This window comes from Saimiri boliviensis, chromosome 2, assembly GCF_048565385.1.
Source record: "Saimiri boliviensis isolate mSaiBol1 chromosome 2, mSaiBol1.pri, whole genome shotgun sequence".
NCBI lineage: Eukaryota > Metazoa > Chordata > Mammalia > Primates > Cebidae > Saimiri > Saimiri boliviensis.
In genome coordinates, this window is record NC_133450.1 from 156,827,612 (window position 1) to 156,971,790 (window position 144,179).

The window sequence follows — 144,179 nt, forward strand, 5'->3', positions numbered from 1 at the left end:
ATCAGCAGGCCTCTGTACTCTGCACTCTCTTGTCCCAGGAAAAATCAGCAGCATCTTTGAGAAGTTTCAGAAGTGCTACTCAGGCATCGAATACATTAAGGGGTTAGGCAAGATCATGCTGAACTAAAAGGCAACAGAGACTAGAGTTCAGAGTTGACATTGAACTATGGGTAGCCCAAACCCAGGAAAGGACAGGCGAACTCCCTAAGATGGGGAAAAAGGGAGGCGTGGGTTCTGCAAGGAAGTGGCAGAGAGCTATTCGGCATTCTAAGGCAGACTTGGGGATGTGCAGGGCTGCTCCTGGGATACTGCATTCCAAGTCTTCACTTCTCTTCCAAGCCCATCACACTGATGGGTGTTTCTGTGGCCTGAAGTCAAGGGCACCACAGTGTATGTAGCGCAAACATGTTGCAATTTTTTTACCCATCCTATTCTTGGCTCAGAGTGTAGCAGGCCACCTGCTCAAGACGCAGTCAAATAGCTACTGCAGCAAGGTTACCCTCCATGCAGGTATCCCTGGAGGTCACCTCACTCTTCGGCACAGGGGGGTTGGCAGCTTCTAAGGGTGCAGCTGCCTTGCCAGACATTTTAGGTGCTAGGATGAAGTCACCTGAATTCAGTGCCTTCTGCTTCTGTTTGCCCTCAATCCAGCTTCCAAATTTTGAACTCTTTCTACTCACTCGTTGGTGACTTAAGGCCAATCATTCGGGTAAAAATTTGCCTAGGGCTTGTCTTCTGTTAAATGGAAATAATTTCTCTTTATAGGATTTTTGTGTCTCATGAATAATAGAAACTCTGCAAATGAGTATGGAAATTAGGTGCAAAACAAATGGCAGCAGTAATAATGACAGAACTAGTAGTACTAGCAGTAACAGTAATACTATCAAGACAACAGATACGGTCACCAGAGGCTGGCCCAGCTTTCACCAGTCCCAAAGGTTGGCAGCGAAAATAGGAGAAAACACATTGGCCCAGCTGTCCTGAAAACATAGTTCTGCTCACAGCTTGGCTACAGACTGCCCTGGTAACACTGGTTAACCCCTCAAGCCTCTGCCTTTGTTTCTGTATATGTCAAGTTGGGATGGCCCCTTCCACTTTAGAAAAAAAAGTTGCAGCTGGAAGAGATCCTGGTGGGCAGGGAGAGATCCCCCAACTTCAGTGGACCTCAACCCCAGCCAGCGTTCAGGCTCTTACACCTTTGCAAGAAGGAATTCAAGGATGAGTTAGAAAATTGTGAAAGCACAGAAATTTATTGAAAAGGAAAAAGTACATGCTCAAAAAGGAGAATGTGGATGTACTTAAGAAAAGGTAGTGTGGGCATACCCAAGAGTCACGCATGAGGGGGTTTGGGGCTGCTACCTTTATGGGTTTCTTTTCTTTCTTTCTTTTTTTTTTTAACATGGGGTTTCACCATGATGGCCAGGCTGGTCTTGAACTCCTGACCTCAGGTGATCCACCCACCTCAGCCTTCCAAAGTGCTAGGATTACAGGCGTGAGCTACCGCACCCAGCCTATGGGTTTCTTTAACCAAGGGGTGGAACATTCATGAAAGTTCCTGGGAAAAGGTGGACATGTCCCAGAACAGCAGTGTTATCCATTTTTACACCAAAAACTTTCATGGCACTGGTGGATTTAGTGTTTTCATGTGCATATGATGAGGTCCTGGGAGAATCCCAGGTAGAATTCAGTGCCATGTTGGGTCCAGTTGGTCTTAGCCAGCTTGCTCCACATGCTGGTTTTTCAAGGTCTTTGTCCCTGGCTTCTGTAGCTATTTCAAGTTTCCTTTTGCTAGTCATGTGAAACTGCTGCCTGGAATTTTCTATTCTACTGCAACTATACTATATTATTTCTGTCTCAAAGTGCCCTGTGAGAACATCTGGTCCAACTCTCTCTCCTCTGCACCCCACTTTATAGAGGGAAATAACTGAGACCAAGAAGGTATAGTGGCCCACCTGATTAGTGCAATGAACACTGTTTCCAAAACCATAAACGCTTCATTTATTTTTGTTTTGTTTTGTTTACTGACATGGGTTGGAAAGATTGTGCGGGAGGGGCAGAAAAAAATCTGTAAATGTGACATTCTTTTTCCTTGAAAGTTTTTTGATATATTGGGAAAACAAGTTAAATTCATGCCAGAAAAAAAAGTTTTTAAAAATGAGATAATATATAGGAATTTCTCTGAAAAATGTAAAAATATATAGACAAATTATGGTAATGTAGAGGCCAACAGAAAACTTTCCCTTTGTTCTCGGAAGGTTCACTGAAAAATAAACTGACAAAAGGCAGATTAATAGGAGAAACGGCACACAAATTTATTAACATGCATGGGTGAGAACCAGAGAGTGATTGCCCCCACACCCCAGTACAGTACAGAATCTTACACACCATCTTGGGATTACGGAAACAATGGGAGCTCAGAGTATAGTTAAAAACAGATGATGGTGGTATATTAGATTATGATGGCAAGACAGGTTGTGGGAGGGAGAGAGGAGGAGACCTGGCTAGCAAAAGCGGTCTCGTTATACAGATGAAACCTCACATTTAGCAGCCTACTGGGAGAATAGATGGTAAATGTTTCTTTCAGATCTTTAAAGGTGTCAGACTCTCTGTTACTCTTTTCCAAATAAGGACAAGATAAAGCTTCAGGGAAAGCCTGGCTGCCGCAATACAGATTCTCTACAGATGCAAATCTCCCCATCATAAGACAGCTTTGATGGGTCACCTCTGTTTACAGGCTCTCTGAACTGCCATCTCAAAATACATCAAAGAAGTATATTTTGGGGTGAAATATTTTGGTCTCCTTCAGTAGCCAGCCTGCAAGATGACCCCTCGTGACTCTACCCTTCGGTATTCACCCCCTTGTGTAGGCTCCTCCCACATTGTACCAGGGCCAGTCTCTGTGACCAATAAAAGATGGAAGAAGTGATGATCAGTCACATTTGAGATGAGATAATAAGATTGTAGCTTCTTCTGTCTTGGGCTGTCTCTCAGATTGCTTGCTCTAGGATGAAGCCAGCCACCATGCTGTGAGGACTTTGAGGAAGCCTATGGAGAGACCCATGTGACAGGGTATGCAGTCAATAGCCTGTAAGGAGCTGAGTCCTACTAACTACCCCATGGAAGCAGATCCTCCAGCCTGGGGTGACCACAAGCCTGGCTGACAGCTTGATGGCAACTATAGGAGATATCCTAAGCCAGAATCACTCAGGTAAATCTTTTCTGGATGCCTGCCCCATAGAAACTATAAGGTAATACATGTGCATTGTTATCAGCTGCTAAGTTTGGGGATTGTTATGGAGCAATAAATGACATAGATCATCATCATTCTTGTCTGGTAGAGGACCCTTGGATCCCCTCTTGCTCCCACCCAGGCCCCGGCCACGTGGAAAATACCTAACCTCACCACGTGGATATCCTTTGTCTCACACTGCCCAGCGTCCTAGCCCCAAGCACAAACGACCCTGGGTGACTTAGCAACTTTCTGCCCAGCAACCGATCAGACCAATCACCGACCACCTCATCAGCCCTTCGCTGACTTCCCGCCTGATGGTCAAACTGACCAATCACCCTCTGTCACATCAGCTCCTTCACTTCCCGGTTCCCCCACCTCTATAAAAATCACAGAACAAAGAAAACCGGCGCGAGACTGCTGACCCTCCCCTGCTGTACGGGTCCAGTCAGTCCGCCCAGGGATTTTCCAATAAAGCCTGAACATCCTGTCCATTCGGCTCTGTCTGGCTCAATTGGCTTAATTCCTGGGGCCTCAGCAAACAAGTGGTCCAGGCAGGCCGGACAATTCTTTATAGAGCACCTACTGTGTGCTGAGCCGTGCTTCTCAAAGCATAGGTAACAAAGACTTCAGCAAAAACTCTGGCTAGGGATGATGACTGCATTGAGCTGCACTTCCCTTGGCTTTGTCTCTTGGGAGCCAGTGGGTGGTACACACTAAACACTCAACTCTGTCAAAATAAAACCATGGTTTCTTTCCAAAAGCAAGATCACAAGGTTTGTGTGTGCCTGCATGAAGAGTAAGAGAGAGAGACTCATTTATATTAATTTCAGCATGGAGTGGGAATCCAAGACATGGCTCCCTGCCACATGGGCCTCAGAAGGAGGCAGGTTTAAAAGATCCCCAAAAGTAGGTGAGAATGAAACACCTCCTCTGGAAAAGGGCCTTTAGCCGCTCCCGTGGAGAACCTGGCTGCGTCTGTGAACCTACCAGGCAGTACCTACACATCATGTGTAGTGTGGCATCAAGCAAGTCACTTGTTCATCCACAAAATAGAAATAAAATCAGTTCTAGTCTCTCAAAAGTATGTAGCAAAGGTCAGATGAAAAAATGCTTCACACATTATAAAACTGTGCAAATGTTGATGATGACCATGAAAATAAAGTGAGATCTTGTATATTAAGTTCCTAGAACAGGGTCTGGCTGGCCGTACAAGGTTAACAGATGGTGGGGTGCATTGCTGTTGATAGACTCACCTCTGGCAATGTGAGAGAGAAGCAAGTAAAGTGGTGGCGGCAGAGATTTTCTCATCTCTGGACTGTGCCCAGATGCCACTTCCTTCCCAGGACGCCTCATCAATGTGCTGAAGACCACCCCGCCTCCGCTCCTTACTCCTGCACGCCCACCCTCAGTTAAAGCCCTCTGCAGCTCTCCTGAGTATAAGCAGGACTTGGATCACAAGGCAGGGGGTAAAAGGGCAACAGATCCAGGAGGATTTGACAGTTTTCTTTCTCTAGGATCTGAGGAGGCTGAGAAAGCCTAAAGGCATACGATGGAGTGATAAGAGATGGGAAGACTGACTCCGCAGGAAGAGAAACACAAAGGCCCTTTTTATCGCTCTGCTTAGGGCTTGGGTACTGAGCTCAGTCTCCAGCTCTGGGATTCATGGGGAAAGGCAATACACACCTCCAAACAAGTGCATTTCTCTTGCCTTTAAGGTAAGAATTGAAGTATATGATTTGTGACGAATCGAAATGTGTCCCTACCCCTGAAGATGTTGAACTTCTTACCCTCAGGGTCTGTAAATGTGCCCTTGTTTGGAAAGAGGGTTTTGGTGGGTGATTAAGTTACAAAGAGGTCATTAGGGTGGGGCCTAATCCCATATGACTCTGTCCGTATCAAATGGGAAATTTGGATGCACAGACAGGCACACAGGGAGAATGCCATGTCAATATGGCAGCAGAGATCAAGGTGATGCCTATGTGATGATTGCCTGCAAACCCCCAGGAGCTAGTGGGGAGGCCTGGAACACATCCTTCCTTCACCTTCAGAATGAACCAGTCCTGTTAACACAGTGATCTTGGACTCCCAAACTCCAGAACTGGGAGAGAAATTTTTGTTTAAGTCATCCAGTTTGTGCTACTTTGTTACAGTGGCCCTAGCAAAGGAATACAAGGTCACTGGATGTCAGCACAAAACTACAGGGTCAGTCAGAAATACTACAGAACTCTGCGTTGCCACTTACTAGCAGCATGACTTTGGGCCACGAGCTTGCCTTAATAGGCCTTGAGTATTGTTATCTGTCAAAAGGGAAATTCTTATAGAACTTATGGATAGTTGTTGAAAATCAAAGTAACCAATGCAAAGCTTCCCATTACAATGCCTGGCTCCTAGTACCCACTCAACAATGGCAGTGGGGTTATCATTAGCAGAGATAACATCTGAACTCAAATTCCTTTATCCACTAAACCAGATGCCCTCAGCCCCCAGACCATGGACCAGTACTGGGCTACATAGCAGGAGGTGAGCAGATGAGCGGAGCTTCATCTGTGTTTACAGCAGCTCCCCATCACTCACATTACTGCCTGAGCTCCTCCTCCTGTTAGAGCAGCAGTGGCATTAGGTTCTCATAGGAGCATGAACCATGTTTTGAACTGCACACGTGAGGGATCTAGGTTGCATTCTCCTTATGAGAATCTAATGCCTGATGATCTGTCACTGTCTCCCATCATCTCCAGATGAACCATCTAGTTGCAGGAAAGCAAGCTCTGGGCTCCCACTGATTCTACATTATGGTGACTTGTATAATTGTTTCATTATATTTTACAATGTAATAATAATAGAAAAAGATGAGTTCATGTCCTTTGCAGAGACATGAATAGAGCTGAAAACCATCATTCTCAGCAAACTGACACCAGAACAGAAAACCAAACACTGCATGTTCTCACTCATTTGTGGGTACTGAACGATGAGAATACATGGACACAGGGAGGGGACCATCACACACCATGGCCTGTCAGGGGCTGGGGAGCTAGGGGAGGGATAGCAGGGGGTGAGGGGATAGAGGAGGGTTAGCATTAGGAGAAATACCTAATGTAGATCATGGGGTGATGGATGCAGCAAACCACCATGGCACATATATACCTCTGTAACAAACCTGCACATCATGCACGTGTACCTCAGAACTTAAAGTATAATCATAAAGAAAATTTTTTTGAAAGAAAAAAGAAATAAAGTGCACAATAAATGTAATGTGCTTGAATTATCCTGGAAATCCCCCACTAACCCCTGGTTTATGGAAATATTGTCTTCCATGAAACTGGTCTCTGGTGCCAAAAAGTTGAGGAGCATGGTCTAAACCACTCCACCCCTCACAGGGAAACAAAAGGACCAGCTTCCTTCCAGTCTGTGAGGATCCCAAATGCTGTGAAGGAAAAGCCTTTAGACTTGCATTAGACTTCCATTGCTTCATAAAAAAATGCCACAAACTTAGTAGCTTAAAACACCACCCATTTATTATCTCACAGTTCTGTAGCTCAGAAGCCCAGTGGGGCTTAGCAGGATTCTCTGCTTAGAGTCTCACAGACTGGGCTTTTACCTTGCGGTTCTGTGTGCAACTGCTTCCTAGTTCCTTCAAGTTGTTGGCCAAAGTCAGCTCTTTGGCCAAATTCAGTTCTTTGCAGAGGTAGGACTAAGGTTATCGTCATTGCTGGCTGTGGGCCAGGGATCACTCAGCTCCTCAATGCCACTCTCAGATCATTCCACATGGCTCCCTCCATATCTGCAACAGAGGACGGCTATCCCATCAAATCTCCCTCACACTTAGAGTCTTTCTGACTTCTGTCACTAGCTGAAGAAAACTCTCTGCTCCCTTAATGGGTTAATGGGATTAGATTAAGTCTACCTTCTCTGTGCCAAGTATTAAAGAAAAAATTATTCATAATACTTGTTAAAGACAGTAAGAAAGACTGTTCAAGAAGGGACTATGACTATTGAGACTAGCATATAGATTACTGCAATGGAGTTTTGCAGTAGGGAAGAGGGACTTTGCTCAACTCCAAATATAACAAGGAAAAGTGGGAATTTATAGCAAGAAGCAGTGGATGGAAAATTACTAAGAGGTAACATTAGCAGTATGGGGGATAATGGCTGAACTGACCTAACAGGATTCTTGCTGAAAGCAGGCCAGGGTAAATAGACATCATCTAGGGGATGGTGGGGGATAAGGAATTTGATCAGATGTGGAGAGTGGGGTATTGTAGATAAACTAACTTAGCAGGATTCTTGCTAAAATTGGGCTCTTTAAGGATATGTCCAGGGATGGGAGCTAATGTGGCTCAGAAGAACCTGACTGGAGTTGGTCAAGAAGAGAAACTTTGACACATGTAACATAACAATCTCAGAAGCAGCACCAGAGGGTGAAGGTCATGGGGCTATCTTAAAATTCTGCCTACCGCACTGGATTCCTAGTTCTCCTATTAAGGAGATAGGTAACTTTAGACAAGATGCTTCCCTTTTCTAGACTACAAATTCTCTTTAATATTCTGTAACTCTTTCCATGATTTTCTTAACTATCATAGGATTTGTGTCCTGCTTGAGGGTTAAACAAAGAAGTTTAAACGAAATAGTTTGTCTCAAAGAAGCTTTGCAATCCAAATGCAACGTTGTTAGGCTTCAGTGCAAGTTTGATTATGTGGGAGCTTTAAAAAACACTCACGGGTGAGCTGAGAATACAAGTTAGTAGACATATTTCTACAGCAGCCAAAATACTATGTTATAGACATATAGTTCTGTGGGCTATGCCTGTCTGGCTCCAGACCTAGGCTATGTCTTCAAGAGAAACGAACAGAATGCATCTTTTTTTTCTAAGTATTTCCATGGATGAATACATCTGTATGTTTGTGTGTAACTGTGTTGGGGTGGGGACAGGTAGTGTGAAAGTTGATCACACAGTTGGGCGAGGTGGCTTACGCCTGTAATCCTAGCACTTTGGGAGGCCGAGGTGGGTAGATCACCTGAGGTCAGGAGTTTAAGACCAGCCTGGCCATCATGGTGAAACCCCATCTTTAAAAAAAGAAAGAAAGAAAGAAAGAAAGTTGATCATACGAATTGAGTCATTCTTTACAGGCCCAACTAAAACACAGTTAAGAATATAGGGGGAGAAGCACTCAGGACATGCAACATTGCTTCAAAAATCTAATTCTCTGCAAGCCTAGCTGCTGAAACTGCCCACTGTAACCCGAAATCCATTTTATCTAATAGTTGCTCAAACAACCTGTTGCAATTCTAAGATTAATTTTAACCACCACCATCACTCACCAACAAAAACTTCCAAGCTCCCCATTATCTTACTAGTGCCAATCAACTTTCTCAAAGAGTGATACATAATATTTCTCTGTTTTATAAAACCCTCAGCCTTCTTTGTTCTTCAGGCATATCAAAGACCACCCAGTCTATAGGTATGCCCTGAATTGCAAGTCTTTCTTCCCAAATAAAATGTTAAGTTTAGAGATGCATCTCTACATTTTTATTTTGATGTTGATGATAGATATATAAATAGATCAAATTTAAATTTCTCTCCTTTGATAATAGTAGGAAAGTACACAGTTGATGATTATATTCTCTGCCAAGGTCTTAGTGTACAGAGTTTATCCAGGAAAATTTTAAGTCTGTATAATTGAAATATATAGTACCGGAAAGAAACATGAAAAGTTTTGTAATGGGCAAAAAGATTATTGGGTATCCTTTCAATAGAATGCTTTTCAATAGTGATATGGTTTGGCTCTGTCCCCATACAAATCTCACCTTGAACTGTAATTCCCACGACTCCCATGTGTCATGGGAGGAATGCGGTGGGAGGTGACTAAATTACGAGGGTGGGTCTTTCCTGTGCTGTTCTCATAATAGTGAATGAGTCTCACGAGATCTGATAGTTTTAAAAACAAGAGTTTCCCTGCACAAGCTCTTCTATCTGCCTTCATGTGAAATGTGCCTTTCCCCTTCCACCATTAATATGAAGCATCCCTAGCCATGTAGAACTTTAAGTCCATTAAAGACTTTTGTAAATTGCCCAGTCTCTGAGATGTCTTTATCAGTAGTATGGAAATGAACTAATACAAATAGAATGCTAAGTGTTTAGAGAAAACTTGCAGTTATTTGATTCTAAAGAGGTCTGCAGATTTCATTGTCTCTCACAATTCTACAGGGCTGTAGGAATAGAAGCTAACTTCTAGAGGTCTAATAGGATATAAATAATTTTTGTTAATAGAAATGCAAAATTTTGTTGATAAAGATACAATAGATTATTTATGACCCTATAGATATTGACTAGTTTTTGAGTCAATAATAATTTAATAAAAATTTGGCAAATTTTTATATTTCTGTTACAAAATGTTTCTATGAAGAAGAAAAAAAGATCGCCTTCTTTTTCTTTGAAGGGCAAAGTTTTTTAGTTATTTATCTTCCTTCAAAGAAAGAGAAGGGTTCTGAGAGATGTAGAACTGGATAAACAAGGGAGTCAGAGTCACTGAGGAAGGGTGGAGGTGAGTCTAATTAGAATAAGTGTGAGTAGGGTGGTCCTTAGAATTCTAAGTAGCTTTTTGCAGAACACAGGGCTCAGATAAAGTTCAACACTGTCAATATCATATAGCAGAATGAAGCAATAAGGGGAACATCCATCTTTTGTTTTAAAATTCCAGTAAGTCTAGAATGAATAAAGCATTATTCATCACGATAGAAACTAATCATCATAGGGGAGAAGTTCTTCTTTGACAGATGGTAAAGATCCAAAAATATCTATACCAGGATATTAAAATTATTGAGTCATGAATCAACATTTCTTTATAAATTTGGAAGTCCTTTGATATAAAATGCACCCAAAGTATTAACTGGGTAGTTAATACTTTTATGTTACATGACACATCTGTAGCAAAAGAAAAATACTTGTAATTTTTCAGTTTTGAATTTATTGAAATTTAATATTCTTAGGAAGTTCTTAGATTCTTTGGGCAATGGTTTCCTTAACTCAAGGTATGTTACTTTTTCCAAAATACTGTTTTCAGTCTTCTCATATTTTTTCTTTTTTTTTTTTCTTTTTTTTTTTTTTTTTTTTTGAGATGAAGTTTCGCTCTTGTTGCCCAGGCTGTAGCACAAGGCTGAAATCTCGGCTCATTGCAACCTCCACCTCCTGGGTTCAAGCAATTCTCCGTCTCAGCCTCCTGAGTAGCTGAGATTACAGGCACCTGCCACCACGCCTGGCTAATTTTTATATATTTAGTAGAGACGGGGGTTTCACCGTGTTGACCGGGCTGGTCTTGAACTCCTGACCTCAGGTTATCCATCCGTCTCAGCATCCCCAAGTGCTGGGATTACAGGCATGAGCACTGTGCTTGCCATTTTCTCATATTTTCTAACAAAGTTTCTATATTAAATAAAATGTTAACATCTCTCCTCAAAAAATACTTGCATATACATGTGTGTATGCAAGAAAGAATTCTAACAAAATTTTGAAAAAAAATTCAAACAAAATTACCAGCTCAAATTATTTTAAGAAACTTTTTACACAGCAAATATCTTTTCATTTTGTTCATTTGTAAAATCATAATGTAGTTTTATTTAAAACAAAAACTGTTCCAGTTGTAGTACTAGTTTCTGTATCTCTGCTTAATTTTGTAACAATAGTATACCTTTATTTTACACTTAAAAATTTGTCCACATCTAATTGTTTAATCTTAAAACTAGTCAAATTATATCATAATTAAAATACTATACATATCAAGTTAATTACTGATATGGTTTGGCTCTGTGTCCCCACCTAAATCTCATCTTGAAGTATAATCCCCATGTGTCAGAGGAGGGGCCTGATGGGAGGTGACTGAATCATGGGGATCAACTTTCCCCTTGCTGTTCTTATGATAGTGAGTTCTCAAAAGATGTGATTGTTTAAAACTGTGTGGCACTACCCCCTTTGCACTCTCTGTCTCTCCTGCTGCCACGTAAGACATGCCTTTCTTTCCCTTCACCTTCCACCATGATTGTAAGTTTCTTGAGGACTCCCCAGCCATACAGAACTGTGGGTCAATTAAACCTCTTTTCTTTATAAATGACCCAGTCTTAGGTAGTTCTTTATAGCAGTGTGAAAACGGACTAATACAGTTGCCAATCACAATTTACATAGGTATCACTATAACTCATGCTGTTGGTACTAAATGTTGACAAAAACGTTACAATACTACATTCAGTACATAAAAAAAAAATGAGTTGAACTAAAGCAATCCATTGACGCTGACTAGATAAGCAAAGTGTCCAGGTATAACTCCAGAAAAACAGGCGGGGTACAGTGGCTCATGCCTATAATCCCAGCTCTTTGGGAGGCTGAGATGGGAGGATCATTTGAGCCTAGGATTTCAAGACCAAATTCCTGGATAACTAGTGAGACTGCTCATCTCTATTTAACAAAATAAAATAAACAAAACAAAACAAAATAAAAATAATATCAAAAAAACAAGAGCACCCACCCCACGTACTATAATGCAATAATAATACATTAAATGATGTAACTATTAAGGTGAAAATTACTCATATTAAAACCATATATTTGTGTCCAGTGGGAAAATACTTAACACTGCTTTGGTCTTAAATTTTAAATTAATTAAAATTAAATAAAATTCAAAAAACAGCCTCTTGGTCAGCCTTACCATATTTCAAGTGCTCAAAAGCCATGTATGAAATAGTGCAGTTTAGAAAGGGAAAGAAAGAGGTTTGGGGAGCTTCTGGGAGGTGTGGGAATTTGGGAAGATAGAGCAATCATAGAATGGAATTTTAAAGCTTTGTTATTCTACCTTTGCTATCACCGCAAAAAAATCTACAATCTATGTCTTAGCAGAACTGAACAAAATTGAGACCCAGCAATTCATACAAAGAAACAAGAAAACCAACAGTTCTTTCTTTGCACATTTAAAGAAGATTGATAAGCTACTGGCCAGCTTAACAAAGAAGAAAAGAAAGAAGATACAAATAAGCACAATCAGAAATGACAACGGTGACATTGTAATGATTCCACAGAAATACAAAAGATTGTCAGAGAATATTATGCACACCTGTATGCACACAAACTAGAAAATCTAGAGGAAATAAATTCGTGAAACACATTCTCTCCTAAGATTAAATCAGGAAGAAAGTGAAACACTGAACAGACCAATATTGAGCAATATTGAGTTCCAAAATCAAATCAGTAATAAAAATCCCTACCACCACCACCAACAGTAAAATTCCCTGGACCAGATGAATTCACAGACAAATTCTACTAGACATACAAAAAAGGGCTAGTATTAGTTCTGCTAAAACCATTTCAAAAAATTGAGGAGGAGGGATTCTTCCCTAACTCAGTCTACAAGGCTACCATAGCATTAACCTGGTATCGAACCCTAGCAAAGACACAACAACACAAAGAAACTGCAGGCCAATATCTATAATGAACATGAACGTAAAAATCCTCAAAAAAATACTAGCAACCCGAATTGGACAGCACATGAAGAAGTTAATTCACTGTGATTAAATAGGCTTCATTCCTACCATGCGAGTTTGGTTCAACATACACAAATCAATAAATGGGATTCGTCTCTTAAAAAAATAAACAAATAAGCAAATAAATAAGATTCTTTTCTCAATGTTAGTAAATCTAGTTTATTCCTCCCTTCCTTGTTATCCTAAAAGTGGCCCCTGAGCTCACAGAAGGTTTATATCATGTCATGACATCATAGGAGACCAGAACGTATCATCCCAAATATGCCTCCTTGGCATGCATAAGGATGATTTGGAGCTAATTATTTTGAGAAACGGCAACACAGGCGAAGCTCTGGAAAGACCAAAACCTTGCCTTTTGTAGGAAAATTTACCTTCATAAAAGGAATATCCATGTGTCACACTGTCTGCCTCTTTGTACCAAGAAGAGAGGATGACTAAGTCTCAAGAGCCTTTCTTAATGGAAAAGATACTGACTTAAAGCTGCGTAACAGAACTTACTCTCATTTATCATATGGTTCTGGTCACATTCCATAACTTGCATCCCCTACGTCCGTCTTTCTTCGATTTAGCTGAAGATAGTATTTAAGTTTGAATTCTAAGCCACCTCTTTGGGTTACTCCCTGAATTTCTCCCAGGCGTATACGAGATACACGTTAACAAACTTTTTTTTTTGTTTTTCTCTTGCTAATATATCCTTTGTTATGGTGGCCCCTCAGCTGAGAACTTAAAAAGGAAAGAGGGAAAAGAAAATAAAAATATTTTACCCCCAAACATATTTCTTTGACATATTTTGAGACATATTTCTTTGACATATTTTGAGATGGCACTTGTCACAGGGACAGCAGACAGAAAAAAACTGTCTTTGGTGGAGGAGGTATGCATGTACAGAATCTCAATAAACGCAGCCAGGCTTCCCTCGCCCAGCTCTAGGAGGGATTAACTGGGAGTCTGACACCTCAGACGACCTGAAGGGGATGTTTTACCTTCTATTCTCTCTGACGGCTGCTACCTGTGAGGTTTCATGTAGAACAAGACCACTTTGGTTAGCCAAGCCTCCCTTTTCTCCCTCTCCTAACCTGACTTAGCATCAGAACTTAATTCACCACAATAACTTGTTTTTTGGACATGTTTTGAACCTCCATCCTTCCTGTAGCCTCAAGATGGTACATAAATTTCTGTACCTCACTTGGGGGTTAGGTCTCCATTCCAAAGCCTCCACTGTATACACATTGTATCAATTTGTATGTCTTTTCTCCCGTTTATCAATCTGCCTCACTGAGTGATTTTCAGCAAAACTTCACAGGCCCCTTACAAGAGAAAATTAAGTCTTCCTCCCCTAGAACATGATGGGGTAGGGGGCAGGATGGGTATCTGGCCCATGGTTGTTTCTCTGCTAGCATCCTTGCTGAAGTAACTCATCTCATCTGTGTCCCTTATCTCTTTGCCTCTTATCTCATAACCTAAGAAATTCACTACTCAGGTGCTCCTGTCCTTGAAATCCTGTCTCTGGCTGATGTAGGCTGCTCTGTGTCTTCTTCATGCTGATCACAAAGCCTCTTGGGCAGTCCACATTCATTTTGGCTACCATCTCATGCTTCTGTGGCATTTCCAGAGACTGAACTTGGGAACTCAGACCCCTTTTGTTTAAACATACCATTTTCTTCATTCTGCCTTGATCAGCACCCCCATACCTGGGGTTCCTCTAAGACATAGGCAGTCTCTCTTAAATATATACCAGAAACAGAGACACAACTGTTTTCTGTCCTCAGAGCTCATCAGTGACCTGAGGCATTGTGTTCCTTTTGTAATCACCAGACAGGTTCTTCCTGCCCACCACACAGACAAAACCAATTCACTGAGACAGTGGTATTGCAGTAGAGTTTAATTAATGCAAAGCTGGCTAGTAGAACACGGAGTTATCACTCAACTGAGTCTCCCCAAAGGCTCAGAGGTTAGAGTTTTTCCAAGAATAAGGTGGTGGGCAGGAGGCTAGAAAATGGGTGCTGCCGCTGAGCATGGTGGCTCAAGCCTGTAATCCCAGTACTTTGGGAGGCTGAGGTGGGTGGATCACAAGGTCAAGAGATCAAGACCATCCTGGTCAACATGGTGAAACCCCGTCTCTACTAAAAATACAAAACATTAGCCGGGCATGGTGGCACATGCCTGTAATCCCAGCTACTCAGGAGGCTGAGGCAGGAGAATTGCCTGAACCCAGGAGGTGGAGGTTGCAGTGAGCCAAGATCGCGCCATTGCACTCCAGCCTGGGTAACAAGAGCAAAACTCCGCCTCAAAAAAAAAAAAAAAAAAAAAAAACAAACAAAAAAAAGAAAATGAGTGCTGCCGTTTTGCTGGGGATGAAATCATAGGTGTGTGAAAAACAGTCCTCATGCGCTGAGTCTGCCTCTGGGTTGGGTGGGTGTCGGTGGGGGCACAGGACTGGATGAATCAAGCCATGGGTCTGGGTGGGATCAGTCAGTTGTCAGAATGTGAAAGTCCAAAAAACATCTCAAAAGACCAATCCTAAGTTCTACAATAGTGATGTTATCTATAGGAGCAATTAGGAAAGTCACAAATCTTGTGACCTCTGGCTACATGACTTCTGAGTCATAAGGAATTATAGGAACTATGCTTATATTTTAGCAGAATTCGGGCCCCTTCCTTAATCCTAATCTGGTGGCCTTTTCGTAGTTTTCCATCCCTGAACAGGGAGGGAGTTAGTTTTAGGGAGGGACTATTATCATCCTTGCTTTTAAGTTAAACTATAACTTTCTCCTATGGCTAGCTTGGCCTATGCCCAGGAATGAGCAAAGACAGCCAGCCTGTGAGGCTACAAGCAAGATGGAGTCAGCCATGCTGGATTTCTCTCACTGTCGTAATCCTTGCAAAGGCAGTTTCCCTTTCAACCCAGTCAGACAAAAAGACTATTGATCTCCTTCTCAAAAACCTACAGCAGTTACTCACCCTCACTCTTCACCTCTCAAAACATCCTGCACCATCACAGATGAGAAAGAGTTTCTATTGCAGAAGAAAAAAATAATAACCCTATCGACCTAAAACGAAAAGACTATGGTACAAAATCCAATTTAAAGAGTTGACTTGAGCAAAGTTAGGACAGTTGCCCAGAAGACTCCGATCCGAGTAATCTTGGCTATGAACTCCCTTTGATCTGTGTGACAAGCAGGTTTTCAAAGGCAAAAAAAAAAAAAAAAAAAAAAAAAAAAAAAAAAAATGGCAAGAGGGATAAGATACAAAGTTGTTTACAGAAATAACATCAATTAGTGATTAGCTATACACTGTTATGCTAAAAGGTGTATGTGTTGGTGTGAGGTAGGGCATTATTAAGTTAATTTATAGCTACTCCTGGCAACAGCAAGCAGTTTTAAGAGATGAATACATAGCCTAAAGGGAGAAGCAGAATGACTGCTATCTCATTGTGATGTCTCTCTGGACTTTCATTCCTCTGATAAAAGTTCTTTTCTTTTCTCACTCCCATAGGTTCTTAGTTAAAACATAGCCATCTTTAAAAAGATACATTAACGGGCCTTGGTGGCTCAGGCCTGTAATCCCAGCACTTTGGGAGGCCGAGGCGGGTGGATCACGAGGTCGAGAGAACGAGACCATCCTGGTCAACATGGTGAAACCCCGTCTCTACTAAAAATACAAAACATTAGCTGGGCATGGTGGTGTGTGCCTGTAGTCCCAGCTACTCAGGAGGCTGAGGCAGGAGAATTGCCTGAATCCAGGAGGCAGAGGTTGCGGTGAGCCAAGATCGCACCATTGCACTCCAGCCTGGGTAACAAGAGCGAAATTCCGTCTCCAAAAAAAAAAAAAAAAAAAAAGATACATTAACAAGAGAACAACAAACAGAAGTTTATTAAAAGTAAATTTTTAAAGAAATGAAAAGACAAAAAAAAAAAAAAAGACTTTGTCTTTACTAATGATGCTACCTTCTCCAGCGCTTGTAAGGTTTCAAGGCTGAGCTATATCATTGTGACACCCTAATCCTGCTTCATCTCCAAAAAACTGGATACCTGTAGTCAGAAGCTCCCCTCTTGACCAGACCAGTGGAAACAGGGGATATCCAAGATGGTAGTTCATTTGACCTCTGAAGAGCCTCTAACTTCATCATAACCTAATTACCATAAAACTGGCACATCTACTGGCAGCCATAACAGGAAATACCTTACCATAAAAGAAAAAAAAAAAAAGAGCAGCGTTCGGATTCCAGGAAATCGCTGCCAGTTTCCAGAAGAGACATGAATACTCCTCTCTTTCCTTTTCATGTCTAGACCTTACATTAAAGAAACACTATATTTTAACCCCGTCACCACTGTCTAGTTGAGAAATTGGTTTCAGAGCCACACTCCTTCTTTTCCAATTCCTTGGCCACTAAATAAATGCTTGCCCTAGCTGCGCATGGTAGCTCATGCCCATAATCTCAGCACATTGGGAAGCCAAGGTGGAAGGATTGCTTGAGCCCAGGAATTCGAGACCAGCTTGGGCAACATAGTGAGACTCCCGTCTCTAAAAAAAAATTGAAAAATTTGGTCAGGCGTGGTGGCATACACCTGTGGTTCCAGCTACTGAGGAGGCTGAGGTGAGATGACCCCTTGAGCCCAGGAGTTCAAGGCTGTGGTCAGCCATAATTGTGCCACTACATTCCAACCTGGGCAACAGATCAAGACCCTGTTGATACAGGACTGAAAAAGAAGTTATTTAGGCAGTTAGTAAGAGTAAGGGAGTCCTCAGTAAGCCTTTCCTTTTAACAAAAGGCGCCCCCAAAATAATTTCTTTTCTGACAAAGAGCAGCCTGTAAATTAGGTTGGAGACAGAGATCAGCAAGCTGGAAGCTTGCATGGGTGAATGCTGGCAGCTGTGCCAATAGGAAAAGGCTAGGGGGCCAGACACGTTCAACATGGCAGCTCCATCCTCCTTTTTCTTTGCCAACTACACGTATGGTAAGTGAATCAACAACATGGTACCGGCCAGGTAGAGAACCCATCTGTACAATAAAACATTAAGGTGGGGTGTCCAGCTTTTTCCTGCACTATGTAAATGGCACACCTGATCCGACCAATCTTTTGGGCTCTATGTAAATCAGACACTGCCTTTTCAAGCTTGTCTATAAAACTTGCCATGCATTTCACCACAGAACCAGAAGACCCAATGGGGAGCCCCTCTCTCTCTGCAGGAGAGAGCTTTTCTTTTTCTTTTGCCTATTAAATATCTGGTCTTAAACTCACTCCTTGTGTGTCCAGGTCCTTGATTTCCTTGGTGTGAGGCAGTAAGCCTCCGGTATGACCCCAGACGAATCATACCGCTTCGCTGTCTCAGAAAAACAACCAAACAAAACCCAAGCTTGCCCTGCTCCACACTCACTTTCGTCTTTGTGTATTGGTTCTGCAACAACAAACAAGAAAGAATCTCAGCTTTTCAGGCTAGAGTTTATCAGTGACAGTGACAACTTGGGGGGAGGGTAAATAAATGGCAGATAAATGCTAGTTATTGTTAAATTAAATGTAACCAAAAGTTTCCTCCTTATATATTTAAAGTTCTGACTAAAGGATTCTCTGTTCATAGTAAATTGACACCTAACTGGCTGTATACTCAGAGAGTAGCCTACTCCTCTGCCAGTCACCGAGTTTTGGCCAGTCAAAGGCGGCCGACTGTTCAAACCATGTTCCAATGAGGCAAACTCCAAGCTATAACCAATCCAGCTGGTTCTGTATCTCACTTCCTTTTTCTGGTCATAAATCTACCGCATTGCTGCACTGGAGTCCTCTGGGCCTGCTCTGGCTCAGGAGGCTGCCTGATTCATGAATGGTTCTTTGCTGAATTAAACTCTGTTAAATTTAACCTGTCCAAGGTTTTTCTTTTTACATTAGAAAAGCTTGTTAATTTCAATTCCTCTGGTGCTATCTCCAGGCCTATAGGGGTCCAAATCTGTTTTCAATGGTTAATAAAGGTTAGAGAGGTGGTAGAGAGGTGGGCAGGATAACTTTTGTCTTTGTAAATTGTGGACACCAAGGCCCTTGGCCCCCTAAAGATTTGCTGAAAAATCAACTTGCAAAAGGCAGATTAATAGGAGAAAAAGCACACAAATTTATTTAATGTGTTATAGACAGGGGCCTTCAGAATGAAGACCCAGCTTCCCTATGGAGTGCAGAAGCTTATTTACCGTTGAGGTTAGAGAAAGAATATGGGCTAAGAGCATGGCCAAAACCAGGTTTTAGTGGCAAAACAGGTTATTGAAGGGAGAAATGAAGAGACTTGGCTAGAAGGGGTGGCCTTGTCTAGAGGAAACCTCATAGGCAGCAGCTCTCAGGGAGAATAGATGGGGTGTGTGTGTGTGTGTGTGTGTGCGTGCGTGTGTGTGTGTGTGTGTGTGTTTTCCAGACCTTTAAAGGTGTCTGACTCTGTTAATCTTTCTAAATCCAGACAAGGGAAAGCTGCGTTAATGACGGTCCCTCCAGACGTAAATTTGCAGGGATACTTTTGTTTGCTGGTCCTCTGACAGCCATCTCAAAATAGGTCAAAGAAATATATTTAAGAGTGAAATATTTTTATTTCCTTCAAAATCTAAGTTCTGCTTTTAGGCAAATAGAAGCAGGGCTGAGAGCTTTCTTGCATCTACTTCTTAACTGTCTTCAGCTCAACAATTCTTCCTATGTTGGAGAGGCATATGCTGGCCTCCCACATTATCATCCTCTATATGGCAGAAAACCTAGTCCTAATCACCTGTTTCTCTATTGGGCACAAGCTATTTTCTGGATCCTCTAGACCTGGCTTTAACCACCCCACCTTCATTTTTATGAAGAAAAGTAGAGAGAAAATAAAAAGGCTAATAACATGGAAATCTGCATACCCTCCACCTAGATTCACCACCTGTCAAAATTTTATATTTTACATTAGCATTCTCTCCTTCACTCTGCACACACACAAATGCTTTCTCCCTCTCTCTTTAAAAACTGGGAAGTTTTAGTGTAATCACTCAACATCAGCCGGGCATGGTGGCTCAAGCCTGTAATCCCAGCACTTTGGGAGGCCGAGGTGGGCGGATCACGAGGTCAAGAGATCAAGACCATCCTGGTCAACTTGGTGAAACCCGGTCTCTACTAAAAAATAAAAAAAATTAGCTGGGCATGGTGGCGTGTGCCTGTAATCCCAGCTACTCAGGAGGCTGAGGCAGGAGAATTGCCTGAACCCAGGAGGCGGAGGTTGCGGTGAGCTGAGATCGCGCCACTGCACTCCAGCCTGGGTAACAAGAGCGAAACTCCGTCTCAAAAAAAAAAAAAAAAAAAATCACTCAACATTTTCACCATGCCCACTACATAGACAACCAATTCACTGAGATTGCAGCACTGCAGTAAGAGTTTAATTGACACAAGGCTAACCATGTGGGAGATGGAGTAATTACTCAAATCGGTCTCCCCAGAGGTTTCGAGATTAGGGCTTTCCAAGGATAGTTTGGTGGCCAGGGGTCTAGGGAATGGGAAATGTTGATTGGTTGGGGGTGAAGTCACAGGGGTCTGGAAAACAGTTCCCATGCTTTCAGTCCACCTGTGGGAGCCACAGGACTGGTTGAGTCATGAATCGAGGGTTTGTGTGGTGTCAGAAATGCAAAAGTCTGAAAAACATCTCAAAAAGCAAATCTTAGGTTTTACAATAGTGATGTTATCTACTGGAATCATTGGGGAAGTTGCAAATCTTGCGACCTACGGAACTCTAGCTGGTAATCATTTAACTACACCTGCATCTCAGCAGAATTCAGCATAATCACAATCTCGTGAACTTAGTTTTATAGAGGTGGTTTAGTTGGGAGGAGGGCTATTATCATCTTTGTTTTAAGGTTAAACTATAAACTAAATTATTCCCAAAGCTAGTTTGGACAATGCCCAGGAATGACCAAGGACAGCGTGGAGGTTAGAAACAAGATGGAGTAAACCATGTCAGATTTCTCTTACTGTCACAGTTTTGCAAAGGCATTATCACTTCTGGCACACAAATCTGCAAATGAAGGGAGTTGGGCTGACTACTGCATCTCTAAGGATCCTGGGATTCAAAATTACATGTGAATGGGTGCTTTCTGTTTATATGCCCTTTTTGTTCCTAAAAATTATTAATGGCGTTGCAAACTCATGTCTCACCATACATTCCCGGGAAAATCAGCCAAATCCAGAGTAAATGTGCATGGTCCTTGCCAGTTGAAAAAGGATTAAAAAGACAGAAAACAGCTGGCACAGGCCCTTGAAATACTTTTGCTCAAGTCTATTAAACAAGGCACAAGTAACACTTGCGGTTGGGATAATCCAATAATTTTTTTTGTGAACACTATAACTAAAGATAGATATGAGCAGAGGCTTCATCAAGAAAGGAGGGCAAGGCTGGGCATGCTGGCTCATGCCTGTAATTCTAGCACTTTGGGAGGCTGAGATGGGCAGATCACCTGAGGTCAGGAGTTTGAGACCAGCCTAACCAACATGGTAAAACCCCATCTCTATTAAAAATACAAAAATTAAATTAGCCAGGCATGGTTGCAGGTGCCTGTAATCACAGCTACTCTGAAGGCTGAGGGAGGTGAATCACTTGAACCCAGGAGGCGGAGGTTGCAGTGGGCTTATATCACACCATTGCACTCCAGCCTGAGCGACAGAGTGAGACTCCATCTCAAAAAAAAAAAAAAGAAAGAAAGAAAGAAAGAAAGGAGGGTAATGCACTCATGTTCTCAGATCATTTTATTACAGCATTCTTATTACCAGCATGCCAGTGACTCAGAGTCGTACTCTCTCTGCTCTACAGAAAAGGAAGCTGTCCTTGCAGTGGGTGACAGCTGTTGAGAACTACTGACTTCTCTCCTGCTTGAGAGAAATGCAGCACAGGAAACAGCAAGAATAATTCTGATCAGTGGTTGTCGGGCAGTTTTGTAACTGACAAAGTATTTTCTCTTGGAGAGTTTGGTTCACCTAAGATCACGGAAACAGGAAGTGACAAACTCCACAGCAGCCACAGACAAGGAGCAATGAACAGGGCCTGAGCTGATGGCCACAACAGCAAGGCTTGGCTCGGTATACCAACATAGGTATATCATAAAAGGAAATTAAAATATTTTACCCTGGGCCGGGCATGGTGGCTCACACCTGTAATCCCAGCACTTTGGGAGGCCAAGGTGGGCCGATCACATGAGGTCAGGAGTTTGAGACAAGCCTTGCCAAGGTGGTGAACCCTGTCTCTACCAAAAATACAAAATTTAGCTGGGTGTGATGGCGCATGCCTGTAATCCCAGCTACTCGGGAGGCTGAGGCACGAGAATCCCTTGAACCTGGGAGGCGGAAGTTGCCATGAGCCGAGATTGCGCTACTACACTCCAGCCTGGAAGACACGGCATGCCTCTGTCTCATAAAAATAATAATAAGCCAGAGCAATCAGGCAAGAAAAAGAAATAAAGGGTATCCAAATTGGAAAGGAGGAAATAAAATTGTCTCTATTTGCAGATGACATGATTGTATATCTGGAAGACCCCATCATCTCAGCCCAAAATCTCCTGAAACTGATAAACAACTTCAGCAAAGTCTCAGGATACAAAATCAACATGCAAAAATCACAAGCATTCCTATACACCAGTAATAGACTTCAAGAGAGCCAAATCAAGAACGAACTGCCATTCACAATTGCTACAAAGAGAATAAAGTACCTAGGAATACAACTAACAAGGAACGTAAAGGACCTCTTCAAGGAGAACTACAAGCCATTGCTCAACGAAATAAGAGAGGATACAAACAGATGGAGAAACATTCCATGTTCATGGTTAGGAAGAATCAACATCGTGAAAATGGCCATACTGCCCAAAGTAATTTACAGATTCAATGCTATTCCCATCAAGCTACCAATGACCTTCTTCACAGAACTGGAAAAAAACACCTTAAACTTCATATGGAACCAAAAGAGAGCCCGCATAGCCAAGTCAATTCTAAGCAAAAAGAACAAAGCGGAAGGCATCACACTACCGGACTTCAAACTATACTACAAGGCTACAGTAATCAAAACAGCATGATACTGGTACCAAAACAGAGATATAGACCAATGGAACAGAACAGAGGCCTCAGAGGAAATACAACATACCCACAACCATCTGATCTTCAACAAACCTGACAAAAACAAGCAATGGGGAAAGGACTCCCTGTTTAATAAATGGTGTTGGGAAAACTGGCTAGCCATGTGCAGAAAGCAGAAACAGGACCCCTTCCTGACACCTTACACCAAAATTAACTCCAGATGGATTAAAGACTTAAACATCAGACCTAATACCATAAAAACCTTAGAAGAAAATCTAGGCAAAACCATTCAGGACATAGGTGTAGGCAAGGACTTCATGACCAAAATGCCAAAGCAATGGCAACAAAAGCCAAAATAGACAAATGGGACCTAATCAAACTCCACAGCTTCTGCACGGCAAAAGAAACAGTCAGTAGAGTGAATCGGCAACCAACAGAATGGGAAAAAATTTTTGCAGTCTACCCATCTGACAAGGGGCTGATATCCAGAATTTACAAAGAACTAAAGCAGATCTACAAGAAAAAAACAAACAAGCCCATTCAAAAATGGGCGAAGGATATGAACAGATACTTTACAAAAGAAGACATACAGGAGGCCAACAAACAAATGAAAAAATGCTCATCATCACTGGTCATTAGAGAAATGCAAATCAAAACCACATTGAGATACCATCTCACACCAGTTAGAATGGCGATCATTAAAAAATCGGGAAACAACAGATGCTGGAGAGGATGTGGAGAAATAGGAACACTTTTACACTGTTGGTGGGAATGTAAATTAATTCAACCATTGTGGAAGACAGTGTGGCGATTCCTCAAGGACCTAAAAATAGAAATCCCATTTGACCCAGCAATCCCATTACTGGGTATATATCCAAAGGATTATAAATCATTCTACTACAAGGACACGTGCACACAAATGTTCATTGCAGCACTGTTTACAATAGCAAAGACCTAGAACCAACCCAAATGCCCAACGATGATAGACTGGATAGGGAAAATGTGGTACATATACACCATGGAATATTATGCAGCCATCAAAAACGATGAGTTCACGTCCTTTATAGGGACATGGATGAACCTGGAAACCATCATTCTCAGCAAACCGACACAAGAACAGAAAATCAAACACCGTATATTCTCGCTCATAGGCGGGTGTTGAGCAATGAGAACACATGGACACAGGGAGTGGAGCACTACACACTGGGGTCCGTTGGGGGGAAATGGGGGAGGGGCGGGGGGGGTGGGGAGGTGGGAAGAGATAGCATGGGGAGAAATGACAGATACAGGTGAGGGGACGGAAGGCAGCAAAGCACACTGCCATGTGTGTACCTATGCAACAATCTTGCATGTTCATCACATGTACCCCAAAACCTAAAATGCAAAAAAAAAAAAAATAATAATAATAATAATAAAATATTTTATCCCAAAATATATTTCTGTGATATATTTTAAAACGGCTATCATTTGAACTATCACTTCTGACAGAAGTGGCCTTGCAAAGCTGTCTTAAGTGGCAAAAATTTGCATCTGTAGAGAACCTTCCTTAATGTATCCATGCCCCTCTCCCCTTTATGTTACCTCCCCTCCCACTCCATATACCATCTATTTTCTTTGGGGAAGGCTTCATCTGTATAACAAGGCCGTGTACAAAAGGAAGAAACTTGGGTAGCCAAGTTTCTTCCTTTCTGTCTCTCTTAACATGTCTTGCCACTAAACGTGATTGGCCTATTTCTGGCCATGCTCTGAGTCTGCATTCTTTATTGTGGCCTCAGGATGGCATATACATTTCTGTAACTCATTGAAAAGCTGGGTTTAATTTTGAAGGCTCCTATGTATACACACGTACTACTCCATTCTTGCATTGCTATAAATACCTGAGACACCGTAATTTATAAAGAAAAAGGGTTTAATTGGCTCATGGTTGTGCAGACTGTACAGGAAGTAGGATGTTAGTATCTGCTTAACGTCTGCTCAGGAAACTTACAGTCACAGTGGAAGGCAAAGGGAGGAGCAGACACTTCACATGACCAGAGCAGGAGCAAGGAAGCAAGCGGGGAGGCACCACACGGTTTTAAACAATCAGATCTCACGAGAACACACTCACGATTGTGAGGACAGTACCGAGAGGGATGGTGCTGAACCATTCATGAGAAAACTGCCCCCATGACCCAAGCACTTCCCACCAGGCCTCCAACACTGGGGATTACATTTCAATATAAGATTTCAGTAAGGACACGCATCCAAACTATATCAACATGTTAAATAAATTAGTATACCTTTTCTCCTATTAATCAATCCACTTTATGTCAGTAATTTTCAGCCAGCCTTTGAAGGGCCAAGAGCCTATGGTCCTCACAAAACCACTACAGTACATAGAGGCACTATACACCAGGAATTATAAATTTACACGTGTTTTCCTACATTATTGCACTGAATTGTTTAAGTTCCTATTACTAGGAACAAAGTATCTCACCTAATAAAATATTGAAAAAAGCCTATTCCCTTGCACTACTTTACACACACACACACACACACACACACACACAGAGTCTGGCTGGGCACTGTGGCTCAGGCCTGTAATCCCAGCACTTTACTGTAATCCCAGTAATACCAAGGCAGGTGTATCACTTAAGGTCAGGAGTTTGAGACCAGCCTGGTGAACACAATGGAACCCTGTCTACACTAAAAATACAAAAATGATCCAGGTGTGGTGGCGCATGCCTGTAATCCCAGCTACTTGGGAGGCTGAGGCATGAAAATTGCTTGAACCTGAGAGGTAGAGGTTGCAGTGAGCCAAGATCATACTACTGCACTCTAGCTTGGGCAACAAAGTAAGACTCTGCCTCAAAAAGAAAAAACAAAAGAACAACAACAACAAAAAATGACAGTTTTACTGGACAAATGGAATTTATGTTCTTTATCATATTATGTATTGGAGAATCTCCATACAGTATGAACCCTCTTAGGTGGATAAGCAGGGCAAGAATTATTATCTCATTTTTGTAATGAAAAAACATGACTCAGAAAAAAATAAAAAGAATTTAACTTGTGTTCTTTGCATTACACTCCAGCTATATCTCTATACATGTTGCTAGTATTAGGGAAGTTTAACCTCAAAAAGTTTCCCAGAGTTAGGTAAAATGGTCATAAATTTGATGTGGAAAAGTAATTGCTTCAGTATACTCAAGGAAAATCATTAGGAAAAATAAAATCAAGTGGAAAAGATGCGGCTCTGAAATCAAATTAAAAGTACTTGTATGATAATAAATAAACATACTAGTGGAAATGAACAGATCATCTAGGAATAGATCCCAGCTTAGGAGAGAATTAATACATGATAAAATTAATAGTTCGGTTTAATGGGGAGAAATCATGGATTTTTAAATAACTAGTACATGCACAACTATTTATATGGAAGAAAAGAAAATTAAACTCTCTAATGTATACCTTCATACACACACTAACATCCAGTTTTCGACGATTAAATACCTCAAAATAAATACTTGGTGACTAAATAAATTAATGACAAATTGAAACAAAAACTCACACAAAAAAATTAAGATGACTACATGTATAACATAGAGATAGGAAAGGCTTTCCCAACCAAAATTTAAATCTTACAACTCTAAGAGGAAAGATGAGCTTTTTATAATACAAGATAATGTATCACAAACAAATGATTTATTGAGAAAAATATATTTGTAATGCTTGTCAGGTAAAAGGTAAGTATCTCAAATAAACAAAAAAAATCCTACACTTTGGTGAGAAAAAGACAACCCAGGAGAAAAATAGAAAAATAATATAAATAAACAATTCACAGATAAACACCTCCAAATTGCCAAGAAAACATGAGATAATGCTCAAAGTCAAGGACACATAATACAAGAGATCCTTTTACATCTATCAGACTGAAAAAAATTGAAGAGAGCTACAATATTCATTGCTGGCTGGGATGTGGGAGAAAAGGGCACTCTCTCACACTGATGATTTTCTTTAAAATGAATATATTATTACTATTTTTTATTAGGCAGAGTCTCATTCTGCCACTCGGGGTGTAGTACAGTAGCACATTCTCAGATATCCACAACCTCCACCTTCCAGGCTCAATCAATCCTCCCCCTTCAGCCTCTTGAGTAGCTGGGACTACAGGCGTGTACCACCATACCCAGTTAATTTTTGTATTTTTTTGTAGAGACCGAGTCTCCCTATGTTGTCCAGAATGGTCTCGAACTTCTGGGGTTAAACGATCTACTTGACTCAGCCTCCCAGAATGCTGGGATTACAGGAGTGAGCCACTGCACTCGGCCATGACTTGTTGAAAAACATTTGGAAAGCAATCTTGGAACTCCCACTAAAATTTAAATATACATGTCCTTTGACTCAACAGTTTTACTCTTGGGATTCTATCCCATAAAAATAAAATCACTAGTGTGATGGAACATATAAAAATGTTAACTGCAGCATTCATTTATTCACATTTTATTCAACAGCTATTTTATGCCTGACATTCTTTCAGGAGCTAGAGAACAAGAAGAAGGCAGATTCTTGCTGGGTAAATCTTGTTGGGAGAGATAGACATAAATAATTGTAATGAGTAAATAAACACACCCTAGCATATTAGAAGCAGATAAGGGGAATCAGAGGGCTGAGATGGTGGGGCATGGGTGTGAGTTGCAATTTCAAATAGGTAGGTGTCTTACTCAGCTGGGGCTGCTGTAACAAATTACCATAGACCAGATGACTCAGACAACCAATGTTTATGTCTCAGAGTTCTGTATGCTGGGAAGTCCAAGGTCAAGGGGCCAGCTGATCCAGCTCCTGGGAAGAAGGCCCCTTCCTGGTTTGCAGAAGGCTGCAGTAGTATATACTAACATGGTAGATAGAAGAAGCAAGCTCTCTCCAATCTCTTCTTAGAATGATACTAATCCCATCATGAGGGCTTCCTCTCATGACCTAATTACTTTCCAGAGGTCCCACCTCCAAATACCATTACTTTGAGAATTAGGGTTTCAACATGTGAATTTGGGGGAGATACAAACATTCAATTTATAGCAGGAGGCCTCACTAAGAAGGGAGTTGAGCCGATGCTTGAAGGAGGCAAGGTATATCTGGGCAAAGAGCCTTTCAGGCAGAGATACCACCAGTGCAAGACACCAAGGCAAGAGCCTGCCCGGCATGTTCAAGGAACATGAACAAGACTGGTATAGTGTGGATGCAGCAGGGTGAATGAGAGGGAGAGCAGAACAGTATCAGGGAGAAATGGGTTGCAGGGAGGATAGGCAGGGAAGGTATGTTACATGTAGGGCCTGGGAGGCCACGGTAAAGACTTTGGCTTTTATTTGGGAGTAAAACAGGGAGTCACTGCAGGGTTTTGAGCAGAAGAGTAACATGATCTGATTTACGTTTAAAAGATTATTCTGAATAAACTGTTATTTAGAGAAGAGAGAAAGAGGAGAGAAATAAGATGTATGCCCACCAACAGGAAAATGGCTGAGTTATATCAGTTGGCTAAGAAAGATTTTAGAGAGGGATTATTTAATGAAAAAGGCAAAATAGGGGGAAGCATAGTAAAATCATTTTGGTAAAATAACCACAAAAGAGAGGAATATGGGAAAGGAGGAAAGCAAGCGAACAGAAAGACTATATTTTTAAAAAATGCAAACATGACATAATCATATAAATCTTTAAGTCAAATTATATATGTGTGTATGTCTTTATGCGTGTGCCCTTACACAGCCTCTGGGGAGTGGACTCCCAAATCACCTGTAACCACCCAATGGGTTCTTCTTGCTTGCTGTCCAGATAGAGCCAATTTATCAAGACAGGGGAATTGCAGTAGATGAAGAGTTTAATACACACAGTGTCAGCTAAATGGAAGACTGGTGATTTGTTATCACTTGAATCAGCCTCCCCTTAAATTTGGAGGCTAGAGTTTTGTAATTTTCTTTTTGCTTTTTGACATAGGGTCTCACTCTGACACCCAAGCTGGAGCACAGTGATGCAATCATGGCTGACTGCAGCCTCAAACTTCTAGGCCCAAGTGATCCTCCTGCCTCACCTTCCTAGTAGATGGGACCACAGGCATGTGCAAGCATGCTCAGCCAATTTTTAATATTTTTGTAGAGATTGGGGCCTCTAAGTTTTGCCCAGGCTGGTCTTCAACTCTTAAGGAATCCTCCCACCTTGGCCTCCCAAAATGCTGGGATTACAGGTGTGAACCACCATACTTAGTGAGCAGCTAGAATTTTTTAAAAGATAGTTTTGTGGGCAGGGGGCTAGGGAAGGGATGGTGCTGATTGGTTGGGAATCATATCATCGGGTTGTGAAAAATGGTCCTCCTGTGCTTAGTCCACTTCTGGGTGGGGCCCACAGGACCTTTGCATCATGAGTCTTGGGTCTGGGTGGAGCCATCTGATCATCAGAAATGCAAAAGCCTGAAAAGGCAGCTCAAAAGGTTAATCTTCACTTCTATAATAATGATGTTATTTATAGGAGTGATTGGGGAAATTACAAATAATTGTGATCTCCAGAATAATGACTGATAATCATTTAACTACGCCTACATCTTAGCAGAATTCAGGCCCCTGTTATCCTCCCAACCTGGTGGCTTTGCATTCATTTAACAAAAGACATCTAGTTATGGATGTTAAAGGGCTATTACCATTTAAACTATAAATTAAATTTCTCCCAATGTTAGCTTGGCCCATGCCCAGGAATGACTAAGGGCAGTTTGGAAGTTAAGGCAAACGAAAGTTGGATAGGTCATATCTCTTTCACTGTCGTAATTTTCTTACTGTGATAATTTTTGCAAAGGTGGTTTCACTTTTAAATTACAGGAGAAACTAGGAAGTAGTGAATAAGGTCTGATCATGTTAGCAAATTTATGGTCAATGAGTTCAGAGACACTGAAGTGCCCTTTGGTGCAGGATGGAGGGAAGGTGAAATACACACACACATACCCTATACATTTTGGATAATCATTTGTCTTAATATTATTCACATAATGATATTAACATTTTATCAATGACATTATTATAATTATTATTATTATTTTATTTTTTTTGAGACAGAGTCTCCCTCTGCCACCCAGGCTGGAGTGCAGTGGCACCATCTTAGCTCACTGCAACCTCTGCTTCTGGGGGTTCAAGTGACTCTCATTCTTCAGGGTCCTGAGTAGCCGAATTTTGTATTTTTAGAGAAGACAGAGTTTCACCATGTTGCGCAGGCTCTGCTCAAACTCCTGGCCTCAAGTGATCTGCCTGCCTTGGCCTCCCAAAGTGCTGGGATTACAGACCTAGCCTAATCAATGACTTTTTAAATTATTCTGTTTTAACTTGAAAATCTCCTGTAAAACCGTATTTCTGACAGTCTACTTCCAACTGGGGAGAAATTATGGCATAGGCCAGGCCCAAATCTGGCACCTCTCCCTTATTTGAGGCTTTATGAGTAACCAGTGGATTCTAAACAAACCTTCTAGACAAGCCCTTGATAAGAGTAGCAATTCAGTTTATCAGCTCTAAATTACCAACATGAAAACAAGCCAATATTTTTAACTCTCCACCTCCTCCTTCTTATCTCCTTCAGGGACAAAAATGGAGAGAAAGGTTTGTTTAAAGTGATAGCAAGGCAGTTAATTGCAGTGCTTATCAGCCAGCATTGTTTCATTTAGGCTTAAGAAGAAAATCTCACTAGTCTTAAAAGTTCTTTTGCTGTGTTTAGCTGAGTACCTTTAAGAGTAGAGATGTCAACAAAACATCAAATGAAGATTAATGAGTTCAGTAAATTGATTAGTCTTCTTTCTCCTTCCATTCTGATGTTGAATCCATTTATCTTGCTCATTTTCACATTCCACATTTCACAAGTGAATGTGAAATTGGTGACGTTACCGACAGTACCTCAACTGTTTGTAATCACTAGTGCACACTTTCATGTATATCACCTAATTTCACTGTGAACATAACTCTGAGACACAGGCAGAGAAGGCATTATTATTTCTATTTATTAAAAGAGAAAAGCAGAGCCCACAGGGTTAAAGTGTCTTGTTAACTAGGTCAGAGTTAGCAAGTAGCCAAGGTGAGACTAAAATGGAAGAATAATGAGATACCCTTACAATGAGATAGCCATTATGTCATACTGCTACCTGGTTTGCCAACTCAGGGATGTAGTTATATCTTATTTTCTTAGCTTTCCCCCAGGGACAGCTAAAATAAGGAGGATTTTGGAAGTGAAGAGGCAGCTACATTGATAATATCCAAGAACAGGATTTTGACTTGCAGGGCTGTGGCATCCTAGGCCGGGGATATGGATACAACAAACGGGACCAAGAAGAATGTCTTTGCCTACTCATGAGTTATGACCTGAGAAAGAGTTCCTTATACTGAAACATCAAAGCAAGAAAAAAGGATGACTAGAGAAAATGACAATAGTTCCCACTAGGTATTCATTAAGAATGGATTCAATCGTTTAGCACTTATGATCTCAGAAGTCTATATAATCTGCACAAAGAGTAGGAATGACCATACTAAACATGAAATTTTCATCCAAGTAGGGAACTACAGTCTCACAGGTATCAAGGAGATGTGGTGAGTTGAGGCTCTCCCCTAACATGACCAAAATAAAAGTTGAATCATACAAGGGAAGTATTTAATAGAAGGGAAAAGGGATTCATATAGAATGTTAAGAGGGTGTGAACCCTTTAGCTAGAAATCCATAGTTGAAACAGACTCACAAGAAAGAATATTTGGGTGAAGCAAAAAGAGAGAGAAACAGGAATTCTACTTGTGGGGGTATGCTTTTATAAAAAAGGCTAACAGCAAACATTATGAAGAGAGGTACAAATCTCAAGATTAAACAACAGAACAGAAAAGAGCCCTTCTTTCTTTAAATAAACAGACTTCCAGACCTAAAAGAAATTGTAGATCTGTTGGAGAAAAAACAGATGTTAGCAAAATTATGTAAAATAGAAAAAGTAGACAAAATTCCAACTTTTTTTTTTTTTTTGTCCCATGGCATATATGCAAAATAATCTGTGAAAGAGAAGACTGGACATGAGCCATGTTAAAGTTTCCAGGGAGGGGTGCAAGACACATTCCAGTAACAACAAACCATTGGTCAGCATCGGGTATTTAGCAGATGGTTTTCCATTTAGAATGGAAAGCAGTCATCTTCAGAAGTCACCATGGGGTCCTAAGTGCAAGCATGACAAAGTAACCTAATTTCTCCCGACATGGTGGCAGGGTTGACAGAAGAGAGGGACGCAGCTAACTTGCATTAGCAACATTTCTGACATTCTCTCATGATATTGGACAAAGCACACACATGGGCTGATACTAGGATAAAGAGTTAAATTAGTAGATTTTTGAAATTGCCCAAAGAATATTGATGGATGCATCCATGTCAGTTTGACAACAAAGGAGACTTAAATTGCTGCTATTGGCCTTCGTTCTGGGCACAGTCTTGATTAAATATTTTTTTTTAAACTTGAGCAAAAATACAGACAATGGTGTGCTGCAGCTGGCTTGTGAGAGCTGACTGCCACATTTTCCAAAAATTTGCCAGTAGGTCAACATCATGTCATTAGTTAGTAATTGGTCGTGGTTGGAACATTTAGACTATAAGAAATTAGCCTGCACAGTAAAACAGGGCCTTTTCTTTTCTCTACCAGTAAGAGCTTATTGTTAAATATTTCCTATCACACCACTGCACAGAAAACAGGTAAGTTAGGACTGTTTTCACTAAAGCTAAAATTGGTTTAAACAAAAAACAAGTCAAAAAAAGCTCCAGCAATTTGTTTCAAGTAACATGTTAAAGATATACTTTTTGAAGGCCACGGTTTGAATATACCCCTAGAACAAACATTCATAGCCACGTAAGTGACAATTCAAAGTGTCCTGATTTTCCTGAAATGCTAGTTCTAACCATAAACAAAATTCAAGCTTGGTGAGGTCATTATAATTTGATAATTCCTATGCAATCAGCTAAAATAAATAAGAGTATACAGAATTGCTGCCCTAAAAAGAGTTTCAAGTAGCCAGTCATAATAGGAAATAATGTACTTCCTTATTCATATCTTACTTATTTATTTATTTTAGTTGAAGTCTCACTGTTTCACCCAGGCTTGAATATAGTAGCATGATCTTGGCTCACTGCAGTCTCTGCCTCTCAGGTTCAAGTGATTCTCCTGCTTCAACCTCATGGGTAGCTGGAATTACAGGCACCCCCCCACCTCTGCCCCACTGCAACACCCAGCTAATTTTTATATTTCTAGTAGAGACGAGGTTTTGTCATGGTGGCCAGCCTGGTTTCAAACTCTTGGCCGCAAGTGATCTGCCCACCTTGGCCTCCCAAAGTGCTAGGATTACAGGCATGATCCATCATGCCTAGCCTCATTCATGTTTTATAAGCTGTGTTGTAACTGCTGTGAGCTGAAGTTCTTATCACTTCTAGGTTTAAGTCTACCAGATCATACCCTGTACTTTCTGTTATTGAATGACAATAAACTTAAAAAATTTCCTAACTTGATCCAGTTCTATTTTTTATAGTTTTGGGGTCAGAAGTAGGATCCAAAGAATTCCACACCCCTCCTTCAAAGCCAGTGAGTAACTAGATAGTACTACCTACAGAGCCCACTGTACCCACTACTTTCTTGCTGACTGTGGAGTTCTAGGATAAGTCCCTCTCATGAGCTCTCTGTTTGGCATACATAAAGAGGATATTCTGTTGTTTTTCTCTGACCTCGAGTAAGTCACCTTTTCCATTTGACAAGGAAGGAGGGGTTAATGGTTCCCTAGGTTCCAAAAAAATATGTCCTTTGGCTAGACTGCCCATAGCTTACCTGAAATCCTAGGGAAACTGAAGGGAAGGACAGAATAGGTTCTTCCAAGTCCAAAATATCTGGAAATCAGTTTTTTATCTGGAACTGTGGCTGTTCACATGTTTAAAGACTATGGACTGGGCCGGGCGCGGTGACTCAAGCCTGTAATCCCAGCATTTTGGGAGGCCGAGGCGGGTGGATCACGAGGTCAAGAGATCGAGACCATCTTGGTCAACATGGTGAAACCCCGTCTCTACTAAAAATACAAAAAAAAATTAGCTGGGCATGGTGGCGCGTGCCTGTAACCCCAGCTACTCAGGAGGCTGAGGCAGGAGAATTGCCTGAACCCAAGAGGCGGAGGTTGCGGTGAGCCGAGATCGCACCATTGCACTCCAGCCTGGGTAACAAGAGCGAAACTCTGCCTCAAAAAATTAAAAAAAAATTAAAAAATAAAAATAAATAAATAAATTAAAAAAAAATAAAAGACTATGGACTGAAATCTCAGATAATTTGGATTGCAGTGGTCACTTTAAGGAACCTTTAACCTAGGTAAAATTAGTTCATCTTTGAGGTGCCTTGGGGGAAAAAGGATATAAAACTTCTCGAACATGATAGAATGCATTGTTTGATCAGTATGCAGAGGCTTCTAAAAGACAGAATGATTCTAAAATAACTTCTCTTCAAAAAAAAAAAAAAACTTTATGGTATGCTAATAAGGAATTAAAGGCTAAATATTTCTCATGACTATAGATGTGAAAATTCTCGACAAAATACTAGCAAACAAAATCTAGCAGTGAATCAAAAAGCTAATCCACCATGATCCAGTATGCTTTATTCCTGGATAAATAGGTTGCTACAGTATATGCAAGTCAAATAAATATAATTCACCACATGAACAGAACTAAAAACAAAAACCACATGATCATCTCAATAGATGGAGAAAAGGCTTTTGATGAAATTCAACATCCCTTCATGATAAAAACCCTCAACATACTAGGTGTCAAAGGAACATACCTAAAAAAATAAAGCCATATGACAATCCGACAACCAAGATCATACTGATCTGGAAGCATTTCCCTTTAGAGCCAGAACAAGACAAGGATGCCCATTCTTACCATTCCTATTCAACATAGTCCTAAAAGTCCTAGCTAGAGTAATCAGTCAACAGAATTAATTAAAAGGCATCCAAACAGGAAGAGACAAAGTCAAATTATCTCCCTTTGCACATGATATGATTCTATACCTAGAAAAGCCCATAGTCTCTGCCCAAATGCTCTAGATCTGATAACTTCAGCAAAGTTTCAAGATACAAAATGAATGTACAAAAATCAGTAGCATTTCTGTAAACTAATATTGTCCAAGCTGAGAGCCAAATCAAGAATACAATCCCATTCACAACAACCATAAAAAGAATAAAATACCTAGGAATACAGCTAACCAAGGAAATGAAAGTTCTCTACAACAAGAATTACAAAATACTGCTGAAAGAAACCAGAGATGACACTCACAAACGGAAAAACATTCCACCCTCATGAACTGGAAGGATCAATATTGTTAAAACGACCATACTACCTGAAGCAATTTACAGATTCAAAGCTATTCCTATCAAATTATCAATGACATTTACCAAAGAATTAGAAAAAATTATTCTAAAATTCATATTGATTCAAAAATGAGGTAGAAAAGTCATAGCAATCATAAGCAAGAAGACAAAGGCAGAGGCATCATATTACCTGACTTCAAACTATGCTGCAAGGCTACGGTAATCAAAACAGCATTTTACTGGCACAAAAACAGATACATAGACCAATAGAACAGAATGGAGAACCCAGAAATAAAGCCACACACCAACAACCATCTGATTTTTGATAAAGTTGACAATAGCAAGCAATGTGAAAAGGCTCCCTATTCAATAAATGGTGCTGGGATAACTGACTAGCCATATGCAGAAGATTGAAAATGAACCCTTCCTTTTACCATATTCAAAAATCAACTCAAGATGGATCAAAGACTTAAATATAAAACCTGAAGATGGCTGACTAGAAACAGCTGTGGTCGGAGGCTCCCACCGAGAAGAAAAAGAATGGTGAGTGAATCTTGCATCAGCAACAAACGTATCCAGGTTCTCTCACTGGGACTTACTAGGCAATTGGCACGACCCACAGAGAGTGAGGAAAAGCAGGATGGTACAACAGCCCAACCAGAAGCCACACAGGCAAGAGGAGCTCCCACCCCTAGCCAAGGGAAGTGATGAGTAATTATGCTACCCTGCCCAGGAAACCATGCTTTTTCCATGGATCTGCACAACCTGGGGATCAGAAAATCACCCTTATGAGCCACATTACTAAGGCCTTGGGTCCATACACAGAGCTGTGCAGATTCTCTATGATAAAACACTACAGGAGTTGTTACCCAGAATAATCAGTTTAGAAAGGAACATAAATGACCTGACACAGCTGAAAAACACAACACGAAAACTTTACAATGCAACCACAAGTATCAATAACTGAATAGGCCAAACAGAGGAAAGAATTTTAAAGCTTGAAGACTATCTTGCTGAAATAAGACAGGCAGACAAGAAAAATAAAAATAAATAAATAAAAATGAATGAACAAAACCTCTGAGAACTATCGGATTATGTAAAAAGACTGGACCTAAAATTGGTTGGGGTACCTGAAGGAGACAGGGAGAATGGAACCAAGCTGAAAAACACACTTCCTTCAGGATTTCATCCAGAAGAACTTCCCCAACCTAGCAAGACAGGCCAACATTCAAATTCAGGAAATACAGAGACCACTAAGATACTCTATGAGAAGATCAACTCCAAGAGACATAATCATCAGATTCTTCAAAGTTGAAATGAAGGAAAAATCTTAAGGGCAGCCAGAGAGAAAGGCCAGGTCACCTACAAAGGGAAGCCCATCAGACTAAAAGTGGATCTCTCAGCAGAAACCCTACAAGCCAGGAGATTGGGAGTCAATATTCAACATTCTTACATAAAAGAATTTCCAACTAAGAATTTCATATCTGGCTAAACTAAGCTTCATAAGCAAAGAAGAAATGAAATCCTTTTCCAACAAGCAAATGCTGAGGAATCTGTCACCACCAGGCCTGCCTTGCAAGAGTTCCTGAAGGAAGCACTAAATATGGAAAGGAAAAATCATTACCAGCCACTGACAAACAAACTGAAGTACAAAGACCAATGACACTATGAAGCAACTGTATCAACAAGTCAGCAAAAATAACCAGCTAGCATCATGATGACAGAATCAAATTCACACATAATAATATTAACATTAAATGCAAATGGGCTAAATTCCCCAATTAAAAGATACAGAATGGCAAGCTGGGCAAGCTGGACAAGGAGTCAAGACCTACTGGTATGCTGTATTTAAGAGACCCATCTCACATGCAAAGACATACATAGGCTCAAAATAAAGGGATGGAGACAAATTTACCAAGCAAATGAAAACAAAAGAAAACAGGGGTTGCAATATTAGTTTCTGATGAAACAGACTTTAAACCAACAAAGATTTTTAAAAGACAAAGAAGGGCATTACATAACAGCAAAGAGATCAATTCAACAAGAAGAGCTAACTATCCTAAATATGTATGCACCCAATACAGGAGCACCCAGATTCATAAAACAAGTTCTTAGAGACTTATAAGGAAACTTAGAATACCACACAATAATAGTGGGAGGCTTTAACACCTCACTGCCAATATTAGACATATAATTGAGAGAGAAAATTAACAAAGATATTCAGGACTTGAACTCATTTCTGGATCAAGTGTACCTGATAGATATCTGATATGCTTGTCTGTGTCCCCACCCAAATCTCATCTTAAATTCCCACATGTTGTGTGAGGGAGCCAGGGGGAGGTAATTGAATCATGGGGGAAAGTCTTTCCCATGCTTTTCTCATTACAGTGAGTAAGTCTTATGATATCTGATGGTTTTGAAAAGAGGAGTTCCCCTATACAAACTCTCTCTTTCTTTGCCTGTCACCATCCGTGTAAGATGTTACTTGCTCCTCCTTGCCTTCCACCATAATTGTGAGGCACAAGGAACTGTAAGTCTAATTAAACCTCTTTCTTCTATAAATTGCCCAGTGTTGAGTAGTATGTCTTTATCAGCAGCATGAAATTGAACTAATACAATTATCTACAGAACTCTCTACCCCAAAACAACAGAGTATACATTCTTCTGGATGCCACATGGCACTTGCTCTGAAATGGATCACATAATTGGAAGTAAAAATCTTCTCAACAAATGCAAATAAACTGAAATCCTAACAGTCTCTCAGACAACAGTGCAATTAAATTACAGCTCAAGATTACGAGACTTACACAAAACCACACAATTACATGAAAATTGAACTACTTGCTCCAGAATAACTCCTGGGTAAATAATGAAATTAAGGCAGAAATCAAGAAGTCCAGGTACAATGTACCAGAATCGGGGAAGCAGCTAAAGCAGTGTCAAAGAGGAAAATATATAGCACTAAATGCCCACATTGAAAAACTAGAAAGATCTTAAATTGATATCTTAACATCACAACTAGAAGAATTAGAGAACCAAGAGCAAACAAACCCCAAAGCCAGCAAAAGACAAGAAATAACCAAGATCAGAGAAGAAATGAAGGAGATAGAGACGTAAAAACCCCTTAAAAAAAAGATCAATGAATCCAGGAGGTGTTTTTCTGAAAAAAGTAATAAAATAGACCACTAGCTAACCTAATAAAGAAGAAAAAAGAGAAGAATCAAATAGACACAATAAAAAATGATAAAGGGGATATCATCCCTGACCCCAAGAAATACAATCATCAGAGAATATTGTAAACACCTCTATGCAAATAAACTAGAATATCTAGAAGAAATTGATAAATTCCTGAACACATACACCCTCCCAAGACTGAACAAGGAAGACACTGAATGCCTGAATAAACCACTAAAATTCTGAAATTGAGGCAGTAATGAATAGCCTACCAATCAAAAAAAAAAAAAAAGCCCAGGACCAGATGAACTTACAGCTAAAGTCCACCAGAGACACAAAGAGGAGATGGTATCATTTCTTCTGAACTATTCCAACAAACCGAAAAGGAAGAACTTCTCCCTAACTCATTTTATGAGGTCAGCATCATCCTGATACCAAAATGGCAGAGTTACAATAACAAAATTTCAGGCCAATGTTCCCAATGAACATTGATGCAAAAATCCTCAAAAAAACACTTAAAAACAGAATCCAGCAGCACATCAAAAGCTTATCCACCACAATCAAGTAGGCTTCATCCCCAAGATGGAAGGAAGGTTGAACATACGCAATCAAAATAAAAATTGACAAGCAGGACCTAATCAAACTAAAGAGCTTCTTCAGAAGAAAAACAACACAAAACAAACAAACAAAAACTATTGAGAGAATAATCAGACAACTTACAGAATGTGAGAAAATATTTGCAAACTATGCATCTGACAAAGGCCTAATATCTAAAATATGTAATAAACTTAAACAAATTAACAAGCAAAAACCAAACAACTCTATTCAAAAATAGGCAAAGCACATGAACAGATACTTCTCAAAAGACATACATGAGGCCAAGAAACATGTAAAACTGATCAACATCACTAATCATTAGAGAAACGCAAATCAACACCACGATGAGATATCATTTCACATCAGTCAGAATGGCCATTATTAAAAAGTCAAAAAAATAATGGATGTTGGTGAGATTGTAGTGAAAAGCAAACACTTATACACCGCTGATGAGAATGTAAATTATTTCAGCCACTATGGAAAGCAGTTTGGAGATTTCTCAAAGAACTAAAAACAGAACTACCATGTGGCCCAGCAATCCCATTACTAGGAATATACCCAGAGAAATATACATCATTCTGCCATAAAAACACATGCACGCATATGTTTGTCACAGCACTATTCACAATAGCAAAGACATGGAATCAACCTAGTTCCCCATCAATGGTGGACTGAATAAAGAAAATGTGGTACATATACACCATGGAATACTACACAGCCATAAAAAAGAATGGAATTATGTCCCAAGAAGGACATGGATGGAGCTGGAGGTCATTACCCTAAGCCAACACAGGAACAGAAAACCAAATACTTCATGTTCTCACTTATACATTGAGTACACAAGGACACCAAGCGGGGAACAACAGACACCGGGGCCTACTTGAGGGTGGAGGATTGGAGTAGGGTGAGGATTGAAAAACCTACCTATTGGGAAGTATGCTCCCTACTTGGGTGCTAAAATAATCTGTACATCAAACCTCTGCAACACACAATTAAGTAACAAACCTGCACATGTACCCCCTGACCCTAAAATAAATGTTGGAAGGAAAAAACAAAAGTTGGAAGTATTCCTGTGAAATATTTATAAAACATTAAAGCATAGGCAATTCTAATTTAAAAATAAAAGAATTGCAAGTGCAAAAAAATAAAACAAAAGGAAAAAGGCTAAAATTCAGATTGATTCAACTGATGTGAGGGGACCACTTGTTAATCCCTCTACTCTTCCTACCTTCCATTGCCTGATTGTTCTGAATACACTAAGTCTTCTGTGCCTTTTCTCTTTCCCCTTGAACTCTCTAGCAACAGACGCCCTTTAACATGGGATCTTCTAATAAACCTCAGGTACCAGCCTCAGCACAATTTAATCCTTGATCTCAAGCCAAGTTCTGAGCCATTATAAAGGATTTTCCAGACCCTAAAAAAGTCCAGACTAAATTTACAAAATAATTTAAAATTATTCTTGGTGCTTATGATCCAGGACTCGTTGATTTATATCAATTTGTCAATATGATAGTCCTGGATGTGCTCAAAAATGGCCTCAAAAATAGATTGGAAGTGTTTCACCAAAGAGTTTGAAGATCCTACCAAGCAACTTGCTAAGGATGGAACAGAAAGAGCTAGTAAAGTAGGACAATACTTTTTTTTTTTTTTTTTTTTTTTGAGATGGAGTTTCGCTCTTGTTACCCAGGCTGGAGTGCAATGGCACGATCTCGGCTCACTGCAACCTCCGCCTCCTGGGCTCAGGCAATTCTCCTGCCTCAGCCTCCCGAGTAGCTGGGATTACAGGCACGCACCACCATGCCCAGCTAATTTTTTTGTATTTTCAGTAGAGACGGGGTTTCACCATGTTGACCAGGATGGTCTCGATCTCTTGACCTTGTGATCCACCCGCCTCGGCCTCCCAAAGGGCTGAGATTACAGGCGTGAGCCACCGCGCCCAGCCTGACAAATACTTCTTGAGACCACACCTGAGGTTTTTCCTATAAGGATAGATTGGTCAGTAATCCAGTCTCACAAACAGAAAAAAAAGGTGAATCCGCTATGAACTATCATATCTACTTAGAAAAAATATTTAAGCTGCACTCTGGTTTAAGTGGCTGAGACAATAAATTAGTCTTGTAATCCCATTTTGTTAATGGATTGTAAACAGAGATAAGTGATTTATTGAAGAATCATGCACTAGAATAGGAAGTCACTTCCTTGGTGGACTTACCATTTAGCAGAATATCTTCAGGGAACATTGGAACAGGAAAGATACCATGGGGTATGCAAATTAATGACCTTGCAATTACAATTGCAGGAGTCCTATCCTAACTTTAAAAGACTTTTTTGATGAAGACACTTATAGTTATCGCAAACAGAAAAGAATTTAGAAAAAGGATTATACCCTATTTAAACAGTCATCTGGATGAGCTGACATGGCACAGAAGGGAGACCCTCAACTTACCTCCTCTGGTGATAATTGTCAATGTTGATAGAGCTCCAAGGAATCTCCATTTAAGCAACTTTCAATAATTCCTTTAAATCGACAAGGAGAAACTAACTTCAAATAAATAGAGAAATGTGTACTGTGTTGGCAGACACTGTCGCAACCCTTTATTCTTAAATCCACTTTGATACATCAGGAACATTCTTGAAATGATAAAAATATCTCGGTAGTGGGAGTTTCCTACCAAATCCAAAGAGTTCCTCTGTTGGAACCCATAACTGCCCTTGGCCTTATTGCTCAAAGTTATGCTTTTCTGTGTTACTGTCCCTGTGAATCTCCTAGATAGAGATCTGCTATCCAAACTAAAAGGTCAAATAAAATTTTCCTCTGAAGAAATAACCATAGAAATTCCATTCATCAGACACTGAAGGATTATGTTCTGCAAGCCCAAATTGATTGTCCTGAGGGGACTATTAAATTCCATAGAAATATAGATATTACATATCTTGCTGAAATCCCTGACACTCTGTGGGCCTCATCTTCAACAGATGTGAAAAAAGTTTAAAAATCCTGAACTTATTATAATTCAAATTGATCCTTCAAAACTATCTCCTAAATTGTCTCAGTACTCCTTAAATCCTGAAGTCATATAAGGGCTCACTCTTAGAACAGAAGATTCAATAAATCAAAGGCTTATTTCTTGTTTCTTTTCTTGAAATACCCCTATCTATGGAGGCTAAAGCAACTCCATCTTGAATGGGAGACTGAGCAACTCCATCTTGGATGCTAATCCACCATGTTGACTCCTGATTAACCCTAGTTCTAGGAAGGCCTCCAAGATTTCCAGTTTATCTATTGTTTCTTTTATAAGAGCAGGTACTTACTGTAAATCCTACCCTTAGGTCAGATAACCTTGATGTTATTGTACTTCAATTGTCTTACAACATTCCTTCTGAGTCACCTCTCCCCTATGCTATATAAGCCCTGAATCTAGGGGGTAAAGGCATGGGGATCACCATCTTGTCTTGCTGCCAGCTAAGACACAAACATTACATTGTTTGTAAGTCCCTATTAAATGTTTCTTTCTAAAAAACTAGATATGTCAGCCTCTTTTTTTGGCCTCTCACCTTCCTTGAATTTTAGGAGTAGGTTAGCATAAACCTGCCAACTGTGAAACACTATCCTACCTATGAGAAGAACCCATGAACAAGAATAGAGATTTGTACAAGATTTTAGAACTATAAATAAAATTTAGTGCCTAATCTAACCACCCTACTGATAAATTTATCAACTGAATCCAAATGGTTAATAGTAGTGGATTTATGCTCTGCTTTCTTTAGCATTCCTGTAGACCAAGAGAACCTATAATTATTTGCCTTTACTTGGAAGAGTTAGCAATATCCTTCGAAAGTAATACCACAGATATTTACTGAAACTCCCTCATACTCTTCTCAGGTTTTATATCAGGATTTTAAAACCTTACTATTTCCCAGAAATTCTACCATGATTCAATATGCAGATGATTTGCTTTTTTGCTTTGTATCCAAAGAGGACTCAGAAATTGATTTGATATTTTACTGTAACAATTGGCTTTCAAGACCATAATGCTTCCTGAATAAACTTTATTTCTCATAAGATTTAATGCACTATTTCTTGTGACAATTGATATTTATTCACGAAAGGCAATTTTATGTCTCTAGAAATAATAACTGCTGTCTCAAATTATCTTAAACCAGTGACTAAAAGACAATTCAGAGGATTCTTTGGACTTGTAAGAAATTGCAGGTCCTGGGTGACTAACATTTTATGAGATTATGCTTCTCCCTCCCTCAGACCTACATATTCTTCACTGTAACTTGCTGAATCCTGCTACCATCTTCCTTTGCTTAATGAGCGAGAGGCTCACAATTGAGTCAAACTGGTTTCCCGAAATTTGACTCTGAATCTAGATTTACAAGAAACATCATTGAGTAATCAGAATGGGTACTCAACGTTGATGGCTCCTGTACCAAAAATTCTAAAGGAAAATACCAAGCCAAGTATGCCATCACAATTCAGTATGAATTATTAGAAAAAAGAGTACCTCAGTTTAATTCAGCCAAACCTGCAAAATTATTTGCCCTCACTTGAGCCTGTGAATTAGCCAAGGTTAAAACTGTAAATATCTATGCTGATAGCAATATGCTTTTAGAGTCATCCATCATTTTGTTATATTATGAAAACCCAAGAAGTTTATGATACCAAATGGCATGCCTATGAAAAGTGAACCTCAAGTTGCCTATCTTCTTTCTGCATTACTTCTACCTTCACAAGTTGCTATCATAAGAGCTGAAGCTCATATCCACAAATCTGAGCCTGAATATCAAGGAAATACTGTGGCCAATGTTCATGCTAAAGCTGCAACTCCAGAAATACCTAAGGTACTAAAGCTCTGTAACTTGAATGAGCTCCCTAAGGTTGATCCAAATCAAATAATTTCTGATGATTTGTTAATAAGCAATGGTATGTTCCTGAAATGCAACAAGATTGGCATAACAGATGCAAATTTAATTAAAAAAAAACACACACAAAAAAAAACCAGGGACTCATGGGGGGCCCCGGTGGATCCTTGGTACTTCCAGTGTCTTTAAAACTTCCTTTGCCAAAAGTCTTACATTCAAATCATAATGGTATTGATAAGATGACACAAATTATGGAAGAATATTGGTGAAGAGATTGCTCTAAGGTGGCTAGATAGGGATATAATCAATGTCTGACTTGTCAAACTCATAATCCTGGAAAGACCATTCAAGTGGCCTCAGGAACAGCTCCCCAACCATCAGAACTATTTGAACATTTACATATGTTTCATTCAATTGCCCATCTTTATGGGTTATTAATATGTGTGTATAACAATCTGTACGGTTTTTGGATGGATGGAAGATTTTCCTGTTAAAAGGTAGATGCAATTACTATAGTCGAAAAATTATTAGAAAACATTTTTCCACTTTGGGGAATTGCAAATAAAATTTCTAGTAATAGAGAGACTCATTTCACTGTATAAACTGTAAAACAACTAAACAAGATTATTCAAACATTACGGTATTATCATTGTCCTCAGTATCCCCAGTCTTTCAGCAAAGGCTGAATACACCAATGGCATTATAAAATTAGAACTGACAAAACTAACTGAAACTGCAGGATCACCTTGGTCTAAGGTGTTACCTTTAGCTCTTAAGATCTACACATTTTAGAAAACATAACTGACTTTTTATGAAATGGTTATTTGATTATCCATGCTTTTAGTGATAGAACCCCACGTTCATCCAGTGCTTATAAACTCTGACACATCCAATATTATAAAGCATTAATTCAATATTCCAAAGTATATTTACAATAGGTAAAATAAGTTTTCAGAGAATCACTGCCTCATGATGACTTCATACCCCACACATTGGAACTTGATGACTGGATGTTCTGAAAAAGACATCAATGAAAAACTGCACTTGAGCCTCCCTGAAAAAAAAAAAAAAATTCTTTTATGTTCTTTTAACCTCTCATACAGTAGTTAAAATACAAGGCATCAAAACTTGGGTCCATATCTCTCAACTAAAAAGAGTTTCCTCAGACTATTGGACATGTCAAGCCACAGTTGACTTTAAATTAAGTATATTGAAGGACACGTTTTCCCCAGAAGCAGATGACAACATGAGGTGGACAGCTTCTGCCCAAGAACACGGAACAAGGCTCTCTTGAATTCCCTTTTACCTTTCTAGAATTTGTTCTTAACTTCCAAAATAATTAGAGTAGGATGATTATGATCCTACTACTTTGCAAACTAATGTACAGTGTTTAAACTCACATTTTTATTTCTATTAGGAACATATACTACAAAAACTGAACACATACTAAGATCTACTCTACAACTCATAACCTTTCTCACTAAACCAAATAATTGATGGTTATGTAGCCATCTAAAGGCTTGGGAAGGCTGGATGCACTGGTTCATCTCTGTAATCTCAACATTTTAGGGAGCCAAGGCAGAAGGATCATTTGAGCCCAGGAGTTCAGGACCAGCCTGGGCAATACACAAGGCTCTGACTCCACAAATTTTTTTTTTTTAAATAGTGATGGTGGCAGGCAGGCCATTATATAAGGTAGATAACAGTTTTGGATGCTGGACAGGTCAATATACAGGACATATCAAGAAAGGGAGTTAGTCATATTTAATTGATGACTGAACCCATGAATTACTTTATCAAATTCAAAGAAGTGGTTTTTACTCCTATTCTGGTTTAAACCACAATAATTCAAACTGACAATGTGCACATGCCAACATGACAACAAATAATCATGATATTCACCTCAGTCTGGATTGGTGGGTAGTGGGATCTATCTTAATAATTTATCTCAGTAATACTGGGTTGTTCATTCTGTGTGGTAATAAGACCTATAAATGTTTTCCATTCAAACAATTTGGACACTGTGATTTGGGTTCTTTCTCACCCCAATTAACTAAATACGACTTTCTAAATGCAAGTCTAATTCTTTTTTTTTTTTTTTTGAAACGGAGTTTCGCTCTTGTTACCCAGGCTGGAGTGCAATGGCACTATCTTGGCTCACCGCAACCTCCGCCTCCTGGGTTCAGGCAATTCTCCTGCCTCAGCCTCCTGAGTAGCTGGGATTACAGGCACGTGCCACCATGCCCAGCTAATTTTTTGTATTTTTAGTAGAGACGGAATTTCACCATGTTGACCAGGATGGTCTCGATCTCTCGACTTCGTGATCCACCCGCCTCGGCCTCCCAAAGTGCTGGGATTACAAGCTTGAGCCACCGCGCCCGGCTGAGTCTAATTCTTAACAGGATCATTTGTACATAGAACAACACCCCCCGCCCCCCTTCAATAAGTAAGTTTCTCATGAGCTTCAAAACCTCATTATATGAAGAATTTTTGGATCTTGTTCTCTTACTAGAGAACTCTGCCCTTAACTGGCAGTGTCTAAATTAGAAAAATCACTTATTAGTATTTCTGCAACTCTTGCAAAATAATTTAATGGTAGCTTAAATTCTCTTCAACTGATAATATCTGAAGTGGGACATTTAGCCTCAGTAGTATAGATACTCCCCAATCCACAATGGGGCTACATCTGGATAAGGCCATCATAAATTTTAAAAAAAATCTCTAGTTGACAACACATTTTAGACTTATATTTTTACTTTACCACGGGTTTATTGGAACATAATCCCATCTTAAGTCAAGGAGCCTAGTAAAAACGTATCCCCCCCCCCTTTTTTTTTTTTTTTGAGACAGAGTTTCGCTCTTGTTACCCAGGCTGGAGTGCAATGGCACAATCTCGGCTCACCGCAACCTCCGCCTCCTGGGTTCAGGCAATTCTCCTGCCTCAGCCTCCTGAGTGGCTGGGATTACAGGCACACGCCACCATGCCCAGCTAATTTTTAGTATTTTTAGTAGAGACGGGGTTTCACCATGTTGACCAGGATGGTCTCGATCTCTTGACCTTGTGATCCACCCGCCTCGGCCTCCCAAAGTGCTGGGATTACAGGCTTGAGCCACCGCGCCCGGCAAAAACGTATCCCTTTTGTACCATCAAGTTGAAAAATTATGAGTCCAACCATCATAGGTTGAGGACCTTCTGTACTTCAAAACAGAAAAGTTCCTGATACCCTACCTACTCAGCAAGGAAGAGCTTGTGTGCTTACTGGAGAAAAATGCTGTTTTTATGTCAATAAACAAGGAATTGTAAGCCCAGAATCTGGAGACCTAAAAGATAAAATCCAAATATTCTACCTCATTGGGAAAGCCCAATCAGTTGATCCAGTAACGGTTAAATCTTGGCTCTGGGGGACCTTGGCTTTGGAGTATTTCTGAAACTCCTGGTATTGTCCTCCTATTAGTCGTATTGACAATATCCCCTGTACATTGTATTTTTTCAAGAGGCTTATATGCTTCTCAGCAGCCACTAAATCACTGGATGATCTCCATGGGAATTGAAGGACAGAAACTATATGAACTTGAGTCATAAGGAAATAACCTATTAAAATTTTAATATGCAATCTTTAGATGATCATGGGAGAAGAAAACAATACATGTTGACTGAGAGTAAAGCTTAATAGTTGGTCACACTCCCAGTTAACTGAGATTGTGACCAAAGAGGGGAGAATGTTAAGGATATACTTTTTAGAGGCCACAGTTTGATTATCCCCTTAAACAGACATTCATAGCCATATAAGTGAAAATTAAAACTGTCCCGATTCCCCTGAAATACTAGCTGGAACCATAAACAGAATTCAAGCTCTCCCAGGTCAGCATGACCTTACAATTTCCAGCCTATTAGCTATCAACAGATAAGGTTATAGAGCACAGTGGCCTGAAAAGATAAGTTTCTTATTTTTCTTTTTGAGACAGAGTTTCACTCGTTACCCAGGCTAGAGTGCAGTGGCACGATCTCGTGTCACCGCAACCTCCGCCTCCTGGGTTCAAGCAATTCTCCTGCCTTAGCCTCCCAAGTAGCTGGGACTACAGGTGTGTGCCACCATGCCCGGCTAATTTTTGTATTTTTAGTAGAGACAGGGTTTCACCATGTTGACCAAGATGGTCTCGATCTCTTGACCTCGTGATCCAGCTGCCTTAGCCTCCCAAAGTGCTGGGATTACAGGCTTGAGCCACCGCCCCCAGCAAGATAAGTTTCAAGTAGCCAATCACAATAGAGAATAATGTTCTTCCTCATTCACACTTTATAAACTGTGCTGTAACTGCTGTGGGCTGAGCTTTTTAATACTTTCAGTTTGAAGTTCCCCAGATCATGGCCTGTACCTTAAAAACTTTTAAATTGTTCTGACTTAATCTAGTTTTCTTTTTGTCAAACTGAAAAGTACAGGTTAAAGCTGGGTTTAGGTGCAAGGAAGCTGGACTCAAGTGATGTCACAAAGACTGTGTCTTCCCCATGTTGCTCAGTTCTGCTTTCCTCCATATTGGCTTCCTTGAGTAGTAATTCAAGGCTTTTATCATCTCCACATTGCAACCCCAATAGCTTAAACAAAAGATCCAGTCACTTTGGTGAGGGGGATAGAACACTGATTGTTTAGTCCGGGTTATTATTTCCATCTCTGGGTACAGATACAGAGGGTAGAAAAGTACTGGCCAAGGAAAAACCATGAAGCAGGTACCAGGAAAAGGGGGAATGGATGCTGGGCACCCAAAGACAACACATGCCCACCAACACATGCCCAAATGCATTATTTGATCTGTGAAAAAGAGTGAGGAATTGTAATTCACCTCAAAAAAGTGTATTCTTAGGATCCTTGAATTAATGAACATAGAATATCAAATTATGAAAGATACAGCTTTAACTGTTTAACTACTATTGTAGTATTATATACAGTACTTGATATTTTACTTTATAGGGGACATTAAACATTCAAGAGAAGGCAGATGAGGTTGTCCTAAAATATATATATATATATATATATATATATATATATATATATGTGTGTGTGTGTGTGTGTGTGTGTGTGTGTGTGTGTGTGTAGAAAGATTTACAAAAAGATAGTTGAAGACACCAGGAAATGTTTGTTTTGGAGAAAAGAAGACTCAGGGGATACAGGATCTGTGTCTTCAAAGATTTATAGCCCTTACTACTGGGTACAGCTCTAGAGGGTACAGTTACAAGATCAGGTGGAAGATTTAGGTTCCAAATACTACCCTCTAACAATGAAGGCTGCCCAACAATAAGATGGGTCAGCCCTTAAGTCTGGGATGACTCCTTGTCATTAAAAATATTCAAACAGGGTTTGGGTGATTTAACTTCTGGAAGGCTACTGAAGAGTCTCCTGAGGATACTGCATAGTAGGATAGCATTTAACTTCAAAGTTAGGCTCTAAAGTCAGTAAGGCAAAAATCACATATGTCAAAATTGCCTTGACAATTACCTGTAAAGTATGACATATGAATCATGGTTTGGGGACATGTGATGCATATGTACAAATGTCTATGTAATAATGCAAAATAAAGAATGCAATTTTTTAAACACTGGCATCACAAAACCCTGTAAGAGGTTTTGTAGATATGTGGGAACCAAATAAAGCAAGCATTGCAGTCACTGATTCAAGTATTCTATTTCACGTTCCCTTTGGGGCACATACTAATGGGGTATAATAGTAGGTACATTGCTGTAAACACCTCATTCTTTGCTCTCACAAGGATGTTTAGTTGAATCAACCTATTGTATAACAAAGAATTTGACTAGCTTTTGTCCCTGGTTCCTGGGAGGGAGACTAAATCCTTGGAGTTTCCCAATTAACAGCAATGCCTTTGTTATTCATGAACCTTTTGGATTACATCTGAGTTTATGGTAAGAGATGAGATTACTCAATATGGGGGATGGTCACCAGAAAAACCTACTACATGAGGAGAGCTTTGGGACTTTGAGCCAGCCTGACCTCCAGGAAGGGTGGAGGGGCTAAAGATGGAGCAGTCCATGGTCAATGATTCAATCAGTCATGTCTACATAGTAAGACCCCAACAAAAACTCTGGACGTTGAGCTGAATGGTGAAACTTACTGGTTTTTGAGCCCATCAATGTGCCAGAGGGTGGTGCATGCTGGTTCTATAGAAACGGCATGGAAGCTTTGCATTCAGGACTCTCCCAGACCTTGTCCTGTCATCTCTTTATTTGGCTAGTTCCGATTTATGTCTTTTATAAAGCTGTAATTGTATATACCGTGCTTTTCTGAGTTTTGTAAGTTGTTCTAGTGAATTATCAAACTTAAGGATGTTGTGGCCATCTCTAAATTTGTAGCTAGTGGTCAGAAGTGTCGGTGGGCTGAGAACCCCTGAAGTGTTGGAATTTGAAGTAAAGGTAGTCTTGTTGGTGACTGTGCCCTTAAACCTGTGAAGTCTGACACCAACTCTGGGTGACTGGCACTGAAGTTGCTTGTCAGTACATCAGTTGGTGTCACAGCATGTCCCAACTTAAAGAAATGCAGAAGGTGATTGTATAGTACCTGCAAAGAGCCTTGCTATTCTTACATTCTATTTTCTTAAGGCAAAGAACCAATTAAAATTAATCCTTTTATTCTGGCCCATAGGTAAGTGATTAGGCAATTATCTCTTTCACTATCTCACTTTATGAAATTTGTGTTCAAAAAATGCAAGAAAAATGCAACGTAGGAGTCTTTGACCTCAGCTTAAAGAAGCTAAGGTCTAATGATGGAACAACAGCTTGTCCACAGTGAGGCTAGGCCAATTAGAAAGAGAAGGCAGAGCCCCTTTTTCTAAATCAGAACATGGCCTGGAAGACATCAACCTTCTAATAACAATATGAGCATGCTCATAGCCTAATGGCTTAAGAGTTGCTAAGATTTCTCTTTTCTCCTCCTTCAGAGAAATGTGAGTCAAAAATACCCCCTGCCAATCTTATAGTAATGCAGAGGGAGGGGAACTCTACTTGCAAGGTCTGTTGGGGCCAGGAAAATGCATTATTTTCCCAGTCCCTAACAGCAGTAGCATTCATCCCAAACCCATCTATTCAAATCCCTTATGATCCCGGAGATGCTGCCCTGTTCCCTTGGCACAGAAGGGCAGAGAATGAATTCCCAGAGAACAGAATTGGGAGCAAGGGCAGAATACAGGTGATCTTCTCAGCTGACTGTAAAGAAGAACTTTCTGGTGGAGGGGCACCCTCAGGAGATAGGGAACAAACGCCGTATTGCCAGCAGGGTCTAAGCTGAGGGCCACAGTCACATCCTGAGGACGAGTGGATAAGGATGCACACACAGAAGGAGCCAAGACACCGATGAGATCTAGGTCCCTGTAGTTCTGACAGTCTAGTTCTAACCTGGCTGTAGTTTCAAAGAAAAACCAGAGAAAATAATCTCACATAAGGAGCTTTCTCAGCTGTGTTCTTACCACAAATATTCTTCAACAATAAATCTCACTAGAATATCTAGTGGCATGACGCTATTTAGTGCAGTTAAGGGAGATTTTAGAATTACTGCAATGCCGTTTAAATTCATTATCTAATGCTAATTAAAATGATCTGTGTGGCTGTCACCAAGGAAAATCTTGTTAGGGAAACTGATGAGGTGCAGCGAGCTCTCTGGTACTGAGCTGAGAGCAGATGTGTGCTTACAACATCATACATCCTGTGCCATTGACAATTAAGACTGAGAGAATTAACCTGGTCGTGCACCCGGCCTCGGGCAGGTTTAGGGGCCAGCCAGGCATCTAAAGAGCACTAGACTGAACAGCAGACCTGCATGCGACCCTCTCTGCCTGTCACCTTGGGGCAATCACCTTACCTGTTTGGGTTGGGTTAGATCAGTGATTTTTTTTTTTTTTTTTTTGAGATCGAGTTTTGCTCTTGTTACCCAGGCTGGAGTGCAATGGCACCATCTCGGCTCACCGCAACCTCTGCCTCCTGGGTTCAGACAATTCTCCTGCCTCAGCCTCCCGAGTAGCTGGGATTACAGGCACGCCCCACCATGCCCAGCTAATTTTTTTGTAATTTTAGTAGAGACGGGGTTTCACCATGTTGACCAGGATGGTCTCGATCTCTTGACCTTGTGATCCGCCCGCCTCGGCCTCCCACAGTGCTGGGATTACAGGCTTGAGCCACTGCGCCTGGCCAGATCAGGATTTTAAATCTTGATGCACACTGCAAACACCGAGGGAATTTTTAATCCAGATTCCCCACCTAAACCAATTAAATAAGAATCCCTGGATGTAGGGCCCAGGCATGTATTTTACAGCTCCTCAGATGATTCCAGTGTGTAGGTGGGGTTGATTACTAATGCATTTGATGGTCCCTAAGGACCATGGCCATTTCCAGACTAACTGAGGGATGAAAACCCATTGGCTTACTTCATTACTCCGTTGCAGACATTGGTTATTAGGAGTGTGACTCAACTCAGTAGTCGACGCATCAGCTAGGCAGTAACTGCTGTCCAACCATGGTGAATGTCTTTGTTGTTTTTGTAAATATCTAGCACATCCTAGGTGCTCAGTACTCTTGATAAATGAATGGTTCAGAGGCCAACAATTCTGTTTGCAGTTTGCCCTTTCTGCTTCATTTTGGGTGGCATTTTAACCATTTTGCTGCTCTTTACCACCAGAATGAGTTACAAATTTTAAATGATGTATTAAATTCATCTTTAATGAATTTTGTATTAAATTCATCTTTAATGAATTTTGTATTAAATTCATCTTTAATGAATTTAATACATTAAATTCAAAAACAGCACAAAATAGCAGTGGCTTAAACAAAAAGAAGTTTATTTCTCTAACACAGAAAACACTGGCTTTCAAAATATGGTCCTTGAACCAGCATGATCCATATCACCTGGGAAATTGTTAGAAATGTAAACTCTTGGGCCTCAAACCAGACCTACCAAAATAGAAACTGTGGGGTGTGGCACAGAAATCTGTTTTAACAAGCCCTCCAGGGGATTTAAGAACCAATGCCATAAAGGAATTTGAAAGGTAGACAGGGCAAGGCTAGTATAGCAATTTCATAAACTTGGGACCTGGACTCACCAGCTCACCATCCCTTCACCCCTAAGGCGCAAACCTTGTCCACATGATATGATATGGCTGCTGGAGTTCCAGCCATCACATCCAAGCTCAAAGGAGGATGGAGAAAAACCTAGAGTAGGGTACTCACTCTTCTTTCACATGACTTCCTGTCTGAGAGGATTTCTTGTCCTCTTACATCTCATTGACACAAAACCTTTCCTGTGAAGAAAACTAGAAAATGTTATTTTAGCTGGACACATGACCACCCAGCTAAAAATGAAGGTTCTATTCCTTAGGTGCTAAGATAGTAATCTAGTTGTTTCTGCCTTAATTACTCATCAGTGGTAATAAAGGAAACTGAAACTTACGAGTGCTGATATATCCAGGCACTGTGTTAAATTCCTTATGACAGTATCTTACTTCACCTTCATAATTCCATGGGGAATTGTTTTTCTCATTTTGTAGAGTTAAAAACAAACAAACAAAAAAAACTGGGGTTATTAGAGATTGGTTAATATGCTTCATGTCGCATGACTAGGAAATGGAGAATTTCAACCCAAGCAGTTTATCTGCGACACACGCATTCTTAGCCTCTAAAATATGCTATTCTGATAAAAATTCTGAAGATGAAAAATGAGTAATAACTGACACTTCATATCTGTTCCTCATTAGCAGGAATACTATAACATTGGTTTTCCCATCATTTGATTAGGTTGAGCTTGCAAAGCAACTCCCATCCCACTCCAAATGGCTGATTTGTTCTAAGACTCTATTTTCAGGTCACTTAGGACAGGTCTACAGTGGTGTTGGCACATTAAGAAGGATTGGGGCTAATGCTGGGGAGAATCCAGGGCTCATGGGACCTGAGGCTTGTATAATTCAGGATCCCCTATTTAAAAAAACAAAAACAACATTAAGTTGTGAATACACAATCAGGTAGTGGGCTTTGGAGTGCCCAGCAAGTGAGAGGCAGTGATAGTTAAGCCTCAAGGCTTCACGGGAAAATCTACCTCCAGCCTAATCCTTCCTCTCCCAGCACTGCTTGCCGGTAGCACTGAGGACACAGTACGGGTCACTGCAATCAAGCAATCATCAATTCTAGAAGAAAATACTGGAGATGACATTGATCAGTGGTCTTCTAACTTTAGTTTGTTCTTAATGGCAGAACCCTGATACAAAAGGAAACCTCACTGAATCTGAACACAGTGAACAGATATAAATGTGGCTGCTCTGGTTGGAGATGAGGTAGTAGTGGGTCAGAAGTCCCATCTGCTCTTACCCATAGTGTAATCTCCCAATGAGTTCTTCTTGCCTGCTGCACAGATAAACTCAATTCACTGAGATAGCATTATTGCAGTAAAGAGTTTAATTAATGCAAGGCTGGCCAAGCAGAAAAACTGGAGTTACCACTCAAATCAGTCTCCCTGAGAATGTGGAGGCTAGAGTTTTAATATTTTGATGGGCAAGGGGCTAGCAAATGGGTGCTGTTGATTGGTTGGGGATGAAATCATGTGGGAAATGGTCCTTGCGTGCTGTGTCCACCTCGGGGTATGGGCCATAGGACTGGTTGAGTCTTTAGTCATGGGTCCAGGTGGGGTCATTTAATTGCCAGGATGCAAAAGTCTGAAACACATCTCAAAGGACCACTCTTATATTCTCCAAAAGTGATGTTATCTACTGGAGCACTTGGGGAAGTCACAAACCTTGTGACCTCTGGCCACCTAACCGCAGAGCAGTAACGGATCAGATAAAGCCCACCTACCTTTTAGCAGAATTCAGGCCCCTTCCATAATCCTAATCTTACGGTGTTTCAGTAGTTTTACACAGACAGTTTCAGTCTGAATAAGGAGGGGGACAGTTTTAGGGAGGGAATATCATCATCCTTGCTTTAAATCTAAACTATAAACTAAATTTCCTCCATGGTTAATGGGATGGTTAATAATGAGTGTCAACTTGATTGGACTGAAGGATACAAAGTATTGATCTTGGGTGTGTCTGTCAGGGTGTGGTCAAGGGAGATTAACATTTCAGTTAAGGGTGGATCACTAGGTCAGGAGTTCAATATCAGCCTGGCCAAGATGGTGAAACCCCGTCCCTACTAAAATTACAAAAATTAGCTAGGCATGGTAGTGCACGCCTGTAGTCCCAGCTGCTTGAGAGGCTGAGGCAGGAGAATCGCTTGAACTCGGGAGGCAGAGGTTGCAGTGAGCCGATATCACACCACTGCACTCCAGTCTGGGTGACAGAGCGAGCTCCACCTCAAATAAAAAAAAATAAAAAGAAAGGCAAACCCACCCTTAGTCTGGATGAGCCCAGTCTAATCAGCTGCCAGCACAGCTAGAATGTAGGTAGTCAGAAAAATCTGAAAAGAGACTCTGGCGGACCCTCCCAGCCTGCATCTTTCTCCAGTGCTGGATGCTTCCTGCCCTCGAACATTAGACTCCAGGTTCTTCAGTTCTGGACCTTGGACTGGCTCTCCTTGCTTTTCAGCCTGCAGATGGCCTATTGTGGGGACTTGTGATCATGTGTTGATACTTAATAAATTAATATATATATAAACTCCTACATATATAGAGAGGATATATGTGTGTGTGTGTATATATATTCCATTAGTTCTGTCCCTCTAGAAAACCCTAAAACAGTTAGCTTGGGCAATGCTCAGTAAGAGTGAGGACAGCCAGCCTGTGAGGCTAGAAGATGGTCAGCCATGCTAGACTCCTCTCACTGTCATCTTTGCAAAGGTGGTTTCAGTTGCAGCTCCTGAGGCATCTTGGGGCACCCTGGGGTCTCAAAGAACCTATCTGAAAACCACCTGATCTATTCTAAGCCCTTCTTCTCATGGGAGCGAGAACAAAGACTCGGGCAGACTAAATAACTCACCCTAGGTCATCACCTGGTTACTGGCAAGGTGGAGACTACAACTGTTAACTATCCACAGATCTTTTCACTATACCATAATAATCCTTTGATTTCTAGGCCAGAGCCTTCAAAAGCCTTTTATCGAGCTGTCTCTTGCCTTTTTCCAAATGTAGTATTTGTAGTATAAGATAGAACCAAACCACAAGGAATTACCCATTTCTATGGGAAAAGTCAGAAAATGTCTCCTCCACTGCAGCCCTGGTAGACAAGGGACGGGTACTCCCTCAGCCTAAGTCATTAGAGGTTACTCCCGAACTGCTGTTCTTTCTCCCCTTATTTCACCCTGCATCACTTGCCAAGTCCCTGGCACACCCCGGGGAAGGTAAGAGGCAGGGAATGGAACCAGTGGGTAGCATTTGTAGCACTGAAAGGGAAAAAGCAATAATTCTTTGGGTCGCGGGGACATAAAATTTGTAAGTTGTGTATAGAGAGAAGCTACCTTGTATGAAAAAGAAAACAGACATGCAATGAAATATTACACATAGGCACATGGCTATTTTCTTTTCCATCTTTGATTTTTTGTTGCTGACTGATTTAAATATGGGCTGCAAATTTAATCCTCCTCACTTGCTGGAATTTCATGTCTTTTTCTGACTATGCTTCTGGTTCTGGCAAAATTTTGCCTTAAGGAATTTCTCCAATGATATTTTAACTCGATGCTCATTTTCATGGAAGTATCACTGCTTTTTGCTCACCTAGTTCTTACAATAAACTTTTTCATCTTGTCTGCTTTTTCTTGCACAGCTTTTCTTGATTCAAACAATTCTCAAGTAAGTGGGCAAAATTACTTCATTTATTTTTTCTAATTAGAAAAGAAAAATTCTTCCATCAGTCCCATGCTTTGCTCAATTATAAAATTTAACTTAAAAATTGCAAACTGGTAAGAAGGCTTAATGTTATCCAATAACTAAAATTGTAAATTTCTAAAGCTTTCCTTAAAACCAAAGAAACCTAAAATGCAATCTAAATGTAACAGGATCACTTCCCATAGAATAGTCACATCATGACCACAGTTGACAAGAAATGGTAACTGAAAAGTTTGTTCTTCTACCCGGGAAATGGGTATCAGCTGGCTTTTAAAAGAAGTGAATAAATCTCTTAGGTTCTGTTTTGTATTTGTTCATTTTCACACTGCTATCCAGACACTACCTGAGACTAGATAATTTATAAAGAAAAGAAGTTTAATAGATTCACAGTTCTACATGGCTGGGGAGGCCTCAAGAAACTTAACAATTACGGCATAAGGGGAAGTAGGCATGTCTTACATGGCGGCAGAAGGAAAAAGCAAAAGAGGAAGAGCCCTTTATAAACACAGATCTCATGAGATTTCAGTCACTATCACAAGAACAGCATGGGGGAAACCGCCCCCATGATCCAATCACCGCCCTCCTTCAACCCATGGGGATTCCAGGTCCCCCATTCCATACGTGAGGATTACAATTCCAGATGAGATTTTGTGGGGGACACAAAGCAAAACCATATCAGTTGTACAAAAAGGTGGCAAAATCACAATTACTTCTAAAGTGCAATACACAAACAAAAGGCTACCTGATGATGTTAGAATATTAAAAACATGATTCTCATATAAATATATGTCAAAACTCATTCACGAGAAAACAAGCAGGTAAAACTAGTTCAAAAGAGGATACAGTGGACTGAATTATAAATGTGCATTTTTCTGTATGTCCATTTCAAGAAAAGGAAGTCTATTGGAATAAGATTGCAGTTAGATTAACGCCAGGAAATAAATAGGGCAATAAAACTAATTTCTGGAGTTGTCTCTACTGTTGGGCAAAAATCATTTGCAACTTACTGATATTCTACTCAGCATCATCCTCCTTCCCAGAGTCTGGGCCCCAACAGAATAGCAGGTCAAACACAATCACACCCGGCTAGAAAGACAAAATAGCCCTGTGGTTTTGCAGACCATGCCCTAGCATGTCTTTAAATGGGACAAATCTTTTTGCCTTACTTCTAGGCTTTGGATAATTTTACTTAAAGGTAGAAAAGGATTTTTCTTTTTGTCTGTTTGGTTTTTGTCTTTATAATCTGTAAACTACAATCCTGTTGGGAACCAAAAAAGGCAAGAAATATGTGGATCCATCTGGGGAATCATAAATACTTAAGAGTTTTACAAGACATCGTCACATACAGTCTTGATTCTGACCCCAGCCTCCTGAGATGTTCAGGTATGATCCCTACTTTCACAAATAAGAAAATAGAGGTTCCTAAAGATTGTGACTTGCCCACATTCCTGGTCAGAACCAGGGGTTACCTGCAAAGCCAGATCTTCTGAAAACAAACACCCACGGCTTTTCACGGTAGTGCTGCTCTCAACAACCCCTCACAATGCAGAGAAATTTCTGGTTTAAAAACCCCTTGACAAATTGAGGGAGCATGAAGCAGGTGATTTTATTTTATAGATGGGGAAACAGAAGACCATGATCACCTGCCTAGCAAGTGACAGAACCCAAATCATGTCCCAGTTCCCCAAACAAGGCAAAGGATAGTTCCTCCACAAAACAATCACCTGCAGTTAGTCCACTTTTCCCCTGGCGCTGACCGAAATTCCTTATCAGGATGCCAAGACCACCAAACAACTTGAAGCCCCCACTTCTCTGCTGTACCTCTAACAGGCCAGGCATGTGAGTTCAATTTACCCCTTTCTCCTGCCTCAAGCAACAAACTCCCTTGCTAACCTGTCTAGCTTCCTGCCATATACCTCAGCAAGGTTACAGACTTCATAGGAAAGTGTTAATAACAGACAACAGCTAGAGGTGCTATTTCACCAGGGCTCTTTGTATTTTAAAAGAAGCCCATTTTGGCCTAAGTACTTTCACCTTTTCCTCCCTAATCTATAGGCAGAAGTGATTATAAGGAGCCTGCAAACCTTGAAGACTCACATTTTGACTATTTTTCAAATGTACATTGCTGATGTTTAAAATTGTAAATAACATTTTAAAGTGGTACTGAACTTATGAGAGTTCTTATGCGTGCAGAGGCAGAAGCTGCTGAAATGTTTGATGGGAAAATCTCGACGGGAACCTAACTCTCACAAAGATGCAGTGAAGTGTGATTATTTTCATTTTTAAAATGATGAAAATGAAGCAGAGAGGGTATGTAACTTACAAAGATCATCCAGCTACAGAGCCAGGCTTCAAATGTGGTTCCAGGCCTGTGCTCCAAGCCACTATTTTACATTGCCTTTAATTTCACCTGATTTTCATTTTCCAAAAGGGTGTGACTTACATGCAAGCTTATATCAGAAAACACCTCATGCCAACCCCCCGGTCATCTGTAGGAAGGTCCAGCAATAAAGATAACTTTTGAAGGGTGAAATGCTACTATAGAAGAGCAAACCAGGCTATGGAGACTGGGAAACATTTGAGAGATGTAAAGACGGAACTGTATTTTACCAACTGTAACACTTTGACTCTAAGACGTACCATTATTTTATCTACCACTCAGGAAATAAACTGCCTATTAAACAATGGTCATGCTAATATGCAACTGACTATAAGCAACACCCTGAAAGATTTGTTAAATGCAAAATAGAAATGTACATTTTTAGAATTGATGAAATATAGCAACACGCAGGCAGGCAGCCCAGGCCATCATCTAAGTTTGAGATCCCAGGGGAAGGGAGAGCATCTTTCACGATTTTTCTTGCAGAAACTGACTTGATGTTATTACATTCAACAGTAGGCAGCAGATGTTTTAGCCAGAGAACTGTAAGTGCTCTGGTTTTAGTCTCATGCCAGATCCTGATATGGTGCTACTTAGTATTAAGAGTACAGACCGTCCCCGACTTATAATAAATCAACTTACGATATTTTTTTTCTTTTGAGACAGAGTCTTGTTCTGTCATCCAGGCTGGAGTGCAGGAACACAATCTTAGCACACTGCAACCTCCACCTCCCAAGTTCAAGCAATTCTCCTGCCTCAGCCTCTCGAGTAGCTGGGATTATGGGCGTGTGCCAGCACGCTCAGCTAATTTTTGTATATTTGGTAGAGACACTTTCACCATGCTGGCCAGGCTGGTTTTGAACTCCTGACCATATGTGATCCCCCAACCCTGGCCCCTCAAAGTGCTGGGATTACAGGTGTGAGCCACTGCACCCAGCCTACTTAAGATTTTTCAACTTTGCAAAAGTCAAAATGATGAAGCAAAGCAATACGAATTCAGAATGCTCTTCAACTTACCATGGAACATGTATACTTTATCCATTAATTAATCACGGTGGCCAAGGGAGTGCTGTGGTTCAGACGCCAGAGTCACATATCACTGTGGTCGAGGCAAATCATAATTCCACCCCACCCAAATGAGGCAACTGAAATGTAGGAGGAGGTGAACCTGCAGAAAGGTGCCACGCAGATCAAAGTGTATGTTCACCATGGTATTATTACCAAAAAAGTGGATTCCAACAGATATTTAGAACTGGACTTAGAGATTGAGTAATACAAATGGGGCCAAACAGTTAATCTGGTAAGAACAACTGAACCCAGGTCTTGTCTGTTTCCTGAAACGCATATTCCTGCTGCTACAGATCTTTAAGATTCACAGTTTTCCTTTCACTGCCTACTGCTGAATGTGATAACATCAAATCAGCACGTGCTTACTGGTAGGTGTATCAAATAAGAACCTAAATTTTAAATGCAAGAGGATTTCTATCTAAAAGGAAAGTCTGTTGTCAAGCATCTGGAAGTCATTTTAAGATATCTAAATTAGTCATTATGTTTAATTATAGTCATCAAGAGCTCAAAGTCAGATGATTCCCATGACCTTAACAGACTCCTCTCACCTTTCACTCAAGTAGTTATCACATATCAAGCACAACTCAGAGCTAATCATCTCCTCCCAAGGTACAATTAACTCCCTAAGAACAAGAGCGCATAGACCAAAATTTCTGATTCCGTTTTTGCAACTCTTATCTGTCCACCTACATTCAGCCATAGGTATGAGCCCATGTTTAAAAACTGGATAAAACATTTTGATGAAAAATATTCCAAACACTGTTCTTTTATAGGGTGTAATCTGTGGTATCTTCCAGGGCACTGTTGTGGGTAAAAACATAAATAGCAATCAGTGTCTGTCTGCACACTCTGGAATCAGAGCAGCCATTTAGTTACTATTCATAAAACATACACAATCCAAACAGCACACTGTATCTCCTGGTTAAGGCTATTAAAAAATTTACTAATGCATTCGGGGAAGTTAGGGGACTTGGGGCACTTTGGTGGAGGTGTTTTTAAGTTTAGAAAAGATGAAGATGATCATAAACTTAGTTTCCTTAAGTTAAGCACTATCAAAAGGTAAGACAAGAGTTCAAGTCTCAAATTTTTATGTTTGTTTAGGTCATTAATTTTGGCTTAGAAATAGTTTGATTATGGGCTCCATACTAACAGCTGCTGCTTTGAGATCTTGCGTTCTCTTAACCATTATTCTAAATACATACATCCAAAAATTTGTCAGACTTAAAAGTGACTAATCTGCTAAAATTAAGATGTAACTTCTTCAAAATTTCACTGAAATAGAAAGAGAAATGCCATCTCCTATTTTCAAGAGTGAATCCTTTGAGTTTGGTAAAGTAGGAAGCCAATTCCTCTAAGAGGCCTTTATTCTGTTACACAAACGCTTATTACACCAGACGTTAGTGGAAAATGGGGTTCTCCTTCCTTCTAACAACAGCTGATTCCTAGGAAAAACAGAGTTTGATGCAAACTGAAAACTAAAACAAGCTGTATTTTCAAATAGGACTTTCTCAAATCTACTAAGTTCGTTCATGGAAAAGACGACCACCATGAAGCCAGGTAGGTTGCTTTGTCTGTTTAAAGCCATTTGTGGATTTCTGCTTAAAAATGGTGTACTGTTGAGTTGATCTCTGTTCCTTCCAGAAAGAGTAAGACTAGAAAAATAAAATTGTATCGAGACCATCCTGGTCAACAAGGTGAAACCCCGTCTCTACTAAAAATACAAAAATTAGCTGGGCATGGTGGTGTGCACCTGTAGTCCCAGCTACTTGGGAGGCTGAGGCAGGAGAATTGCTTGAACCCAGGAGGCAGAGACTGTGGTGAGCGGAGATTGAGCCATTGCACTCCAGCCTGGGTAACAAGAGTGAAACTCCATCTCAATATCTAACACATGGAGAGAAGCGAGTCAGTTCTCACCATGATAGACCAGAAAATCCCAGCAGCTAGAGGTGCCAGGTACTGGAGAAGGCTGGGGTGAGCCTTGGAATGTAAGACAGGGGGACTGGCCCAAACTGCTTGACTACCACTCCCAACCCTGGCAACAGGCTGAGAATGTGTTTTGTGGGCTTATGTTGGCTCATTTTCTCAAGACTAGGGGGCCCCAGATATGAGAGCGCATGAGGGAGAAGCACTGTGCTGAAAGCAGGTAGGTAAATGAAAATCTGCACACTGACTAGTGAGCAACTGAATGCTGGCTGCAGGTGGATTTCTCTCAGAGGCACTGAATGGACCACAGGAAAGGCCTACGGATGCTGACATCTGCAGGGCCCCAGTGAAACAGCAGGATCCACACCTAATCACTGGTAAAGTCAACATTCAAGAAAAAGAAAAGAATGCCCTCTTTCTCATCACTCTAAGGTGTTCAGGGTCTTAAATATATAAGAGAGCTAAAGACCTCTCTAGGAAAGTCTCAAACAGAGACCAAAGCAAACAGAAAGAGCAGATGACAGAAAAGAAAGCAAGTGAAGTAAAACAAAGCAATCAACCAGTCAACCATAAAATACAATATCCCTAGGAGACGTAAGAGATAAGGCATAGAAGAAAGAAAAGGACACTTTAATGAAAGGCTGGGAGTGGCCGGCCATGGTAGTTCATGCATTCAGGACTAGCCTTGGCAACATGGTGAAACCCTGTCTCACCAAAAAAAAAAAAAAAAAAAAAGCAAAAATTAGCCAGGCATGGTGGTGCACGCCTGTAGTTCCTGATACTTGGGAGGCTGAGGTGGTAGGATCACTTGAGCCAAGGAGGCAGAGGTTGCAGTGAGCTCAAGTTGCACAGCTACACTCCCGCCCAGGCGACAGAGCTAGACCCTGTCTCAGAAACAAACAAACTAACCCAAAACACAAAAGGCTGGCAGAGAAGGTAGAGAAAATATCTCACTCAGAAAGCAAAGCAGAAAAACAAAAATATTAAAAATAGGGAAAAGAAAGAAGATTAGAGGCTCAAATCATTTCAACTCTTAGTAATAGCTCCAAAGAGAAAGAACAGAGAAAATAGGGGGTTGGGGGTCCATTTAAAAAAATCAGGAAAAAAAAAAATGGAAAAACATCTTCCAGGATGTCAGGCTTTGGCTCTTCTAACTAAAATGGTTCACCAAGTGCCTAGCACAAAGAATAAAAGAAAAACATTCATAACACATTCCAATGCACACAATCCTGAAATACGAGAAAGCTGGAAACTTTAAAAAAAAAATGTCGTAAACTTGCAGATTGATCTCTTCCCTTCCCCTAAAAGGTCCGTATATAAAGACTGAGAGAATAAGGATGGCACTGGACATTAAACTTCTACTACAACTTTGCAGGCTAAAGACAATATTGACCAGCATCTTCAAATTCAGAGGCAAAATTCGTTTTAAACTAGAATCCTATATCCAGCTAAACTAGATATCTGGGTGTGAGAGTAGAATAGACACTCAGATTTGCAAGGTCCTTAGAATACATTTTCTCAGGAAGCTATTAAAGGTGGTGCCCCATTGAGAAAAGGATGTTAAGAAAGAGATGCATGGGATCTGAGACCTGGGCTTTTCACAGGAGAGAAATGAAGGGAAGGCTCAGGATGACGACGGTGATGAAGTGCAGTTATAGTTCTTCAGGACATCCTGAAAGCCAGGACGGGTGTCTCCAGGAAAAGGTGGAAAGGCTTACCGACCTGACATGTTGAATGGTGTGGAAACTGGTATTTAGAGACAGTCAGGTTAGCATACTTTTGGCTGCAAGTTTCAAAAGATCCAACTCGAAACTAACTTAAAATGGAAAACTGGGGTTTACTCTCTCACATAATCAGAAGTCCAGGGCTAGCGCAGCTCCGGGAGTTAACTTGTTAAGCAGCTCAGTATCCTCAATGCTCCCTTTTCACAAACCCTCGCTCGGCCGTCCTTGGCATATTTGCTATTTCCTGTCAGCCTCCTAGCTTGCAGGTTGGGCTGAGTCCTGCACATACCAAAGCTGATGGGAAGGAAGGGGACTTTCTACAATACAAGAGACCTAAGAAACCTCTCCCCGGAATACCATCTGTCTTCCAATTTTCACTGGCCAGGCTCCTTCCTAAATCCATCACTGATTTAAGAAATGGGCCCTCAGGACTGGTTCACACCAGAGCTCTTCTGCATAGGACACACAAAGGAAACAGGTGTACAGCTGGGTGAAGTAATGGATGAGACTGTCAAAATCTCAACACATTCACAACCCACTCGAGAAATACTAAATTGTAACAGTTAGGATATTTAAGCCACCTGGAATAACATAGGAGCCTTGGTGGGCTAAAAAAAGAGGAAAATGGCTGTTGAGTAATTGCTAAGGGTGCCTTCAAGAGAAGAATTTAAGTAATTCTGATGAAAAGTTTAGGAAAAATCAATAGAGATATAGAAACTAAGCAAATGAAAATAAATGAGGCAATGACTAATTCCAGAAAAATTAAATTAGTAGAAAGGTAACGGCTGCTCACTGCTTGAATCAGTATTTAACAACATTTACGTAGGTATAATAAGGTAAACCCTGAACTCTGATTTCATCAAACATGACGCAATTCTATGGGGAAGGGGGAGGGAAGAGGAGCGGGAACAGCGATGGTAAAAGTTCTTAATCTGCATTTCCTGTAACAGGAAGTCAAAAGAAAATACCTGCAACTGATAGATTAAAAAAAATTACATACACTGTATTTAGACATTTAGTAGAGCAAAGAGTAATTAGAAGTAGTCTGGAGAGGGCAAGGCAGGGGTGCAGAGGAAGGATTGCTGCTTCTGCCATAAGCTTTATAAAAGTACTCCCCAAATTATGTACATATTATTGTATTTTAGTTTCCAGGATGAAACAAAGAGCAGCGGTTCTTTCCTCCTTTCTCTGAATGGCTCCTTTACAGAGAGAAGACAAATCACAACGTATTAGTCAAACAAATGCAAGTTCTACTGTTGCCTTTTCCTCATTCTCCTCCTCATCCCATCCCAGTTCCTCCAGCTGTCCACCTACACCCTCCCATTTGGGTGACAGGAGAATCCATGGCAAAAGTCACAGGCATGAGCACTTTTGCTCTTTGGGAAGGATTCAATACGCTGTGGCAGGAGGGGTCTTGGGAGTTGGTAGGGTGGAGTAGTCCTGGGACCCCACAGTCCGGGCAGCAAAGGCACAGCCAATTCCCCAGCAGGTGTAACTGCAGTGACACAGATTTGAGTGAGTATCCCGTTACATTAGACTACTTAGAGAAAGCAGCCAGATACTCACAGGCAAGACTACATGAGCCTGACTGAGCCAACAATCCTTCTAACCTTTGTTGCTCAGACAACTGCAGTTTTAAAATACAAACATCCATCTTCTTCCTTCTTATTTAAACTCTATAGGATTTGACATTTCAGGGACAGTCTCAAGGGAGAAAGTCTAATCTCAAGGAGCTATCTACTTGGAAGGCCCAAAATCAGAGACAGGGAGAATTTCCCTGTGACCCTGATTTTAACACTGCAATCCACAGTGATCCCATCATTCATTTTCTCCTATGAGCTTAACTTATCTGAGTGGCTTTCAAACAAAATCTAGAATGGAACCTAATCCATAAAACAGCTAGGAATGCAGCTGTGGGCCCCCACCCCCACCCCAGTACCCATCAACTTCCACTTTACTGTGCCCACGACTCCTTCTTGCTCTTCTTTCCCGCATCCTACCTTCCTCATAAAAGTCTTCCCAAGTTCCACCTTCTCCAGAAAGCCTTCTCAGACCACGCTCACTAAAGATGTCTTCTTCCCTGAAATCAACTCGTTGGGCTACACTTTTTATATTTGGTTGGTCCCACCATATGAGTGCTAAATCTTCCACATTGTTGCCTCACATAGTGATATGCTTACTACGCAATGTAACAGAGGAGACAGCTGAGATTTTTTAAAAGACCATTTTTAAAAACAATTTATATAAATAGATTCATAAAGAAGAAACACATATACAGAGCACCCCAATTACCAGTACGGTGGACCCTAACCCTTCTTTTCTGCACTGGGAAACAGAACAGAGAACAGAACAAATGATTCCATCTTGCTCTTAACTCTTTCCACCTATGTGGTCAGTTTTTCAAGTAAAGTTTCTATTCCTTTGCTGGTGCTTTTGGTTTTTTCCAATGTAGGAATCAAGCTTTTCAGTGCAGCTTTGACTTTGTTTGCAACTTCTGGGTCACAACTCTGGAGGAGGCTGAAGAGAAAGAAAAAATTAAATTTCGTAACAACTCCTAGATTATCTCCAATACTACCTGTACCCAAAGCATAAGAGTTCGTTAACTGTGACACAAGTCTTTTAACTATATACACATTATTTTTCACTCAAAGGATGAATGATGAGGACCAGTAGTCTATATTATAAAACCACAGAAAAACCTGTTTGAGAATCTTGCTGGTGGAATCACCCAACCAAAGACATGTGTAGGACCCCAACTCCATTCCATACAGAGTTAGTTCCGCCTTCACTTTATCTTAGGACTTAGTTACATCCTGTCTTAAAATGATTCTACATGTATTCTATCTTCCCTTCTCCATCTCAAGATTTTAAGCTCAACAGCTGGGACTGTATTTTATTTATTTCATGGTGCTACATGTATGGAGCAGAGAGCCAAAAAATCCCCACCATGTGGGTGAATGAACATGTGTAAACAGAGGCGCAGAAGTCAGAGTTGGCAGACCTTCGCACTGAACTCTACAGCACTAACGTTTAGTGAAGGGGCAAAGAGCTTCACTGCTTGGGTGTGAAACCTGCCTCTGCCACTAAGTAACTGTACAACCAAGAGCATGCTTTTAAACTCTCTGGAGACTCAGTTTCCTGAATTGTAGAACAGGGTTCACAACAGAGTCCAGTTTCACCACACAGAGTTGTTTTCTCAGGCACAAGTGACCTCGTATCTAAAGCACCCGGTCAGAGCCTGACACTTAGTAAGCACTCACTCAGTGTTAGCCATTCAACAAAATAAGCCCGGCCTCTGCTTTCTGAAACTCTGCCCAAGTACCCCATTATAAGTGAAGGGAGTCCCAGAGGCTGGTAACAGCTGGCCCACTTCTCTGTGAATAGGACCTACAGCCCTGAATGCAGGGCACAAGGCCTGCATTTGCTGTTCTCTTCTTTTTTGGGACCATATGTAAAAGTGGACCTCTGAAACACATTCTAGAAATGAGGCACTAGGTATTTTCCAAAGTCCCTGGTCCCAATAACTTCCACTATGTCAATAAAGAGGAGGATACATTATCAGCACCAAGCAGCATTCTACTGCTTGTGGCAAACAAGCAACGAATTCAGCTTCCCACCTACGATGCTCAAAAAGCTAAAAAGTAAAGCTCCCTGGTAATGAATTTGTGACTCACTAGGTGTTTTTATTTCATACCTCTTGGCTAAACACACAGTTATATAACACATCATAGTCAGTTACTGCTTACTGAGTACATGCCACATATTAGACAGAACGCTAGGCATTTTATATGCATCATCCAATCTAGTTTTCATAACAACCACAGGGTTATTATTAATCTGATTTTACAACCAAGAAAATTAAGGCCTAGAGAAGCTGAATAATTTTCCCAAGGCTACACACTAAGCTGGAACTCAGGCAGTCTGTCGAGAATCAATGCTCTCAAACGTTAGAGAATTCTGCTTCTCCAAGTTATATTTCAGCCAACATACAAGGTTGATTTTCTTTTCACCCAAAACTTACAAAAACAATTTTTTGAATTAATTATTGTTATATATAGGTCAACTTCCATTTAGAACTTCAAATATTTCCTGTGCTCCTGTTCCAATTCTAAGTAGTGCTGTATAATAAACCTATGATGTCCTTCCTGTGTTTGAAATCCACCTAATGGGAGTTCTGATTGATGAGCAACCTTTATAAATTAATTTCATGGCATTGCTGAAATTTCCAGTTAATTGAGTGTAATAAAAGAATGTGTCAGTACGTATTAACACTCCAAATACCTGGTAAAAAAAAATTTTATAACAACAAAGTTCATGTATCAGTTAATGAATTTTGACTGTTTAACATCAACTGGAAAATTAATTTTAAGCAGAAATGAACAAAGTGATCTGTAACACATATTTGGAGACACTAACATACCTGAAGATATGAATGCTCCTGTGTGTATTTGTGAACATATGTGTATCAGATCACGTAATATGTTGAAGAAACATTTAAAATAACATTTATAAACAATATAGATTTGCACAGCATGTTTCGAGTGAAATATCTTTTTTTTTTTTTTTTGAGGCACCAGGCTGGAGTGCAGTGGCACGATCTCGGCTCACTACAACCTCCACCTCCCAGGTTCAAGTATTTCTCCTGCCTCAGCCTGGTGGCTAATTTTTTGGTATTTTTAGTAGAGACGGGGTTTCACCATGTTGGCCAGGATGGTCTCAATCTCTTGACCTCATGATCCGCCCGCCTCAGCCTCCCAAAGTGCTGGGTTACAGGCGTGAGCCGCTGCGCCCCGCCGCAAGTGAAATATCTTGAGAAATTCAGACTAGGGTTGGTCCAAACTGTAGTAACACAGCCAGGGAAAAATCAACAGTAATTGCTTCAAAGCAACATACAAATCTTTTTCAAATGAATGCTCTTAACAGAAGGTTTTCATCTGCACATAGCATGTATGGAAGTTTCAATGACTGGTGGACTGATTATAAACTCAACTAAGTCCAGAGAATAGTACAAAACAGGCCACAGTTCATCACTGTTTTTTTCTCATTTTAAGTCAGAAATCAACAAAATTGGCATACAGACTTCAGCAGCAAATGCTCTTCCAATCCCTTTAGAATCTTTTCACAATATTGAAGGAAATTACACATAGAATTAGGCATGATCTAAAAAACAACATTGTCATTAAAAAATACAATTATGTCTTGGTCAAAACCATGAATGTGGTGAAGTCCCCTGATACCTTGTGAATGTTATAATTTGTCAAAAAGATGGTAGTTAAAAAATCCTAAGGGCCAGATGCAATGGCTCATGCCTGTAATCCTTGCACTTTGGGAGGTGAACATGGGAGAATTGCTTGAGCCTAAGAGTCTGAGATCAGCCTGGGCAACATAGGGAGACTCCATCTCTACAAAAAATAAAAAAAATTTAGCTGGGCATGATGGCATGTGCCTGTAGTCTCAGCTACAAAGGAGGCTGAGGTGGGAGGATTACTTGAGCCCAGGAGGTTGAAGCTGCAGGAAGCTGAGATCATGCCATTGCACTGCAGCCTGGGTGACAGAGCAAGACCTTGTCTTTAAAAAAAAAAAAAAAAAACCTAGGGATTGACTGAAAGAGTGACATTTGCTTTCTAATATTTGGCATGCTTGTCTAGACCATGAGTGACTGGGAGTAATACTAGACTACTGAGGACAAATATTAGAACTGAGAAATCAATGTGAAGGAAGTATGTCTTCTGCATGATCAGGCCCTGCTCAGAGAAGGGCACACATTATACATACCTGGAAAGAATAATGGCACCTCGATTTATGCTAGCCCAAGACTTTAGGTTCTTCATACCAACATGCTCTATGAGTGTTTTTGCAAAGCAACCTGTAAAATATACTGAAACTTAGTGAACATCATATAATAAGATTTACACTCCCTACCCACTTCTCTGCTGCCCTTAAATCTGCAAATATTTTTTTTTTTTCAAAAAAGCTAATAAAAGTAGCTTTCGCCCAATCTCCCTTTTAACACTAAAAATTCCAGTGCAGGTTTATCTAATACATTTTTAAAACAGCCATTTCTTTTAACTCTGATCCAAAACTTAAGCTATGTGTAGCAGTAATTACTTAGGATAAACAAGGAATTCTAATAAAACACTCACTTGGTTATGTCTGCATTTCTTTGTACTATTTAATGATTTAACTTTGACCTGAAAGCTATTCAGGAAATAAACGTTTCACAGTAGCACCTCATGCGTGGTTGAAATCAAGTTCTTCCTGGTAGAGAAATGCTCACCCAGAAGGTGCCATGAACACAACACAGTGTTCATGTGTTCAACAGTCAATAAATGACTGGGCCAGCTTACACTTGGCAATTCTCTTTACAATGGTTACATATTCACCAATCAAAACTACCATTTGTCTTCTGTTATTCTAGCACTTCTGATTCCCAAGGTCTTGGTATTAGCTTATTCACTGTGCAATTAATGCTTGGACAAGGGAGAAATTCTGATAGCTAAGATTTAGTGCAGATGGAGGTAGGGACAACCTATCCTGAAGACAAATGTCACAGTCAGGTAGCATGTACTATATAATTCATTCCAAGACACCTGAATGTGAGGACTCTTTAAAAACCAAGAGGTCTATAGCTATTCAGCCTTTCAGGGTATCTGCTAAAGAGGGACAGAATTCAGCTAGTGAGGTAAATTGTTTTCCAAAGCTGACAAGAATATCTCCTGTCCCGTGTGTTCTTCTAGAATGCCACCCCTCCATCTACAGGGGGAATCCATGTATTCTCTTGAATCACAGTGGGCCTCTGTGATTGACTTGGCCAAGACAGCATGGTGAAAGTGGCATTAAATGATGCTAAGGATAAATCATGAAAGTGCCAGGCATTTACTTTGTTCTCTTGGGATGCTCACTCTTTAAAAAGCAACCACCATCTCATGAAAGAGCCCAAGCAGCCTAGAAAGGGAAACTGAGGCTGTTGGTTCCCAGCCAACAGCCAGTACTCACTTGCCAGCCATGTGAGTGAGTTATTTGAAAAGTGGACACTCCAACCATAAACCAAGCAGCCCTAGATGACTCTGACTCTGAGAAGAGGCAAGCTGCACCAGATCCTGATCAAGTCATTGTTCTGAAAATTACTAAGTTTTAAGGTGGCTACTATACAGCAACAGAAAATCAAAACAGCTAGACATGCAGCAAGACAGACTCATTTGGTGCTATATGAAAATGCCAAGACAAACACATCAGACCCAGACAGGCTGATTTTAGGGCTCTCAGCACATTTTAATCAAGAGGGAGAAAAACCACTGGATATTAAGCCAGACAACTTTTCTGGCAAATATTCAACTACACATCAACTTTTTAAATAATGAACAAGATGATTCCATACATTACTTTTTCTTTAATATTTATCACAAAGCTTTTCTTTCATACACAGAAAAAATTTACAGTGAAAAATGGCCCCGGGTCCCTATTCTTAAAGGTAAAGTGAGAAGTGACAGCTCTACTGCTATACTGATTGCCTCACTAGCCATTAGAGCTGCCACTTGCCCTAAGACATGAATTCATTATCTGTCACTTTTTTCAGACACTGTAATGGAAAGCCCAAACTGCTTTAACTCAGTAGGGGAAAAAACATTTCTCTAGTGGTTTAAATACTGGATGGAATCTGGATTTCCTAAGTGAAGGTCTAGTTGGAGATAGGATGGAGAGGAGAATGGCATGCAAATGCTAATGCTGTCTTTCTCTAGAGAGCTGAGTTTCTACAGAGCAGCTGTAAGGCTTACAAAAAGCCAGAAAGTGCCAAAGATTGGCTTACTCTTTGGTCACATGTATTTCAATGCCAAATAAACAGGCACTAGTCCAAAATTCTCTGACGAGGATAATCTTCTTCCCTTATTCTTTCCTCAAACATAGAGATAAATATCGTGCCTTTCTACTGAGGTAATGATACTCAACAATTGGGGCCCCCTGCCCCCTCTCACCATCCTCATTAGAATAGCATTTTAGGGGATTGACCAAGCCAGGTTAGAAGCCTGCAGCAGCAGAGGAAGGAAAACAGAAAGAGTGAGGGAGGGTGGAAAAAAGAAAGAAAATTAAAGAGTTCTCGGACACAAATTTCTAGGGAAAAAAGCATTACCAGCAATCACTGAATCGTTTCTTATCCACAGACATCATTTCTAAACATTTGACAAACTTCATTTGCGCTTAAATGGCTGGTATAAAGTTCAGGGATGCCAGGAATTACTGGAATTCCTTATAAGATACAAGAAAAGGTCAAACTGCACAGCCTACCTTCTCTCCCATTTTCTTTCATCTTTTTATCTTGCTCTATTAACCACTTCAGAACCAGATGTCCTGCAGGGTGTTCTGCAATGTGAAGCTGAGGGGTCAAGAACAGTTCATTTTAAAAGCTGTTTTCATTCATGCAAATACATTTGAATGGATACGTACCATTTATGTCACCACATAGAGCCACTTTTAAAGTTCACAGGCTTAAGAGGTCTTTAACTAAACAACTACCATACTTATGGGGACCAGAGATCTATTCTAATTCCCAGACTGAAAGACGGTTATGTCAGATAGCACAACCACTGCACAACACTTCAGTCTCGGCTTCATGAAATCCGCTCTGAACAGTAGCAGCACAATGCTCATCTTAATGCTAGTCATGTCTTAGACTGCAATATGCCATTCTCAGACACGAATAAACCTATAGGACAGAACACTATGGCACAAACATCAAAGTCCAATGCTGCAGGCTGTTTAAGTACACATGACAACCTAAGGGAATTATCTGATGAGCGAATCAAGAAAGCATCTCTTCAGCTCAACCTTACTCCTTTTCAAGAGCCATACCAATTGTTTCCTCAACTATCTGGGCCTCTCTTTAGCGAGTATGGGAGGCAACTGGCTCAGTCTCCTTACAGAGAAACTTTGAAGATGCATGCAGCTTTCCCATTTGTTAATACCGTCAGGAGCCAGGGCTTCTCTAAGATCCCTGGCCCACTTCTCTTCCCCAGTCTTAGGTATCAGAAGCACCTTGGGCACTCAACACTTGGCATCGATTTCATCCATAACCAAATACATGTCTGTAAAACATTCCCAAGTGCCAGGCTTTGACCCAGATGGTTAAAGAAAATTAAAGATGAATATAACTGCTGCTGTGAGAGGTTCTTGGTAACAGGCATCTCCCTCCCCAGCTTCTTACTGACTGACACCCCACCTCCTCCTCCTGCATTTTCTACAGGTTCCTCTGTGATCAGGACACATCGTGACTGGTTTGAACGAGTTCTGGCAATCCAATCGCTTCTGCCAGATTGGTCCAGAAGTAGTTATGGGACTCATTTCTGCCCAGTAAAACGTCAGGAAAGCCTGTTTGGATATTTTCTTACCAGTGCCAGGAGAAAAAGCCTTCTGACTCTTTTATTCCTGCTTGAGACACCGATGTGGAGAAGTGGGTGAGCCAGGGACATGAGATGACACTGAGCTGCTGCACCACACCTGGCACTGGGTACCACTGTTTTTCTTACGATGGTAATTAAGCACCTAACTGCTACCATGAGACACTGTGTTTGCAGCAAAGCATTCCTCGCTAAAATGACCCATAGTACTAATCAGAAGTCCTTAGATTTGGACTAAAATTTGGATGTTACTATTCAGTTCCCACCGCATGCTGAATGTAACTCAATGCAACAATACTTTGCTGTACATGTCTTGTCTGCATGGGTCTCTCCAATGGATCCCAGACCCTTTAAGGGCAGAGACCCTGTCATTTCATCTTTGCACACCTTTGTAGGCATTCGGTATAGGTTTACTACATTTCTGACAAATGAATGAAATGCATGGAATTTGAATAAATTATGCAGATCTTCGAACTGTAACACCGGGGATTATAATGAAAGGCTGTTGGAAGAATTAAGTGAAAGCAGAGGCCACTGCCCCTACTATATGGGGAAACAGTAGATTCCCCATAACTGTCTATTTGTCAGGAGCTTACAACCCAGCCTAGGACGAAGGCCCCATGTGACCTGGTCTCTGTTTTCCTCTTCCCTTTGCTAACTCACTTCCAACCCCCTGAGCCTTCCGCTCTCAAATATGCCCGGCTCCTTCCCTCCTTAGTGCTTCTGCACAGCCTGTTCCCTTAGCCTGGAATTTTCACAGAACTACTAGGCCTTGGGGTCTCAACTTGCTAAGGGAAGAAGTGTCCACAGCAAATTCAAATTTAAAGCTAGGAGTTAGAAAATATGCTGAAAAGGCAGTCTGGGATCTACCAAGGACAATGGAGAGCCATCGTAAAAGGGTTTTATTTTTACTCTGTAGGAAATGTGAAGCAAGCTCCCGAGACAGACAAGGGCTGTAACGGGGTTGTGCTGTGAATTCACAATCTCTAAATGTACTGTTGGTGTAAGGTGAGTTGAGACAATCACGGTTACAATTCTCTTTACAGTGACTGAAGTTTTTGTGGCCTTTGCAGCTTTCCTGCCTGTCCTTTAACAGTACATTACCTCTCCGTCCTTGCCACCAGGATGCAGTTCTGTTGCTGCCAAACTGGCGATGGCATTCATGGCAGGCTGAACATCTCCAGTGGCAGATCCCAGAATGTCAGACACCAACACACATGCAGACTTATCTAGCACCACCTCTTGGGCGTGTTCTTGCAGGTAGCTTAACAAAGCTGGAGAAATGGATTCTAGGAGCTCCCGTCTGCGGACCTCTGTATCTTTCTTACTGTTAAATATATTGAATGGGGTATTAAGGTAAGACAAATGGCAAACAAAATGCGGTGATCTTATTATCACAAAAACCTCTAAAAGCTTATCATGGACTGTATCACACTCTATTATTATTGTCTCTTTCTGTTAAGCACACAGACAACGTGTGATTTGAGGGTGTGTTCTGTTTTTCATGTTTGGGTCTCCAGGATCTGAATAGTTTCTGGCACAGAACAAGTGCTCAATAAAGGGAGTCTGGCTCGTGTAATACCAAAAAGAAAAAAATTCAAAAACCAAATAGCATAACCACAAAACAACACATTTACACTGCTGTATGGACACCACACTCTAAGGTACTCAAATATGGGGTATCGGTAGCTTTGAAAATAAATCAAAACAGAAGCCAAACCACACACTTAAATGCCTACTACGTGCCAGGTGCTCAGAGGTGTTCTTTTGGCATGACACTTTTATTTCCTTTTCAAGATAAAAACTTTAAAGAATCTGTCAAAAATACAAGTTTAAAAATGAAATTCAGCTGGGCACGGTGGCTCAAGCCTGTAATCCCAGCACTTTGGGAGGCCGAGGTGGGTGGATCACGAGGTCGAGAGATCGAGACCATCCTGGTCAACAAGGTGAAACCCCGTCTCTACTAAAAATACAAAAAATTAGCTGGGCATGGTGGCGCATGCGTGTAATCCCAGCTCGTCGGGAGGCTGAGGCAGGAGAATTGCCTGAACCCAGGAGGTGGAGGTTGCGGTGAGCTGAGATCGTGCCATTGCACTCCAGCCTGGGTAACAAGAGCGAAACTCCGCCTCAAAAGAAAAAAAAGAAAGAAATTCACCTTTTTGAGCAGTTTTAGAGAGAGGGTACAGATACATGAGTGGATTTCGGGAAGCATGCGCTACTCAACATTAGCAGACAACTAGAGCAAAGGAATAAAGTCGAGCCATTCTAGTTGCTTTTACCTGTGTGCATTTCCATCTCCTTTTTGCAGAACTTCAATGATTTCTCGAACTGTATGTGCAGGATCTCTCGGGCTTAGTAAGTACAATAGGACCTTCCTTCCATATTTGTCATTTACTATGCTAGGCAATGAACTGATAATTTCCTACAAAATTATGAACAAAAAGAAGAATCAATATCTGCTTTCTTAAAGTACCATAGGACCTTCCTTCCATATTTGTCATTTATTATGCTAGTCAACAAACTGATAATTTCCTATAAAATTATAGTATATATATGGCTGGCTTGGTGGCTCACGCCTGTAATCCCAACCTTGGGGAGGTGGACGCGGGCAGATCATGAGGTCAGGAGTTTGAGAACAGCCCAACCAACATGGTGAAGCCCCGTCTCCAGGAAAAAATACAAAAAAATTAGCTGGGTGTGGTGGTGTGCGCCTATAATCCCAGCTACTCAGGAAGCTGAGGCAGGAGAATCACTTGAATCCAGTAGGCAGCGGCTGCAGTGAGCCAGTATTGCTCCACTGCACTCCAGCCTGGGCAACAAAGCGAGACTGTCTCAAAAAACCAAAAAATTATAGTATTGTATATGTGCCGCTGAAGTAAGCACAATGTCTTATAAAATTATAATTAAAAAATGGTAGCTACATTCTTAAAGTATGCCTGGAATTTGAATAGTGAAGAATACATATTTAACTAATATTTTTCCCAGCATACTTCATGGAAAACGTGGAGATAGTTCTGACATTGTCTCATTAAAGGACACAGAAATTTACATTTAGAACACAGAGTCAATTCTCTTTTGTGACTAGCATAACTGAATAACTCAACTGTATTAATTGACCAAGCCCAAGGACTTAAAAAGTATTTAAAGGTGTTATCTTCATTCATTATGGCCAGTATTTCTTGGGCATCTATTACTAGGGACATCACTTGCTGAGGTCACTGAGTAGAGACAGTTAATTTGCAGCTGCATTTAGATGTAGCATCAGCATGAATGAAGAACATTTCTAATAGAATTTCCCTGCTGAGATGTATGTGAAAGGAGATAAAGAAACTCTGTTGAATCGAACAAGTGGATAAAGGCTTTTAAAGTTAGGTTGCTTATTCATGGCAATGAAGGCTGTTTAGCTACTGCACTGAAAAACAAAAACAGAGGAGGAGGGGAAGACAAACCCAGAAAGACTCGACTGAGCAGTTACAAATTATACCATGACAGTTTCAATCAATGCACCCAAAAACAGTAAACTCCTTTTCTAGTTGTTCGAATTTAACGGACAAAAGCAACGTCATCCCCACCCTAACTAAACTCCTGTATAAATCTGATGTTTTCAAAGACAGAAAAGTCACTTAAAATTTTTTAAAAATTCCTTTATTCTTAATAGAGAAGATGCAACAGAAGAGTCATCAATTTGTTTCCCCACCTCTAATGTTCCTATTTCTTTTAACAAACTTTGTAAATATTCAAATGCATATCTGAGCGCCCCCTTTTCGTTAGAACCGGCTGGGCCTTGGAAAGAGTTCTGTCCAGCTGGCCAGAAGGAGGAGAGGATCTGCCAGAGGACTCACAGGGGCAGTTTCGGGGCTCACCTAGTCCCGGTCCTCCAACTCCAAAACCAGTCTCTTTCAAAGAAAATGTAAAACCTCCCTTAAGGAAAGGAATTCTCTCTCCCAGGGATGATATATTCAGATCTGCTCTTCTTAAAAGGGCCTATTTATTATGATGAGTTTAGTAATTTTAGTGTGAAGAACCGAGCTCAAAATCAAGTCAGCCATCAACCATGGGACCATGAATCTCACTGTGTCATGATCCCATGGCTGATGATGCCACTCCAGGTTCTACATATCATGTTTCTCTTTTTAAAATCCCAACCTTCCCTCATTTTTTGCACAAAAGATAGCATGCTTCCGATAATAGTAGCTAACACTCGGTAAGTGCTTCCTAGGAGTCAAGCGCTCCTGAGAGCCGCACACTGCTCATCTTACATAATCCTTTGACCACCATGCCCTGTTCCCACTATGCTCTCCTAACTACTGCTGAAGTTTAAGATCACAGTATAAAGATTCCCATACAAAACATGAAAGTTTTCAGAGAGCAGATTCAATAGCTCTAACCACCTCAAAATGAATATGTAATTTTAACTACCCGGAGAAAATGAATTTACAAATTCAGTAATAAACGGGAAGACACACGCAAAACATACAGAACTCACTGCAAGGTAGAGAACTTTCTCAAGGCAAACAAGCCCCCAAGTGAACTCAATCTCTGTGTATTTTTTTTTATTCTCACTCTGTCACCCAGGCTGGAGTGCAGTGGTGCGATCTTGGCTTACTGCTACCTCTGCCTCCTGGGTTCAAGCAATTCTTGTGCTTCAGCCTCTGGAGTAGCTGGGACTATAGGATGCACCATCATATCCAGCTAATTTTTTGTATTTTTAGTATAGACAGGGTTTAGTCATGTTGGCCAGGCCGGTCTCCAACTCCTGACCTCGTGATCCGCCCGCCTTGGCCTCCCAAACTGCTGGGATTACAGGCGTGAGCCACCGCACCTGACCAATCTATGTGTTTTTGATAATGAAGTATTTAGTGCCCCAAATATGGGGTACCTTGAGTGTGCCTTCAGTGTACCTTTACGTACATACATTAAGCTTTAATCAACTCACAAAAGAGAATAAATGCTTTAATTGTTGTAAAATTTGTTAATTTGCTGAAAGAAAGAGGTGAGCATAATCTTGTCTCACACCTGCCCTGGCCGCTCATTTACCTATCTGGTCAGCGAAGGTTTGCAGGTTTGTGAGCCCTGGGTCAGACCATGAGTAATTGCTCCAGGAAAGGATGGCAAAGACGAAGACTACAGTCGCTGAGTGGATGGGGGGACCACATCTGACTGGGAGAGCACTATCTGATGATCACACTACAGCTTAGTCTAAACAGAAAACAAGGAGTGATTACTGGGCTATGGTATCAACCTGACATTTTGGGAACTCTAGTTACTCTAAATGGAATGCTTAGCAACACACTAAGCTTTCTTGGCTATTTTTAAAAGCACTGCGTAAGGCAATAGTTTTGTAGTGGCTGAGCAGGAAACGGGAACACATGACTCTATACAAACATTCGTGCAGCAGATCTGGCAGTCCAGCAGTTCTGCTAAGTGCCTTAGGGAAACTTAACATGTACCCAAGGAGACATATACAAGAATGTTCATGGATTTGGATTAGGAAAAATTAGTAAGAATCAAAGACAGTTTTTAAAATTGTAAACAACCTAAACATCCATCACCAGGAAACTAGAAAATAAATCGCAGTATAGTCACATGTAATAAATTACTATTTGGCAGCGAAAATAAATTATTTAGAATAGGGATGGGTTAACTATGGCCCATTGGTCAAAATCAGCCTACAGCCTGTTTTTGTCCATCTTGCAAACTGATAATGATTTTTACATTTCAAAAGCGTCCTAAAAAACAAAAACAAAAACAAAAACAAAATGAACAAGAATACATGACAGGACCACATATATAGCCCACAAAGGCTAAAATAATTATCTGGCCCTTTACAAAAAAGGCTTGCTGACCCCTGATGATAAATCTCACAAACATGACAAAAGAAAAAAAGCAAGATGTAGAAGAAGACATCATTTACACAGACGTTGTAAACATGTAAAATCAGATGCACGTTTTGCAAAATAAAAAATGTCTACATATAGTGATAGGATGAGGAATTGTATATGAATAATAAATTCCAAATTTATCATAGTAGATATGGGCCGATGATAGGATATCAGGGATGGGTACACAAAAGGCTTAAACCTGAACTGTATTTGTCCCATTTTATGTCATGTCAGATACCGGGAGGCTGGGTGTTCATTATATTATTCATACCTTTCTGTGTATTTTAAAGACGATGCCTTTAAAAATATGCATTAGTATTTATTTACCCTTAAACAGCAATTGGGCTAGTGTACTTATTTACTTTCCAACGAACACTGCTGCCAAACGGCCTGCATATCAATGACTGCATGGTAAACTGGATGAAACTTCATGTTTATTTTGGAAAGTAATGTAGGTAAGGAAGAGCTCATAACCATTTTGAAAGGCGAAAGGCTCAGCTGACCTGGCTGTGATTTCAACCTGACATTTTGGGAAGTGTAGGTACCCTGAACAGAGTGCTTAGCAACACTTAAGCTTTTTAGGTTATTTTTAAAAAGCACTGCATACTGCAACCGTTATTGCGGTAGATGAGGGGTGGGAAAAATCCAAGAGCAATTAGCATTCCAGAATTTTATCACGAGCTACACAGTTTAATAATACACAGAACCTGTTGAATATTTGTCAGTTACAGGCAAGAGATCAGCAAATCAGGCCATTCAGGGAAAGCTGCCCTAAGTATGAGAAAGTCATTAAGAATGTGGGTTAAGCAGTCGTGGGAATCAAAGTGATAAGTATAAGGAATTAAAACTGTTTCAACAGCAACTTTAAGTGGCATACATCTTTGGAAAAAATTAACAGATCATTCTGGCAAATCGTGAAGGAAATCTGGTTTCTCTTGAAATTCATTTGGAACAGTTATGCAAATTTTAGTTGTCGTCAAAATATTAAACAAAAGCAAACTTTGAATATCCCAGCCTGTTTCCATTTCTGTGAAACAACTTTATTCATTAGCTAATTCTATGGCCTCACATCTCTGGTCACAGGAATGAAAAACAATCATTATTGATTGGAGTCAAAAGGGTAATAAAGTCACAAGGAACATGTCAAAATACTCAGTTTGTAACATCAAAGTCTTGCCAACTTGTTTCTTCCCACAATCCTATCCCAAAGAAAGTCATCACAATCTTAAAATAGTAAAGGGTAAAGCTGGAAAATGACAGCAAGGGCATGAGAAATTCACACACACTGGGACCTACAGCTGGCATCTGAGAAAACAATCTTCCCTTCCACTAGCTGGTACAGTTTTTCTACTACACCCAGCTCTACTGATCCCGAGAGGCTATAAAGAGACACCACAGCACCACCACCTGACAATAGGTAAATTCTCTTTTTGAATCATCCATATTCTTTCCTGCAGATGTAAAAGTACCACTTGTTGGCACTAAGATTTATCCAAGGGCTCCATTCTTGTATATCAAACAAAAAGGCTTGTGTCATTTTCAGATGAATAACCTATGTCTATACAGATGTGGTTTTCAAAATGTTTCCAAGTTGGCCACTACTATCAAGCTTGCATTTTCTTATCCCCACCCTGCTGCAACATCTACCATTTACTCAACATCACTCATACATTAGAAGGAAGAGAAAAGACAATCGTAGAATGAGAAAAAGAGGCTCTTATTGCAGAATGAAGAAAACAGAAACAGTTTACAATGCAATTTTACTTTGGAGTACTTCCTTTAAGAGGACAATTGGTTTTTCTGAAGGCAAGTTTAGGGATAAATACACTACATTCAAGTATTACCATTTTATGGTCATTATACTAGACTAGAAGGAATTGCTGAAATATAAAAAGGAAGTTAGAATTTTAATTTTAGGAATAACTTTTAATCTGATCCTACAAAATCTCTAAGGAGCATCACAACTGAGTGAATTTTGTACACTTTTCTTTTCTATCAACTCAATCCAGCATAGATATATTGATTAACTAGGTAACTGTGCAGAGGTAATTGTTTCTCCATAGGGAAAGAGATAATTTAATAGGTCACAGACATCCTCTGCCTGTATCTGAGTTCCGGAATAACTGAGAAATTACTATGCTGACTGATTTCTGATCATATCTAAATATCACTTTGCAAATTTTTCATAGTTTAGAATTGCCTATGATCTAAAGTCCATGTTATCCTAATCTAAAATACAAGTGTTAAATCTTAATTTGACCAGTTTTAAATATTTAAAACAGTATTAGTACCAAGTTACAAGGTTAAGATTGATACAGGAATAAAACAAATCTTCAAAATAAAACATAATTAACTTAAAGTAAGCAAAAATCCTGATAGAAAGCACGGCTGAAAGTCTTTACACATGCATAGTGAAATCAAGCTTACATCTGCAACTGGTTTATTAATGTAACTTAAATTCAAGACCATCAGAATTACTTACCGATATGATTATCTGCTTCACAAGCTTAGTATCATCAATACAATCAAATGCCGCCAGTAATACCAAATGGGAGTACTGGCCCTGCAAGAATTGGAAGCCAGTAGGTTAAAAACAAGTGCATAGGTTTTCCCTCTTATTCCATACACAGAATACTTTCATAAACGTTATCTACAATGACAACTTGTCTAACATAAGCTAGATGAATAAAAGCCATTATAATGAATTTCCTCTCTTACCAAGACCTCATTAATTATATTCTAGAGGCAAGGCTGACTTTTTTTAAAGCACATTCTTTGTTACCAAATAGCCTAAAACGAGTACCTGTTAGCTACTTGAAAATTATGGTTAAAAGTTCAAGTTATAAGATTAAATTTAAAAAACCTACATATATAAACACATATATAAGATATTCCAACATGAAAAGAAAATATAAACTCATACAATTTTACACACACACACGATATACATAATACATGTACACAGAAAATCCCGGAAGGCAAAGCATTCTAATAGTCATCTCTGGGTTTACAAATTATTTTAATTTTCTTTTCTATATTGCTCAATTTCTTTAAAGTGAACTCACAAAATTAGAATATAAAAATGAAAAAACTAGAAAGGTATAATTATATATTGGATGAGATAAAAAAAATTATTTAAAAAAGTACAGCTGCATGAGATCATAGAAATACACATGTGGCTTTCACAACACTCATCCTTTGAAATAATAAAATTATTTCCATGATGCTAATACTGTTCTAAACATTTTAAATAACACCTACTTTACGTTAAGAACAAAAACACAAAAACAAAAGAAAACAAAAGCCTGTTTCCAGAGCTTGTGGCATTAGTGTCCTGGATGTTGATATAATTGTTTTAAATTTTGATAGGAATTTGATTTTTGATTATAGCCCACAATCATTCAAAGCCAGATCTGATGAATATCACAGATAATACAATTTCAACTAGAAACAATAACAAAATTGCTAACTGTAAGGTCAAAAAGACAAATTGAAGATAAACAACAAACGTCTAACACGCTTACCACACAAAGACCAACAACCAACTAAAAATGGGCAAAGAACATGAAGAGTCAGTTCACAGAAAAGAGAAGTACAAATGTCTTTAAAGTTGTGAAATAATGCTATACTAACTAACTAAGGATAATACTTAAAACAGTGAAATGCCATTTGCTGTTTGTCCCACAGGGGATGGTGAAGACCTCTGACAGACTAATTTACCAAAGGTTTAGGGAATAGCAGCTACACTTGAACGTTGGTGAGAATGTAAAGTAGTTCAACTTCTTTGAAGAGCAACTGACAACACCTATAAAAATTTAAAATGCAGGTATGACCTGATCCAGCAATTCTAGTTCTAAGGATTTATTTCTTGCACACATGTTTCCATGTAAGTACAAAGACTTTCATATGAGTATATTCACTGGAGTACTAATTGTAATTTAAAAAAATCTAGAAACTACCAAAATACCCCAAAATAAGGACTTACTAAATAAACTATGGTACAAGTGTATGAAGAAATATTACAATCACTGAGAAGAGTGAAGTAGACAGATATATACATACAGAAATAAAATAACCCCTAATATGAATTAAGTGAAGGAAACAAAATAGAAAACAATGTGCCTAGTACAAAATCACTGGTTTCAGTTCTCTTAAGTTGGACACACATAGGCATAACCAAGCATAAAATATTTCTGGATGAATGCAACAGAAGCTGGTACCGAACTGAATATAAGTGAGAAACAGAGAAATCCACGAGTACAGCTGGAAATTTTAACATGTTTGTCTCAGCAACTGATAGAACCAGAAAATAAGTCAGTAAAAACATTGATGGTATAAACGCTATCAACTACTTTGGTCTAATGGACATATATAGAATAGCCCATCAAACAACTCCACTATGTATTATTTTAAAAATACTTAGACCATATGTTAGGCCACAAAACAGGTCTCAATAAATTTCAATGGAACAAGATAATGTAGACTGTATCAAGAAACCCTCAATATCTGGAAATTGATAATTCTAAATAATCCATGGATCAAATCCATTGGTAATGTTAGTTTATCACCTCCTTAGAAATAACTCGTAGAGGTTTAAAAAGATATGTACTGTTAATTTCTGTTATCATCATGATGCCATGCTGGGATTAGGTTCTCAAAAAACTTGGTGCTGAATTACCTGACATAACCAAACTGTAGAAATAAAACAATCTAATTTTATTATTTAAAAATGTCATACTACTAATACTTTTGTGAATTTCCTATTAACATTCTAGTTTTTACTCATTTTAATGTATTCAAATTAGAGTATCATGCATAAAAATTTACTTAACAATGAATTATGAATCACAAAAAATCGCATACACTCAAAAAAACTCATCAGAGAATTCCATACTTCACTTTGTTATAGGAAAGTTAGCCGCCTTCTGAATTCCTCTAATCTCTATTCCAACAGAAGACAATAGTTAAGTACACAGTCACACAGCATTAATTTTAAATTGTTTGACTTAGTATTTCAAACAAGTTGAAGTATTCACCAGATGCTGGTAGTTCTCACTGGATATCTTTTCAAAGGACAAAGTAGTTGATCATGAAATAATTTTAGTTCATCAATAAATTGGAACTTTACTGATGAACGATTATCCATCAAATATATAAAATTAAAATTTTATTTACTACATATATTCTAGTTGTAGTACTCCAGTACTAGTATGAAAAATTATTTAATATCTAATTATATATAAACATTATTTATAAAGCAACAAATCTCCCCAAAAAAACTTCTTGCACTCATGAATTTCATTAGGAAAACTGTTACTGCATTTCTAAAGAACTATAAAATTTAACAACTCAAAATTTCCATAACCACACTGCAAATTTATTCTTTTTTTTTTTGAGACGGAGTTTCGCTCTTGTTACCCAGGCTGGAGTGCAATGGCACGATCTCGGCTCACCGCAACCTCCGCCTCCTGGGTTCAAGCAATTCTCCTGCCTCAGCCTCCTGAGTAGCTGGGATTACAGGCATGCACCACTATGCCCAGCTAATTTTTTGTATTTTTAGTAGAGACGGGGTTTCACCACGTTGACCAGGATGGTCTCGATCTCTCGACCTCGTGATCCACCCGCCTTGGCCTCCCAAAGTGCTGGGATTACAGGCTTGAGCCACCGCGCCTGGCCTGCAAATTTATTCTTAAAAAAATAAAAAGATACTTTTTTTTTTTTTTTGAGACTGAGTTTTTGCTCGTTACCCTGGCTGGAGTGCAATGGCGCGATCTCGGCTCACTGCAACTTCCGCCTCCTGGGTTCAGGTAATTCTCCTGCCTCAGCCTCCTGGGTAGCTGGGATTACAGGCACGCACCACCATGCCCAGCTAATTTTTTGTATTTTTAGTAGAGACGGGGTTTCACCATGTTGACCAGGATGGTCTCAATTTCTTGACCTTGTGATCCACCCGCCTCGGCCTCCCAAAGTGCTGGGATTACAGGCTTGAGCCACCGCGCCCGGCTAAAAGATACATTTTAATTTCTTTTATGGTTTTGGTCATAAGGAAAACTATTACCAAGTTTCTGAAGTGCAATCTGGCATCGTTTACCCAGAGACTAAAATATGTACCTACGTTATCCAGGCAGTAATTCCCATATTTAATTAACATGACTGGGCAGATTCCCCAAAGATGCTAGTAAATATCAAAGAATATCTAAGAAAGGTAGAGAACTATCACAATACAATGTTAAATTAAAAAAGAAGAAAAGAATGCATGGGGTGTGATTCCCATTTTGTGTAAATAAAATAGGAAAATACACGTATATGTACAGAAAAATATTATAATAAAACAACTAATAATTTTCTTCTTGGTAATTTTCTGAATTTTTCAAAATTTTCTGTAATAGATATGAATTCATCTTAAAAATAATTAGAAAAGATATGCAGTTCTATTATACTTACATTAGCCACCTTTTCAACGTAAGTCTTCATTGTTTTCACAATCACTTTCCTGTCCTTAAAAAGTAAAGATTGTCTCACTGAGGTTTCAGTTATATATTAAAGGTATTTCATAAACATTTTAATATAATATTTATTAAGTTTTCATTTGAGTGGCATATTTTTCATTAGTAAAAAGAATATGTAGCCAGAATGAAAAACGGTAACATACCAAAGAAGTTCTCTTAGAGCTATTTCAAGCTTAGATGTGTATATGACAATCCATTCAGATATAAATATGGAACCATTAAGTTGAAAGTTGCAAGGCAAACCTAGTGAAACCACCTTTCCCTGTGAGACCTGACAGATCCCTCTTCCAAGGTCTGAACTGTCTTCAAATGCCCATACATTTAGTACTCATATGCATTTGTTGAACAAAATCAGATTTGCGTTAAAAAAGTAGATACAGTACAACTATCTTTTAAAGGCAGAATTATGCTGACCAAGGAAATAATGATGATTTCTGTTAAACTTCTGTGATTAATAAGGATCTTTACCCTTCCCCTCAAGGACTTAACACCCACAGGAGCGAATGTGTGTGTCCAGCTATTTGTTATCCCTTCCTATTTCCCCCTGCCACAGTATGACTATTAAATGAGGAATGAAGGGCCCAATGGGTACCAAAACCTCTACAAACTAAGCTTAAATACATATTACGTTTACTTGCTTGACAGATCTCTTCCCATCGTTAATGAAACTTCAAGGTTTCTACTAAAGCAGAGAAGAAATACTAGGCCTAAAGAAGACGGCTCATTCCCATCAGACCCAGAGGCACAACTTTTAGAAGATGACGCTGCCACGCACAATATGGCAAAGACCAAAGGGGATTAAAAGTCTCAGGACAGCTAAGTCAAGCCTGAAGACAAAGCATGGCCCTGACTTGTACAGTTTAAACACACAGGTGCTGTCACACTTACCTTGGGGGTACCGTGCCACAGGCAGTGCATGGCCACTCTGGCGCCATCGTGCGTGTGTGCCAGGTATACCACCGCTTCGCGGATGGCTTCAATCATTTCCTAGGAAACAAATATTGTCAAGAAAAGGGCTTTGCTTTATTTTCTTCTTTCTGCTGTTTTAACTGTCTGTCTACAGGGGGCAGTTATGCAGAGAGAAGGAAAGGAAGAGAGTGCAGGCAGCAAACAACTTCATTTTAGACAATCAAACAGAAACAACAACTTCTTTCTAGAAATGTTCTTTTCCATCGAGAGCAGTAAATACTGCTGGCACACAATTCCTACTAAACACAGTATCTGACTTTAACCAATGTCTGTTTAAAAAAAAAAGTCACAGGCTATATGTGTAGTATAATACATTTTAAATAATTTTCCAAGAAAAAGATTCCTAGGAGGTGGTGGTGATAAGAAAGCAACTTTTAATAGAATAGCGAGACAAAGAAAATGCTCTTCCCTAAAAGACACACATATATAATAAACAGAATCAAAACACTCATTTTGACTGAAAAAGTTTCCTGTTTAGTTTATAACTAGATTATCACCAAAAATCACATTCTTTATCATCAACCTGCTTATATAACATTTCCTTATGAAAATTTCTATACTAACATTTAGACTAAGACCTTACCTAAAAATGACCCATTACTAAAAAATCATTTAATTTCTCATAGGTAGCTTAGGTTAATTTCATCTTTAGCCTTTGTTTTCCATGTATATAATTTCTTATTTATATTTTCAAAGTCTAAGCACATAGGATATAAATGAGTTCTGGCAAATCACATCTGCAGGGCCCCATTTTAGTCTATTCCCAGTTTAAAAATGTAGGTTAAATAAATAAATATGAAACCTTATGCCAGGAAAGAGAGGGTAGGTGCCTACTTTCATCGATAAGGAACAAACAATTTCACCCTAAAGAATCTTACAATCCTTTCCAACATTACTCTTAAGAGCAGTTTCAACTAACATACCTGAACTTAGGAATCTCTTCAAAGCTACCCAGATGGAAAGCCAGGCATATATTCCAATTATGCTTCAGTTTTCCCCAAAGGTTTTTTAAGTCTCTTTTGAAAATGCCCCCGGTACCAGAAAAGACGACTTGTCTCACTACTTTACATGCGTGATAAGTTCCAAATGATTTTTTGCTGTTATTAAAACATTCAACACTAAAAAGATACTTTCTACCACTGAAAATATTCAAATGATCATTGTGTCATTTCTGAACATACACTCCTGCCTAGTAATTCCAGAACTGTGGGACACTCTTGTTTTGCAGGAAATGAAGAGAAACCCCCAAAAGAGAAGGTACTGCTATGGTCGCTGAATCATAGGCTTAGGTGGGTGGCTACCATTGGGAAATTATTTTGCATGCCAATTTTGAGAGGGTCAAAACTCCAACGAATGTATAGTCTGGCATATTTGTTAAGTCAGCCTCATTATTTTCGTTATCCCTTGTGATTGGAAAATGAGGACAAATGGACAATGAGCTCACTGTACGATGAGACAAGCAAAGTTCAGGGAACTAAATGATGAATTCTCATTTTTATTCCCATGACTGACTGGAAGGGCAGTGCCATTCACCTTCACTCTCTGTTCTTCTATCATATAAAGCCCAGGTTTTCATGGTCCATTTGGTTTTACAAACGTATCCTCCTCTAACCTTGTAATGTCAACCTAATTTTTTTTTTTGTATTGCACAGTTGAATTTAAAACTACCCAAATGCTTGAACATTCCTCCACAAGTTAGTTAATTTTCAGATTAGGTTAGCTAGTGGATACTCTCCGGATTATAATTAAGATATAAAAATTCAGTATGATTAGTAGACAACGTACATCAAAGCAGTTTTTCAAATTTCTACAGTGCTCCTCCTCCGTGTTTTAGTTTAAAAACAAAAACCAAGAACTTACTGATCTGAGTTTGGGGGGCGCAAAGGTAAAAAAGTCCAAGAATACTTTATGCACCAGAGAGTGCTTAATCACAGCTTCCCTGAAAACAGAAAAAAAAAACCAAAAACAAAAGACACATCAGATCTGGCACTACAGTCATACAAAGATAGGTAATCTCAGAAGTCCTAAAGTAATCTAAACACGTGAAATGGTTTTATTGAATATAGTTTGTCATAAAATAGACTATATCTTTCAAAAATACTAAGACTAAAAAAAAATTTAGATGGTAAAATTGAATCAGTGCCATCTATAACCAAGACCAGAGTACAAACTTCTAGGATCTAATCAGCAAACCTTCAAAATATGCTCTATTCTGTTAAATGAGGCTATCTACATTTTCTTCCCCAGCACTGGACATAATGATTAGAAATCCACATGTGGACCTTTTTTTTTTTTAATAGTTGTTCTATTTCTGCCAACACTATCCACAATCCACCTGCTTCACAAAATAATTTTAGCAGAATTAAAACTTGAATGAACCAAACATTGTCAGCAATTGCAACAATACCTACTTAATCCAAACCCCTTAGCGAGCCACTTGGTGAATCCAGGTATACAGTGGAGGCTGATGATCAAGCATCAAAGACCTAAAGTTCACAGGCCATATCCAAGTAGACAGCAAAAACTAACACTGCCTTTATGGGCAAAGCACCGTTCTGAGTGTTTTGGAACAACTAACACATTTAATCTTCATAAAAATCTGGTGAATTCTGTACTATTATTATCCCAATTTTATAGACATGGAAACTGAGGCACACAGAGGTCAAGTTGCCTGAGGTTACATAGTTAGGAATAGCTGGGGGGAGTGGAAAACCAAGAGTCATACCCAGGCAGGCTGGTCCCCAAAGCTATGCTTAGCCACTCCACAATGGGACAGATGCCACGAAGGGCACACGCACAGGCTTGTAAGTCTTAAAGTCCATGTTTAATTTTTTTTTTATTTTATTTTTTAAGGCAAGGTCTCACTCTGTTGCCCAGGCTGGAATGCAGTGGCATGACCATGGCTCACTGCAGTCTTGACCTTCTGTTCTCAAGCAAGCGTCCTGCCTCAGCCTCCTGAGTAGCCAAGACTAAAGACGTACACCACCAAGCCTGGCTAATTTTCTTATTTTTTTTTTTTGTGGAGATGGAGTCTTGCTATATTCCCAGCTGGTCTTGAACTCTTGGCCTCAAGTGGTTCTCCCACCTTGGTCCCCCAAAGTGCTAGGATTATAGGCGTGAGCCACTGCGCCTTGCCTACAACCAAATTTAAATAACAGATTATATTTGTGAAATGGTTTAGTGTACATGGTTTCCATGTAACATTTTATTTGGGGAAAGAATGTTTCATTGCTTAAAAAAGCTCATAAATCACGACTGCATGTTAGATACCATTTTATAGGGTATGATAACAGAAAAAGAAATCTTCTTTTGCACCAAGAATGGTTTCAAACCAACATTTTTGCACTCTTATTTAGGACAGATTAGTAATTGTAAGCAGGGAATATCCATCTCTTCTCAGCAACAGTTACGTAAAACCTTCCTCCTTTGAATGTCATTTGTTAAGAAAAAAACAAAAACAACTTTCTTACTTTTGGGCCATTGGAGTTAGAATCTGTTTCATTTCATCCATAATAAGCTCTAATTTTTCTGGCTGTACTTCTAACACTTGGTCCAGAGTTGGGTGATCTGCTGACTGCAACAAAAGAAAAATCAAACCCCCCTAAATTTAATCAAGTATTTCACTTCAGGACAAAGAAAGGCAATTACAGTCATTTTAAAGTAAGTTTTAACAAATATGAGATTTTCCATATTTATATAATGAAAGCTCTGCTGTATATCCCCGTGGAGTAACCTGATTAGCTGATTCTCAGTCTGCATATCTATCAATGTATTTAAAGAGCCAGGCTAAACACCAGCCAAGTTAACCAGCCCATAGTTACTCGTCAAGCACCTGGCTCTTGCCTAATGAGATCAAGTAGTCACTTCACAAATTCTTGCCACCATATATTTTATAATTAGTTAGATATTCCCATTAATATAATGAAGTGTTAACGAAATTAGTACAGCAACAAATTCTTTCTGATCAACGGAGGCAACCTAGGAATCGATTCATATCCCTTCAGACAAATGAATGCATTTATGTTCCAAGGTTTCAAACAGATTCTTTAACATCTAGTCCAACTGCTAGCCATTCTCAAATTCAGTCCTTGCATTCTATCCAAGGCTAGGTCTGTCTATTCCCCTTCATCTCCGGATACAATCTGAAGAAGGGCAATGCATGCACATGAAAAACACAGGAGAAGCCAGCAACAGAGAGCCCCATACCCTTCAGCCAGAGCTGGGTGGGGGTGGTTACACCGCTTTGATAACTATTAGGAGTCTTCTCCCTCAGTCTGAGTGTAAAAACAGAAGTACTGAAGCACTCTACACAGAGCACTCAGGAGAGGAACGAAAGTTTTATTTGAAGGGGACTTAAAGCCAATGCCCTGGAGAAAGACAAGTGTTAAGTATGATTACTTGCTGACTACACCGGGGACAAAATAAAGCATAAGGGAAAATCAAGGGCATAAGATGGTCTCTTAAAGCACCAGCCAAGGTAAAAATACATTCTAAAAAACAGGGCATTGGAAGTTAAGGAGGAGCGTATCAAAAAAGTAAAAATACTAGAAAAAGTCTCCAGGAGATGTCACCTTGTAAAGCTGAAACGTGTTCCCATAGAGCTCTTCCGTCAGCATGTTCCTCTGCTCCAAAATGGCTTTGTCATTGTATGCATACTCCACGATGGCTGAGGCTTCTGCGTGCCGCAGCATCTTCCTCACGTGGCCTTTAAAACTTCTGATTATCTCTGCAATCTGTGGTTTACTTCTACACGCAACACAATCACGGAAAAAAATCATGACGGAAGGAGAAAGCTGGGCGACAATAAAACACAACTGACTTCTCCCAAGACCAACTCATCAATCTGTGTGTATGTGAGTCTCGCACACAGACAGGCTTATGAGTAGGAACATAAATTGCCTTGTATTTCCACTTCAAGCTTTAAGCAGCTCCACGGCCAGCTTGCCTAGGTTTGAAACCTGGTTTTGCTTACCAGGTGAAAGATGCAGAGGAAGTTATTCAACCTCTGTGCCTCAGCTCCTTGATTCAAAAAACAAAAATAAGGTTGCTCTGAGGAGTATATGAGCTAGCATGCATTGAGAAGTGTGACTCGCACGTAGTAAATGCTCAATAAATGTCAGTTCCTATTAAACTGTTCTGCTTGAAAAAAAAACGTAGGGCAGGAAAAAAGATAAAAGCCATATATTCAGGGAAACAGAAAATCATATTCTAAGATTCTTTTTGAAAATGAGACTTAGTCACAAGTATTTTAACTATATCCTAAAAGAATCAAACAGCTGGTAATTACAGCTAGGAATACATTTCTGAAAATTTTGTCAACTGCATATATTATACTTTTTTTGTTGTTGATTATCATATTCTAGCACATTACTATACTCAAAAACATTGGTCAAGACAAGTGTTAATTCCATTTAATTTAGGAAATTCTCCCATCTTGACATGTTCTAACCTACTGACCCTGTATTAGTCTACTCACCTGCCCCTCCCCACTTTCTACCCTCTTAATACTGGTGGCTAATTACAAGTTAATTATTCCATTTTTCCTCTTCCAGAGGTTCAAGATAAACATCCATAAATCATCCATCAAGCAAGGTTATTTTTACGATGCTACAGTACCAGTCTATTTCAAAAGTGTTTACTTATTACTCACTCTGTCTTTAATAAAACTTTTGAATTCCAACAAATCAGAAGCTGAGGGTATACCTCCATCAAAGTCATAAATTTCAAGGAGATTTGCAAGACATCTCTGATGCATCTTTTTAGGAATGATGAAGGCAGTACCATAATTTTAAATTAATTTCAATAATTGTATGCAAGATGATATGCTCTAAAAACAACACAAGCATCTGCTGAGCGCTATTACTATTGCTTATGAACACCACAGACATACTATCTCACGTCTGAGCACAGTTGGAATCTATGCCTTCAAAAGACAAAGAAAAAATGTATTTTATAAATACAACAACTTACCCATACATAAGAAATTTCTTAACAATATTTCTGGAATATTTCGCTTTACTTAATTCTACCAAATCACCTGAAAAACAAAAATACGTTACAATGACTTGAGATCTCATTTCAGCTCTCTGGAAACACAGGAAGGAACTAAATAAATGCACAATCCTGGAAACACAACTAATTCTCAATTTGTCCCAGGCAAGGAAAAAAAAACAAAATAAAAAAGGATCTGAGAAGACACACCTAAACAAAAATTATTTTCTAGAACACTCTTAGGTATTTCAAGAGAAAACAAATGACTTATTACAAATGACAACATAATCTTCAGTATGTTACAAATACCTCGCAATTCTTCAAAAGCCTGTTTTCTCTGTTCTTCGTTACCATACTGAATGTAACACTGGATCACACGAGTTGAATCATGTGCAAACGCAATCTGTAGGAAAAAGTTTGAGTGAAACTAATTCTCTCCTAAGAGTTATGTTTCTCATTACTTTTTTATTGTGACCTCTTCTGGAATTTCTTTTTAGAAAAAAGGTAGTCTTCATGGATAAAATCAAACCTGCATTACTGGGAACTACTTGTTTTAATTATCAGAACATCACTCTTTTGATGCCTACCGTATTTAACAGGTACAGTTAATAATGGCATTGAGGCAAGGATAAATTTAACCATTTGCAAGACTCCTATCACTGTAATTAAAACCAAATCAATTCAAACTATCTGATGATTATACACACTATACTTCTCATTGCTTTAACAGTTACCGTCCCTAAAAGGGAAATATTTCTCTTTAAAAGGTCTATTACACTGTATGATTTTTATGTAAGTAACCTAAGAATGTCTGGCTTTGGCAATCAGAAGTATACCTGGAAGATCAATCTAAAAGTCTTCCAACAGAAAGACATATAACTATAGCCATACACATTGGCAATTATATAAGTTAATCATTCATTTGTCATGTTTGCACTATAAATTCCTGCACATACACCCAGTTATATTTCTAGAAGAACTGTTGTGTTCTGGATGATTCTCTAACCCATTCCTCCTCATGACCACTAGAAGGGCCCACTGATCAATTTTCTAGAGCACCATCTACAGATCATCATGCAAAATTATTTTTACAAGGCTACAGTACCAGTTCACTTCAAAAGTGCTTATTTTTTGCTCACTGTGTCTTTAAAATTTTTGAATTCCAACAAATCAGAAGGTAAGGGTATACTTCCATCAAAGTCATAAATTCCAAGATTTGTAAGACATCTCTGAAGTATCTTTGCAAAAAGTAAGTCTGTTTTTGTGCATATATTAAGCACCTATTATTTAACATAGGTACCTTAAACATAGTGTTCTCATTCATATCTCAAAGCAACCCTAAGAATGAGCTGTTATTATTTCCACTTTACAGATGAGGAAAGTAAGGTTATCAGAAGGAACTCGATCCTTCTGTTACCCCAAGGAAGAACATTTACTTCTCTGAGTCCCAGACACATTAAATATACAAGGGTAATGACATATAGTAAATGACACACTGCATGTGCTGGTTACACAATTCCCAGCTTACAGTAAATAATCAATAAATAGATTACCGTTATTGTTCAAAGGCATGCATATTTTAAGCAGCCCAGTCAGGATTTGAATACCAAACTCATTTCTAAGACCATGGTCATAAAGCTGTGACCTCGGGGTAGTTGAGAAAGGATCCTGAGTGAAATATTTATGAATTACAAGAGCTGAGAGGGCGGTTTTATCCTAAAAGATTCTGCTGAATTTCTAAGAAAGCAGCAGCTGCTAACTTGCTATTTTCCTTCAAACTGTAACATAGCATCTGGTTAAACCTATGCATCTGATTTGGCAAAGGCTGCCCTTCTAGGTGTCGTAAAACTATTAGACCTGCTGTCTTCCAAGCCATTATATATTAATCCAAATACACAAGGGTCACTAGAAATTTATTACAAGACAAGATTAAGCAGCAACAATGAAAACTACTTTAGAATTCTCAAATGATCATATTTTAGTTAAAGATCTTTGCATGTTTACAAAAGCATGAAAAAAAGAAAGAATATGTTTACATTACAAATATAAAAAAGTTGGCAATAAGGAACATACTAAATTATATGGCGTTCAGAGTAAGACACTTCAACAAATATTACTGAACTAATAAACTCAAGATAACTCTAAGAGAGCAATGGTTTATTTTATGTAAATTATTTAAAAATGACACAGCCAACTAAATGTTTTCAAAACTCCCCAGCAGCAAGGTCCTCCACAATTAAATTTTTATATAGTCAGTGTTCTGGAATGTATTTGAAATTTTTGGCCAAATAAACTGGAAACAATGACATTCACCTGTCATGAATGGTCAGCTACTCCTGAGAGTCAGGAGACCTCAATTGTTTAAAACTGCACCAATGAGTATGTCCACTTACAGTTTTAATTTTCCCTTGAATCAACTTCTGCAAGTCACTCATTAACTTTACTCTTTTTTCTTTGTCACAGTCTTTTCTACAAATGAGAAGAGGAAGCAAACACAGTTTAAGTAAAAAAAGTTATTTTAAACACACAAAATTAAAAACCATACCACTTCTCCAAGTTCAGCACGATTTTCTTATTCTAAGGCAGCAAACCTCTGACATTAAAATTACTATTCCAGAGCAGCCAGACAAAAGTAATTTTCTCAAAGGCAGAAACTCATCTCACAAGGTATAATTTTATATATCAATCCAAATCTTAACAGCCAGAACTTCAGAAGTTAAAAAAAAACAATAAAACAAATCTAAGATACCAAAGACTTAAGTATCTCAAAACCTAGCTGATAAGAAATTGTCCTCTGTGTTCTCAGATCTCTCTCAGGAAGAATGTCAAATTTATTTCAACCTCATACATTTTCATAGCATATCCGATGCCACTGTAATGATTCTACACATTTCTGCAATGGGCAGACATCCAAGTACTGAAGTTTCTACTGGGGTGTTATGAAGACTCCCTCAATAACGCAACTGTTATGTCATTTATTTTAAGACATCTCACTATTTACAAGGTACACTTACTTCTCCACTGTCGAAAAGGGACTTACAAAGACGTCTTTAGGTAGAATTACCTTCTTAAAATCTCCCAGATCTGCTTTGCCCGAACAACAATGTCATAGTTGGTTTTATCACTGAGCTGTCTGCTTTGCTTCAGTTCCTTCTTCTTCTTTTTGAAGTCATCCCATTTGGGTTTCTTGGCTGCTGATTCTAGTAATTATAGAAATTATTTTCAATTACATTCAACATTCTGAGTGCCATAAACCAATACAAATTAGGTATAAAGGGCAATCACTAATCAGGATCAATGCTCATTCTGGAAACTAGAAAGGGGAACGTATCATCCCCCATCAACTTATGCTTGACTTCACTTTCTGAGCAGTTTGTACATTTTATGTTTGGTTAAATTTAAATCTTTTTAAATTCTTCTAACAGGATATCTATTAAGGGAAAAAGACATTAAAAGAATTATAAAAGTAACTATAATATTTTAAGTATCTTTTCAATTGTAAAATAAAATTCTACTTTTTAAGATTAAGATCACTGGACTTTAGGTATAATCAACTTTCAATGAAAACAAAAATTAGTCCTATTTCCAATGCAAATAGAAAAAACAACTTCAAAAAATTCACTGTTCTGAGTGCCGTTGTATATTAAGTCAACTATTTCTTACAACAATCCCAAGAGGTAGATACTAGTATTATCCTCCCTTCTATGGTGAGGAAAAAGAACCAAGCTGTCGAGTCTCTGGGGCCACACAACCCGCAGCGACAGAACTAGTATTCAAACCTAGAAACAATCCTCTGATGTCTTGGTCATGGTAATGCACAACCAAAAATTTCAAGTTCGCCACAAATAGTGTGATACGAGAAAAGTCGAGTGCCTATCACTACGTTTTTGTCTTTGAAATCCAAATCATTTACCAATTGAACTAACGATGCCAAACAAAGAACCACTTACTAAAACAGGTATTTTTTACATGAGTATCCTGCACAGAATCCTTTGGGGGAATTAGTCACTTCTAAATAGCTCCCATTCTCTATAAGAAACACTTAGAAAAATGCAAAAGAGAGAAACCCTATAAAACCAAAACCTAGCTATAACCACTTAGTATTTTCCTCTTGATTTTTCTCCATGTATGTTTTAATCTTTAAAAATGTGGCTGGGTGCAGTGGCTTACGCCTGTAATCCCAGCACTTTGGAAGGCTAAGGTAGAAGGATCACTTGAGGGCAGGGGTTTGAGACCAACCTGGGCAAAATAGTGAGATACTGTCTCTACAAAAAATTCAGTTAAAAAATTAGCCGGGTATGGTCTTACACCCCTGTAATCCCAGCTACTTCAGAGGCTGAGGCAGCAGGATCACTTGAGCCCAGGAGGTCAAGGACACAGTGAGCCATCATCATGACATTGCACTTCAGTCTGGGCAACAAAGTGAGACCCTATCTCAAAAAAAGAAAAAGATTCAGAATCTGTCTTCACTTAATATTATTAGATTATGTGTTCTCATGACATTAACATTCCTCAATAACATAATTTTTAATGGCTACACAATATGCTACAATGTATTTATTATTCCCTTATTGTTTACTTGTATATTCCCTGCCTGGTAATACAAAAGATTACAGGCAACAGAGGGCATATTTATCATTAGATTAATATAGTATCCTCTACTATACAATAAAGGATAGTAACGGATCCAGGGCTAATTTAATTCCATAAATATTTGGGTACCCTGGACATATGCCATGCTAGGCTGCAGGACATTTACCAGTGGGGGAGTTGTCTAGTACCAATCCCTCATATTATTCTATCAGTCTAGTTACTGATACAAAAATATGAGGAAATGAAATCAAGAGTCTCATTTTGCGATATTAGGAACGTATCTCCTTTAGCAAAAGAAATAACGGTTTTTCTCACATCAATGTGAGAAATGAATGTTTATGTGTTTAAAATGTAGGTGTCAAAAACTCCAGTAGAGGAAGGAAGATTTGGGTTATACTAGAGAGGCTAGGAAAGAGAAAGTGAAAAGTGAGGCTGGAAGAGAAACTACTGGCGGTCAGGGAGGAGGAAGATGAGGGAAGAAGAAAAAACGAAAAGAGATCGAAACTGGAGCCTGAGAAGATCCTACAGCCCTAAAGAGAAACAATACCATTTCCCCTCTTTCCTCTCTCCCTACCTCCTGGTCTTAAGGCTGCTGTCCCTCTGGTAAGCAGACCTAAGGCAAGGTAAAAAGCATGCACCAGGACTAGGGGATGGCACTGAGAAGACCATCCCCAGTAGTCTCAGCTGGCAATAGTGGAGCAGTGTTCGGATATGCTGGGATGGAGAAAATGAGAATAAAAGGCACCGGAAAAATTCTCAGGATGTTGCAAAGAAAGGAATGATACGACAATCCAAGTAACATGGAAGCTGCTTGTTTGAGATCAGTATAGGAGAATGTGCAGCAGCGGAATGTTACACAATAGAGAGCAAAGCTCCGGGTTAGAAATGACCCACTGAACATCATGACAGAGATGAACAGTTTGTTTCAACAGACAAGCAGGAGACCTGCCAACACTGCTTATCAGTGACCAACTTGTCCTGAACCGATTAAAATCAAATCTGTCATGAGTACACAACACCTTCTCTGCAACTGCGATGGATCTGCGCCATCAGATGGGTTGCCTGTATTAGAGTGGCCTAGATTCTGTGAAGGCAGGGTCTGTATGTTTCTTGCTCACCAAAGCATCCTTAGGCAAGGCTGGCACTTAGCTGGGGACAGACTGACTCTTTAAGGTCAGAATTCTATGATGATCAGTTGGGGCCTGTATCCTTACTGACTCTGTGTCTATCTCCTGGTACAATGTATAGAAAACTCAAACACGTGTTGAATAAATAAATGAATACATTTTAGCTTATAGAAAGAAATGCTTTATTGAGGCGTCACGGAATAAAGCCATTACAATTTATTACAATTTAGCTTCACTCCATGGCTAAAGTAATTCAGAAAAGGGCTAAGAAATAAACTCTAAGCACCAGAGAGAAATTCTAAGCATGAAAGATGCTTTGTTGTTTATTTAAGCCCATCTACCTGTCCCAAAATGTTACCTGCCAAGCAACAAGAATGGGAGCTCTCTAACGCAGCTCCAGAGTACCTGCACACAACGGTTCTAGCTAGTTCAGGCAGTGTGAGGACTCTGCAAAGACCATGCTGAACCAATCCGTACTTACCATCGCTTTTACCATCTGGCTGAAATTTTCTCTTCTTGTTGAATTTATTTGCCTTCTGGAATTTGTTCTTTGGTGATTTGTCACCTTGCTGCTTATTCTTGAACTGTTTCACACCCTTTTTCCCAGGTTTTGTGATACTTTTCTCAAAGTTGTTAGATGTGATTTTAGATCCACCTTCCTTAGCAACTTTCCTTGGAAATGTTTTTGAAGAACCGGAATCTAATGACAATAGTAATTGTAAGTTCAGTGACTCTGGGCCCAAGTCTCTTTTATCCATTGGACTACATTCATTACAGAAAATAACACTCGTTAATCCTAATACCTTGTCTTAATCTCAAATACGCAACATATAGCCTTTTGAGTAGAACTGGATTAAACAACCAAAACCAAATTAAAAATTTCCCTGATTATAAAACTAATACAGGTTCAGGATCAAGAAACCCAGAGAGTAGAGAAACGAAAATAAAAGCTACCCATGATTCTGCCGCTAGAGATAACCACCGGAGTCGACTTGATAAACTTCTCTACTTTCAAGCAAACAGCAGAGATATTATTTCTACACTGCTGTATTCTGCTTTAATGACGGTCCACCCTGAATTTTCAATAGTTCACTAACTTAAGTCTAAGGATAAAATGAATATTCTTGAATTTGGAAAGTATATAATAAGGAAATCTAAAATGATAATTTTCAAATTTTCTAGTTTTAAGAAAACAAAATTTTAAAGCTTATAATCAAAATATTTGATACAAACTTTTGGTCAAGAAGGCTTACAAACTAGTACCTAACAAATGAGATGCAAACAGGACCGGCTACACTTTAAGGAAACATTAGCTGTTTGTACAGTTCCCTGACTTTCTATTTTACAATACTGACACCTGATGGAATAATAAAGACATCACTGTTATAAATTCGGAACCTAAAAGTATTTGGCTTATAAGCAGTACATATTAAACAGTCCTAATTTATCAAACATTAAAATAAAACGTATGGTGAACGAGTGAGAATAAAATGAGGCAACAGCAGCAATGACTGAGATCAGGAGTCTTTCGTGAGTAAAGCATTCCTCAATTATTCCGGCAATTTCTTTTTTTTTGAGACGGAGTTTCATTCTCGCTACCTCGGCTGGAGTGCAATAGCACGATCTCGGCTCACATAACCTCTGCCTCCCAGGTTCAAGCAATTCTCCTGCCTCAGCCACCCAAGTAGCTGGCACTACAGGTGCCACCATGCCCAGCTAATTTTTTCATTTTTTTTTTTAGTAGAGACGGGGTTTCACTTTATTGACCAGGATGGTCTTGATCTCTTGACTTTGTGATCCACCCACCTCCACCTCCCAAAGTGCTGGGATTACAGGTGTGAGACACCGTGCCCAGCTGGCAATTTCTTAAGTGTCTAAATGTCATGAGCAACATGTTAACTCATACACAATAACACATACTTCTTCCTACTTTTAATCCTAATCCTAGCCAATGAATACAAATTGAAATTTGCTACATGCCCCTCATCGCCCAATTACAATAGCCAAACACCCACATGGGAAGCATATTTTGTATGCCTATCTTACCACTATTTTTACGAAATCTGGTTTTTTCTTGTGATGCCTTTGTACTCTTTCCTGTGAATTGCTTTTTCCCTTTGACTTCCATTGTAGCAACTCTGGAAAACAAGAACCAAAACCAAAATCAATCACTGCATTTCTCCTCATCAGGTAAGAGTTGTTAAATAGTCATTGCCACATTTATTCCTTCAGTTTACAAACACGATACAAATCAGCCAGATACAGAAGGGCGACTACTTAAATCCAGCAATTATGCAATCAGTGCCTCAGATTTTAATACTGAAAATGAACCAGGTACAAATACAAAAACTAAGAACAACACACACTCTGGCCAGTGTTTGATACATACGGAGGCAACACCTCACTTCCACAATAGTGCTGGCTAAAGTAGACCACTATTGACACTAAGTAAAATAAGCATCAGAGTTTGCATTTTGTAACCTGGAAAGACTAGGGATGAGTAACTAACAAAATTACAGCTTGATTTCTTGGAGCCTAAAAAGCCAGAACAACAGGCTGCAGGTACCACTACACACATTTAATATAAGACAATAAAGGATTATCTGAAAGATCCCTATGTAACCCAGCTTAGCTAAAACAAAGATTAGCATTCAATGCTCCATTTGTGCTTGTTTTAGAGGCAATCAAGTAATTGGCAGTGAACTCCAAAATAAGATTATGATGAAATATTTAATATTTCATCCAAAGGAATTTGTCTAATAGGTGATTTATAGGCTACTGAGACACCATGGTACACAGGATAAACAAGTTATCACCCCTCACCGACCCAAGGTCCCTGAAAGCTGCAGAACAGATCAAGAGCAAAAGCCATTTGGCTCATTTCACCACTTTCCAAAGTTGGATGATCAACTCATTTCAAAGCTGACACTAAACAACAGATGTTAGGGATCCCCAGACAATACCGGATATTTCTATATTAGAATTTCCCATTCAAGAAAACTAATTTCTCAGGATATTAGCATTAAGAGAAAAGAAGGATACAGGGAAAAATCGATTTGGGACACAGTCAGTTAAATGACAACCATCAGCCTGTAAGAAAATACCTAAATTTCAGATTCTTTAATTTGCGAATATAAACTACCCATTGCCCAGCAAAGGCTACAGGATGCAGCATTTTCCAACTCCAGTTGAACCACTTTCTCCTGGAACATCATAAAGTAGAAGCAGGGCTGCAAGGAGAACTCTGGAAAGTGCTGTTCTAATCTAGACTTTTCTAATGATTCGGAAAAATGGACAGCCCATGAATGACTCAGCCTCCTCAGGGCAGTTAGGACTGAAGGGTCACATTACTACTTGGCTACAGCCATCATAACCACACCTGCATCTCTTAGCTCCTCTACGCATGCAGTTTTCTAAGAATCCACTCATTTATGTATTTTCTCTGTACATTTGTTCTAATCTTCATTTTGAAATAATTTTAGCTTTACAAAAGAGTTGAAAAGATACAGAGGTACCGTACACCCTGTTCTCAGCTCCCCTCATGTTAACATATAACACTATTAACTAAGCTACAGGGTTGAGTTGGAGCTCACTAGTTTTTCCACTAATATCCTCTTTCTGCACCAGGATACACTGAATCTGGCCACGAAGCCTCCTTTGTACTTTGTAGAGTATCCCTCATTTGCGGTTTGCCTGATGTTTTCTCATGATTAGGCTAAGGCTACAAACTTTTTGGAAGACTACTCGAGGTCAAGTTCTCTTCTCATAGTATCCTATCAGGAGGTACATAACATTAACATGACTTACTACTGCTTATGTTAACTTTGATCACTTGGTCATAGTGTTTTCCAGGTTTCTCCACTGCAAAGTTGCCATTTTTACCTTTCCATCCTTATAACATGCAAGCCACCAAGTTCAGTCCAAACTCAGAGGAAACTAAAGCTCCACTTCCCAGAGGGAGGGGTACTGAAAAATCCAGGCCTATGTTAAACCACCACAGCAATTAATAAACATTGTAGACGAGATGCTTGGAGAATACGTAGACATCCTATGTCCTCTTAAGTCTTACCTGCTAACTTTAGCATTGGTCAGTGGATTTTGCCTGCAGCAATGACTGCGTTTGTTTAAATGGTGATTTTCTATTTCCCTTATTATTTTTATGTTTGTTATTTTGAACTTTTCTGTAGGGAAGACTTGTCCCATCTTTCCCATCTATTTACTTGTATCATACAGTCTCAGACATTTATTTCATTCCTTGGCTATAATCCAATACTATTGTTATTTTGTTGCTCAAATGATTCCAGCTCCAGATAGTGGGAGTTTTTCAGGTTGCTTCTGTGTCCTTCTGATATGGGCCACATGTTTTATTTCGCTTTTTAAATGCACATACTAACCTATGCATATGCACATACCTATATTTATATTTATTAAAATAACATGAAGCTCATATTGATGTCTCCAAACCTAATCAAGCACCACAGATTTTATTCCAGGCATCTCCTCTTACTCACTTGTAACTTCTTTCTTTGACAGTGAGTAACTTACTTCCCACCATCTACAACTTATTACACATATGTTCAACCCTACTATACACATATGGTTTCAGAATTGCTAACCTGTACCCCATGAGAAATAAATTTACAATGACAGTACAGAGTTGATGTACAGTTCTCTTTTTGTAGCCATTTAAAACATTTTTCCAAAGTTACTTAGAGGCTTACAAAGGTGGCTCACGCCTGTAATCACAATACTTTGGGAGGCCAAGAAGTGTAGATCATTGAGACCAGGAATTTGAGACCAGCCTTGCCAACATAGCAAGACCTCATCTCTAGAAAAAAAATTTAAAAATTAGTCTGATCTGGCAGTGCACGCCTGTAGTCCCAGGTACTTGGGAAGCTGAAGCAGGAGAAGGGCTTGAGTTAAGGAGACAGATGCTGCAGCGAGCCATGACTATGCCACTGCACTCCAATCTGGGCAACAGAGACCCAGTTTTTGTTTGTTTGTTTGTTTTTTTAAAAAAAGCTACTTAGGGCCAAGTGTGGTGGCTCATGCCTGTAATCCCAGCACTTTGGCAGGCTTAAGCAGGTGGGTTACCTGAGGTCAGGAGTATAAGACCAGCCTGGATAAACCCTGTCTCTACTAAAAATACAAAAATTAGCTGGGCGTGGTGGTGCACACATGCAATCCCGCTACTCAGGAGGCTGAGGCAGGAGAATCATTTGAACTCGGAGGCTGCAGCGAGCTGAAATTGCACCACTGCACTCCAGCCTGGGCGACACGGTGAGACTTCGTTTCAAAAAAAGCTACTTTGATCACCCCCTCACTCCCTCACTCTCTTTAGTGACGTTATATGTTTATAATATAGCTTAACTGATTTGTCACAGTCTGCATTCCATTCCCAGAAATGCTGGCAGGTTTGTCAAATGTGCATATAGTCAAGTTCACTCTTCCTGGTGTATAATTCTATGGGCTTCAACAAACGGCTAAGAGTCACGTATCCACTACCACAGTATCTTACAGAAAAGTCCCATCCCTCCAAAAATCCCTTGGTGCTGCTCCTTTGTAATCAACTCCTTCCCTCTTCCCTGACTGCCACCGATCAGGTTTTCATTCCTGTTTTGCCTTTTCCAGAATGTCATTCATATACATGGAATTATACAATATGTAACTTTTCAGGATTTGCTTCTTGAACTCAGCCAAGGACCCTGTATCTTCATAACCAATCATCACATTCCACAGCGTCTCTCAGAATTGGCCCCTCTTTGTCCTTTCCTTCTATTATCCCATTCAGGCTCTGGTTACCTCTTGCTCAGATTGTTTCCTTTAGATCCAATCTATTTTGAGCCACTTTCAGTGGCCTGATTAATCTTCCACTAGCAAATCTATTTCACGTCATTTCCATGCTCCAGTAGCTTCAAAGCTTTCCCATTGCCTTCAGGAAAAAGTTCCAACTCAGGCAATCACAGTCATTCAAAATGTGGTCCTAAATCACCTCACTCATCCACACGACAGAGGAGCCAATCTTTCTCATTATCCTTTATCAGCATAGTGAAGTTTAAAGCCATTCTCTTTGCCAACACAATTCATACCCATGTTTCAAACTCAGTTTAAACAACACTTTCTTACAGACCAAAATCTTAAATGTTAGTGCTTCTCAAATCTTTGTCCTAGCGAACTTCCCTTCTCTCTCCACACTTCTCCCTAGGTGGTCTCACCCAATCTCCTGGCTTTTCATGCTTAGTACTCCCAAATCATGTCTCCATTATGAACTTCTCCTCGGGCTCCAAATCTCTGTATAACTGCTTATCTGACACCTCTAATTATGTGTCTAACAGGCACCTTATACTTAATATGTACAAAACATAATTCTCTATATTTCTACTGCAAACCACCCACAGACGACATATTATTTTCCCCTGCCCTATTATCCCTCATCTCAGCCAATGGTACATCGTCTACTTCACTGCCCAAGTAAGAAACCTAAGAGTTACCCTTGACATTTTCCTCTCCCTTGTCTGCCACACTGAACCGTAAGTTCTCTTAAATCCCCCTTAAATCACCCCCCTAATACAAACAATACAATCTCTTGAGATTCCAAATTAAATACATTTATCAATACAACACAATCTCTTGAGCTTCCAAATTAAACACATTTTCTAAAGAGAACCAGGGCCTACTCATGATTCTAACTTGCTTATAAGCCCTCAATGTTTTCTACACATGGTAACAGGAAGGGAAATGTTTTCCTACTGTACAGAAAAAAAAAAAAAAAATCCCCATCATGACCTTCAAGGCCCTACAGAACCTAGTTCCAGTCTATCCCTCTAACTCTATCTTGTACTCTAACTTTCACTGTACTTCTTCCTAGCTCCCACCTCAGGGACTTAGCCCATTACTGCCTCTGCTTGAAGTACTCCCTGGGCTTCCAGATCTCTGGGCTGCCTCTCTCCACGCTTTAGATTTCGGCTTAAAGATCATTCCTCAGACTTCACTATCTTCCCAAATCAGCACCCAGTTCGTTTCCTTACAACCTGCAACTGTTCATTCACACTGTAAACTCAGCACCTAGCTCTGGAGTAGGTGTTTGTGAAACGGCACAGGCTGATCAGACCGAGCACGGGCTGGGATTCTACAGTGAAGCTAGTTCAATGCCACCCAGCACCAGGGCAATCTGCTGGGGGAGAGGTGGGAACCCCGCCCTCCTTGCCAGGCTCTCGTCAGTCCCGAACTCCTGACCCAGAAAGAGGTCACAGAAGAAAGCACAGTGGACAACAGCCCGGTCCAGCGTCCGGCAGGATCCGAACCCCTCCCAGGAGCGACCGCTGAGCCGGCCACACTCACCGCACACGTGGGGCAGAAGCAGCTCGCGCGCCGGTGCCCCACCACCGCTTCGCTTCCGCTTCCTTGCTTTGCTCCGCCCTCGGGCCGCTTTTTTTCTTCTTCCCCGGCAGATCAGTGACTCGTAGGTGGAGCTTACCAGAAAAATACACAAGTTCGAAGTTTCCATTGGTCCGCGGCTGTTAAGCGGTCTCTGGAGCCGAGAGTGTTTTGGCCCTTCAAAGGATCCGTCGGGCGGAGGATGCGACGAAGGCTCCGGGAAATGACGTCATTAACCCTGTCGCTTCCGTGCTGGGAAGAAAGGGAGCGCTGTTGCGAAGGCGAGCTTCGGAAGCTGAAGGAGAGAGTTCGCCGGCGCGGTTAATAAAGGACGGTTAATCCCGTAGTCTGAACTAATATTGAAGTAGCCGAAGTTTTTAAAGTGTGTTAATTCGCGTAATTTCTGAACAGCCCTGCATGGAGGATAAAAGGGGTATCTTGTGAGTCGATTTGAACTGGAATCCCGTTTTGTTCACTTGCTAGCTGGGAGGCTCTGGGAAAATTACTAAATTTTTCTGAGCCTTGGTTTCACGATCAATAAAGCAGAAATAATTAAGTTACACGTGCAAAGCGCTTAGTATGGAACGCGCTCCATAAATGTTTACCATTTTAATGTCTGCTCGTGCCTGTATAGTGCTGTTACTTCGTAGCCTACCTCAGGAAGTAAGTTTGTGGTTAGGATACATGCCACGTTTTCCAGATGAAGAAACTGACACCACAAACTTGGTCGTGTCAAACAACAAAATTTTAGTCTCTAACAGTTCCAGAGGCGAGAAGTCCAAAACCAAGCTGTTGGCAGAGTGCACCTTTTGAAGGCTCGATGCTGCTTCAGCTTCTGATGGTTCCAGGCGGCCCGTGGCTTGTTTATGCATGACTCCAGTCTCTGCCTGTCTTCTAATGGCCGCCTTCTGTGCCTGTGCCATCTCTCTCCGTGTTTTAGGACACTGAACGTTGAATTTAGAGTCCACGGGGATAACCCAAGATCATCAGATTCTTCTGGAAGTCCTTAATTTAATCACATCTGCAAAGGCCCTATTTCCAAATAATGTCACTTTAACATGTTCTCGGAGTTAGGACAAAGACATATCTTTTGGAGACTATTCAACCCACCACATTTGGAAAGTTGAGGAACTGGCACTTGGTCCCAGGTGCCAGACTTGAGATTTTACTATCTTCCAACTTACTCCGTTTTCTGCCCACTAAAGAGTTAGAATTGAAACTGGTAATTTACTAGACTCTATGCTTCTTTTTTCTTTTTTTTTTTTTTTTTGAGACGGAGTTTCGCTCTTGTTACCCAGGCGGGAGTGCAATGGCACGATCTCGGCTCACCGCAACCTCCGCCTCCTGGGTTCAGGCAATTCTCCTGCCTCAGCCTCCTGAGTAGCTGGGATTACAGGCACGTGCCACCATGCCCAGCTAATTTTTTGTATTTTTAGTAGAGACGGGGTTTCACCATGTTGACCAGGATGGTCTCGATCTCTTGACCTCGTGATCCACCCGCCTCGGCCTCCCAAAGTGCTGGGATTACAAGCTTGAGCCACCGCGCCCAGCCTGACTCTATGCTTCTTGATGCCAGGGGCCATCATTCCTTCCCAGGCACTATGCAGCACATAGATACTTGATAATTTACTAGTTTGTTTATATTTCAGCTCATTTAAGTCTCATAAGAACAGTTTTGAAGTAGGTCTTTTCTCATTTTACAGAGAAAGGCAAAACATAGTAGCTATGGTCCGGTGAGCCTGACTCTAAAATCAACGTGGCTGCCTCTGTACTCCTTTCAATAATTCAGTACTAAATGCTAAGAGAATATGGAACAGGAATTGGAGGAGGCCGGTCAGCAGTGCCTTTTGGGCAAATAGTACAGTAGTGGGGATATTAGACACCTTGAAACACCAGAGAAGTAAATGCTGGCCAAAAAGAAAAAAATGACAAAATGCAACCTATCTTACAACCCTGGGAAGGGATACATTTGTGTTTCAACTCGACATACAGCAGTCCTCCATATCCTTGAAGATATGTCCATGTAGTTGCCTTCAGCATCTACGCCGAAACCCTACTATTCATTTGCTTTTTTACCAGGGAGAAAAAAAAAATATGTTACCACATACCAAAGCCCTCAATTATTATTAATAACATTTTTATCAAGCCTTCTGTGAAAGTGGATTGATTTGGACTTTATTTTTGAGTGACTTGAAAGTATCTTGTGGTTTTGCAGAACAGCACAAAAAATGTTCGTCCTGTAATGTTGTTTTTTGCCAAGCAAGCTCATTAATTCTTCAAGTATTTAATGATGTAAATGTAGACCACCTGGTGTACTTGAAGCCTAAGATGCTCTTCTTGCATGATACACAGTTTAATCACAGCAACTAGACTTGCACACATCCAAGAGGTTAATAACAGTACCAAAGCAATGCAATGAACAGCATTGAGATTAGAATCAAAGGAACCTGGCTTAAAACCTAAATTCTGTATGGCCATGGACAAGAGAGTTAACTTGTATGGGCCTCACTTTCTGCCTATGTAAAATGGGAATAAGAATACTTGTTTTGGGAGTTGCTGTGAGGGTTAAAAGTGGTAATATCTTAAAGTTCTTAGCCAATAGTAAATGTTGCATGATTCGTAGTTTAAGAGAGAACGAAGGTGTATCCCTTTGAAATACTTTAGGGCTGGGCATTCTATCTAATGCCTGTAATCCCAGCACTTTGAGAAGCCGAGGGAGGCGGATCACTTGAGGCCAGGAATTCGAAGCCAGACTGGCTAACATGGCAAAACCCTATCTCTACTAAAAATGCAAAAATTAGCTGGGCACGGTGGTGCATGCCTGTACTCTGCTACTGCAGAGGTTGAAACACGGAGCATTGCTTGAACTGGGGAGGCGGAGGTGCAGCAAGCGGAGATTGGGCCGCTGTACTCCAGCCTGGGTGACAGGGCAAGACTCTATCTTAAAAAAAAAAAAGAAAGAAAGAAATACATTTGACTTCAAATGATGGAAAGTTCAGCTAATGGTGGCTTAAGCAATCATTTTCTTAACTTAAACATTCAGAAGGTAGTTGGTTGCTGTGGTTTAATGATACAGCAATGTCAGCAAAGACCCAAGCTCTTCCAGCCTCTGTTCTACCACCATCCTCAGCATGTTGACTGTTTATTCTCCCACTGACTGCTTTTTGAATGGAAGATGTACTCCTCAGTTTCTGTACTGATCTAAGAGTTGAGGGCTAGTGAAAGTGGAGAAAAAAATGAATTCCACTTCTCCCTCCCAATGGGTCTCTGTCCTTCTATCCCAGAAAGAAAAAACCCAGCGGGGACTCCTATTTCAATGCCAAGAACTGGATTACATGGCCAGCTCAGAATTGAAAGACGATCAGATATAATATTAAATAGGCTTTGGATTTCATTCTTTTTCTAGTACTCTGGTAAAGTTAAAGGTGACTTAGCAAAAATGCTTTCATCCAGCAGTGGATATTTAATTTGTGACTTAAACTAATCTGGTTTAAAACCTAAAATAACTATAGTATCCCATGTGGTGGATAGCAATCTGGGCTGCACACCGCATCACCTGTGGAGTTTTTGTTTTTGTTTCCTTAAATAGCAGTAATTCTGATTTAATTGGTCTGGCGTAGGACCTGAACATTGAGAATTTGGTGTCTAGATCATGCTAACATGCAGCTAAGGTTAAGACTCAGTTATTTAAGGAATGGAATTCAAGTTGTTGTTTTTTGTTTGTTTGTTTGTTTTTTGAGACAGAGTCTTGTGCTCTCATCCAGGCTGGGTGCAGTGGCATGGGCTCGGGTCACTGCAACCTCCACCTCCAAGGTTCAAGCAATTCTCCTGCCTCAGCCTCCTGAGTAACTAGGACTACAGGTGCGTGCCACCACACTTGGCTGATTTTTCTATTTTTAGTAGAAGCGAGGTTTCACCGTGTTGGCCAGGCCAGTCTCAAACTCCTGACCTCAGGTGATCTACCTGCCTCGGCCTCCCAAAGTGCTGGGATTACAGGTGTGAGCCATAGCACCTGGCCTGTTGATTTGATTTTTTTAGTTAACTAGGATTTGAATCTCCTGGTTCCTCCTTGTATTGCAGGCACCAGAATTTAAGAATTAAATGTACAATATACCTCTTTCTGTAAGTAGAACATATTGGACAGAATTGCATCTTTCTTGCTGATTGAGTTCTCCTAAAGTGATTTAATGCCATTAGGTGTTTTAAAAAATGGTTTAAATTTGAACTATACAGCTTCAAACATATTCTAGAAAATGTTTGCTTCTTTTTTCAGTTTCACATAATTTTGTGCAATTTTCTTTTTTTCATAAAGTAGGTTAGGTGTCGGCTCCTACATCTTCCCCCTCCCTAAAATCAGTTCTTTTGAGTTCTAATTAGTGGATTTTTAACAAATTGTGTTGTTTTTCTGTTTCTCAAATGCATAAGCAGGGATAGAGGGCATGTTACTGATATAAAGCATAAGTGAGATTTTTGGCAAGGATTTGGTTTTATTTTCAGGACTTATTAGAATCATAAATCCATGGAAACGGAGCAGTTGCCAACACATTTTTCTTTAGTGAAAAATAACTGCTTCTGAATAGTGTGTATTATGTTTTCCAATAACATACATTTGCTACAAAGTGCGTTAATGTAGTCTAAACGTTAATTGAGCATTCATGATGCTCTAGTTGCTGTCTAGTAAACACAGTATTAACCTTGTCCTATTTTGCTTTCTTTGGTGACATACTTTGGAGCAGCAGAAAATTATATGGCCAAGATAAAAGTTTATCTGATTGTAGTAGTCTCACCTTAATAAAAGATTGTGTCAGCCCATGATAGAGAAATGAAATAAAAGGTAAGTAGTATCACTTAAAGCCCGAGAACTGTCACTTACACACAGTGCATTTATAATGCACTATGCTGTTGTAAAACAAAACTCCTCAAGCAACACATACTAGCTTCAGTTTTTTGTCTAGGATAATAATGATTAACATGTTGGCATTTTAAGTTTTTAAAATCCTGCTTTCAGGCTTGATAAATTATTTCCTTTGAAAGTATCGATTAGTTTTTTCTTGTGATTTCCTTAGTGAGCAATAAAGACTTGATAACCAAGCATACATTTTATGTGGTGAAAAAAAATAAGAAACTTGTTTCAAATATAAATAAAGAATGATAATTTTCTAATTATTCCTCCCACTTTACTTCTAAAAACTATAGAAATTTCAAGTTTGTTCTTAGAATAATGATCTAGCTCTATTTACCTACCCAATATTCCTCTTTTTCTTTTTGTAGAGACATAGGTTTTGCTCTGTTACCCAGACTGGTCTTGGACTCCTGACCTCAAGTAATCCTGCCACCTCTGTCTTCCAAAGTGCTGAGATTAATGGGCATGTGCAGCTATGCCCAGACTACCTCTTTCTTTTAAAATGAAGAAAAAATTAATCTACTTTTTCAAACCTATTATGTCAGTTTGAATTCTCCAGGAAGCAGACACCAAGATAGAATTAGGCGGCCAAGAGTCATATTGTGAGAAAAACCTCACAATAAGGTGAGGGGAAAGGAAATAGCAGTAAATAGGGGGAGGTAGAGACCATGATACAGATCTGATGTGTCAAGAGAGAGGCAGAAGGAAGGAGGATGTGGTAGAAAGTCTTCAGGCTGTAGTGAAGCTCTGAGAAAGCCTTGGTGAGGCCAGCATGGAACTACAGAGCAAACATTTCTCCTTAAAGAAAACCCAAATTGAGTAGGAAAGGTCCAGCTCAAGTACCCCAGCTGTGCTCAGTCATTGGCTGGGAGCAACCCAGGGAGAGCATGGCCTCAGCATGAATGCTATGGTGGATGTTGAAGTTGTGGCAGCTGGAGGCGTCAGCTAACTACACCTTTTGCAGCAGGTTCTCTCTTGAAAGGAGATTGGAGCAGTTCATTCCATGCCTGCCAGAGACTGCCACTCACACAGCACAGAGCTATTTCTCCATCTGTGTTTGGGGAGCGACTCCTCCATTGTTCCTGCTGGGGAGAGGAAAGTCAGAAGAGGGAGACCAGGAAGACAGAGTATAGTCTCCTGGGGCTGCAGCAAGTACTCATCATCTCGCTCCATCACTATCCATTCTAAATTCACCTCATCCTTGGCTATTAGCTTGACACATCTCGATGGCTAGCCTGGTGGTGTGACTTAAACCATTGGTTGTACAGGGTCTGAGACTAGTAATCGTAGCCTCTAAGGCAAGGGTTACTTCCCATGTTCATTTACCATTGCAGTGGGGGCTAAGGAGAACTGAGAGGTACCGAAGTGAATCACCTGGGTTCTACATGTATTCCTCCATGTCTCAGTTGACTAAAAGCCATCCTGTCTCCTCTGGTTATTGGAGTTAATCACACTTGCCCAGATGGAGACACCCCTCACCTGTTGATCTTGGACACAAGGAGTCCAAAATGTTCAGGAGGCATCCGTAGTTCAATGAAACTCTTGCTCTGTCCCCTGGCAAGAATGTGTCACCTTTGAAGGCAAGGACTCTTAGGCCTGCAGACCCCAGAGTTATGGGACAGGAAACATGCATTTCCTCGGAGGGTCATTGAGAATCATGGAAAGAATGATGATTCCTGCTTCCTTCCCTTGGTTCCTAGACCCATGTATTATTAGGAGCATAGCACTCTATAGAGATCTCTAATTTATTTATTCTGCATTCTGGAGGATAGAACCTCTTTTTTGCAGACTATTGCCTGTAAACTGGTGCTCCAGCTGTGCCTTTGATAGGCCACTGCAATGTTCTATTGCGAGTTCGTTGCCTCTTGATGGACCATCTGTGATATGATCTGGGAATCACATGATGATGGACTCACTTCCGCACCCACTTTGCTATGAGCTGTGCCGCCCATTTGGATGCTGTGTTATGAAGGATTACATGCTTACGGATCAGGCACTGCTGGATATTGATGCTGTCTGAGGCTCTGTGGGTGAGAAAGGCAAACTCATACCTGGAATAAGACTACCCCACTAAGGAGATACTGCTGGCCCTTCCAGAATAAAAGGAGCCCAAATGTTTTCAAGTTGCCACTAAGTGGCTTGTTGGTCTCTGGGAAATAGGGCCATATCAGGAGTGCTGCATGTGTTCCTGTTTCTGGAAGACTCTACATTTAGAGGAAGCAGCAGTTAGATTGGCCTTGGTGAGTATCAGTTTATGCTGTTGGGCACATGTGTAGCCCTAACCTCTGCCCTTGTGACCACTCTGTTCATGTGTCCATCATGCTCAATGCCGAAGACTGACTAACGTTAACTGGCTCCAATACTTTGTCTACTTAATTGTTGAATGTTTCTCCCTTAGTTGATGCTTTTTGATGGGTATTAGCATGTGAAAATGTTTATATTTTGTGTACATTCTCATCTGACTCGTGGAAGCTTCACCAAAGTGGCCTGTACCTGAATTTTTGTAAGGTTTCTCTCCTACTCTCTGGAACACATGTTTCTTACCAAGATTCCTAGCATAGCAGCCATGTCTTCATTTTATTGATGTAATGGATCAAATGTGATATTCTACAGGACGTCCAGATGGTCCAGATCTCTTCGGACTATATTAAGACAGAGGGTGGGCGAGCTAACATAGCCCTGGTGCAAAACTGTAAATGAATATCGTTGTTCATTCCAAGGAATGTGAACTGTTTCTGATCTTATTTTCCATCTATTTTTTTTTCCATCCTTTTTACCATCTGCTGTGGCAACTCAGGCATTTCACCTTTGCTCAGCTATTGGGCACTGCTTTTTCTAAGTGTTGGAAAGCCACAAAACAGTGTGTTTGTTCCATCCCTGGGGCCTTACCAGGGTGCTAGAAATCATGTCCTGAGAAAGTGACCCCAAAGCTTGTTCACTTTGGTCTTCCAGTCCTTTGGTCAAGAACTCTCATAGTCCTGTCCCTGAGAACTCCCCCACTCTTGAAAGAACATGCTGTAGGTAATTACTGCAGGTCCTTGCAAGTAGGGTAGCTCTCGGTGGGGAAAGAGGGCAGATGTTGTCTTTCAGGAAGAGATATTTGTGTTGTCTTTCTGCAGGCGGGAATTTTAGATCCTAATAAGGCCCTACAACAAAGATTTAAGTGCAAATAGCTTAGTCTAGAAATGTCTGTATGGGAATGAGGAGTGAGGCAGGGAACAGAAGACAGCCAACAAAGTGTTCATTGTCAAACAATTTACCATTGTGGATAACTGAAGAGTCATCTTATTGGGGAACTCTGAGAGCCAGTGTAGTACATAAACCTCAGAGATAACCCACCCGTGGGAATCAGAAGTTGGGGTATTTATACATGAACTCCCATCAGTCATGGCTGGAGACTGCTTCTGAGGGTGGGTACAGGGGTAGTACTTCCCTAACATTTCCATCAGGGTGGCATCTGGTGGCATCAGAGAAACCTTCAGAAAAAGATCCATCTGCTGGCAATGGAGGGCCAGACAATGTGCAGTGAAGAGGTGAGGGTGGGCACTCGGATGGTCTACGGGCAGGGTCCACTACAGGACTGTTAACAGTGGATCATTTCAGTCCCCTCAGCAGGAAGTTGCATGGGCCCAGACCAGTGTGCTGATAGAAGGAAATGTAAAGAAAGATTTTATACAAGATTTTCCGAGTTTGTATAAAGGAATACTTGCACGGATTGACCTTTGTCTTATGGCAGCAAGGGATTTCGGCCATTTAATGACTTTGGAGTTAGCCTCTAAAGAAATGTCCTGGTCCCACATGCATTATTTTTAATACAGTAAGGAAAATAAATAATCATAAGATCAGCGTTTTTAAAATACATATACATTATACATATTAGGAAAGGATCTGCGGACAGGTGGAATGAACACTAATGGAATAGTAGTGTAACATGCAGTCATGAGCTGTGTAATGCCATTTTAATCAACAACCATCCACATATACAACAGTGGTTCCACAAGATTACAAATGGAGCTAAAAATTCCTATCACCTAGTGATGTCACTGCAGTTATAATGTCATAGCACAACTACTTAAAAAATTAATGTAGCCTAAGTGTGCAATATTTATAACATGTACGGTAGAATACTGTAGGGTTCTAGGCCTTTCCCTTCACTCATCACTCACTCAATGACTCACCCAGAGCAATTTCCAGGCTTGCAAACTCAATTCATGGTAAGTACCCTAGGCAGGAGCACCATTTTTTATCTTTTGTACCATATTTTGACTATACTTTTTCTGTTTAACTATGTTTAAATGCAGACGTACTGACCATTGTGTTACAATTGCCTACAGTTATGTAGTACAATAACATGCTGTCCAGGTGTGTAGCCTAGGAGCAACAGGCTGTACCATGTAGCTTAGGTGTATGGTAGGCTGTACCCTGCAGGTTAGCGTAAGTGCATCCTGTTGTCCTCACACAATGATGAAACACATTTCTAACAACACATTTCTCAGAATGTATTCTTGTCTTTAAGTGACACACAACTGTACCTCAAACTCCAGGCATGCTCATTTTACCCATTCTGTCTTTTTCATGGAGAAGAAACCAAAAATAAGAAATAATGGAAATCAAGAAACATGACTAGGAAGAAATGAAAAAAACTTCTGAAGTACATTCTAACAGTTTGTCCAAATATTTCCAGCAGGAGCTTTTGAGAAAACCTCATCAAGTCTGAAAATAAAAAAACCCCAGAAACATGGGAGAATAATATACTGAAGGATTAATTCACTCTCATTCTCATAGGTGTAACAAAAACAATGAGAGGTATTTTCCCTTTTCTTCACTCCTTTGCTCCTCAGCAAGTCAGAACAGACTTTAAAAGAAAAGGAAAGAAAAGAAAGATAAAGGAAAGCTCCTTGAAGAATGGACCTCAGATGTCCAAGAGGGAAAGCATTCCAGGTGTCAGAGAGCAGTGCAGGTGGTGATGGGACTGCAGTGGAGGTGGAAGGGGCTGGGCAGAGGCAGGACTCCTGCAATGTAGGGGAATACAAGGCGGAGCAGAAGGGAATGCCTCTGAGGGTCTGGAGGGCTTGGGGAATGAGCATTTCCTTGACAACCACAATGAACCAAAGATTAAAGGCTCCGTTCCTTGAGTTTTTCCCTGGCAGCCAAAGCCCTGTGGGACTCTTCATGACACATGAGGGAAGGAAGAGCTTCTAGAGACACCACTGAAAATATTCCACCGCCTCTAGCGGGTGGCAGCTTAGCCAAATCTTTTCAATTCAGAAAAAAAAAAAAAAAAGATTCTTGCAGCAAAGCATATCTGCAATAGAAAGGATAACTAAGACATACCTATACTTTTTTTTTTTTTTTTAAAAAGAAAAACTGCTTTTTCCCCCCAATTATGTACTGCTTTTTTCCCCCCAGTCATGAAGCACCATACCTGGAAGGGTGATGAGTGATATTTTGCCAGGTTTATGGCTGGAACCATCCTCTCCATGACTATTCTCAGACCTTGTCCATCGGCGTAGGCACCTAGACATTCTCAGCAACCTAAGAAGAATTTATTTTACCCACTCTTCTTCTGAATTCTTTTCTATCCTCTAGAAATTGACATGTGAATGAGAATGGGTACATAGGACCAATGGGAAGAATGGAAAAGGGAAGTGGAGAAAAAGAAAGGCAGAGGAAGAAGAGAAGGAAGAGAGGCTAGGCCAGGTGCTGTGGCTCATGTCATCTCAGCACTTCGGGAGGCTGAGGGGAGAATTGCTTGAGGCCAGGAGTTTGAGACCAGCCTGGGCAACACAGTGAGAACTCGCTCATCTCTACAAAAAAATCTTTTTTTAAAAAAAATTTATCCAGGTGTCCTGGTGCCTGTCAGTAGTCCCAGATACTTGGGAGGGTAAGGCAGGAGGGTCACTTGAGCCCAATTTGAGGTATAGTAAGCAATAATTGTGCCCCTGCATTCCAGCCTTGGTGAGAGAGCAAGACCCTGTCTCAAAGAAAGGAAAGGAGAGGAGAAGAAGGGAGGAGTGGAGAGGGGAGGGGAGTGGAGAAGGGAAGAAGGGAGGAAGGAAGGAAGGGAGGGAGGAAGGAAGGGAGGAAGGGAGGAAGGGAGGGAGGGAGGAAGGGAGGAAGGGAGGGAGGGAGGAAGGGAGGAAGGGAGGAAGGGAGGGAGGAAGGGAGGGAGGGAGGAAGGGAGGGAGGGAGGGAGGGAGGAAGGGAGGGAGGGAGGGAGGGAGGGAGGGAGGGAGGGAGGAAGGGAGGGAGGGAGGGAGGGAGGGACGGAGGGAGGGAGGAAGGGAGGAAGGGAGGGAGGGAGGAAGGGAGGGAGGAAGGGAGGGAGGGAGGGAGGAAGGAAGGAAGGGAGGGAGGGAGGGAGGAAGGAAGGGAGGAAGGGAGAGAGGGAAGGAGGGAAGGAGGGAAGAGGCTTAGCAAATCCTATATAAGCTTGAATATACAGAGCTCCTGTCTTTCATTAGTTGAAGAAGCCCCGAAAGTATCTTTGGGCCAACTTGGTTAACTAAATTTTTATAGACATAAGTGAACTAGTCAAATATCTGTTTCTGATGTTAATTTATGTAGTGACATGGACACATTTCAAATCACTTTAAAAATAACATACACATTTATAAATATTGCTTGCTCTTACTTTGACATTTCATTTAGTAAACTTTGCACATTCATTTTTGCTAGAAGTATCTCCGTTATCAGTAGAGCCACTTTTTTAGTCATCCGATGCTATTTTCAGAAAGGACATTCAACAGTCAGGTTTATAACTCAGGAATGATGCTTTGATGCTGTCAGCAGCAGAGAAAACTGCCGTAGCTCAGAACATGCCTAACAATCATCTAATGATCCTCACAGGCCAGGAGAGTCCAGGTAGAACAGGTCTGACAGCAGGCACAGTAAAATAAAGTAAATCTCACAGGCAGATTGGGATGTCAACATAGCAGGAATTATGAGTCTTTTATTCAACAAGCATTTGCTTGCTCCATGACTGGCATTTTTTTTTTTTTTTTTTTTTTTTGGGACATAGGGATACTATAAGAAGAAAAGATGACAGCCTCTATACTCATGGAGATTATGCTCTAGCAAGAGGAAGAAAACAACAAGAATTAATAAGTAAAATACACCAAATTTAGATAGTGATAAGGACTATGGAGAAAAATAAAGGAAAGGCTACATAGTTTCTGGGCCCTTAAAAGAAGTAAGACAATGCAGAACGCACCATGTTAGTAACTGGAGGAACAGTGTTTTAGGCAGAGGGAACAGCAGGTGCTGGTGTCCTGAGGCAGAGGCATGCTTTGCTTGAAGAACAGCTCGAAGGCCAGTACTGTCGGTGAGGGTAAGTGGAGAAGGAGATGGGTCCGGAGAGTTATCTGTGAGCCCGATTACTGCATCAGGTGGGATATTGCAAAGACTTCTATTCTTTCTCTGAAGAAAAAGGATTGTGAGCAGGGGAGTGGGTACGATCTAACTTGTGGTTTTACAGGATCATTCTGGCTGCCATGAAGAGAATGGACTTAGTGGGGCATGTGTGGCAGAAGGCAGACCATTTAGGAGACTGTTTCAATCATCTGAGGAAAAGGGCTGCTAGCTTGGGCCAAGGAGCAGTGGCAGTTGTCAGCAGTAGTCAAGAAGGTGGGGAGAAGTAGCAGAGCCCAGGTGCAGAGCCAGAATCAGAATCCTAACTGCTGAATAAAGGGCAAGTTGACCAAAATATGAAAGAAAATCCAGGGTCAGTGTGTCAGAAACCCTGGGAGTCCCCTGACGTCAACACCACCTGAAGCCTGCAGATAGCACACCCCACTCACAACGGTGCAGCCCTGTCTCTTTGTACACCTTGTGTTGGAAATGATCCAGGCATTACCACAAATGACAATGCTATTTTGAGGGAAGACGGACCTTTACCATTATTGAAGCCTTGTGAGAATTGGAATTCAAATATTGCCAATCACTGTCTGCTGCTGAACATTTCTAAAAAGGAGACAACAATGTGATTCTGCTGAACACTGAGAATTATCATTCATTGAGTCTGTGAGATTTGTGAATTGACAAAACTAAACCCATGCAGTGGACGGAAATGGGGAAGAGCTGTGCGCTGATACTTCTAAATGCTACTGTGTTTCTCTGTGAGTGTTTCTAATTACATGACAAACAGAAGTGTGCGCTGGAGGAGGAGCATCAGCCACCAGATGGCACTACTTCCCCTGAAATGCCCAGTGGTACCAAAAGTCTCCAGGATGGCATATTCTCCAGGATTATGGAACACTCTCCAGGCGAGAAAGGAGAATGAAAAGCATTATTAACAACATCTTGTCTATAGTCAGGGCCTAGAACCACAGAGGCAAAGGTTCTGTCTGTTCTGAGGCAATTAGGCTCCCCTGGCATGGGATGGCCTGAAGGAGTCTGTTTTTCCCAACAAAGCTCTCTCAACAGTTTAATGCAGGAGCTCTTAATCCCTGTGGCAGTGTGGTGACACATCTCAACTCCTCAGCATTGTGGTTTTTAAATGCAAAAAACAGGATGCATAGGATGAAAACAGAAGCCAGTTATATTGAAATGCAGCTACTGAAATATTTAAGCAAATGTGAGACATAGTAATAGATGTGCTTTATTAATGAAGTAAATAATAAAAGCCAGAGGCAGGCATCCTATCCATTGTAATTTTGTAATAGCAATAAGCAAAACACATATGTCAAAATATCTGCAACAACTATAATGGGATGTTTGTGGCTTACAATCCCTTTTTTTTTTTTTTTTTTTTTTTTTTTTTTGAGACGGAGTTTCGCTCTTGTTACCCAGGCTGGAGTGCAATGGTGCGATCTTGGCTCACCGCAACCTCCGCCTCCTGGGTTCAGGCAATTCTCTTGCCTCAGCCTCCTGAGTAGCTGGGATTACAGGCACGCGCCGCCATGGCCAGCTCATTTTTTGCATTTTTAGTAGAGATGGGGTTTCACCATGTTGACCAGGATGGTCTCGATCTCTTGACCTTGTGATCCACCCGCCTCGGCCTCCCAAAGTGCTGGGATTACAGGCGTGAACCACCATGCCCGGCCTACAATCCTATTTTATAAAGTATAATTTTAATTAAAAGTTAGTAAAAAATAAAGGTATATTTTCTTCGCCCTTCTCTCTCTCTCTGCCTTCCTCCCTTCTTTGGTTTCTTTAAAACAGATTTTAAAAAACGGTTTCAGTCCATGAACCTCTTGATTTCTGTCCATGAATCTCTTGAACATTGGAAGACTCCACGTTAATAACCTTTGCTTCAGTGCCTTTTTAATGACTGTATCACACATTGTTGCCAGCTGAAGGAAGTAAAGCCTCCCTCAAGCTGGCCACACTCAAGTTAAAGAAGAAATGAGTTAATTAAAGAGGTCTTTTTTTTTTTTAAATACATTTTTATAAAAAGGCCAGGTGCAGTGGCCCACATCTCTATTCCAGTGCTTTGGGAGGCTAAGGCGGGAGTATTACTTGAGGCTCGGAGTTTGAAAGCAGCCTGGCCAATATAGTGAGACCCTGTTTCTACAAAATATTTAAAAATTAGCCTGGTGTTGTGGCTCCTGCCTGTAGCTCCAGCTACCTGAGGGATTGAGGTACAAGGATTCTTAAGTCCAGGAGATCGAGGTTACTGTGAGCCGTGATCACACCACTGCACTCCAGCCTGGGCAACAGAGTGAGGCCCTGTATTTAAAACAAAACAAGAAACAACCTCCACCACTCAAAACCATCTGCATTTTATACTGTCTCTATAAAATGTTTGTTGTGGGTCATGAGCAAATTTCTATTGCTTTCAAATAGAATATACATGTTTGTATTATATATATGTAGCTAAATATGTATATATGTAGCTAAATACTCTAGAGGCTGGGATAAACCATATGAGGAAGGGAAGAATACATGTTAACTAACTTTCTTTTTGTTTTTTGAGACGGAGTCTTGCTCTGTCGCCCAGGCAGGAGTGCAGTGGCACGATCTTGGCTCACTGCAACCTCTGCCTCCAGGGTTCAAATGATGATTCTATTGTCTCAGCCTCCCAAGTAACCAGGCTAATTTTTTTTTTTTTTTTTTTTTTTTTTTTTTTTTTTTTTTTTTTTTTTGTATTTTTAGTAGAGGCGGGGTTTCACTGTGTTAGCCACGATGGTCTCCATCTCCTGACCTCGTGATCTGTCCACCTCAGCCTCCCAAAGTGCTGGGATTACAGGTGTGAGCCAACACACCCAACCTTTAACTAACTTTCAATAGTAAGAATGAAAGTACTTTTGTTACTAATAATCTAATTTTTTGTAAACTGCCTTAACTTTCTCATCAAGAACAACATGGGTAAAAATATTAATCATTTTACCTTCATGCCTCATGGCCCAGGCCAATCAAAGTTGTAGTTTACTGACATAACAGTAAATGAGACCACGGAGCTGCTGCTAGTGGGACTTTTTTAACCTCATGGGTAACAAGAGCCTGCAAGCAAGAACTTCACATCGTTTAAATTTTCTAAGATGGGAAGAACACAAGCTCTACAAACTGCAGACTGGGGGTTTCAGTCTTTGTTCCCAAGAGTGTACCAACCTGGAGAAACTAAGTGTTAAGAGACGCTGATCCCAGTAGGTGGCACCAGCAAGCAGTCACCGAGGACAAATCCCAGCACAGTGGCTCCACTTTTTTTTCTGGAGCTTACTAGGCTGGACTGGCATCTTAAGAGGATGCGTGAGTCCTCCGAAAGGCGTTTGAGGAACTTGCTAATGGTATACTTTCTGACAAGTGGAGAGGTGCAGGCCAAGCACAAATTAGGTGAATTCAGAGCATTTAAAAAATAAATAATCAGCCATTCTCGTGTCTTATCAGTTTGTAAGATCAGCCATCCTCTCCTTTTTTCTATGGGAAACCAGTCTTCTGGATTCACAGTGGCATATGAACTTGTTTTCATCAAATAGGTTAACAGGAATGGGAGAGTTGATTTGGGAAATTTGGGGCTACACTGAAGGAAGAAGTTGAATGTCTCGAACAAAAGAAAAGATGCATTTGCTCTATTTTGGGTGAGGCAAATCAACTTGGAAAGTTGTACTGTTTGGAAAATCACATTTTAAAATTAGATATAGACAAATTGGAACACCTCAAACAGAGAGGCAAGAATGCTGACTATTTGGGATAGGTATAGGAAATAGTACTGAGGATTTGAGCTGTTTCAGTATGAGGAGGAGCAGGGGTCATGGCAGGGAGGGGGATAAAGTGTATTGCTCACAGGTTGAGGCTCACATGTAGAAGGCTGTACGGTATAGACAGTAAGTGTGGTGACTGGTCTACGACCACAAGTGAAGGGGAAATAATTAGCTTCAACAGCAGAAGAGCATTCAGTGACAAATGTTCTAAGAGAAAGAGACGATAGCATCTGCAGTAGTGAGTTCTCATTCACCAGAAGGATGCAAGCACAGGCAAGCTCAGTTCCACCTTTTACGGATTTGGGGAAGAAGATTCATGTATTGGATGAATGGTAGGTGAGGTCAAAGTTTCTCATACACCAACTAGTCCAGGAATTGGTGGCAGTTTATTTAAAAATTTTTGCTTGTTGGACACAGTGGCTCATGCCTGTAATCCCAGCACTTTTGTGAGGCCGAGGCAGGCGGATCACCTGAGGTTATGAGTTCAAGACCAGCCTGAACAACACGATGAAACCCAGTCTACTAAAAATACAAAAAAATTAGTCAGGCATGGTGGCAGGTGCCTATAATCCTGGCTACTCAGAAAACTGAAGCAGGAGAATTGCTTGAACCCAGAGGTTGCAGTGAGCCGAGATTATGCCATTGCACTCCAGCCCGGGCAACAAGAACAAAACTCTGACTCAAATTTTTTTTTTTTTTTTTTTTTTTTTTTTTTTTTTTTTTTTTTACTAAGTCCCTGGAAATAAATAGGCAACATGGTTCATAAATCTAAATTTATTCAATGTAAAGGGCTATCATTTATTCAAAAATTACTTCTTACTTTGTGAGGGTGACACACCTTTTGTTTTTTGTTTTTATGAAATAATTCTCAATGATAGATTGTAGTAGGTGTGTAAATATACCTTATCTATTGGAATACAGTTTGGAAATCCTCTATTGAACTCCCCAATTTTTTTTGAAATATAATAATATAAAAATGTAAACAAATTAAAAAGTCATTCATTTTAGTGATTTTTTTTTTTTTTTTTTTTTTTTTGAGATGGAGTCTTGCTCTGCTGCCCAAGCTGGAGTGCAGTGACATGATCTTGGCTCACTGCAATCTCCACCTCCTGGGTTCAAACTCTCCTGCCTCAGCCTCCCGAGTAGCTGGTACTACAAGCACGTGCCATCATGTCCAGCTAATTTTTTGTATTTTTAGTAGAGATGGGGTTTCACCATGTTTGCCAGGCTGGTCTCCATCTCCTGACCTAGTGATCCACCTGCCTGGGCCTCCCAAAGTGCTGGGATTACAAGTGTAAGCCACTGCTTCTGGCCCCAGTCTTTAAGCTCCTTTCAATCCTGAGATGCTGTGATTCTAGACACTCATTATTCAGCATCCTTAAGAAGCAAGAGTCTTCCATTTGATTTGTCTTCCCAGTCAGCCTGGACTGGGCTGGCACATGTTACGCCCTGCCTTCCTTGCTCACTTCTATGCTCATCACTGTCTGGCTTCTCCTCACACTTTGACCATATAAGTGCATACCCCTAAGCGCTATAATTTATGTTTTGTGTGTATTTGGCCTTTATAAAAACAAAATCATAGAAAACGTATGCTTTTATTTCTGTTCTCTTCTGCCCAACACGTGAAAAAAGAAGATTGATTTGGATTGTTGCAGGCAAATTTTATTTTGTGGCTGAATATAGCCAGAATATAGCATATTTATCAATTTTACATTGACGGACACCTTTTCTATTTTGGTTATTTTGAATAATGCTGCTTCAAGCATTCTTATTCATATCCCCTCATGCAGAGTAGAGAAGAACTGATGCAAGTTGAATATTTTATATGAAATATAACCTTTGTGAAAATCAAGTATCCTTCCCATGCACAACCACTGACCCAATCCTGATTGTCCAAAAGGGACCCATGATTGAAGTTCTTTCAACCTATTCACAAAAGCAGGGAATGAATATCCAAAAGTATCACGTATGTTGTTTAAAATATGAAGAGGTCAATTGCTAATTTTCTGCCTACTTCAGATATGTCTGTTTGAACTGGGTCTCTCTTTCTCTCCCTCTCTCTCTTTCTCTTTGTGGACAAGGGCGTGTTCAGTTGTTTTTTCTTTTAATTCTTAGTTGGAAAATGACTAACATATACAAAAAGGTACAAAAATATGCAGCTTAATGACTAAGTGTAAGGTGACCAGCTGGGTAACTACTGCTCATGTCAATAAATACACAACATTTTCAGCACCCTAAAAGTCCCACAGGAGTCTCCTGGCTGTCCTTTGCCCTTCATCTTTGTACTGAATCTTTAGTAATTAAACATAGATTTATCTAGTTTCATTCTTTTCTCTCCTTCCTTGCTACTAGGACATCTTTTTATCCAAATTTATTTTATAACAGCATGCTTGCTTATGTAATTCCTGTTACCTTCTTTCAGGCTCAAAAAATGTGGTATTATAAAAAAATTATCTTTAATTTTTCAGTAAGTGTTTTTTTTCTACATATTTAATAGGGTGGAAAAGGGAATGGAAAATAAATGAACTCAACAGATCATTCAAAGTAAATGTACCTGTCATGTGAATTTAAACAAGATGACTAAACCAGCAGAACACCAGGGTGCCGCCATGCCTCCAGCTCCATCACAGCTCTGCCAGCCTTGTGAGTGGTGCTGGCCACCTCCTCCTTCTCTCCTCCCAACCTTCCCTCCCCTATTTGGTAATATTTGGCCATATATATATATATATCTATCTCAAGTACGGTCATTCCTTCCTTCTAAGTTTTCTTCCAAGTCCCCATTTGAGATATTACACTAAAATCTGTATCAATAAGACCCACAGCTCTCCCAGTGATATTTGTATTCAAACAATCATCAAAAACATCCAACAGAATTTTATAAGCTCTAAATAGTATTTGTATTCAGGCTTTGTATAAAAATATTGATGTAACCTATCCCATGAGTCAACCTGTAGGAATGCTACACTGAAATATACAGGCCGTGCACCCCCAAGGAAACCTTGATAGGTACAACGAATATGCAGATTAAGCATTTTGTTCCCCCAAACGATGTCCCAAAAGACAAGAGAGAAATCTCTTAAAAATAAGAAATCACACCAGGCCAGGTGGTAAAGAAACTTTAAATATAAATCATATTAATAAACTTGATCTTGTAAACATTTCTAACAACAGGGAGGTAAGAGTGTGATATGGCTTGGATCTGTGTCCCTGCCCAAATCTCATGTCAAATTGCAATCTCTAATGTTGGAGCGGGGTCTGGTAGGAGGTGATGGGATCATGGGGATGGATTTCTCATGAATGGTTTAGCACCATCCCGTTGGTGCTGTTCTTGTTATAGTGAGTGAGTTCCTCTAAGATCAGGTCATTTATTTAAAAGTGTGTGGTACCTTCCCCCTTACTGTTTCTTGCTCCTGCCCCTGCCATGTAAGACACCTGCTTCCCCTTTGACTTCTGCCATGATTGGCATATTCCTGAGGCCTCCCCAAAAGCAGAAGCAGCTATGATTCCTTTACAACATGTAGAAATGTGAGCCAATTAATTTTCTTTATAAATTACTCAGTCTCAGCTATTTTTTATAGCAATGGAAGAACGAATGTGCGCCCAATTAATTTTCTTTATAAATTACCCAGCCTCAGGTATTTCTTTACAGCAATGCAAGAACAGATGAATACAGAGTGGGAAGGGCCTACAAAAGGAAGATTTGATTAATGATACATTGATGATATCAAGAGCAACATGTATAAAGAAAATGTGGTACCTATATAACATGGAATACTATGCAGACATAAAAAAGAATGAGATCATGTCCTTTGCAGGAAGATGGATAGCACTGGAGGCATTATCCTGGGCAAACTAACACAAGAACAGAAAACTAAATGCTGCATTCTCACTTATAAGTGAGAGCTAAATGAGAACACAGGGACACATAGAGGGGAACAACACACAGTGGGACCTCTTGGATAGGAGGAGGGAGAGGACTGAGAAAAGTAACTAATCGGTACTAGGCTTAATACCTGGGTGATGAAATAATCTGTACAACAAACCCCCATCACACAAGTTTACCTATGCAACAAACCTGCACTGGTACCCATGAACCTACAAGTTAAAGAAAAGTAACATAAAAAAAGACCAACATGTAAAACTAGTAACCATGAATCTCAGAGCTGCTGCTTTTTGATTAGAAGTCCCTTCTAAATTCATCAGATCTATGTAGTGAGTTCTAGCAATGAACTTAATCACCTTGGGTATCCTTATCAATTGGAACTTTTCCCCTCTAGCTTCTTCCCAAGAAAGATCTAAGTAAAATGATAAAGATTCATGGAAGGAAGCCTAGGCACCAGCTTAAGACAGCCTAGAGGAAGCAAGATGCTTCCTGGTATTGCAGAAGCCACACCCCACAGACACTACTTCTGAGGGCTGCTCTGACTTACCCCTTCTGTTTAGGTAACCCATGTGTTTGGCCACTGATGCTGGTCTGGCCCATCTTTTACTGGGTCCTTCCCATAAATTTGGAGGTCAATACATTTCATTAAGAGGAGGTTGAGCTACATTGGGAAAGCTGGAGAAAATATATTTTACGGAAGGTCTTTCCATTTTAACTGTTAAAGCCCACATCTGCTCACTCTTGTGTGTTACTTGCACAAGACCTCCCTACATATCATCATCCACCTGCTCCAGAGTTGCTGAACAACTGGATTTTAGAGATTAAACGAGAAAATTAACTACTGAATAATTAAGGAAAGTTTCATAGTATATCAGGAAATGGTTGTCAGACTTTAAATCCAAGAAATTCATGGCCAGTGTGCTAGTGAATAGAGCTAACTAAACTCAAAAGCCTTATTAAAAATTTTTAGCTTTGAATTTCCTCTGACTGCTGGTAACTAGAGACCTGATCTAAGAGGCTTAAACAGATAAGGGGTATATATTTTGATATTAAAAAAAAAAAAAAAAAACAGAGGTAGACAGGACAAGGCTTGTACGATGACCACCACCATCGGGAATGCAGACACCTGCCATCTTTCTGCCTCACCACCCAGAAGGCAGCCACTCTTCTTGCAGTTTAGTGAAGCTTGAATAGTGTGAACAGTTAGCAGTGAGTTCCAGAGTGGGAGGATGGAGAGGCTTTGCCTTTGAGGGCAAGAAGAGAGGAGTTAAGGAATATTTCCCCTGAAAGAGCAGAGGTTGGAAGTCAATGGCTCCCACGTTTTTCCTGCACATTTCTTACAGATTTCTGGACTACTCGTAGATCAAAACATCTTAATTCATATTTTAAAACGGCTCTCCGGGGAGGCTGCATACCATGAGAGTGTCTACCTCACTGCCCCTCCTCACCGATGCCTACTCTCATCTCCCTATGTATCCCACGCACTCATACCTTCTCTCTTGTTTTCTATCAAGCCTCAAATTTCAGGTATTACACTAAAATCTCATCACTGATTAAAAAAATGTAACTCTTTTAATGATATTTGTATTTCAACAGTTGTCGAGGACATCCAAAATTGACCACTGTAATTGCTTTACCTCTTCTAGTTTGTGATTAAAAAACAATATTTCATTTTGTTTTATTTTACTGTAATGTATTCCCATTAAGTTGGATTTTTAAAATGGTTATTGGACTTTTGCATTTCTGTGGAAATTTTTGTCCATATCCTTAGCATATTTAAAATTTTGAGGGTTAGGTTTTTTATTTTATTTTATTTTTGGATTTACACAGGCTCTTCATGTGTTAAAGATATCAGTCCATTGTCTACTATATTTGTTACATGCCTATCTTCCAACTCACTGATTCATTCTTCAGTTATATTGATCCTATTATGTATTCTATCTCTTGTGCTCTCTATTTAGAATAATATAGCTTTCACTTGGTTCCTTTTTTATTTCTTGCTCTTGTTTCATATATCTAGTATCTTCTCTAATCTTGAGCACTTTTCTTCCCTGAGATAGTCTTGCACTGTTGCCTGGGCTGGAGTGCAATGGTGCAAGCTTGTCTCATGGCAACCTCTGCTTCCTGGGTTCAACCGATTCTTCTGCCTCAGCCTCCCAAGTAGCTGGGATTACAGGCACCCACCACCACACCTGGCTATCTTTTTGTATTTTTAGTAGAGATGGGGTTTCACTATGGTGGCCAGGTTGGTCTCAAACTCTTGACCTGTGATCCACCCACCTCAGCCTTCCAAAGTACTGGGATTACATGCATGAGCCACTGTGCCTGGCCAAGCACTTTTTTCATTCATTTTGTATTCTTATTTCCACAATTCTACTTTAGATGTAATAGGAAGGGTGCATCTGTGTGAGTTCAAGTGAGTCAGAGGAGAGGTGAGGGTTGAGCCCCAGGGTGGAGCCCTGTGTACCCAAAGAACCACTGTTGATCTTTGCTGTTTGTTGCCAACTCACTATGCAGCTCCTTTGATCAGGGCCACGTAACTGAAAACATAGGGAGAAGGGGCCCTGTGAGGAGGGAGTCTCCCCTCTTGGTTGTCAGCAATAGCTCTGTGATTGAAGGAGAGCAGAGCAGTACACAGCCTTGTGTCTCTTTTCATTCAATGTCGTCTTCCTACAAGGCTTAGTGCCTGCATCCACACCATCCTGTGGACACTGGCAGAGGAAGTGTGGACGATTGCTGGGTTTTTTGAAACGAAGAGTCAGTAGCTCTTACAAAGTGTCTAATTTATATTAAACATCAATGGGCACGTAGTTCTTTTTAAGATGAGATGACAGAAAATAGAACAAATGAAATATAAGAAGAAAAAGAAAAAAATGAGTCAGTTGGTGGTTGCCCCAGGTAACCTATGTAAGAGGCCTGTGTAGAATTTAATCAGCTTTTCTGCAATTCCTGTTTTCACTATTGCCTCGGGTCACCTTCCTCTCAGCTGTAGCTACCCATCTATCCTAGCACAAAACAAGTCAACCTTGTCTATTTAGGGGTATCTTGCATTTCTTTTTTTTTTTTCTTTTTTTTTTTTTTTTTTGATCACTAGTTTCTAGAGTTCTTGTTTCCTCTTGGTTCTGGGGTTTCTCCAGGGTTGGTTTTGGAGGAAGGAGACAGCAGCCTGGGTAGTTGGTCATTTAATTAGTTTCCTGGGGCTGTGAGGAAATTGCTACCAACTGGGTGGCTTCACAACAGAATTGTATTCTCTCACAGTTCAAGAGGTCAGAAGTCCAAACTCCAGATGCTGGCAGGACTGGCTCTTTCTGGGGCTCTAAGGGAGACTCTGTTCCATGCCTGTGGCCTCATTTCTGGGTTTGCTGCCGATCCTTGGTGCTCCTTGGCTTGCAGATGCATTGCTCCAGTCTCTGTTTCCATCTGCGAATTGTCACTTCCCCTGTGTCTGTCTTCAAAGCGCATTTGTTGTTGGATTTATGGCCCACCCGGATAATCCAAGATGATCTCATCCTGAGATCCTTAATTTATACATCTGCAAAGACTCTTTTTCCAAATAAGTTCACCTTTACAGTTTCTGGTAGACATAGCTTTTTTTCCATTTATTTATTTATTTTTTTTTTTATTACCTTTATTTTAGGTTCAGGGGTGCGTGTGCAGGTTTTGTTACATAGGTAAATGGCATGTTGCAGGGTTTTGGTGTACATATTGTTTTGTTATCCAGATAATAAGCATGGTACCACATAGGTAGTTTTTCAGTTCTCATCTTCCTCCCACCTTCTACCCTCTTGCAGGCCCTGGCGTCTGTTGTTTCCTTCTTTGCATCCATAGATACTCAGTGTTTACCTCCCACTTATAAGTGAGAACATGCGGTATTTCGTTTTCGGTTCCTGTGTTAGACCTAGCTTTTTGGGGGCTGCTCTTCAATCTACTGTTGTTGAGCTGAAAATTCCAAGGGCAGCTGGTCCACCTGCATTTGTTTTCATTAGTTCATCACAGGGGCAGGGTATTTGTGTTATCTGATACACTACCTTTGCCTCTTGTGAGATGTGCATTCCTGAGCTTTGGAGCCAAATTCCCCTAGAATCCACCAAAAGGGGCTTTTTTCTCTCTCGAGTCTTCAGGAGGTCATAAGAACTCTTACTAAGAAGACAGTTCTCAGTCTGGCTTGGAGGAAAGCCATGCATTTGTCCCAGGCCCTTTGACCTTCTCTCTCCTCTGTCAACCATAATAGAGACTTAATAGACATGCCTAGCAGGGCCAGACTATATAAAAATCTATAAGCCATTAGCCATAGCTATATTAAACTAATAAGAATCAATTCCCACACTTGCTTTCAAAGCATGCTGGGCTTCAGAAGTGACCTGAAAAGTGACAGTCTGCAGCTGGGGTGTGATCAGAAGGGGCTGGCCGGGAGCAGTCAGCTCCCCAGAGTTTCCAAATTGTCCGACCCTCAGGAGAAGGCTCTTGGCGTAACCTTAGGAGAATGATTCATCAGGAGTCGAGAAGACCATTCCTTAACACGGACAGGGGATGTAGGTCCAGGAAAGATTGAAAAGGGAATTAGTAATGACCCTGCTCCCGAAGTCACTGGGCTTTGAAAACCCCGAGTTTTGCTTTGCCGAACGGCTCCGGGTTGCATTATGCTTATTGATCTTCCTCAGCTTTCGCAGCCTGTAAATGATGAGCCTTTTAGCGCACTCCATGACTGAAGGGCACACAACTGTGAGAACAGCTCATTTCATTTTTTCGATTTATACAAAAGATGCTGTGGCCCAAGCCCTCTAGGCACCCATCTCAATACATAAATATGCCAATTAAGCTAAATGGAGATCCTGCAGGTTAAAAATGCCTCATAAAAGAAGGAGGCTTTTTCCAAAGCCAGAAAGTTTATCCACAGAAGAAATGCCAAATCAACGAAAGCGGATCCATGCCAAGCCATGAAGGTCAAAAAGCAAGGCTTCTGGCATTCAAAAAAGAAGAAAAACCACCATTGTTTGTTCCCCTAGAAAACTGGGGTAAAACACCTTTAAGCTGTGACTTTAGGATTCCAATCAGATGCTGCTATTAAATTTTTATTTTCCTTGCATTTTCCTGGGCAGGCTTGATGAACGGGGTGGGAGAGTGGGAAAGTGGGAGAGGGAGGAAATCAGTCCTAAAGCTGAACTGACAAACGAGGGTCTCAGTTACCCACCAAATGTCACAAGGGCAGGTGTGGGCAAACCAGTGTTAGTCAGAAATGCTATAGCCTTGCCACGCAAGGATGGCCCATCACACTCATGCTGGGCAGCCACAGCAGCTGCATCTGCTGGGAGATGTCTAAAAGTGGAGAATGCAGGCCCATCCCACATTATGTGAGCAATGGACTGCATGTGGCCAGGGTCCCCAGATGACTCTCTTGCATATTAAAATGTCAGAAGCCTTGATCTACCCTAAATGGTCACCCTGATACTCACCACCCCATCCCTGGAAAGCTTATGCTATTTCTGCCTACCTTACAGTACTAAGGGAGTAGAGGTCTGGATACAGGGAATGGGCTGAGGGAAAATGACAGATAAATCTTTAGTCAACTTCAACTGAGCGTAAGAATCTCAGGAGATGTTTCTGAATGGATTTATATACTCAGACTTGCCATCGTGCATCTCCGATTCTTTGATGATCAGCTTCCAACCAAAAACTGGATTTCTTGGGTCATCTTTCACACCTTATTTTGGGTCTGATACTATTGGAGGGCTTCAAGAAGAAGTTTGGCAGTTGAGAGAGCAACAGATGGTAGCAGGTGAAAGGATTTTTACCTTATGTTCTTGGCCCTTGGATGTGCTTTTGTGTGGGCCAAGAATGTTGTATTGTTCTTCCAGTGTTTCTCCCACTACTAATACTAAAAAGGCTTAGAAATGCCACGGACCCACAATGTCACCAATGTTATCAAAAGCACTTCATGTAACTCCAAGCATCTTTGCTCACTCACTCAGCTGCTCCCTCAGCCACTGACTCTGTGAGCATTTATCCATCATCTGGTTGCCATAAACCCAGTGCCCTGGGATTGCTGCCCTCTCCTCTACTTTTCTTCCTGCCAAAATGTACACATACTCATCAATAACTGCCTTCCTTTCCTGAGACCTTGCTGTCTTCATTTCTCTGCCAGCTGTCTCTAACCCCACATTCCATAGAAATAAGCCTCGAAAGTTCCTTTTATTTCTTTGCCAGATGCTAGACAGAGATTCTTGACTATCCAATCAGAAACAGGAACTAAGGGTCATACTCTGTCTATGTCTTCAGCGATATGCATTTTATCTGTCCTCTTACTCCTCTAACTTCTCTCTTTGCTATCTCTATTTCCTCACATTGTTCATCTTCTCCAAGTTGAAAGAGCAATCACACATTTTTCATTTTTCAGTTTCCATCTACAGACTCATAGAGCAGACAGGAGGTGGGGCAAGCACTCTATTGCACTTTTTTTTTTTTTTTTTTTTTTTTTTTTTGAGACAGAGTCTTGCTCTGTTGCCAGGAGCTAGGCTGGAGTACAGTGGCGCAATCGTACAGTGGCGCAATCTTGGCTCACTGCAATCTCCGCCTCCTGGGTTTAAGCAATTCTCCTGCCTCAGCCTCCTGAGTAGCCTTGGCTACAGGTACAGGCCACCACACACAGCTAATTTCTGTATTTTTTAGTAGAGGAGGGGTTTCACCATGTTGGCCAGGATGGTCTCGATATCTTGACCTCATGATCCGCCCGCCTCAGCCTCCCAAAGTGCTGGGATTACAGTCTGTTGCACATTTAACTTACATTTTTAGTTAAAGTCACAGCATGCTGTCAAGTAATAGTTCTCATTCCTATTTTATTTATTTTTTAAACAAAGACAGGGTCTCGCTCTGTCGCTCAGGCTGGAGTGCCATGGTATGATTGTAGCTCACTGCAGGCTTGATCTCCTGTAACTTCCTCTCCCCAAGTAGCTGGGAGTACAAAGCACACACCACTATGCCTGGCTAATATTTTTGTTTTTAAAGTTTTTGTAGAGATGGGGTTTCACTATGTTGCTCAGGCTGGCCTCTTCAACACCTGGCCTCAAGTGATCCTCCCACCTCACCCTCCCAAAATACTGGAATTACAGGCATGAGTCACCATGCCTGGCCCATTATTTTAAAGACAATAACTCAAGGCTCAAAGGAGTCACATAACTTACTCAAGGTTACACAGCTTGTTAGTGGGGAGCTCAAGCCCATTATACCCAAAACGTGACCAGCAGCAATCTATTGCTCTTTGAAAGAATCTAGAATGATGGGAGCTGGAAGTACTGATCAAACCATTAGGGCAATAGAAACCCTGTGTGGATGGAGGCTTGGTGTGAGGGCTGGAGGGGGATGACAGGGCCATAGATGGAGCCACATAGCAGAGTTCTAGTCAGAACTGACTGCTGACTGAGGCTGGTGGAGCAAGCTGGGATGGGGGCTGCTTTATGGGGGCTGATCTGAGATAAGGAAGAGTCAGTGACTTCAGTGGAGGAGAAGCTTGAGTCGAGAGACAGTCTTACCTCTTTCATCTATATGCTGTTGACTTCATTTTACCAATTTCCAAGTAGGTATTATCACAGATTAATTCAATCCAGTGAACACTATTGTGGTCTTTTTCTGTGCCTCCTGGTGTCTAGTTGGCAAAAGCGTTAAGATCACATTGATTTAACTGCCCCAAGCCTCAATATCAGAGAGATGTGGTATCCAAGTCAAGCTCTACCACACAGTTCTATAAGGCATTGTACAAGTTATATATCTCCCTAAAGCTGTTTTCTTATCTGTGAATGGGGCTGATAATAATTGTTACTCATTCAATTGATGTGATGTCTAAATAGATTTATGCTCAGGAAGCACTTATTACATAGAAACACTCCCTGAAATGTCTGATAGACTGGAGGATGGCGGGGAGGGGAATAAGACACAGTCTTTGTTCTCAAGGGCTTATAATAGGGTGGGAGAGGGTAGGGAAAAAGGCATCGAACTGGGCAATTTAAACATTTACTCATATTTGTCTCATGAGATTTTCATGGGGAAGCATTTGCTGGGTAAACGTGTGAGATGACAGGTTCTATCTTTATCACACTGAACAGCAGAAGGAGAAAAAAGGACAGAGATGGTGGGCGACCAGATTCTTCCAGCTCATCAGAAGTCATAACCTTCTAACATTACGGATTGTCAGACAGCAATGAAAGAGTGAGTTTCCCAGTACTGGAATTCTGTAAGTCAAAGATGGATGGCCCTTAGTAGGAAAGGCTTTGCAAAAGCATTCACAGGAACGGATGACTTGAACGTCTGTTGTTTTGCTCCTCCCCATCTGCCTGGCCTTCATGTGTGAGAGACTCTCAAGGTCAGGGCATCCTCCTCCTCCTCCTCTTTCCTTTCATTCTGCTCCTACTGGCCACTCTCTCACTTCTATCTTTGTCTGAGGTCTCTCTTCTGAGCTCCAGACGCATGAATCCTATTGCTGATTGAACTTAGAAGGCTCCAGTTCCCCAAGACCCATAAGGAACCTATGATCTTCCCCCACAAAACCTGGTCCTTCTCCAATCTGTGAACCAGAACTCAAAGGCATTTCACAGACCTGTCACTTTCAAAGGACTTCCCTGCTGTGTTGCAAAGGAAAAGTGAGGGAAGGTACTGTCAGTAGAGGGAGATGTCAGATAAGAAAAGAAGCTCACAGGCTCTGTCAACACACTTTTCAATCGTGGTTTTTTTTTAACTAACTAAAAAAAAAAAAGGTAAAATCTGCTATTTGTTGAGCTTTGAAAAAATTAATGTTGCTGTTTTATAACCTCTGACAAGGTTTTTTGTTTTTTTTTTTCCCTATAGTTGGACAGGTTCTTTCTTGAATTTGCCTTATGCAAGTAAAGCAATTTTTGCATTTGGGTTTTAACATATAGGATACTCACAAACACACACCTTTAGCCCAACTTCCCCCTGCTACCCATTGCATGTAGAGGCCATCCCACAAAGCCCACTGGGTATGGCTGAGTCCAAGCAAGACATAATCATAGAGGCAGATCTGGGGAGGAAGGCACATGCCACAGGCCAAGACTGCAGGTTCAGCAAGGTTCTCACTCTAGCTATGTGCATGACTGTTTCTCACTGTCACAGGCAGCTCCGTAGACAGGCACATGATCCAGCCATAGTCAGTGTGTGTGGCCAGCCCATTCATGGCTTCGTTTTTGTCCTCATCCTTGTGTTTCTGTGCAATTTTGCCTAATTATAGTTTATACCATATCATTACATACACTTTATGGAACTAGCTTAAATCCTTTCGGAAAAAGGTGGGATAGATGAATAGATGGGTTGGCAGGTAGACAGGCAGGCACTCTTTTACAGCCACCTAGGAAAAGTCCAAACATTTGTTTGGCTACTGATAAATCTTTACTGTTTCCCTCAATTGATTTCCACTTAGAATTCCCATCTCTTCTTTTCTTCCTCTAATTCAGTTTCTTTTTGCACTTATTTTCCTCTCTTGCTTCCATACCTGCCTCTCACCTCATCTCTGGGCCAGGATGGGGTTTGGGCTGACTTAACACTGTTAGAACTTTCCAGAGAAAGTTCCTCAACCATGTTCCAGAAGAGCTGGGCCAATATTAATCTCCTTGGCTGCTTTCCTGCTCCTCATTCCATTTCCTCTTCATTTCAGAAAGATCACTTTCCACTTGTGTCCTGCCCAGGTTGGCATGAGTCTGTTTTTCTCTAAGATTGAGATCAACTTTCAACTGAGGCATTTGGACACAACTGTCACAAAATGGATAAGAATTCTGGAGAATGGGGAGTCTTGAGACAAGTACTGTCAGAGAAGAATCCCAAGTGCTTTCTTCTGGTAAAAGGGGCATATACTGGGAACGTCTTATAGCCTGGGAATAAATAATGCCCATGTGTACCCACAGGCACACCCCTACACACAATCGCACTCATCACATTTTAGCCATGCCATGATCCCTCACACATTCCCACCTATTTACTCTCAAAGGGGAGAACGGTCTTTAACAATTCATCTCTCTCTTTCTCATCAGGACATGCTTTCATACTGGATTAGTTCATGCAAGACAAAGCCAACTGAATCACCCAGTTCAAAAGTGGAGCCTTATTGTCCTCTAAGAAAGAGAACTTTCAGTCAGTAAACATGTATTGAGTATCTACTGTATGCAAGGAAAGCTAACAGGCAAACGCAGGGTGGGTGGAGGTGGACACATGAAGATGTGTAGAAGTCAGTCCCTTAAGATTCTTCAGGAAAAGCACCAAAAGCGAAATATTTATTCAAAATTGGCGATTCAGAATCAACAGATGTGACGAATTACGATTGTACTTGGCACTCATTGCCACCAAATTAGTCAAGCCAGATTCTTTCACAATTTACATGAATACACTGTTGCCTTTGAGACAAGAGACAACTATGAATACCAGCTCTCCAGGAGAGGCAGCTACCATCAGTCAAATCCATTACTGAGTCATCAACAGCTAGGAAAATATTTATTCCCAAACCACTGGAAGGAGGAGCACACCAGACAGGGAACAAGGAAGATTTTTCTTTTCCTCTGGGAAAAAAGGAAAGAAGAAACAAATAGGGGCATCAGTGTGAACAAACTTGAGGCAACTCTCCCCCAGACTGTGGCCATCAATGATACTGGGCAGAAAAGCCTAAAATATACTGCTTATTTTCTTTTGGTTTAGCTGCAGTTGCTGTATTTTAATACAAAGCTATGTGTTACCTATATGGTAAATAAAAGAACTAAAAACCTACTCTGGCCATACAGCTGTTCACCAGCCTTCAATCTTGAACATTCTGTGATAGGTCCTCATTTTGGTTTGACCCTGTTCCCACGATGTGTCTCTCTTGAATTCTTGAATTGGCAATATTTTCATTTCAGCTTCTCTGAGTTTGGCAATGATAATGCTGTTTCTTTTTTTTTTTTTGAGATGGAGTTTCGCTCTTGTTACCCAGGCTGGAGTGCAATGGTGCGATCTCAGCTCACCGCAACCTCCGCCTCCTGGTTTCAGGCAATTCTCCTGCCTCAGCCTCCTGAGTAGCTGGGATTACAGGCACGTGCCACCATGCCCAGTTTCTTTCTTTCTTTTTTTTTTTTTTTTTTTTTTTTTTTTTTTTTGAGACGGAGTTTCACCCTTGTTACCCAGGCTGGAGTGCAATGCCGCGATCTCGGCTCACCGCAACCTCCGCCTCCTGGGCTCAGGCAATTCTCCTGCCTCAGCCTCCTGAGTAGCTGGGATTACAGGCATGCGCCACCATGCCCAGCTAATTTTTTGTATTTTTAGTAGAGACGGGGTTTCATTATGTTGACCAGGATGGTCTCGATCTCCCGACCTCGTGATCCACCCGCCTCGGCCTCCCAAAGTGCTGGGATTACAGGCGTCAGCCAACGCGCCTGGCCCGATAATGCTGTTTCTTTTGTGTTTAGCTCTGCGGTCTACTTTGATATTCTCCTTTGAAATAACCTGTTTCCTCCCTGTTTCTAAGATTAGGCAATAAAATAACAGGTTTTATTTTTTCTCTGCTTGGAGCCACCATCGCTCCCTAATGTATTACAACAGCGTACATAAAAGTGCTTCATAAAGAGTAAAGTGATGCACAAATGTTAATTGACAAGATTATAAGTAGCTGTTCGAAGTATCTCAAGTTGATTTCCAATTACAATTTATGTTACTAGGGCAAATATAAAATAAAACTGCCCTCCTTGCTTCTGTGATGACTGACCTATTCAGGCACAGTGCTATTTTTTTTTTTTTTTTTTTTTTTTTTTTTGGTCAGCAGCAGTGGCAAGTAGATTTTATTGTTCCTGGGACACACAGGGGGTACCATCACCCATGGTGGGGTGGGGGGCATAGTCCTGAAGATATAATCTGATGGTCACTTGTGGTAGAATCATGGGTTCTGGCTGTGTTGGATGAAGGAGCGGGGCGGAGAGCCAGGTTGGCTGATAGCTTCAAAGCCTGACTTTCCTGCCGGTTGCATATGCACAGGGAGCTGGGGTGAAGCAAGGAGTTCAGGGGCTGGATGCAGAGTCTGGGGTGAATGGGGAGCAGAGAGGATGATTCGGAGAAGCCAGCCTGATGGTTAGCATGTTCCATTTGCTTTTGCAAGGACAGGGCACCACCAGGCTGGAGGAAACTTGTCTGAGTAGGCTGAAAGTGGCTGTGCACAGCTTAGGGCTGTGGCTGTGGCTCAGACAGGTACTGCACAGCAGGGAACGCTGAAGGAGCAGGGAAGGGCTGACTGTGTGGGCCCATAATGAAGTGGGGGCTAAGCAGTCCCACGGGCACTACCAGGGCTGCCTTGGAATTGTCTATGCTCTGGTGTCCCTGAGAAAGCAGCTGCTGAGCCCACGTAGTGCTGGGTCATAAGCACTTGGGGTCCAAACATTTGTTTAGCTCTGTCGGCTGCCATGAGGGTGCCCCGGCAACTGTGTCCTCCAGGGCTCCCCTGCATGCTGAGGATATGAGCTCCTGTGTGAACACTCAGGCTCTGCTGATATGCAGCTGATGTTAAGGTGGTCAGGTCACTCTGTTCCTTTTGCCTCCATTTTTCTTCCTCATGTAAAACTTTCTTGAGCTGCAGAAAAAGCTGGTGCTTCTCTTCCTGTAGGGCCAAAAGCTTCTCCTGCAACTTCAGAATTTGTTCCTTGGTCTCCTCTAGTGACATTCTCTTTTCCACCTCTTTTTTCTTCCTTCCCTACAGTTCTTCCTTCACCTTCTGTTCCATCATCTTGTCGACCTCTTCCTCCTGCTGCTTGCGCTCCCGCTCCAACATCATGTGCGGGTGCAGTGCCCTGGCCATGGCGTTGGAGAGCCTGGGGTGCTCCAGGAGTGCGGGCTTGGTGCCGCCGTGGGCGTTCGGGCCTGGGCGCCCAGCTCTGTCCCCGATTGCCAGACCTCAGGCAGGACCTGCCTCCTCTGCACTTTCTCCTGTGCTCAAGAGCGCCCCGGCCCTGCGTCACATCCCAAGACTCCTGGGAGTCCTTCCGGAGTCCCACAGTGCTATGATAATCATCTGAAAATGAGCCAGATGTAGGTGATGGGGTGATAGAGGCAGCAAACCACACTGCCATGTGTGTACCTATGCAACAATCGTGTGTAATCTGCACATACCCCAGAACCATTTTAAAAAAAAGAATTCAAAAAAAAAAAAAAGAATAAGTAGGCAATTATCCAGTACTAGTTATCAAATAAAAAGCTTTCAAGTTTTCCCTAAAAAAAAAGAAAAAGAAAAAAAAAAAAGAAAAGAAAAGAAAAAAAAGAGCTTCTCTTCTCTTGGTGAGTCAGGTGGTCATTTTAAAAACCGGGCTATATTGTTTTTATATATTAGAATTGGTTCATATTTAAAAGGTGCATGCCCCCTGCTTGGAGAGGGACTCAGGCAAGCAGTGGGAAGTGGGACATCAAACTGGGATAATGGGGACCTGGGTCCATGGTAAATGCTGATGGAAGTATTGCAAGAATGGCCAACCAAGAGGGAGGCATTTTGCAATACAAGGCCAATTTTGACAGGGGACAGGTGGTGATTATGGCAGCTGATTAACTTCAGAGAGAGCCAGCCAAGGACCTAAGCCAGCCAAAGGTGTGCTGGCAGGAGGGCAGGGCTTTCCCAGAAGTTCTGAAACAGAGGGGATGATGGCAAGTGGATACATCAGTGATGATAAGGTTCCGTGACCTCCCTGGGAACTTGTGTCAGAATGCTTAGGCACAAATGTCACATCTCCTATATTTATCCTCCCAAGTATCTTCTGCCCCTCATAGGTCAGCTGTATTCAACAGACACTCCAGACACATAAGAATTCAATTTAGATTCTACTTATCATGGTTACTACCTAAGAAACAAATGCTTTTCTAAAAAAAATTATTATAAATTCAGAAGCTGTTAGTGATTTGCAGAAACCTACTTCTCTCCATGTTGGCAGATTTCTGGCTCTGTAGATGCAGAATGGCATGTGGGTAAAATGAGGTGGAGGGTGAGAAGAATGCGCATGTACATATGGAAGAATGACAAGAAAATAATCACATGAGTTTCTGTGGGAGAAGTGAACTGGAAGGTAGGAAACAGGGATCAGATGGAGACATCACTGTGCATCCATTTTACGTTTTGAATTTTGAACCGTGTGACTGTATTGTATTTAACAATTGAATTTGTTTGAATTTATTGTATTTAATAATTTAATCGATAAATTTAAATAATCCCCAGCATTGTGATCATCTGTCACCTTCATGGCTGACAAGGTGACTTTCTCACCATCACACTCATCTTCATGATTTTTGGGGATCCAGAATTATCACTGGCTGCCATCAAGTGCATAGCCCCTTTCTGAGTTTGTGAAGAACTGATTTATTTATTTCTTCTTTATCCCTTTATTCATATCTCTTATGAGCATGTGATTTACTGTTAATTTACGTGGAGATTCTGGCAGGGAGAAATTTGCTCTCGGGGTGGTCTCTCTGGCAGGTGTACATTCCCAGTGTTGGGGACAGGATTCAAGAAAAGACTCAAGCTCATATGGAGTCTACAAATAGCAAGCTGGGGGCTCAAGTCTAACCAAAATTGGAGGGCATGAGATGTCACACATGTTGTCAAGGCAGAGGTTCATATACAGGGACCCTACTCCTACTCCATTTTTCTGCTTGTCTTTACACTGAAGCTCCTGGGAAAAGCTGTCTAGATTCTCTACTTAGTCACATCCCCTTTAGGCTTCACTCCTGAAATGGCTCTTATCAAGGGCCCTGATAACTTCCATCCTAGGTATTCTAATGGCTAAATCTCTCTTTTCATCATATTTGAACTTACAGCCATGTTTGACACAACTTGTCATCTTTTGTTCTTGAAGCAACATGCCTCCTCCCTTACTAGGTAAAACTTTAGCTCTCAGTCTGCCTGATGACCTGTTCTTCCCTGTCCGACTTTTAAATGTTCAAGTTCTCTGCTCTTGCCTCTCTTCTCTATGCTATCTTCAAAACAACCTTAAGCTTCAACTGTCATCTGTATGCTCCCTGATTCTCCCAACTCTGTCTCCAAATAATGCTTCTCCTGAGTTCCAGATGCACATGTCTAACTGCCGGCCTGATAACTCCACTCGACTGCAAGTAGCCATCTCAAACCTAACATGCTTACAACCAAACTCTTGATTTTTCACTCCCAAACCTGCTCCTGACCTCCCCTTTACCATTTTACTAAATAGCACTGAGTTCCTCAGACCAAAAACCTGGGAGATGACCTTTGATTTTTCTTTTCCCTCTGCTACCGACAGCCAATCTGTCAGCAAGTTCTGTTACTGACATCTCCAGAATAGATCCTGTGTCAGGTCACTTTTCAGCAACTTCACTACTAAAAGCCTCTTCTTAATGCCCCATCTCTCATTTGTTCTATCACAATAGCCTCCTGGCTGATTTCCCTGCTTCCTTTCTTGCTGACATACAGTCTGCTTATCAAAAGTATCCAGAGCGAACAGTACACACAATCAATCCAATCTGCTTCAAACCTTTAGGCTTCTGTTTCCTTTGCCAGAGTTCCTTTTTCTCAATCTTTATGTGGCTCTGCCTCATCAGTTCAACTACCACCCCTTCTGCAAGGAGTCTCTGAGCACTGCTGTGTAAGTGGCAACCCCCAAGTCACTCTACATCCAATTTCCCAGTATTATTTTCTTCACGGAACTCATCATTTCCTAATATTTTACATATTTGTTTGCTTATATATTTATTGCACATATTCCTCCTACTAAATTGTAAAAGGGAGGTATTTGGAATGATGCCATATTAATTAGGGTAGGCTTGGTCATTCTGCAATATGAAAGACTCTCAATGCTCAGTGCTTTTGAACAGCAGGGGGTTGTTTTATGCTCAAACTACGTGTATGACATAGGCTGACAGGAGAGATTCTCACCTCACATATATTCAGAGGCTCAGGATGAAGGAGGCTATACCGTGTCATGACACTGTCAACACAACAGGACTCCCACACTTGCTGAGGAAGGAGGAAGAAGAGGCACAAAGAATCTCACCCCATCTCTCAAATGCTTCCACATGGAGGTGACACACATCACCTCTGCTCACAATGGATGGATCATGGAAGGCAGAAGGCCTTGCCTCATTTCAAGGGGACTATGAAATAAACTCTTCTTATGTTCCTGGAAGGAGAAGGTGTTCATCAAGAAAAAAACTCCAGGATGATGTTCTTCCAACAGTGGAACAGTTAAGACTGTGAACTTTGAGTCAGACACACCAGATTCGCTTGTATGTAAAGGGTGGGAGAATGGCAGGTAGCTCTTACACCTACCACAATGCCTAGCTGAGAGTAAGCACTCCATAAATATTTATTAGAAATGGAATGGGAAAGAAAGAGACCCAGCTACGGGTACAAAGCAGAGACCTGGATTTCATGCAGAATGCAGAAGTTTATTAAAACTGGAGCAGCAGGTGAGAGCAGAGCAGGCAGCAAGGCTGTGTCCATGCAGAGTCACTGTGTGCATTAAACGGGGGCTCCTGATACTCCCTAACTAGGAATAGAACAGGTTTCCGAGGCAGAACAGAAAAAAAAAAAAGATAGTCCTTGGGAGAATAAGACTTATTTCCACTGAGAATTCGCTGGAATCTGAATTCACTGGAAACCGAGGGAAGAGACTCTGCATTACTAAAGAACCCGAGGCCACCAGGAAGGTGTGATAATGTAAGACTATGATTAGGGCCGGGCGCAGTGGCTCAAGCCTGTAATCCCAGCACTTTGGGAGGCCGAGGTGGGTGGATCACGAGGTCAAGAGATCGAGACCATCCTGGTCAACATGGTGAAACCCCATCTCTACTAAAAATACAAAAAATTAGCTGGGCATGGTGGCGCATGCCTGTAATCCCAGCTACTCAGGATGCTGAGGCAGAAGAATTGCCTGAACCCAGGAGGCGGAGGTTGCGGTGAGCCGAGATCGTGCCATTGCACTCCAGCCTGGGTAACAAGAGCGAAACTCCGTCTCAGAAAAAAAAATAAAATGAAAAAAAAAAAAAAGACTATGATTTACAGAAGGGTAGAGCTCCACAAGGGCTGGGTGCCTCTTAGTGATTTAGGCTCCTGAGAGTCCCTGAAAACCCTTATTCTGAGTGCCTTCCTTTGTCAGAATACCCATGGCCTCAGACCATAGGCCAAGATTTTCCCTTTTGAAACTCTGATCATGTATCTGTCTGTACCACAACCTAATAGAACTAAAAGGAAAGGAATACAACTATTCACCAACTAGCGATTACTAGGGACTTTACATTCATTTCATTTCGCCCTGAAGTAAGTCTTTGAGATATGTGTTGGTATCCATATTCTACATCTGAGAAAACTGAGACTCAGAAAGGTTAACAAGGTTTCAGTGGTTTTGGTCTTCCCTGTGAGTTCTCTCATTCTAAGAATACCAACAGAGGGCACTCAATAAGTGATTACTGGAATAGTCACTGGTGGTTTTTTTATTCCTTGGAGGGTAGGGGCCAAGTCTTCTGTGTGCTCCCAGGGCTTGGAGCAACGCAGTGCTAGTGGATACAATGAGTTTCAAACATGATAAAAATGTGTGCCTATTTTTTTTCTGATATTACAGCACTGGCACTCAGGGTTAAGAATATGGCAGTGCTTTAACGAAAAAGAAAGAACAAGGGAGCAACTTCAAAAGAAGAAGGTGGACAGGTTGTGATGGCAGTCACAACGGGAGAGTTCAACAGAGCACATTTTCTTGCTACTCAAAGTGTGACCCATGACTAGCAGCATTGGTATCACCAGGGAGTTTATTAGAAGTACAGAATCTCAAGCCATACCCCAGACTACCGAACCAGACTCTGCATTTTAACAAGATGTCCAGGTGATTCATATGCACGTTTAAGTTTGAAGAATAGCACTCTAGAGACCACTGCATCTCTATCTCCTGCTCTAGTCCAGCACCAACTTCTCTGACTGTTAGGGGCCAAGGAGACCACGAAGCATTGCACCTGCTCCTCACTGGACCATCCATCACTCAGTGAGCCTGGCTGTGCAATCCCAAGTGCTCAGAACAGCCTTCCACAGTTGTTGTCAGTTCGATCCCCAAATCTCCCACTCTTTACAGACAAGTGAATCTGGTGTGTCTTAACCGTTCCTTTGTTAGAAGAACATCATTCTGGAGTTTTTGCCTTGATGAACACTTTCTTTTATTCTAATTTCCAGGTATTTCCAAAAAGTGCCAGCCACTTTTGGTGCTTCCAAAGTATAACTCTTTCTGTTGTTCCCTCCAAAATCACTCATATCCTAATAAGTATCCTATCAGTGAGATTTCCATAAATTCTGTTCCTTATTACATTATTGTAACAATGATAAATTAACTTTTCTGCTATAAATACTAAAACAATGTATTTTTATTTCTCCTTTAAATGATCATCCTTTAGTTCTTCCTTTAATAAGATTTTTGACCCAGGGCAATAGAAGATGAAAGAATGATGGAATGCATAAATGATTGAGATTATTTATTTAGCAAGACAATACATTTAAAATTAAGCTATGGACTGAAAGTGGATTTTTCTGAATTGTTTTCACATATTCTGGACTGGATCAGAAGTTTCTTCCATAAAGTGGGCAAGCTGCCATTGCATATCTGACAGCTGCCGCCTTTAGTAGAAGAATAAGATTATAAATTAGGGGAAGGAATAAGTAGCCATTCCTTCTGCTTTTAAAGAGTTGTGGGTTACAGAGGGAGAGAGGCAG

General features: G+C 40.5%; 1 protein-coding gene and 1 pseudogene across 3 annotated transcripts; both read right to left on the reverse strand.

Annotated features, from left to right (window-relative positions):
* Window positions 1–53,483: 53,483 nt before the first annotated feature.
* PUM3 (pumilio RNA binding family member 3) lies at window positions 53,484–105,682 on the reverse strand. 3 transcript variants are annotated; one of them, XM_003935656.3, is made up of 18 exons: window positions 105,502–105,583; window positions 100,207–100,298; window positions 98,642–98,860; window positions 95,505–95,640; window positions 94,834–94,909; window positions 92,750–92,843; window positions 92,420–92,486; window positions 91,021–91,195; window positions 89,920–90,023; window positions 88,310–88,388; window positions 86,369–86,467; window positions 85,416–85,469; window positions 81,454–81,534; window positions 75,369–75,511; window positions 74,194–74,416; window positions 71,981–72,068; window positions 69,473–69,563; window positions 53,484–66,214 (listed from the first exon to the last, which is right to left on the reverse strand). In XM_003935656.3, exons 2-18 carry the CDS (start codon window positions 100,286–100,288, stop codon window positions 66,082–66,084), a joined length of 1,944 nt encoding a protein of 647 aa, XP_003935705.1. In that variant the 5' UTR covers window positions 100,289–100,298; window positions 105,502–105,583; the 3' UTR covers window positions 53,484–66,081. The 3 variants fall into 3 exon arrangements, with proteins under 3 accessions (XP_003935705.1, XP_074250845.1, XP_074250844.1); XM_074394744.1 differs by lacking the exon at window positions 105,502–105,583 and adding an exon at window positions 105,397–105,473; XM_074394743.1 differs by lacking the exon at window positions 100,207–100,298 and having other exon boundaries at window positions 105,502–105,682.
* Window positions 105,683–137,345: 31,663 nt separating this feature from the next.
* LOC101051424 (G protein pathway suppressor 2 pseudogene) lies at window positions 137,346–138,302 on the reverse strand (annotated as a pseudogene).
* Between the last annotated feature and the right edge of the window lie 5,877 nt (window positions 138,303–144,179).

What these genes read in the sequence shown, in the direction of transcription:
- PUM3 (XM_074394743.1), bottom strand. Translation starts at nt 105,667, where the DNA reads ATGGAAACTTCGAACTTGTGTATTTTTCTGGTAAGCTCCACCTACGAG. An exon ending in ACACGTTTCAGCTTTACAAG is followed by an intron (nt 90,024 to 91,020) that starts GTGACATCTCCT and finishes CTTTTGTTGCAG; the next exon opens with TCAGCAGATCACCCAACTCT. An exon ending in TGAAGCAGATAATCATATCG is followed by an intron (nt 75,512 to 81,453) that starts GTAAGTAATTCT and finishes ATAATTTTGTAG; the next exon opens with GAAATTATCAGTTCATTGCC.